Source organism: Chaetodon auriga, chromosome 9 (assembly GCF_051107435.1).
Source record: "Chaetodon auriga isolate fChaAug3 chromosome 9, fChaAug3.hap1, whole genome shotgun sequence".
Classification (NCBI taxonomy): Eukaryota; Metazoa; Chordata; class Actinopteri; order Chaetodontiformes; family Chaetodontidae; genus Chaetodon; species Chaetodon auriga.
In genome coordinates this window covers 9,242,102-9,386,280 of record NC_135082.1, presented here as the reverse complement: position 1 = coordinate 9,386,280, position 144,179 = coordinate 9,242,102, and the positions used below count along the sequence as shown (strand labels likewise).

The 144,179-nt window shown below is 42.8% G+C and overlaps 5 protein-coding genes across 26 annotated transcripts; 2 read left to right on the top strand and 3 right to left on the bottom strand.

Moving 5' to 3' along the window:
* Positions 1-27,590: 27,590 nt before the first annotated feature.
* Positions 27,591-36,394, bottom strand: LOC143325645 (progesterone receptor-like). 2 transcript variants are annotated; one of them, XM_076738873.1, is made up of 9 exons: positions 35,541-36,394; positions 34,354-34,490; positions 34,013-34,129; positions 33,462-33,605; positions 33,131-33,340; positions 32,532-32,676; positions 31,408-31,538; positions 31,102-31,253; positions 27,591-28,798 (listed from the first exon to the last, which is right to left on the bottom strand). In XM_076738873.1, exons 1-9 carry the CDS (start codon positions 36,392-36,394, stop codon positions 28,634-28,636), a joined length of 2,055 nt encoding a protein of 684 aa, XP_076594988.1. In that variant the 3' UTR covers positions 27,591-28,633. The 2 variants fall into 2 exon arrangements, with proteins under 2 accessions (XP_076594988.1, XP_076594989.1); XM_076738874.1 differs by having other exon boundaries at positions 27,706-28,798; positions 33,131-33,337.
* Positions 36,395-38,238: 1,844 nt separating this feature from the next.
* On the bottom strand, positions 38,239-46,384 carry LOC143326282 (moesin a-like). Of its 3 annotated transcripts, XM_076739845.1 has the most exons (15): positions 46,286-46,384; positions 45,830-45,877; positions 45,551-45,634; positions 45,382-45,477; positions 45,088-45,210; positions 44,646-44,797; positions 44,460-44,543; positions 44,240-44,386; positions 42,920-43,016; positions 42,023-42,186; positions 41,752-41,882; positions 41,358-41,518; positions 40,839-40,931; positions 40,029-40,262; positions 38,239-38,833 (listed from the first exon to the last, which is right to left on the bottom strand). In XM_076739845.1, the coding sequence occupies exons 1-15, from the start codon at positions 46,367-46,369 to the stop codon at positions 38,669-38,671; spliced, it is 1,863 nt and encodes a 620-aa protein (XP_076595960.1). In that variant the 5' UTR covers positions 46,370-46,384; the 3' UTR covers positions 38,239-38,668. The 3 variants fall into 3 exon arrangements, with proteins under 3 accessions (XP_076595960.1, XP_076595961.1, XP_076595959.1); XM_076739846.1 differs by lacking the exons at positions 44,646-44,797; positions 45,088-45,210; positions 45,382-45,477; positions 45,830-45,877; positions 46,286-46,384 and having other exon boundaries at positions 45,551-45,609; XM_076739844.1 differs by lacking the exons at positions 44,460-44,543; positions 44,646-44,797; positions 45,088-45,210; ... (2 more) ...; positions 45,830-45,877; positions 46,286-46,384 and having other exon boundaries at positions 44,236-44,340.
* Positions 46,385-47,184: 800 nt separating this feature from the next.
* On the top strand, positions 47,185-54,356 carry zc4h2 (zinc finger, C4H2 domain containing). The gene is made up of 5 exons (XM_076739398.1): positions 47,185-47,491; positions 48,193-48,364; positions 48,534-48,706; positions 53,084-53,246; positions 53,613-54,356. The coding sequence occupies exons 1-5, from the start codon at positions 47,439-47,441 to the stop codon at positions 53,724-53,726; spliced, it is 675 nt and encodes a 224-aa protein (XP_076595513.1). The 5' UTR covers positions 47,185-47,438; the 3' UTR covers positions 53,727-54,356.
* A 3,160-nt stretch (positions 54,357-57,516) lies between these two features.
* LOC143326123 (ankyrin repeat and SOCS box protein 12-like) lies at positions 57,517-59,477 on the top strand. Its single transcript, XM_076739614.1, has 3 exons — positions 57,517-57,801; positions 58,707-59,235; positions 59,332-59,477. The coding sequence occupies exons 1-3, from the start codon at positions 57,517-57,519 to the stop codon at positions 59,475-59,477; spliced, it is 960 nt and encodes a 319-aa protein (XP_076595729.1).
* A 931-nt stretch (positions 59,478-60,408) lies between these two features.
* Positions 60,409-103,231, bottom strand: arhgef9a (Cdc42 guanine nucleotide exchange factor (GEF) 9a). Of its 19 annotated transcripts, none has more exons than XM_076739619.1 (15): positions 103,081-103,231; positions 100,109-101,795; positions 98,644-98,982; positions 97,692-97,818; positions 97,478-97,584; positions 77,652-77,831; positions 76,935-77,024; positions 75,635-75,835; positions 74,061-74,240; positions 72,532-72,764; positions 71,307-71,436; positions 69,668-69,799; positions 67,616-67,859; positions 67,235-67,303; positions 60,409-65,139 (listed from the first exon to the last, which is right to left on the bottom strand). In XM_076739619.1, the coding sequence occupies exons 2-15, from the start codon at positions 101,714-101,716 to the stop codon at positions 64,964-64,966; spliced, it is 3,816 nt and encodes a 1,271-aa protein (XP_076595734.1). In that variant the 5' UTR covers positions 101,717-101,795; positions 103,081-103,231; the 3' UTR covers positions 60,409-64,963. The 19 variants fall into 19 exon arrangements, with proteins under 19 accessions (XP_076595734.1, XP_076595733.1, XP_076595737.1 ...); XM_076739618.1 differs by having other exon boundaries at positions 100,109-101,805; positions 103,085-103,231; XM_076739622.1 differs by having other exon boundaries at positions 67,212-67,303; positions 100,109-101,805; positions 103,085-103,230.
* Between the last annotated feature and the right edge of the window lie 40,948 nt (positions 103,232-144,179).

Here is a 144,179-nt window from a genome sequence, read left to right as displayed (position 1 = left end):
ACTGTTGAATTTTTAATATGAGACTTGTTTTATATATGTACGTACATGTACACATTTCTACATTAATAGAAGGCTTTGGAAACGTACAGTGATCATCAAGGTTTCTCCCTTTAATATATTTCTGTCCATGTACATGTCAGTTTTTCAGCGCGTGCACACTCAGACTCCACTTCATTTGCATATTTAAACAGCAGTCCATTTTAGAGCTGCAGCTGAAACACCCTTGTGAGTTTTCACTTGATGTGAACATGTGTAATTCCACACATTATTTTTTTTTTTTTTGGTAACATGGTGGCTCACATGTCTTTATAAATGAAACAAGCCACCTGGGAGAGCAGCAGCTGCCAGCAGTTTGAGGTGGCTCGGGAACAATTGAACTTCCACTCATTTTCCTCCATGACTATGAATACTAATTGTGAAAAGGATTTCCAAGGAAGCTTTTTTTTGAACAGTTGTAATGTGGAAAAGAAGGAAATGACTGGAGATTATTACAGAGTCATGTTTGAGGCGTTGAGATCTACGAGCAGAGCGCTTCTGTGAAATGATGTTGAACCTTCGTCTTAGGCCGAAAAAGAAATGCCATAATATAAATTCATAGCATGTGGTCACCATAGTAATTACTTTCAGACTGATGTAAACTAAGCGAGCACAGTGTCTTTTAAGGTGAGGAAGTTGAGATTAATGTTTGCCTTTTTTTTTAGCTGAGTAATTTGTTTTACATTGCGGTGGTGGTTGTTAGCCTCAAATGATCACCAATCAGTTTTGCATTAGCATAGTTTACTTACTCATTTTGCTGCTACATCACTGCCTGCAACGCGAGTCATGTTCTGTCCTGACCAGGCCACGGGGTCAGTACAGCTCGTAAAGGAGCCATGGATGGAAAATAAAGTTGTCAGTGGGAGATGTAAAGTGATAGCTAACCAGATGAGGGAAAGAACTCAGTAACACTGGTGCGATTCCTTTAACAGTGTAAGTTGGCACCGCATCCTGGTTTCCCCTCACGTTATTTCACACACTCGGCTCCCACACAAAATCTGCTGCATGTGCAGACACTACCCTTGATCTGTTGAAGCAAGCAAGTTCAGAAATCTGCAACTTCTCAACTGTGACCACGCATCCGGGGGGAGAGTTCGTCAATATGGCTCTTAAGCGATTTGGTGTTCCGTCTCCTAATGTTTTTCTATATGGATCGTGCAGGAGACTCGTAACTCACACCAGAATCAATATGACATGCTATGGGACATGTTCGTTCTCATGTAATGTGCATATACATATTTAATGAGTTAATGCATCACTCGCCAGTCATAAATAATGCAGGCCCACTAATGCCTTTCATCAAATGCTGCTCATCAAATATCAAGCAGATTTTTGGTCAATCTTTGAGCTACAGGGGAAACCTGAGACGACACAAAGAAACGGAAACCGAGCGAAGAAAAACCATGAAAAGAGAGCTCATTAGTCAAACAGTAACATGTGGATTGTTCATGAAAAGGCTAATTAAAGTGATTCAATCAATCGAGGGAAGTGTATCTAACCAACACTCCTCTTTAATCCCTCAGCAGGCAGGAAATGGAAATTCCACCAAAGCTTCTTCTCTTCGGTTATGGTATGCTTCGTTTTTATGTTTCATTACACACATGCACGCACGCATGCATGCGCACACTCTTCAGCCACATATTGATGGCACTGTTATGACCAGAACATGGCTGATCAGGCCCGGGCCATGGCAGGGATCCAGGTCTGACCGAGACTCATCAATCATACGGAGAGCGCAGGAACCTCAGAGACTTACACACATAAAAAAAAAAAGCGCACACACACTCATGGGAGAAATAGCTGGGGCGGCTGGCTGCTGGGTCACAGGTGTGGAGACCAAGAAAGAAAGTGGGAATTATTCTTTCTTTTTCTCCTCCCCTTTAAAGAGAAACAGCTCGCTCTCGTCTCCCCCCCCCACCCCCCTATGCCTTTGAAAACATCCCATTTCCATCCACATTTCCTTCACCCAATTTAAAACCCACACTTCATTCGCCCCTTCAGCATCACCACCCCTCTCCTCCTCCATCTCCTACTCTCAATTAGGCCATGCCTCGAATCTCAGGCGTTATCTCTGCTGGCCATTTATATAACATGACTCCAAAACGCATTTGCACAATTTTCCAATTACAGTATTATGCCTTGAAGCTTTGGTTCCTTCTGTCTCTCTCATTTCCCCCCCTTTCACTCAAACTGCTCTTGATGTTTAACACTACAAAAGAGTCACCCCGGCAAATACTGGCACACATTTGTACTTTAGAGTAATGGTCTTTCTCTTCTTTATGTACTGTTTGTGTTTATGAAACTTTATTTTCAAGCTGTTTTTCAGCTACATCAAGGATTTGTGCCCTGGTCTTGGCTGACTGACAGGTAAGGTAAGGACAAGGAACGCAGGCGGTATGTCTGACAAACCCCATGACGTTAATCTAATTCTTCAGTTTTATGTCGATTGCATTCACATAAAAATGAAACTGTGCGCACAAATCTGAAAACTTGAAGCTTATGTAACAGCAAGTCTGCAGGCTGCTACGTCCACCGTTTGACTCAAATAGAAATTCTAAGTCACATTTTTGCAAAAGTCTAAGCACAAATCGCATCATTCAGAATACTTTGTCCGCCTGGAAAACACTGGCCTTCAAAACGTCACGCCCTAATTACTAATTGGTCTCACTTACATCTCACCTGTTGAAACTCAATTGGCAAAACACTCCAATTACATGCCAGAGCATTAAAGAGGCCTCAGGTGACCTCTACCATGTTGGGAGGGAAAATGGAGCAGGGTAGAGAACGGAGAGGAAGACGAAGAGTGAGAGCAATGGTAGCTCATTTCATGGCTTGTGTGTACTTGTGTGAGTCAGATTTGAGAAGAGAGGACATGGGTTTGAGTGCAGTGCAGAGATTTTTGACAAAATGGTGAACTAACTTTTCAGTTATGAGAGCCATAGTTTCAGGAGACGTGTTGCACGCTGCTCAGGGAGTATTAAATGAAAGCCTGAGAACACTGACTGAGATTCAGATAATGAAACTATGACTATGAAACTATTGGATGGAAACTTAAGAGTATTGAATGAGAATCTGAGAATACTGAAAGGCAACCTGTGGATATTGAACAAATGCTGGAAATCACTGGCTGAGATTTCAATGGAAATTTGAGAAACTGTTATTATTGAACAAAATGAAAATGTGACAATAACGAACACATAACTAAGAATATAGAAAAAAAATTACCCTGAGGAAAAAAAAATGACAGGAAATATTCAACACAATCCTGCTGAGGAGCAAAATCACAGGAATATCAAGTTGTATGAAAGTTTTCGAGAATATTGAAGGAGAACCTGAAAATACTGGACGGAATACTGAACATGAAAAACTCGAGAAAATTGACTGAGCAAACACCTGAGAATATGATAGAAAAGTGAGACTTAAGATTATTGAACTATAACCAGAAAATAGTGAGAATATTCATGGAAAACTTGAGAATGAACACATGAAGCACTAAGAAAACTTGGATATTGAAGAGAATATTGAGTATTGCACAAAAACTTGAGAATATGGAACAAAAACTGAATGAAAGCCCGACAAAAATGGACAAATATCTAAGCATATACTGTATATTATATATAGAATAATTGTTTGTATTACGTAATAAAGTTTCATCCTAAACTGTGTGTCAATGACTCAACTGACATTCAGTAATCTTAAATCTTGATGAAATTAACGGATTAGTGGCCACGTCATATATTATCCAAAGTGCAGTCATGCTGAAACACAGTGGTAGTAACATACTGTAAGTAGTACACAGTCATATGATCAGTCTTATCTCCAAAGCCACAGTACAAGCGTTCTCAGTACACTGGATTTTCACAGGGGTCTCAATCTTATGGCTGCGGCCATTAGCCAGACTTTAATGCTGTTTGGTATCCGTAAGTGAACACTGTCCGTTATGATTACAAAGAGCTGCACTTCCGGCCTCTCCAGGGTGGGCTGAGAGCTGACTGGCCTATTGTATCAGTTCCTAGAAACCCAAGCTAATACGAGCGTTGCTGGCCACCCATCTGCAAACGAACTGACCTAAATACTGGGCAACATCTGTGGGGGCAGAGATGGTGGATGCTGACGGATAGAGAGTGTGTGTGTGCGCATGCCTGGGAGTCTGTATGCGAGTCTGTTTGACAATGACAGTGTCAGAATAATAACATCTCTCATTCAGCGCGTCAGTGAAGGACCTCTCAATGTCACTCGCATTGGAGGAGAGCAAAACAGAGCTTTTATGTGAGCTTTTCAGCTTATCAGAAAAATTCACAGCAAACACCCAGCTGAGAAATTAAAACTGAGGAGAGCAGTCAGGAAACATCATGAGCGGGCGCAGACATGCCTTTGTGTTCCCTGCGATGCTGTGGCTGCACAGCGGTTGACAGGATGCATTAGAGAATCCCCCAGTGAAGGGTGACTGACCTAAACATGTGACCTAAGTGCTGGCCTAGTTTTAAGGGTGCCACATGAGATCAAAACGATTTCACTCAGCTGTACTTTATTTCTGGCTCCGGACCAGTATGCTTGGTGTTTTGGGGATGAACTACAGTATACATCCCCCTTTTTTTTTTTGCAGCAGTAAGACTAGTTTTGGGGGAGCATTGTTACTGGGGCAACTCGTTTTCCCACACGCAAGCTGACATCAGTGAGACATCAGTGGAAACGCAGGGGGTAAGTGAATATTCATGAAGGGCAGGGACCCATTTCAGCCCAATGAACACTCCCTCCCTCCCTCTCTCTCTCTCTCTCTCTCTCTCTCTCTCTCTCTCTCTCTCTCTCTCTCTCTCACACACACACACACACACACACACACACACACACACACACAGTCCAGTCACAAATTCATGCACACACAAGAAGTGCAAGGACTTGTTCCATACCAGCAGGCACATACTCATCTCACGCCTCACTGCACTCATTCATATCAAAAGCGCATGCTCATTACATACAACAGCAGAACACACACACACACACACACACACACACACACACACATACACATTAGGTCCCATACCACTCATCGAACTTGATTTCTCTCATAAAGGGATAATAAACATTTGAACAATATCTCTTAGCACAGGCTGCTTATGGATCCATTAGCTCAATAAGTGCATTTCTTGTTTCATTAGAAAATAACAGCTTAAAAATGCCTTAAGGCTAAATCTGCCATATGCAAAAAAAAAAAAAAGCAATGAGAAGAGACAGCTCTGCTTTAAGCAGATGGTTGCTCGCTGCAACTAACAGCTGGATTCATGTTTCCTGTTCATGCAGACATTGTTTGACATCGTGATTATTAAACAGGCCCATTGCTGCGCTGTTCCTCCTGTGCGTTAGTCTGGTATTGGTATGCAGGGGCGGCCGCGAGAGGAGGAGGAGGAGTGGACGGTGCGATGAGAGGATAGTCTTGGATGTGATGAGAGGCTGAGGGCAGTCAGTCAGTCTGGACGTTTGGCACAGAGACAGCAGATTCCATTTCCATGCCAATCTGCCTTGTCTCTTTCTGAATCAGACTTGACCTTCACAGGCTGATGACTCCAGAGGCCTGGGACCAGGAGACGCTTTCTGCCTTAAACCAGATACACACACACTGAGGTATGTAACAGCACGAAGCATGCACAATGGGAAAAACATTCCCCTCGGTACACTCGCAACTATATTTGCACACACGCACATGCAGCCATAAGTACACATGCAGACACACACGCACAAAAGCTTAAACCGTCGGAAAAAAAGTCTCTCCCTTGATTTACTGTAAAGGAGTGATACAAAGGATTGAAATGAGACCAGATCGTCTTTAGAGAGCCAACCCTCAGAGCAGATGGCTCTGTTTTTCATCTTCCCTCTCATGAGATCTCATTTTCTGTGCTCTGTTCAGCAATTTCACTGTTTTTCACCATTTGAGTTTGTTTCCATAAAACACCAACAGAATCCAGTTCAACAAAACAAATACCAAACAAAACAAATGACTCTCCAGAGGTTCTTTTGTCTTCCTCTTAAACCTCCCCCTCTCCTGCATCTACAACTACAACCACCCGAGGTCCAGGTACCCAGCACCCGTCCTGCCTGCCCCCCCGTGTTTAAAGCCAGACTAAAATAGACCTTTACAAGTCGTCTAATGAAAGTGACTCCGGGCCCTCTGGTTAATTGACCACCTTTAATGAGTGTCAAACTGCGGCGGTCATTAGACTGGGGGTTGCTACGGGTCACCGCTGGGCTGAGACGGAAAGAAAGAAAGTGAGAGAAAAAGAGGGAAAAGGAGAGAAAACAGGCAGGCAGTAAAATAGCACAAATTCTTTTCCTTGTCCTGAGCTCCCTCGATGCTTTGCTGTGTTTGTGTTTGTGTGCGAACAGTGTGATGAACAGCATGCATGCGTTTGTTAATGTGCACAGCCTAAGGGCAGCACCTGTCCTGCTAACAATCCCTGACAAAACGTGGAAAGCGATGGCCATATGGGTGGAAATTCTTTCATATCTGCTATTCTACATGCAAATCCGCCATCCTTCATCTCCACAACAGCCTCATTCAGTTTTCTGACTTTGCAGCAGCTGGCCTCCTCTTGACGAATCTAATAAACAGGAAGGAAAATAGAAAAATGTCCCTCGGCTTTTGCATGTGCCTGCTGCGCTGTCTGTCATTTTCTATATCTCTCCGATGATTTAGGAACGTGGGTCAGTAAATGACCACTATCATCTAGCCTGTCATACGGAGTATTTCTGCATTCACGTGCTGCGGATGATCATGACATCTGCTTACAGGCGTGCATTTACTGTTGATGACCTCATTTCAAAAGCATATCGCAAACAAACACAATGTCCTTGTCCTTTATTTTGTGTGCTGTGCAAAGGCTCCTCAAGGGTACACCCAGACACACTCAAACAAGTGCACACACACACGTGCACCTAAAGCCTCTGTGTTATTGGATTGAAATGGAGCCCACCACACATTTCCTTGGAGTATTGATTTAATCAACTGCGTATCATGTTGAGACCCGTATCATCTGATGCAACACACACCACCAGCAGCGAAAAGAAGCGATCCATCACCATTTAGCCGGACAGGCTCTTGTAGTCTAAACACGGAACCATTACGCATGGTTTAACATGGACACTTTGACCTCTGGGAGGTGACAAGGTCAATGACATCATTAGACAGGAGTCAGTCTGTGTGCCGGAGCGAGACTAATTGCTATCAGACCTCAATCACAACTAATAACTTCTTAGATTTGTTTCGATACTCATATTATCCACTTCTAATATCCTGCAGATTTGTTGTCGTTTCCACACCAACACGGGGAGAAGCTGGTCTGCGCCTCTTTTCATTTTGTTGCTACGGTAGCTCAGTAGATCCCTTTATCCTAAGGCTCTGTTAGTCTATTCAAAGGTAGCTAAGCTTACAAAATAGCTAGAGGGTGATTTCCCACACACAGATAAAGCCCAGACTTGAAAATCACTTTCAAAGCAGGCTCCCCTCTTAAGATGCTTTGAAGCCCAGGAGAAGAGCTTGAAAAAGCGCCGCATGAGAACCAAAAGTCTCCCGAGTCTGACAGAAATATTCAAACTTTGTTATCCCTCTTCTGACCTGTCGTCTGGCCTGATGCTGTGGTTCACCTCTGTGGTCCAGGTCTTGTCGCACCAACCTGGGCTCGCCCTGGAGGCGCCACACGCACCCTCACCCCATCATGGCTTTGTCAGCGACCTCACTGGACCATGAACGCAGACAGACCGCTCCGGAATGTCGGCAGGGCCGGCATCCACCTCGACGCTCAAATGGACAAGAGCACAGATGAGCGCATGCAAACCCACACACACACACACACACACACACACACACACACACACGGGAGCAGAAGTAACCTGATCCAATGACACAGGAGCTGCCTCAGTGTGCGGCTAACTGCCTTATCTCCCTCTGGCCGCGCTCCTCTTTCCTCTCAACATTCTTTCAGGTATTTGGCCGAGACCTTTTCTCTTTGTCTGCCCTTTTCAAAGACCTGCTTTATGCTGGGAGCCCTCCAGCCGTCGTGCTGCAATCTCCTCACTGCCTCTCGCTCGCTCGCTCTCTCTCTCTTTCTTTCTCTCTATCTTTCTCTCTGGGCCCACATCTCTCCTGAACTCCCCCCCCCCCCATTGGCCTGTCTCTCACACATCCCTCTCTCCTCCACTCTAATTTCCACTATCCACCATCCCAGCTCAGAATTGAGGATGCCATGCCACCTGTGCTGCATCTCAGGGGTGTGTGTGAGAGAGAGAGAAAGAGAAAGAGAAAGAGGGAGGGGGGCATGCAGTTCCCGGTCTATGACGTTCAGACAGAAGTGGACTAAGACTAGGCTAATGGGACCTGTGATCTGGACTTTGTAATGGAGCGAGAACGGCCTCCTTTGAAGAGACAAGTGGAGTGTTTCTGGGTACATATGGGGGAGGATGGCAATCAGTGTGCATCTGTGAAGGACCATCCAGCATCTTCAAAAACCACCAAACTAATCTGTCATGGGATAACAGACTAATGATCACACTTCAGAAAGCAATTGCACCCTGCTACCTACACAGATGCTCTTTACTGAGGTGATCTATGATTTTTTTTTTTTTCTTTTCTTTTTTTGTGTGCGTGCACTCCTATATGAATACAATCAACACAATACCTGTGCAGCTTTTGGAGAGCTTTTGGACTAATCAGCTCTGACAAGTGGAACAAAACAATTTAATACAGGGCTGATTTCACATCTGAGCGGCTCGTCATTTACATAAGCTTTTCACAGTCTGCTCACTGAGCTGCGACAGGCATGTGGTGCGCCCAGAGAGACCGGAAGGCTGCTCCAAATATTCTACCCCCCCCCCCCCCCCCCCCCCGCCCCCCCCCATCTGACCTCACCAAGGAGAAGGCTACACATGTGCCAGTACATGCAAAGACTCATTAGGATACACATGTGTGCAGATCTTAGCCCACAGTCACCCTGTTTCCATCACACACACACACACACACACACACACACTCACACACACATGCATGCACACACACACACACTTTAAGTGTCCTGTGGTTAGCAGAGAGAGGAGGCAGTGGCGCGTCTCTGTGCTGACTTAATGTCTTTTAGCAGTTTGGCTCCAGGACCAGGGGTTGGTCAGAGCTGAGCTAAAGCCAAAACTGGGCCTGATCATCTGTGACGGCAAGAAAAACCCGAGGCAAAGTGTGTGTGTGATGTGTGTGTGTGTGTCCTCCCCTATCTTTCTCTCCCCTCTCCCCTCATTTTCTCTATTTCAGTCTCCCCGTATCTGCATGTGTGTGCATGAAGTGTGTGCACATGCGTGTGAGACACTTTGCTGGTGGAAGCTACAGGGGACAGAAACAGCGGCGGACTGAATTACCCTGGACAAAGCCATTGACAGGGGCATTAAAGTGACAATAGAATATTTACAGCACACAGAGCTGATTCACTCTGCTGCCTAATATGCAGCACATCAATATCCTGGAGAACGCTCATAGCACACTGCAGTGCATTGCACTGGAAATTAGCCTAACGTACAGTCTCGTAGACACACATTCGTGCGTGTGCACACGCAGGAGGAACTGCTAACTGGTGCTGACTTGAAGGCAAACCTGGAGGGATTGGGAGCAGAGCAGAGTGGGGAAATAACTGCTGCTCTGCTTGAGTAAGTTCCTCTCAGCACTGAGGAGAATAGATTGCTGTGTCCCCTTGCAGAGTTCTACCTCTCAGGTGGCCTATAGGACACCAAGTCACCTTGTCATTTAATATCAGACACACTGGAACAGCTGTACCTTTTGACTGTTTATGCTGGTGGGGATTGGTGGCATAATTATGTGTGTGTGTGTGTGTGTGTGTGTGTGTGTGTGTGTGTGTGTGTGTGTGTGTTTGTGTGCTCATGCATATTTGGGAATGATTTCAAGTTCAGAGCCCAAAGGCCTCGGGTTATCCCGTTCCTTCACAGTGTCGCAGAGAAATCTGCATCAGATCACACAAACATGTCATTCAGTTTGCCAACTTTACTCTCAACCCCTAACCACTGGTCCGTCTCCCGTATTCACAGCCACTTAGATCATACTCACATGCACGACAGACCTCGCTCCTCCTGTCTCAGTTTCACAGTCCAGAGTTGCCAAAATAGCCAACATATGTCTGGATAATGAATGTGCTGCATAGAGGTCAAACAGTTACACAGCGCGCAGCTCTGGGCTCATTTTGTTAAGTACGGACCATTGCATACTTAGCTTGATTATGAAACTCTCTCCACTGTTGCTCTATGCTGGTTTTTAAATATTTTATATCATTCATAATTCACCAGCTCTGGAAAATTAAGAGCACTTACAATGGTTGTAATCTGAGAGAAGAAAGGAGTCGGCGGAGTGCTGCATGTTGACAGTGATGTATTTACGCTGCACTGATTAGAAAAGTACAAATCGTTGTGTTACATGCATTAAAAGAGAAATAGAGACTGATATATTGCACGCTGGCATAGAACACAGCGCACTGAAGTGTTGAAATACATTCAGCTGCAATCCGGGAGTGTGGCCTCTATTAAATGAGCCAATTTCTGCAGTGTTGGGCATTAAACACACCGTATAAGAAGATCTAAGGGAAGGATCTGCAGTCTTCCTGCAGTCATACATTACTTTTATGTCTTGAACCTTAACTCCCCTTCTACAAACAAGCAAAATATTGCATGATCTACAGAAATGCTGCTATGAAACAAAACAATTTGCAAATGGGGCACACAAAAAAGACTTGGTAAAGTTTCTTGAAACTACTTGCAATATTATGTACACGTAGAAAGACCCCCAATTTATGTTTGGTATGGCACTACTGCATCAGGGGTCATGTCTCAGGGATGGTATATATATGTATGCTTCAAACTGTCCTTTATATTGCATCCTGACACTGTATATTCCCACTGGTCACACATAAATGTCTTTTGACAAATTTAATTTATCAAACAATGATACGTTTTCCTGCATGAGACAGCTTGAAGAGTATAATTTATGTCGGCACGTATTGAAGAAAAAACTGAGATTAACTGGACTAAATTCGGCAAAGCCATCTAGTCTTCTCTTACGGTAACAGATGTTTGGGATATGAGTGTGACAACCATGCAATAAACTTTCCAGACTTGTCTCCTGTCAGCTCGAGCTGAAATAAGATGGAATGTCTTAGTAAGACAAATTAAGACCAGTTGTGTTGTGTTAATAATTGACTGTAAATGATGCTTGACAAGATTATTCATTTTGGGCAAGGAAGAAAATCAAAGGTTTAATCGTCCTAAAGTACCGTAACTCTTTTTGCAGTGTGAAAGTTGATCCATTAGATTCATACCATCCTGAGGTAAGTTTGTTTCTGCATGCTACTGAAGCAAACCGAGGAATAATACCAGTCACATTGTGAGGTGTTTAACTTTCTCCTCAAAGTCGGAGCAGAAGCAGAACCAGAGCAGCAGTCCGGAGGTGTGGATATTGACCAACAACAGACGACAGATGAAAGAGTCCAGCCTGTCTGCTGTCCTTCATTTGGACTTGTCCGGGATGCAGCTGGATGTACTTACCTTTAATAGTGCTGATAATTGGCCCTGCCATTCTACATTCTCCCGACGTAAACACACCGCCGCTCACACACACACATAAAACCACACACATGCACCACAGAGTTTATTACTTGGAAGGGAATCATTATCAGGGATAATTTGAAAGCAATTTTGAGGCTCACCTATTACCTCTGTTTTGGTTCCTCCTGGTCATTAGCAGAGCTGTCAGGAAGATTGAATATTACACATTTAGAGGGGGGTCCCTGACTCCAGGTGTCAGGAGAGGTTAGGTAGAGCAAACGCAATGACAGACCATCACATACAGCCATGGCCTGTCCCCTGAACTGCACCTACATTTGTGTTTCTTGTGTTGAAAAATGAGTTTGGTTAGTAATTTTGCTAGTTTGTGTATTTATTACCTCAGATGGGGGTCGGGGGGATCATTCCGGCAGAGATAATGCTAGGCTCTGATTGGCTAAGCGAGTTGTGCCAGAGGTGCAGGAGGAAGTTAAGCACGTCTCAGCAGGTTTTTTTTAATATATATTTTTGTTACTGTGAAAGATTAATCACTGTTTCAGGAGATGCGTTGGAGAAGCTGTGGAATATCAATAAAGGGCCCAATTATGAATTTGAGGTGCGGCCATTGTCTGCGCGAGCCTTCCTCTTCCCCGGATTAATTATGAGGCTGCCTTTCACCTGCTGATTTCATTAAACCTTTTCATGTCTCAACTTCCATCTATTCTTTGGGCATTAATATGCAGATCAAAAAAGAGACAGATTTTCTCTGGCAAACAGCGAGGTCATGCTTCAAATTTGCATATTGCTAATCTACATAAAATTGCTCCAAAGACACAGTCTTGTTAGCTCTGGGTGCAGTTACACATCGACTCAACCATGACAAGGTTGAGTGGGCTTGTTATTCCAAATGTAACACTATTAACTTTACAGTAGTACATTCCATGGTATACGCTTGCATATATTTCATGTAAATGGCGCTGCGTTCATGGTCTGTGATTTACGGCTGCAGTCCATTTTAAACTCACTCACTCAACTGTTTCAGCTTAAAGTATTAAAGAGTGAAATTGAAAGACAGAGAGAGGTGTCTTTGCCAATGTCTGAAGGCTTATTGAGAGACAGTAGTGAAACAGGCGAGCCTAGACCTATGCATAATCTGCCTGAGTGTTGTTGATATTTACAAGCTGAATGCAAATGTCATCGTCTCAATAGATCATCTTTTTTCCCTCGTGTCTGGTGCTTGGGTCTGTTTTGTATTCTCTCAGCACTTTAAGGTAAAGCCAGAGAAAATTAAATCATGAAATCATTACTGGGAAAGGTCAGAACATAAATATTTCATAATCTGATATTTTCTATGTAAGAGTGAGTTTGTGCATGGCGACGCTAAAGCCGAGAGAATACAGTAATGTCAGGCTGCTGTGTCTTATTCTTAGCTAAGCAAGTTCACGCCGTGATGGCTGGAAAATTTTTGCTGAACGTCCAAACTCAGACCAGAGCTTGGACAATGCCGGACGAAAAATGGAACTGCTGCACTTCTTTGTAGTCTTTGCCCCAGCTGTCTTGCATAAGTTAATCCCTTTTACCACTTCAGGAAGATCAATAAGGTTCTATACCTGCTGGTCCAACTAATAAAACGGTCGGGTAACCCAAGTCTCCGCGGCGTGTCCTGGGGTGCTGAGGCCCACAAGTCTGTGTGCTCTGGCTCCCCACACCCTTCCCTTTCTTAATGATCAGGATTAGAAAGGCTGGGGCCTCTACTGTAGGAGGAAGCAGCTGCTTCCATGCTCATTATAACCTCACAACTCCATAGAGTGGTAACAGCTGGAACACACGTTTGAGAGGGAGAGAGCTGGGACACTACGGAGATCTCATGTGGCAATAAGCATTCCACATTGAGCAGTGAGCTGCGGCGCTGCGGCATCGCATGACAAGCAGATGACAAGGAGAACAGAAGTGAGCTGACTGATACATTAACTGAGCCATTTGTTTAGGTGTTTTGTAATTTGATGTTATCAGCTGAGTTCTGCTCGACTTTTCCATTACTTTCATGTCGTCTCATAATCGCCGTGTGTAGATGAAGAGATGGATCTGTGGCGACATAACAACAGAGTGTCACTTAATAGAGCACTTTAATCAAGGGCTGTGGTGGAGTTAAATGATGACTGTTATCTCCACCAGACTCTATCTGCTGCTGATGATAATAACAAGATGAGGTGGGCTAATGAAAGGGATGGTGGAGTACACTGATAAGACTGCCTAGCCACAGTCCAGGCTCAAATATTACTTTAATGACTTGATCATCCTTTGCATTTATAATGGGACTGAGGTTGTCTGCGGCGGGTTGATAAAACAGTTACAGTGTGCTACAGTGACAGTCCATTTGCTAAACATAAAATCTCCCGGCTGTATCTGCACCGAAACACAGACATACTGCAAATACAACCGCAGCGACAGAGGCAGACATCAGCCCGACACGGAGACACTTAACAATAACGTTTAAAAATTGAATGGCTGAAGCTAGCCCACTCGACACCTCCTAAATACCTGTAGAAATTGAGTTTGCTCCCGTTTAAGTTCTCTGAGAGGATTCATTTTCTTTCTTCCCGCCAGCGGCATCACAAAACCCCCCTGCTGTGAGAATGTGAAATATCCCTGCTGGCTGGCAAGGCCAAGGCTAGGGCTGAGACGAGACGGACTCTGCGAATTACCCAATGCCTTGGCTTCTATAATTCTCCACTAATTGTCTGGAAGGCTCCGCATTCAGGTGTGGAATAATACTAACCGTGTGGCGTATTGAAATTCCACTGCTTTGCTCCCTGGGGTCACATTCACAATATCCAGCTCCACAGAAGCTGAGAATCTAGAGTTTAGCCTTCTGCATGAGGTAATGAAGAGCCGTACTCATTCAGAAGAGTTCCTCCTCCGCCGTTATGAGGCAGTGGCACCTTTGGGCCTATTATCGCAGCACTGCCATGACAGGTACAGACGCTTCACACCCAGACACCCTGAACTTTCATTACAGAGCCCCTCTGAGGAGGTGCCGGAATCATAACAAGGGCTTTTATGTTCCTACATCCATCCTATCATGCCCGGGATAGAGCTCCAATAATAGGACGAGACAGACAGAGAGGATAGGAAGAAAGAGGAGCGGCAAAGAAGAAGTAGTAAGACAAATAAAACTCAGGCACAATAAGAGATGATAATGGAGAATGAGCAAGAGAATAAGAAAGGTACAAAAAGAAGAGAGCATTTTGCATGATAAAGTAGCGCATAACAAAAGATCCACAGCAGGCCTAAAGCAACTCCATGGCAAGCCTCCTTTCCATTGTCACCCAACTACTGAATGCATAGACACCATGTGGGTATGCATACATCCTATACCACAAACTCCCCCGTGATGACTAATGAAGTTGACACGGGGCTTTCAACTACACATAACTTGAAGCCTGAATTATTTGTTGGGTAGATGTAAGCAGACAAACTGTGTTTCAGCGATCAAGCCCAGAAAAAAAGAAAAAAAAAAGCCGTCCCCCTCTGTGGGAATCTTCTGACTAGGCGTGCCTTTGATTTCAGAAACACTGTCTCTGTTTCCTACATCAGCCCCTCGCAGTTTACAGCAACTCCTTAGGGTGGACGCTCCATGCAGCTGTGGGCATGTGACAGAGAGAGAGATGGGGAGACAGAGAAGATAGAGGGAAGAAGAGGCTAAACTAAAGCTCATTATGCTTCTTGCTTACAGGCATTGTGTGGATATTCTATTAGCCATATCTAAAGTGTAATTGTACCGTTGGGGGGGGACAGTGTTGTCGGGGTGCCAAGCTTTCTCTCAGCGACTAGCGAAGTGTGGTAATCTCACACACCATCTCATTACAGTTTAAACCCCCAGCAGCTGCTCGCATTAGACTTTTATTACACGCTGCCGCTCACAGCTGTGCTGGCATAGCCCTGGACAGGATGGTGAGAGACGGGAACAAAGACAGACAGACACAGGGATTCCAGCACAACATTTGGCTCCCATCAAAAAAGTGGAAATATCGAAGCAGAGGGTTGTAATGACCCTAACAGCCTCTCAGTGTGATAACTCCACGGCCCCCCTCTACCCCAGACCCTAAACTGAGGCCAAGGACAGTCGCACAGATGGACCAAGTCAAAACCAGTCAGATCGGGATTCAATCAAAACTGCCAGACCAGTGGTCATGCAAAAGCTTCACGCCGGGACAGCTTTCATAAGCATTTGTCTCGTTCTGAAAGCGGTATGGGGCGGTGGTGCTCTGTTATCTCAACAGTCACATCTGTTTTAAGCCACCGTAAGTGTGTGTGTGTGTGTGTGTGTGTGTGTGTGTGTGTATGTGTGTGAATATGAGTGTGTGTGGTGCATGAGAGTGTCTTATGCGTGTATACAGATACTAAGTACAAAAACTTGAACAACCGCACAACGAATACATTTTATCTTATGTCTTACAAACAGGCCCATAGAGAGGATGTTAGAAATACTGAGGTCAACAGTAAAAGTACTGCAACTCAGCCAAAGAGGACGTTGACCCCCCCAAAATAATGTGGACGTTGTTTTATTTTTATGCTTTGTATTCATTCGAGTTCACTGTTCAATTATGTAATCTGTAAATTTGTTTCCCCAACACGAAGCTCTAGATTTTCAAAGCCTTTGACACACTGCCGCGAGCGAAGTGTGGAAATAATGACTACTTTTTAAAAAGACATTAAAATATTGAAATTTAGATATAGCGAGTCTAAAAATACTGGAGTTGGTATTGTACAATATCTATCAAGAGTTAGTTTTTGATTCTTAAATTGGAAAAAGGAAAGAGGAAACTTCCACCAGGATGTTAAAACTCCAAAATTCACAGAAAAATATATCAAACTCACCCCCTCAGTATCCTTAATGATAGCTCCAGCCCTTCATTTCCTACAGAAATGAAAATATTACAGAACAAATTAACCTAAATTACTGTGTATTTCTTAAGATATATTTCACTTTTAATTATTAAAAAAAACCTCTTGATATTTGTAGCGTATTTGATGAGAGGTGGCAACAGGTTCCACTCTGAAGAAGCTCTGTATCAAATAGGGTCTTTCTGACCAGGATGGGAAGTGATAATTGACCCCTCTTGGCATTCTTAGAAAGATGCTAATGTTTCTGGCTCGTGTATAAAGGCTGATCCAAAAACAATTCTGGTTTACAAAAAAATGATCTCCAGGATTAAAAGCAGGACACCAGGACGACATTTCGTCTTGATAATGGGCCAGTGCACCTGTAGCATGGAATGCTGAATATCCTGGAGGGTGTTCATATCATTTTGTGCCCCCGGTGTGGGGGCATGCAGGAGGAAGAAAATAATATGAAAACAAAACAATATGTAATTCAACTAAACCATAATTTAAAGCATAAAAACATATATTTGCAATTGAACATAACAATGCTGATATTTTTCTGCAGGGTGATTACAGTAAACTGCTATATTGTACAGGTGTTCACATTGTTGCATCCATTGCCTGTGTTCATCTTTGCATGCACATTCTCTCTGTGTGGCTGCACGTCAGTCTGTGCAGGCTCAGTGTGTGTGCACACACTCTTCTGTGTGTCTCACCTTGACTTCAGTGTGAATGTGGCGTACTTGCAGAGGACACTGGGACACAGAGCCCAGCTGGGGAGGGAGATGAAGCACAGCTGGGGATAATTAAACCCAGCACTGTCTCCATGAAGGGGCCGGGCAGCCAGGCCGGCCTGGTGTCCCCCAGACAGAGCAGCTTGGATTGGGACTCACTGCACCACAGTCTCCCTTCATTGTGTTCTCGGATCAGAGGAAAAGGCACAAATCTGACAGCGACTCAGCAGTGGAAACGTGTCTGGATGAAAACCCAAAGACACGGCTCGACTTTATTGTTATTTCCCTAAATGAACAATACTTTGTGATGCTACTCATCCCTTCTCATCTGTGCATTGCAGTGCTAGACAATACCAGATAATTGGCCAGAGCACTGATAACATGGAGGTTAACTGTAACAGACCTGGCCAGCTTTATCAGCCCTAAATTTGCCTTGGCTCTGTATGAAGCGTGGACGCTGGCCATATCACAGCCAGGGCTTGCCCACGTCAAGCTGAGGCTGGGGTTTGTCTAATTTGAGGAATGCTTTTTCCTGTTTCTCCTCCACAAGCCTGATTAATTTACAATGGCACCGCTCTCTGTCTTTGTATCATTGGGAATGAAAAGGTTTACTTTGGATGTTGTGTTAGAAAAGTGAAACCCTCTCCAGATCTCCTAAATATCTTTTTAAAAACCTATAAAGCATGCCAACTCAAACAGCTTTAGATTGAATGAATTGACCTGTCCCACATTTGAAAAGCCCGTACTTGGTGCGATGATAAAACAGCACTTTCCAAGAACCATCAAACTCCTCGCTGTTGCCAAAGCTGTCGAGGTGAATGACCTAGCGCGCAAAAATTGCAGTGTGATTAATCAGGAGAGGCTTGGGAGGGACGCACTGCCGGCTGTGCCTGTGCTATCACCACTGTTTTCACTTCCCACTGTTTGTTAGAATAAGTTAGACTGCTGAACGGAACCATTTGATTACAAAGGCATTGAGTTGGCTCATTAATGATGCTGTTAATGGCATCCTCCATCATTATGGAATCACTATGTTGTTGCACAAGCAGTCAATACAGCAGCCATTTCAAGGCCTTTATTAAGTTACACTTTACTGGTCTGTAAAATTTGACTGCAGACATTTTATTTGCCACTTCTTGATAGCTGTGCTTGAAATATGGGCAGCGCGCAGCATGTAGGAGCATCTATCTCACTCTCCAACGTGAGCTTATCTTACACTCGTTATGTTGTAAATAACGCTCACCTCCCATCTCTCTTCACCCGCTATTTGCCTACTTCATTGCAACCTTCACCTGTGTGCAACTTTGTCGCCTTCGCCATAAAAGCAGTCGAAGGCGGCCACTGGGAGATCATTAGCTGCGGGGAGGTTAGTTATTTTTCTGATCAGAGGCTCGATAGTTAGTGTGCGAGCGTGAAATATGTCTTCATTACAAAAATCATTATAATGTATTCCTCAGTAGTGGAGAGCACGATTGCACCAGTTGTAAGTGAGCAGCTACAGGATTTTTGATTAAATCCCAAGGTGCAGAGTTAGATGAAATGAGCTTCATTGGCAGTGGTATTACCATTTATTGCCTGAGCTTTCACACAAAATGGTATTTTAACAAAGCAAAGCTCCTTTTTCCATCGCAGACGATTTCAATGACAAGCATGGATCTCACAGGAGGCTGTCAGTGGCTCTGCTGGAAAACAACACACACACACACACACACACACACACACACACACACACACACACACACACACACACACAAAGACACGTGTAGACATCATGATCAGACATGAGTTGCAAAATAGACTCTGGGTGCATTATCAAGCAGATTAGGAGCAAAACTCCTAATCAGCTCACAAACAAGTCATCTGTTTGTTTGCTCGGCCCTCGTATTTGCTCCCGTCTCCGCAGCCAACAGAGAATGGGAACGACACTCATTTCATATCAGGTAACTATTAGAGATTAGCAAACATGCTCCCCCGCTTCAGTTGCCATTGCAGCACTGATAACGGCACTCCCTGCCTCAGTTCTACACAAACAAGGCGCAAACCAAACATTTTAATTTCAGTGCCTCTTGGTGTCTGTGAAAGGATCATTAAACCGGGGCCTAATAAATGCAGCTAACCATGATGGATGGCTGAACAACTTCATAGTCCTCTTCCTGCCTCGATGGAGATAAGTTGTTTCTGCGATGCTTCATGCATTGTGACGTCTCCTCCGGGTTCTTGGAGGGAGGGAACTCTCTCCACCCCTCGAATCCATCAGGCTTTAGAAGGGGGCTCCATACAGCTTGTTAGAGTAACATGTATGACCATGTAGGAGCCCTAATGAGCGGGGAACTAGCTGGGGGAACCGTGTCTGGACGACAGAGAACATAAATCTCCTGTCCTGCTCTGCGCCCTGGGGACTGCACGAGCACCACAATTGTGTGTGTCTGCGTGAATCTACACAATCTGTGTGTATGCGTGCGTGCAGACACACACTTATAATGCAGATGACTATAGCAGTATCCTCCTGGGAGTCTCATCTACCATAGTTGAAAGAAGCAGGTTGTTTGAATTATGATCTAACAATAGTGTTCCACTCCCACTCTATAAATGAATCCAATACTGGCATATCTATCATTACCACAGGACTTGCTCTCAGCTTGCTTCTTTTTATTTGGAACGAGTTTTGGAAATCAATCTGGGCATACTCTGCTTTGCACAAACCACCCTGCAGGTTATAATAATTTCTCTTGTGTTTTCAGATTCCCTGTACATAAACTGCAGTGCTATGGCATTGATCAGATTTAGTGCGTCTCACTCGCTTCCTTCTTACTTCCTGAGAGAAGTCTGCTATGTTTAGCTCCTGCACCTCGGTGATATAGAGTAACGTGTACACTGGCAGGCTTTTTACTGAGACATGCCTTCCTTCACCTTGCAGGGCAACTGGCTGCAGTGTGATGTGTGTAACGAAGGTATGAAACTCCATTAAAGTATTGATTTGTGGGTGAAGTTTACCTCTTTTACTGCAGGATACAAGCTCGTGTGCGGCTTTAAATAAAACTGCGTGTTCATGTCTGGGTGTCTGCATTAGAGAGGCTGATAGATAGAGAGGGAGACAGAGAGAGAGACAGAGACAGAAAGGTATGGACAGTCTGCATGCATGTGTGCCACAGGAATTTGTACCAGTGTGTGTGCGTGAGAGAGGGAGACAGTGTATGTGTGAGTTATATAGCCCAGGGGAGCTGCTATGGTCATATTTTAATAACTCACAGTATGTTGGATTATGTACTGTGGGCTTGTAATATCACACCGTCAGGGCAAAGCCCTAACAGATTCTCTGTTAGCTGGTCCTTCACAGGAAAAAAACACATATCAGGGGACTCGCCAAAACATTGTTTTCAGTTCTGCAGCACTTGTGAAAATGTGAGCTCCCACATGATTCCAGTTCAAAGGTATGCCTTCGCCGTTTTGTCTGCCTCAGCACGCAGCGCTCTCTCTCCCAGCTACAATGAACAGAGCTCCAGGTTTAATAGGCCTTAAGTAGCGCACCCCCTTTGCTGCCTTTGAAGAGCAAACACTCTCTCGCTCGCTCTCACACACACACACACATATACTGTATATATATACACACATTGCTGTGTGAGCAATAAAAACTGTGGAACAGTGGCTAGTTCTCTCTCTGACACATCAAAAGGAGAGCTAAGGGGAGTAATGTGTGGAATGATGTGTGTGTGGACCAAGGCCGGGATGCCATTCATGGTTGTAGTGTTGTGGTTTTAACTGCCGGAGGAGGATTTAAGGCTGCGGCTGGCAAGTTCCATACAGTAGTTTCAACACATGGCCTGCTGCAATCTCAAGTGCTGTTTGTGTATTAAATAAAAAAAAAATTGTAAAAAGATTTCCTTCAGTGTTATTTCTTTTTAAACCTGAACAAAGTGCAGAAAATATAGCTATATGACAGTCAGGCGCTTGGGAGAGTAGCAGCAGTATCACTTCTCCTCGTGAATGTCATGTAGCTCACTCTATAAAGCAATAAAGACCATAAACGAGTTTGAGAAACATCCTGTTGTTGAGAGACAGAAAGTGAAACTGAACTGGGTGCACGCACAGCATGGGTGTATCTGTGTGGGTGTGTGCTTGCATGTAAGCACATATGCATGCTCACGTGTCTGACCGTGAGCTATCATATAACTCAGGCACTGAAGGAGAAGGGGGGGGGGTTTCAATTAGCCTGCCGCCGAAAGCATAGCCTCATCGTACGAGGCATGTTTACGCTTTAGTCATGCCGTAATTACATATGCCATCTTTTGTTTTCTATTTCCCATAAAGTGGGGAACATAATGAGGGAAAAAGCAAATTAGAAAAAGAAAAAAGATACTACATGCTGCTCTTTTTGTCTTCAAGCTCACTTAGGCCTCAGAGAACATCTATGGGGTTTGAAATGGGCGGCGAGGAGGGGAAGAGAGGACTGTAAACAGGGACTGTGCTTCTCCAGATGGGAAACTTTTGTTAAGCCATAATGAGAATGCATAATGACGCAAACAATCTTGATGGAGCTAGACATAGCAGCGCCTTCATTCAGGAATATGAAACAGAAAAAAAACCCATTACATCCCATTCTTTCTTCTTTTCTTGTTGTATTCTCTATTACATCCATATCGAGCTATAAGTGGAAGGAAAAATGTCTTCATTAAATGTTTAAGGGAACATGTCCCCCCCCCAACCATGTCCAACGGGGAGACACGCTGAAAAGGCGAGTACAAATGATAGAAAAACAAAGAATAGGAGTGACTGCTCCTAATGGGCCTGTTTTCAGCAGCTGCATTAACAAGCCTGTTTGATTTCCTTCTCCTAAGTGAAGTTGTCAGCCCATGTGTCCAGAGTGCTATGTTTAGGATGTCTAAAAGAGTTGTGTTTTCTGGCACCGGCTGATAATAAATGCTAAAGGGGTGACCTTACGTCTCTTTCCCCCGTGTTGCTCTACGGTCATTCTCAAAACAGACCGAGAAATCCTCTTGAGCCGAGGTCAAGAATCCATCACCGGGGTTTTTACAACAACACGCATTTCCATACTGGCTCTATGAGAAACAGGCCTGAAGGGAACCAGCGCTACCTCTGGTTGTGGCGAAACTCTAGTTAAAACAACACATTACTTTCAATTGAATCTCTCATACGTCGAATAAGGTTAAAATACTTGTAGCACTCTGAGCGTGCTCCTTTACATACGGTATGCAAATGTGAGAATACTAAATTGTCTGCTTTAATTTCCATAATGTGAATCATTATTTTGCCTTAGATTTACTGGGTTGATTTCCAGCTATGCTCAGAAAGCAAAATCCATATTTGGCACTGTAAAAAGGAACAAAGATTAGGGTACTGTAAGGAATGCCAGATTATGTGCGCGCACACACACACACACACACTGTAGTAGACACACATATATGAACAAAAACACACACACTTTTCATAGACCAGTGTATTGTGAAAGAGTCCTATGATTGTGAATTACTTTACCGTGACTGTTTTGATGAAAATGTATTGCCTTGTCCTTGGAAATGTGGAACAGCAGTCGATATGGTTCTACAGACTCGGTAATACTCTCCACCGTGGAGGCAACAGACTAAAGACGCTCTTTGACTGATGAAACAATAGAGGAGAGTTGGGGGGGGGGGCATTCTTTTGCAGAGTCTGCATTATTGGATTTGGATTGCAACATGGTGGTATCAAGTTAGGCTGAGAGGGGCCTGTGAATATCATGTTGGAATCACAATAGACAAGGGCTGATTGTTATTGCACCGCACTTCCATTAATAATTCAATCTTTTGACCCGTGACATGATTTCCCGTAAAACAATCTGATCCTCTGAGGGCTGATAGAGATATTTCAAATCTATGAGTGTGTGTGGCGTGCGCATGTGCACGTGTCTGGTTTGACCTTCCACGTATGACACAGAACTGATGCCTGAGGCTACAAGTATAATATTTAGAGGAGGGGAGAGACAAGATATCCAAAAGTGTGTGTAGCGGCTGAAGTGTGCCGCCGCATTTCCCAAACTAAAGATGGTGCTTGCCCCAAGGGTGCTCCAATAAGCACGCCACAGATATGGAAGGCCTCACACAAACTGTGCACTTAAGTCTGAGTAGTACTCTGAAAGTACAAGCAGAAAATCAGAGCAATGTATGGAGAGTGCATTAAATCTAAAAACATGGTGTGTGTGAGAGAGTGGAAACAAAGCTCAGTAACATCATAATACATGGTTTTGGGGATCACTACTGACAGAGGAAACGTTGCTGCTCCAACTTAGGCCTGAGACACACACACGTGCAGACTGGAGATGGATGCATGGAGGCGCATGGACACACAGTCGCACGCACGCACACACACAGGAACCACACGCTCACATGCACGCGTAAGGAGAATGCCGAGGTGCCATCTATCAGGCTGCAGACGGGAGCCTTGGAAGGAGGAAATCTGTCCTGTGATGGCTGTAAATGAGGACTGTGGCGGCGCTGTCACATTGCGTTTGGCTGGGACACAGGAGCTACGAGGGGCTGCGAGGGGCGGAGGGCATGGCCACTGTGTACAGATATAATGAACTTGGGAGAAGGCTGGAGCATGGGCAGACACTGACACTGATTCTGTCACAGCTAGTGGTGCTCCACTGCTGCTGCTCCAAAAAAAAAAAAAAGAAGAAAGAAAGAAAGGAAGGAGAGAGAGAGGTGGGGAGAGGAGAGGAAGTAAATTGAGTGCAGAGAAGAAAAGAGTGGGGAAGAGTGGGGAAGAGGCAAAGGCAATGATCAAGACAGAAAAACAGAAGAAGGGAGAGAGAGAGAGAGAGAGAGAGAGAGAGAGAGAGAGAGAGAGAGAGAGAGAGAAGGGCTTGGAATGCACAAGCAGCCCCGCAGAAAAACACTGCACTAATCGCTGTTGGATTGGCAAGGCAATACCAGTGTTATACCAGAAGAATATTTACTCTAATTAGAGGCAGCTAATGTGTCTCCAGGTATAAAGGCTGTCAGCACTTTCCTGAGAATAATTAGGAGCACAGAGCATGCATTGTCCAGGAGAGCGCTGCAGAGCACCCTTTGTACATCATTAACAGTTCACTGACAACAAAAGCAGAGTTAATAGAATGTAATGTGGTCGTCTCACCCATCCGTTTGTTCAAATGGTCATTAGGGTAATGCAGAATAATTCCTTCCTTCTGTGCTCCAGCCTAAAACTCCATGACTCCTCCCACCTCCCATGTGCCCCTCTGTGATTTTTTTTTTTTTCTTTTTTCAAGCGTCCTGCCTCCATTTCCCTCTCTTTCCCCTTGACGGAGAATTTTCTCTCCAGCCTCTGTCCTCCACATCAAGATGATAAACATGATTTCACGGCGCGTTACAATCATCAGTCTTCGTAAAACACACGAAATCCTCTATAAAAGAATTAATTCTGCTTTGGAGAGACAGCCAAATGTATAGATTTACAATTCCACACTCGAGTTCCCCACCATGTTTTAATGCATCATAAACACTTGGTGTTTTTTGGTCTCCGTTCCAATAAAAACAGAGAGCGCGGGGGTGTAATATCTGGAGCTGGGGGAAATTAAAGCTGAAGTTCCTCTCCTCCTCAGTGCACTCCCAGCACTCTCTCTCTCTCTCTCTCTCTCTCTCTCACACACACACACACACACACACACACACGGTTAATCAGCAGCCCAGAGAGAAATCTAAGACCACATCTACACCCAGTGGAAGGAACCTGATACAACCACATCTCCCCCCACCCCCCCCTCAACATTCCCCTCTTTCTCTTAATCATCAACACACACATGCTCCTGCTGATAAATTAGACACAAGGTTCACTATGATTAACTAAAGTTAATGAAGACTGAAAGTGATCTCAAACAAGGTAACCATAGACGGGAAGTCTTTGGGAAAACATGAAGAGTGTATTAGAAAAGCAGCGGACATTCTTTTTTTTCCATTCCTGCCTCTGCTGCTATTTCCAAAAGTCCTTTCAGTGTGCGGTGACAAACATAACCCTTCTGACTGGTGGAAAAATAAATCATACTTTCAAGTGAAGACAAATGCCTTATCCGCTGGGAGTAGCCTCAGGCTATAGTCATAATGGCCTCCCTCCCTCTGTTTCTTTCTGCCTCCCTCTCTCTCTTTCTTTCTGTTTGTCTCAAGGCAGGGAGTTTCCCTGAACTAGTTTGAAATGTCCACCCAAACCAGCCTTACGCAGCACAAAACTAGCTCAAGGCAGATCAGGAGCAAGGTGGATAGTCCTGTTTTAAGCCTTATGTTATGACTAATTCCTGGATGGCGAGAAGCACTGTAAGTCCCGGAGGCAAAACTGCTGCTCAGCTGCAATTTCGAGCAAACGAGAGCAAACTCATCAGTCACATCTTTGACTACCCAAACACAATTACACTCCACGCATGGCACAGGGTCGTTACTCATGTCTGATCTCGCGTCCCGGCCATAAAGCCGTGGATTTCCTAGCGCTGCAGTGACTGTGTGCGTTTGGCCCGGCTCAGGCTTGGCCCGGCGTGGGGCAGGCCAGCTGCAGAAGTCTGTCTCCTCTCCTCTCTCGCCTCCTCTGCTCTCAGTGCTATCAGGTTGCCACTCCTCCTCCTTCAGCCCATTACACAGGCCTCTTTATGCTGCGCTAAAAGCTGCTCATGTTCAAACACTCCTGGGAAAAGCTCCTTAAAACACGTCAGGTTGAGAGGCCCTGTCTGGTAAAATATTAATAGGAAGTTAATTGGTTGTTAATGGACTGGTGCTTGGGTAGGAATCGCCCTCCATTAGATAGGCCACCGAAACAACCCATTCATGGGTGTCATCTTACCACCTCCACAATCTAATTGTTTTCCGGTCACTGTAGCAGTGAGTTGTGGTAACCTGGTGTTAAAGACATTATTGCTGGGGTTTAACGTGAGGTCCTTCAAGAAGTATCGTACCCCGTGCCAAACACATTTCCTCGTCAGCTTGGTATTACGGGTGTTGGGTTACTTTGGTGACAAGTTTTAACTATCTGCACTTCTTCCTTTAGTGGTGTTTTCATCATCCTCTCACAGTCAAAGTGAAGCGTCACGTTGAATGTCTCTTGGCCTGTTGATCTTTCCTCCATCTCCACATAAGGAAGCAGTTTGAACTTTTGTTGTTTGTGGCCAGTGTGTTTGTGCTTTCTGTGGTTGTTGTTACCCAACAGGAAAAATCCCTCTTCTGCTAGAGTAGGCATGTAATATTGATGCAGAGCAGACTCGCAGAAACACTGAAATCAAATGGAATCTAAACTAAGTTCAAATGTCGACATCAACACATACATTTTTGATCATTGCAAACCTACAAGATGCCACTCCTTTTAAGGGGAAGCCACAGGGGCATGTGTAGCAGCGGGGAATATATTTAGAAATAAGTGATATTTCAGCATGTCTTTCATTCGTTCAGCTCCAATTCATTTATGAGAGGGCCAAATACTTGTTGAAAGAGGTTGTTCAGTAAATGGGACTTAAAATGGCAGAGGAGCTTACCCAGACAGACTGCTTTTTACAGTTTGGGCTTTTAAATGATGCAGCATATAAAAATAAACTAGCCTTCACAGATAGTCATATTCTCCTCAGCTGTATGTCCATTTGTAAATATTGTTAAAAAAAAATGTTAAAACACATTCTGATACAGTTTGCAGTATCATACACCAATGAGAGGAGAAGATTTTACTTGTAAATTATGTATTAAGTTTTCACAATATAATCCTGATCTACATTTCTGATTAAAGAGCACTCTTTTATTTACTTGTCCCCTTTGCTGCGATGAACTCTCGTGACTCTGGCTTTTTAATGGTAACTGTGCTCAAACACTAAGTGAATCCGTGTCCAATTACATTATGAAGCAAATGTCAATGGATCCAGCAGATGTTGCCCTTCAACACTACTGCTGAGTCTCAGTTTCCTGATGTAGATTCAACAGCCACCACTAGATGGTATTAAAATACAGACAGCCATTTCTGATGTGGGCTCAGCAGACATGGCTGTTTCATACGGGAGACAGAGATGAGAAATATCTGCCAGGCCTCCTGTTTGACTCTGTGATATGTTCTGGTGTCCTGCTGTGATCTATTACCTGGCTGGGTGGAGACTGAGATAATCCTGAGGGTGGGTAATGTGTAGTAGAAGTTAGAATGTTTGTGAAACCTGTCTGTCCACTCGGCTGCACTGCAGGCTGAAATGAATATGAGACAGAAAAAAAAACAAAAAAAACCCCCAGGAAGATTACTGTAGTAACATTAGCATGCAAAAGAGAGCACCCTTTAATGAGATCTGTGCAATAATACGACAGCACGCACGTCTTTCACTCTGCCCTCATTATGACACAGATACACACTCATGCTTCACTTTTATTAGAGGTTAAGCTGTCAGAGTTGCAACAAATGAGCAGATTCTTGGCTGGACTTTTAATGTTTAGCAAAAATACCAAAAGCTACAATGAACACACGATGACGTACAACAAAGCACTTTAAGAAACACTTTAAGAAACAGTAGAAAAGGTACAACTGTATGAAATGTCTGCTGTGGAAAAATTGTACTTGAATAATGTTTGACAATCAAAAACAAGCAAACTTTAAAAAAAAAGACAAAAATAACAAGCCACCCATAGTGTGACTCAACTAATGAGTCACTCCGGTAGTTTGTGTGTTTTGTGCAATTATTCTTTTCTTCATTGCTTTTGGTGTGCCCCTTTGACATCACAGTTTTCATAAATATTCATTTGAAATTTGCAGTCACTCGCATTTTAAAATTGTGTTAATTTTCCTGACACCTAAAACTATTAGTCGACCATTATTTCTATGGATGAGAGCAGCTTAAAAAAAAAAAAAAGTTTCTCTATGCCTTCAGGCGAGACACCTTTGCTTCTTAGCATGCATGCCATGGCCGTTTATTAACTGTCAATCAACAACTCTGTTCATCTCAGGTGCACACAGTAACATTCATTGTGGGAGAAGCTGGTCCAAATGTCATACTACTGCACACAGACAAGCTACGGTGACGTGAGCTCTGCAAACGTGTTTTTCTCATTACTATCTTACCTCTCAAAACACTGTCATGTCAGGCGGTTGGCCATTCATGAGCTCATGTGGAGGAATACATGCTAAAAGGTGTTTTAATCAGCTCCAGAAAGAGTGGATGTGCATGATACAGGTAACAGGCAGTACGGAGAGCCGAGCAGATGTAATTACAAATGAACAATATGCTGTATGCCCCTCATTGCCTCACAGTGCTCCACTCTCACCCTGTAGGTACAAAATGGAGCTTGCACTTCTTTCACCTCATAAAATCATAAACCAGGTCTTGCCATTTCAAGCTTTACTGGAACTGCCTGGAAGGACTGAGCTCAACCGACATATAGGACAATCACAGAAACTCCTCTCTAGGCTGTATTGTGGAAAAGGATGGGCTTGACCATGCCTGAAAGGATCTTGGGCACATGAACGCTCACAATCTCAGAGATCATCTCTGGGAAGTTGACACGCGTCTGCAGGGACTGAGCCTGGATGAACAGATCGTAGGTGAATTGGTGTAACTTCCTCACAATCTGAGAATGAGAGGAAGAAGAGAGAGAGAGGCAGAGATCACGCACAGGGTTTTTCACAACAGAGATGACACACTTTCATGTGTACAGCACTTTAAAAGAACAATGCCTGCAGATAAAAGAGGAAATAACAAATGGCACTGAAGCCTGTCTTTGAGCTCTAAGAGGTGATTTAAAAATATGACAGGGGCTGTGGCGCTCTAAGCTCCACGGGCACAGCAAAGCCGAAAGGGGTCTGAACTGCAAAGTCTTGATCAACCCTGGTTTTCTGCCTAAAGGGCCCCACCTGACAATCCCTGGCTGCCCTCTAGCTCATATGGCATTAGAAGATCTGAGATGTGAGTGGGACAGAGACAAAGCTGAGCCGTTAAGGGTAAATGCACAGGGGAAGGCAGGAGGCTGAAACTGCTGCAGCAGGAAACTTTGCAGCTCTGCAGGTCATGCCCCAGTCACTGATGTCAGGAGTTTTACTTTGATGTCAATTTCTTCTTACCAATTAACATTAACTTCTAGCAGTATTTACAGTTCTATTAGTGATAAATAGGAAAGCAGCTGATTTACACCATCTAGTGGTTGAACCTTCAGTCATATCTCTATTAGCCTGATTTCAAAGCCATGTAAGCCTAGTTTTTAGGCCATACAATATTAAATATTTGACTATGACTCTCACTATTACCAGAATTATTGTAAAAATGATTGAGTGTACCGGCCAACATCATAAAACCTTGAAAAATGCCCTTTAAAGACAAGCCAGTCTGCCAATGCTATATGCTGCAAAAAAGGTGTAATAGCAAGCTTTCCTTCAGCTTTCACTGACTTTAATTATATTGACTACATCTGAAAAAGGAAGATGTGCAAAATAAAGTCAAGAATGATACAGAGCATGATGGTCGAAAACATTCAGTGCGTACCTTTAATTTGGCAATACCACTCAGACCATAGGCACCATAAAGCTTACTGTGAGCATTTGGGTTTAAAACCCAGTTTATCTTATTAGAAATTTTGAGGGCAGTTTTTTAAAATATTTTCAAATTAGGAAAAAAAATACACACATGAACGTACATACCTGCTCTCATAGATGTGCAAAAACAAATTGGATATATTGTACATACGCACCCCCATGCCTTGTTAAATGTTTTTTTTTTTTTTTTTTTTTTTTAAGAGCTGCTGTTTTCTGTGTGAAAGCATTTGTGGTTTTATATTTAATATTTTACCACACCAACACTTAACTGTAAGTCACACTGTCCTCTACTAGATATGAAATTATCAAAAGGAACTAATTCAGCAGGTAGCTGTGACACAGTAGGAGCCTTTATGACTCAGGTTCACCTTTTAGCTTTTCAAACAGGTTTGTCTGTTAAGTATTAATCACCTCGACAGTCAACCGCCCAGAGCTGACTGGTGTACTCATAAAAAACAAACGTGTAAATCATTCACAATCTCATTTAAAGACTAAATTTGGTCAATTTAAAAAAAAAAAAATATTGTTATAATTTGTTCTGGATTTCATCTGTACAAATAAAATCTGGTTAGAAACCCCTACATACCTGTGGAAATGAGACACGCAAAAAAAAAAACAACTGTAGAAACTATTATTTTCTGTGTCTGTAGATGGTACATGCCAGCATGTTCACATCTGCAGATCTGAACTGCTGCTGCTGCTGCTGCTGCTGCTGCTGCTGCTGCTGCTGCTGCTGCTGCTGCCGTAGTTTCGGTAAGAAACGGTTGGACAGGAAGTGCAGTCTGCAGCTTCTGGATGTTAACCGCTGGGACTAGACTGGAATCCTTTTTATCATGGACAATGGGCGTCAATTGCTGAGTAATTTCTGATGTAACAATGCTACTAGCAGAGGGTAACTCTGTCATTTTCCCTCCTGATATGCAACCAGTATAGCGAAGCTAAAACCGGAGTCATATGAGCCTTTGGTATGTGTTTAGTTGATGTAAGCCAGGTTGTCACTTGAATGGGATGGAATGACTTTTGTCAGGATGATATGACAGACAGTAAAAGTCTGTCTGTAAGTGAACTGAAACAGACTGTTGCTTACATATTAAATGTAATAACTGATAGCCTCAATTGAAGTAACCCAGCCATGAAATGATGCATAAAATCTTAATGTAGCCTAGTTAGTTAACACTGTATTACTGTAAGAAAATACAGTACGCGTCCTTGGAAGGTGAACTTTGGTCTATTTTTTCATGCTCACATAGTTCTGTGACACTAACTGAAATGACACTTATACAGTAATACTTAATAGAGTCAGCATGGCATGTTTTCATATGTGCAGCAGAGTTGTGCCTTTTACCGACTGGAGGTAGTCCAGCAGCTGTGTGAGCTGAAACAGCCTCTGCGTACGGGTGGTCTCCCCGCGGTGGCTGGCCAAGCGGTCCAGCTCCTTGATGTAGGAGGTCCGCAGTTCATCAAAACAACGCTGGCTCTTCAGGCCCTCCACTGGCACTGTGACCACAAAGCCAGAACACAACAATAACTCTCACACACTTTATCCATCCCATCAGTTCTCTAAAGTATGGCTGCGCTCTATTGTAGTCATATTTCACTGGCTGAATTGACAGTCAACTCATTATTTCAGACATGATCCCAGCAGACTCACTGATGCTGAAGAGGACCAGGGCCTTCATGCAGAGGAACTCTTCCTGGGTGACCTTCAGCATGCAGAACCTTTGGGAGAGCAGCTTCATCCTCACGCAGTGTTCATACATACTGGACACTTGCATCCGCTCGCTGTGAGGGAAAATAAATGGCATTAGGGCAGGGAGAAGGATCACGAGGTGTGACAAAAAGAGAGGTGAGAAGCCGAGAGAGGGTCAGGCAGGCAGGAATACAGAAAGGTGGAAGACAATTAATGGTGGCAGAAGCGAGAGCAAAGTAAAAAGCAGCGGAGGTGAGAAAAAATGAGTGAGATGGATAATGGAAAAAGAGAACGGCAGAGAGGCAGAGAAAAATGAGGGTCAGCATCGAGGGCAGGCTTATCCATTACCATGCAGGTCAGAAGCAGCCCAAAAGAGTGACAGAGGTCTGATGCAGACAGAATGAGTGTTTTGCTAATGTTGCACAAAACACCAGCGAGAGTGAAAGCTGCTGTGAGGGCCTGGGGCTGGCTTCAGCATGCTGAGCAACACCCTCCGTCAGAGCTGAAGACAAATTACTGAGAAGACAAAGTGGAATTGTTATTTATGTTTATCATGTACAGTTATTTGCTTCACGGGCTAAGGGCTAAAGCACAAAGGAAAGACAAAAGACAGGAGCTGAAGTGTCAGACACATTAAGACAGAGGCTGGAGAAAGTTGCAATGCGAATGCAAACTTGTCAAAGAGAGAAACGAAAGAGCTCAATGCTGCAGCAGCTCTAACGATGGTTTCGTAAAGATGAAACGGAATAAATCATCTGAGGTGATCCCTCTGCGGCCACGTGTATCAGATGCAAAGGAAATGGTGAGAACAGAACAGGCTTATTTACTGTCTCGCCTAAAAAAGACAATGTTCATCGGGTGATTTTTAAATCCTCCTCTGAAGCTCATATTCCACTGTGGCTTTCCTTCCAACCATGATGACAATTGAAATCCCTATTCCAGCAAACCCAATATCATTATTACAGCTGCTCAGGCCCAGTCAAACATCCTTTGTTTGAGAGGATGCACCAGGTTTGACAAATTTCTTTGAACTGTGTTTAATTCAAACGCTTCACCACACGAGCATGGTGCACAAAGTGACTTACTCATTGAAGACCAGGTCTGGGGCAAAGTAGAGCATGGAGCTGTTGGTAAGCGTGTAGGACCTCCAGCCCAAAGCGAACACCATCACCCCCATCCACGACAACTGAATCACTGACATCTGATCATCCACATGCAGGTCACGGAAACCTGTTGATGACATTTATTTCATCAGATTTCATCTTGAGCAAAAATGATGAAACAATACCTCACAAGTCAAACAAAAGTAGAGATGTGATCACAGTACGGATACACCGCTGACCGCTTCCAGCCTGCAATTCTTGGCTTAAATGTGAGCACACCCCCCTCTAGTGGTTAATATTTGAACAGGCTGGTTTGCATTGCATAAGGTTGGCAGGCTTACTTGCTTCTAGTGAGCAAGAGTTTGAGGCCTAACAGACATTATATAATTTTCCTGTTAGCTTAATATCTCCTCCAGATTATTGCAGACTTGGAGTTACACAAGTGAGGCCTCTTTATGCCTGATTGGCCTCTCACGCTGCAGTGCTTGTCTAGTTACACTAAACCTGAAACAACCATGCACACAGCCTACATGTAGCACAGACTTGTCTGCAGGGAGTTACCTTGGCCCAGACTGCTTTACCTGGTATTGCCTTGGCCCAGCGCACCACAGTTACCAGCTGTCGTTCCCCTAGCTCATTGAGGCTGGTGAGCAAGGACGCAGGGCTGTCTGGCTGGGCATGGTCGTGTCCGGCATTGACCACAGCCGGCTCAATGGTCTGCAAGATACTAAGCAGGGACAGGCAGGGGCGCAGGGTCGGGGGGATGCTGAGAGCCAGGGCCTGGGACACTGCTAAAGATACACAGACAGAACGATGCGCAGACCAGGACAATACTGTAAAAAGAAAACAATATCTTTTATGGAAAACTATGCTCAGTACTGATTTAGCATGAAACTTGACAACAGTCCTCACATTGAGCCCTGACAGCTGCACTTCCGGGCTCCAACATGACATCTTTCAACCCGGACCTTTCTGTTCGTACTCTGGGCCCCCAGGGAGCTGGAGGTTGCTCCTCCTCTCCATTCCTCGTCAGTCCGGCCCCCTTCAGCCTGCGACCTAGAATAAACCAGAGACGAGAAGAAGACAAGAGGGTGAAAATGAGATAAAAAGCTTCCTTTTCAAGTTGTTTTGTCTCATTATTACACAACAGATAGCGGGACAAATCAAGACTAAAAACTGGGATAGAATTCTAGACATGGGGCTAGACTTCAATGAGCACATGGAGCTGTTTCCTATTCTAAGTATGTGGAGCAAGGTTCTTGATCACTGGCTATGAGGCAAACAAACTCTCTCTGCCGTTGCTGAAATTCATTTGTTACACTGTATTTAATATGTTTGATTACTAAGTTCTGGACCAGTGCATGTGAAGTATCTCACAACCCTGAACCCATTTTCCAAAAATACACACCACACATAGTTTCCCCTCTGCGTGCCTCACTCTGGTCTTATCTTTGGTTCCTCACCTTTCAGGCTCATTCCTGACATGAAGCATCTCTTTAAACGACACGAGGCGCAGTTTTTCCGCCTCAGCTTGTCAATGGTGCAGTCGTTCCGGCTGGCACACAGGTGGTTCTGCTTACCTGGCGGCACACAAAAAGTCCCGAGGGATGAGGGAGCGAGCTCAATAATGCCTCGGCTTCCTCTCATAGCAACGATATGTGGGCGTTTGCTGATAACAAATAACTCGCCCTCATAATGTCAGGTCATTGTGCCCTGCACCAACGAGTGCGTGGGTGTAAGAAATTAAATCAGAGGACGAGCAATTGTGTGTGTGCATTTGTGCATAAGTGCGTGTCACTCCCACCTGCAGCGGCCCTCTTGAAGAACACTTTGCAGCTGCCACAGGTGACTGCTCCATAGTGACAACCTGAGGCATCATCACCGCACACCTGACACACTCTCCTGTCCGAGAGGTATACACCAGGAAACAGATCCTCATGCCTGTACACACACACAAAGGCACAAATATACACCAAAGTACTGGTTTTAAAGGTTTCCCAAATGGGCACTTGAAACAGATATTACATTAACAAAAAAACAAACAAACAAACAAACAAACAAACAAAAATACAGTAGACAGTTACAATATACCTTTAAGGATAAGGGCAGACATTGAAATAGACATATTAACACCACATTTAGGTTACTAGGTCTGTTCTGGGGGAGTTTTAGGCTGCCTGCTGTGGCATTTAGGGCACTAATTCCCTAAATCCAATCAAATTATAATAGGAGATTTCCCTGTGAAGCGTTATTATATGTCAACAAGTGAAGTCAACTAAACGACTGGCAGACCTGTGATTAAAGAGCTGCAGAGTTCGTCTTTGAAGACTTACTTCGGAACCACAGAGTGGAAACAGCATTTCTCTTATTCTAAACCCAGAATCAGCAGCAGGTGCAGTATCTCCTGTTTATAGTAGCACTGATACATTCACTGCTTTTGAGTAGTTAGTCGCAGCACAAATAAGGACAGTTGTGGAAAGTTAGGGTGAACTTTGATTCAGTCCATAGCTGCACGCTGAAACACAAACTGACCAAGGCCGAGAAGAGCGGGTGAGCCAGCTGCAGCGTGGATGATTTAATGCTGACACATCTGCCTCTGCAGCTCAAACTGGTATGATTCTACCAGCATCAACACACGGAAACGCAAACAGCAACACAGAATGAGCATGTTTTATTTCATCTGATTTATGTGAGAGATCTAGAAGGACAATGCAGCTTTGAAGTAATGTAATGGAGTTAATTGTGCATTAAATCCATAACATTCTTCTAAAATAAAAGCACGAAAGCCAACTCTGCAAGATTCATTAAGACTAACTGTAAATCTGGGCAGATCAAAGCATGTGTCATTTTGCTTCTGATTACGAATAAATGTGACGATCTCTTGACCGGATTTGCCCCTTGACCTGATGCCAAAAAAAAAACAAAAAAAAAACAAACAAAAAAAAAAAAAAACTTAAGCCGGAAACCATCGATGTTAAACTTGCTGTTTACCTGAAACTGCGTTCTGTGCAATTCACCCAAACTGAAGGTTCGGTCTTGACAGTGGAAAAGGTGGCATGCCCTTCAGGAACTGCACTTTGGTAACTCTCCACTTGACCATAACCTTGTGCCATCGCTGCTCGCTTGTCACCTCTCCGACTCTGCTCGCCCGTGCTGTACCAGACGCAGCGGCACTCCTGCCCGGATCCACGCGAGGCTTGTCCACAGTTGCAATATTTACAAAACAAAGTACGACCGCCCGTCTCCAGCTCGGACTCTCCGCTGTATGCGCGCCACACACCGGGGGTATCTCTGTATCGGTTTGGACTGGCGGAGTACGCAGAGTATGAAGCATAGAGCTCGTCCACTTGAGGGGGCGCGGGCAGCTCTGCTACCGGGTTCATAAACAAGTTCAAGTCCTTAGCGACATGTCTGGATATCACCGGGCCGCGCGTCACGGTTTGCGCGCTGTCCATTTCGCCCGATCTGAGCATATCCATGCAGCTCACCTGCTGTATGCCGTTGCACACCTCTCCAAACTCGTCCTCTCTGAGGTTAGTTTCATTCAGCAGAAGCCCGGAGCCTTCTGAGTTCATATTACGAGCCGCTCCAAACCCCGGCACTCCCCGGGAACTGTCCTCCACGGCGAGCTCGAAGTCTGCGAAGGCGCTGCTGGAGGAGCTCTGGTTCATGCCACTGAGCGGAGAAGACACCGTATCCAAACCCAAGGACACGGACACTGCTTTACTGAGCTCTGCAGTCGTCGGGCACGCACAGGTGTCTGCAGTATCCAACCGATCCCGCTCGTTCATTATTAAAGAGTTTGACGTTTCTTCAAAAACACACAAGCTCGAGTGAAAGGCCATGCTCAGCTCGCGCCCTGAACAGTTTGAAGCGGTGCGCCTGTTGCCCGGAGAACAAATAAAACACTTTCCAAGCGAGAAAACGCCTTCCCTGTGAGACTCCGATCATATGTCTCCGCGGATGAGAAACTGAGAGCAGTCGTCGACGTGGGTTGCTGTAACGAAGGGACGTCCCGTCGGTGTGTTCCGCGGGAGTGAAGGGCCGGCGAACTTTTAAAAAGTAACCATTTCTCCACCGGAGCGTCAGCCTGTTCAGCTGAAGGCTGTTTGCCTTCACTTCATCACTGTTAGAAATGAGGCAGGAGGACTTCGCACTCTGGCATGTTGACCGACTCACATACTGAACAACTCTAAATGTAATTTATTATCTCAATTGGAATCCCAGCACTGTTCCTCCCGTTATTTAGCAGCAAGAACTAACTGCGGGTCTCGCGAGAATAGCCAGGATTGAATCGTAAATGCGGCGAATATCGCCAGAAGACTATATGATACACTGCTGCCATGCAACTCCCTCCCTAACACCCTCAACACCCGGTCAGAATATGATCCTTCGTCTCATTTCATTCAAGTAACTCAAACTTGTTTACACCCGGTGTCTTAATTCCTCTAAGAAGGCTCATGCTTTGAAGATGAAGAAATATAAATCGTGCTGCACAGTCACTGATCTTTAAAAGACAACAGAGGACACTCACAAACAAAACGGGAAAAGGATCTTCTGTAGGGATGGTCAGCAGAAGGGGAAATGGTCACTTTGTATTTTCATCTGTTTATTTTTAGATATGGTGGACAGCTAGAGAAACATCAAAAGTAGACTTTGCAGGAGCAGAGGCAGTGACATGGATGCAAAGATGGGATTATATACAGCAAATCAGTGGCAACTTAATTTATTTTTAATTCATTTATATAGGATGCACAAACATCTATTTAGAGGTGTTAATTAGCTTTTGTTTTTGATTGCAGCACATCCGCTTTTATGCCAAGCAGCAGTTTGCCTCATTCGGCAAATTGAAGGTGACGCTCACTCCAAGTGATGTACACACAACATATTGACAGTGTTCCTGTGTACTTTATTTCTGTGACAAAGAATAGAGGATTTAACATTTAGAGGGAATAATAACAAGTGTCTTAAATGTCAGTGCATTCATTAATCGATATTTTTCATTGGTTGGCATATAGAGATTGCAAATGTGTGTAATAAGATGGACAGTTTTCACAAACGAGAGCATAGATGATGTACACTGCTGTTCAAAAGATTTGAATTGCTTCCACACGAGCTTGAATGGGTACAGTCAGATGGCTGAGAGGACTATTCGAAACTTTTAAATACTGCTTTTAGGTGGTAGAAAGTTTTCTTTATAAAAAAGATAAAGGGTTTGGAAAAAGGTTAATGTTTGTACATGGAAAACAAAATGTTGCACAATGCTTCAACCAGACTGACAACTGAAAGGGCAGAGAGACAAAGACACGTCTGAGCAACAGCTGAATAAGAATATTGCAAATCAGCAGCCATTGGTAAAAGAAACAGGAAGCTTAAAATCAAAATCTGTGCAGATTTAAATAGGGACGGGTTCCTGTTGCCTATAACAAGCTGGAATTAACGGGCGTGTTGTCCAGGTTTAGCACTAATGGAACTGGATCAGAGCTGAACGTACCATGAACTGATCACAGAGTGAATCACAGAGAGCCCAAAGAAAAACAGGTTCCCAAAATATTTAGAGCCCAGTTGCCCTGCTGTGTTCCAGTAATGATTGAGGGTCACTTGCGCTTTTCTGGACTGGAAAACAAATTTAAAATCAGAGGGTGTTTGTGGGAGAAAGCCTGTCATGCAACACTGTGGAGACATCAACTGAATGAAAGTTTTAATCATTTAATTCTTCATCTTTTGGTGCCACAGCTATTTCAAATGTAAATAATACATTTGGTGTCTGAATTTTACTGTTTTCATCAATTAAAATAGTCATTATTGAAGGAAAGAAGACAAACATCAATGCAATCAATGCACACTTATGAACAGCAGCGTGTGTCTCATGTCAATGTGTTTTTTGGTTCCTATCAAATCAGATTTGTTTCCTGATGAAATGTCATTTAAATCATGGACACAAAAGGCACAAAGCACAGTAATAATATAATTTATCATCATATTTTTCCTGTTGTGTCAGGTTCATTTTCTACCTATGCAAAAATCTGCACCTACACTCCACGATTTTATCATCTATCCTGATCTTTCATCATCATCATCATCTCCCTGTCTCAGAGTGGGGCCTACAGCAGCCCCTCTCACATGGACTCAAATTCGTCAATGCGTTGTTTGGTGTTGCCCTGACGAATCTGACGTAGGGTCTTGTATTTGTCACGGCCCGCCCTCACATTCTCAGCGTGGATCAGGTCATTGGGGGTCTTTTTGCTCTCGTCTACAGCTCCAGCCAGCTCGGTGCTCAGGAACTGAAAGAGAACACAAACACACAGTGAATGAAATCCTCTTCCCTGAGATTCTTTAGGAGACTATTCAGAAGCCTTGCCCCTCTCACCTCACCCCTGCACTGCCCTCAATCCCCATCTGAAGACACTCTATTGTCCATAGTTATTAAGTCCATTTTTGTGTTGAGTCCTCGGTGCAACATCACATCTTTTTTTTAGTTGTGGAGACCAATTTTATTTCTGTTGTAATAGGGCTGGATGAGATTTGTGACTTGAATAAAGCCAAAGGAATAATGATGTACCTGCAACATATTTTTAATTTTTAATGTAATTAAATAGAGTGCACTTAGCTGTTGGAAAAACAGCATTTTTGATGGCATTTAAGCTGCCATCTTTACAGCAGAGTCAAAACCTCTATATGACTGTGCCAACAGACAGCACAATTGAATGTAACACATTAGTTCTTGTGGTTAACAAATGTTACTTTAAAAATTACTATAAAAATGCAACGATCGAAATGAGACAGTGAGTTTGCAGCCTTGCTGTTGTTAGATGAAAAGTCAGGGGATGACCAGTCAGTAGGAGTCATCTTCTGGGAACCACGAATGTCCGAATCAAATTTCATAGACATGGTTAAAAATGTATGTAAAGTGAAATACTTGCTCATTTTAGAGGTATAATGTGTAACATGTCTTCATTAAAAGATCTAAAGGTCCCAAATGTTCTTCTTCTATTGGCTATAACTTCAGGGGTAATGCCAGATGATATTGTGAAGAGTGAGGAAGGAAGTTGACCAACTAGCTAGTGACCCACTCTATTACTTCACACTTCTTCACAATGTCATCAAATTCCATCTTTTCCTTAGTGGCAGAAATTAGCTTACATACTGAGTGTTAAATACAGTCTTGTTTTTCTGGAACTACCATCTAATGGCCATTAATCACTGCAGATTGATGCAATGACACATTGGCCAAAGCATTCAGCTGGGCTCATTCCTAATTTAGCATTTATTTATTGCCTTACAGTATTTACTAGACCTAGAACCACTGAATTAGAGCACTGAAGGTATTTTCAGATTCACTTATCTGCACTCTCAAAAGCTCTGGGACAGTCCCAGGACTGCTTATCTGTAGCAGAGCATGACCCCTGACCTGAACGTGAGTAAGAGAACTGCAAATCCAGCAAAATAGGACATGTCATTAGATCTGCGTAACCTTACCTTGAGGTTTTTCTGCAGTCTCTGGTTCTTCTGGGCCTCCGTTACTCGTTCCTCCTCACTGCGGTCTCGGACCATGCCTGGAGAGGTCAGCTCAGCACTTGCCTCTGCACTGCTCTCATCCGTCTCGTCGTGCTCATGCATATGAGGGTGGACTGAATGCTGGATGTGGACACCCATGAGTTTAGTTTTTAGCTCCTCTTTGGTTCGCTCCAAATCGGCTTCTACCACAACCGCCTGTCAAAACACACAACCTGCAGTGAAGGTTGGATATGACAATAGCCTTGGTGGTCTTTGGTGACATCTGGCACTTTTAACTCTACTGAAGGGGCATTTGACCTAAAACAGGCAGAAAATTGATTTTTCTTCCTCCCTGCAATGTTTCAGTTCAGCACTCATTAAGGCAAAATTTCCTAAATAAATTGCCTTCTATGAATAAAATGATTTCTCATCATTGGGTGCATTAGTCTGCCGTGGTCATTAGAAAACAGAAATAAGGGTAAACACAGCTTTATTACCAAATAATGTGGAGACTACATGCAAGTTTAGAGTAGCAATCCTTATTTTGATGCAATGCTTTGCATACACTTTCGGTAAATCTAGCAAACTACGGCTTCACACTGCTGAGGTTTGCTGCATGTTGCAAAGCAATAACATCCAAGAAATTCATACAAAAGTCGAGTGATACACCTATCTGTGGTTGACATAACGTCTCTATTCTACCTGGGTTTAAAGAAGTGTCAAACATTGCTCTTTGCTCATGTTTGATTCATCTTTTATCTCTCTCCTGCTCTCTCTTTCATTAATTCTCACCCTTTTCTGCCATCTCTTTGCCTCCTCGTCCTTTTTCTTCTTGGCGTCTTCCAGCTGGGATATCTTTGAGGTAAGCTCTGCCAGCTCAGTGGCCTATACTCACACGCACACAAATGGAAAGAGAGTTAACAGCGCTCCCGATCGAAGGTCATTGCGCTCTGTCTGCAGCTGCACGTGTGCCAGGCTGAATGTGTGTGTGTGTGTGCGTCTGTGCTGTGATATGTTCACATGCAGCATCGCGGCTCATGTTAATTGATTTAAAACATACTCTCAAGCTGAATTTGTAAATCACTTAATACCTTCAATACCTTACCAGCCTTGTTTCTAGCTTAAAGGTACTTAATCAGTATGTGTAAATATATCATAATGAGTCCTTGATCACAGTAATAAACTGCTGAATGATGACTTTACACCAACAAATCTTTAAATTTTCAGGTTGGGAGAAAACCCATCTTACAATTAAAACTATTTCATTTATCTGCAGTTAATTAAACCCAGCGTGTAGGTGTGTGTGAGTACCAGACATTCCTGGTTCTTGAGCTGGGTTTCAGATTGGTGCAGCAGGGCTGCTTTAGCTTCCACTGCAGATCTGCGGTCCTTTTCCAGACGCTCAGCCTCCTCCTGAGCAATTGTTCTCTCCTTTTCCAACTCAAGAGCCCGGCGAGTCTGCTCCTCCAGCTCTGAAACACATACACACATGTGTGCAAAGATGACCAACACACACACACAATCCCAAACAATTTCCCAGACTGGGATCAATAAAGAAGCATTCTAAAGTCTAAAGTCTAATATATGCTTTGTGGCCATCTTAAAAGCAGGAATACTTCAATACTCTAAGCCACTCTTTTAGTGTTCTTAAACAGAAAAAACAAAACTTCGTTGAGAAACATTTGTATTCAGAAAGTTGTCAGACCATCTTGGGCTCTCTTTGTCTGCTCTTCAATCTGTCTCAATCTCTCCATCAGCTCCATGGTCTCACGAGCAATCTTCTCTGTTTCCTTCTCAGCATTTTCTCGCTTTTTTTTCTCACTCTCGAGTAGAGCCCTGACAGGAGAATTGTGCATAAATACACATCTGAAAAAAAAACTACATCTCCTGACAGTTCTTTCTTAAACCAGAGAGGACACACTGTAAACTGTGACAAAAAAAAAAAAAGAAGCTGTCATTATTTCCTCCTTCCTTACTTTTCCATCTGCCTCTTGTTCTTCTCCTCTCTGGCCTGAGCCTTCATCTGCTGCACCTCAATGGTGTCAGGTTTACGTCTGCGCATGTACAGGTCATGATTCCCCATACACAAGGCCAGGATACGTTTGTTGATGCGAAGGCGAGGTACATAGAAAACAAAGTCCTTTAACACAAAAATATGCAATCAGTGGTTGTCCTCAGGTTGATTTATAAAACACAGCATCTCAGATTTGCTTCACAGTTAAGCTTGGGTTTCAGAAATCTAAAGGGATTTGGGAGAATTTCGTTATTTTTTCGAAAGATCTTGGATGCTCTTCTCAAATCTGTGCATGCTACCAGAAGCCAAATTGAAGTATGAGGCTAAATTCATGTTTGTGAATGAGATCAAGCAGCAGCTGCTCCCATTGCACTACTTGCTGTAATTTATGCATTTGCAAAATTGGTTTATTCACCAGGAACAAGGATGTGGGATTTTCTCACACCTCCTGTTTGGAGCCTCGGTGAATAAATACGAAATGATCATGTAAAGTATTTGCAGGATCTTGTATATAGTCATGAAAATGTTTTCATAAAAATTTCTTGCGCTGAGATGATAAGTACTAGCCTGTGCATTAAATCCTCAACTTGATAAGAAGCAGCTATTTAATTGCAGCCACAAACATCCATGCAGTGAGTTAAGAGCACAGTTCAACATCGATCCAGCTGCATAAAAAGGCAGCCAGTTAGTCTGACTTTAGGTGTGCAGCAAAAACCAAATTTCTGCTCAGTTAAAATCCCTTTTAATTGGTCAGGCGGGGGTGAAGACATTTACTACACTTCATGTAACAATATGCTTCATAGAGATCCTGCAGATACATCATTATTAAGGACCACTAATAATGATGGTTTTTGCCTACTGGAGCTTTCTTGTCGATTGGTTTGATGACGAACTTCTTGTCATTGAAGGAAATATTTCTGATCTCGCTCCAGGGGAAGCCAATCTTTGGGGTCATCCTGTAAAACATTGGCATGGTTTAACATTGTGGTCAATGGCATAGTTACAGTAAGGTTATCACATTATTTACACGCAGTTAAAAGAAAGGAAAAGTTTAACAACAGTCTACAACCAAGTTTGCAGCTTCATGAGGTTACACTAAAGCTAGAGGTAAGCTAAAGCTAAATGATGATGTCAGCATGCTAACATACTCAAAATGACAAAGCATATATGCTGTCATGCAAGTTCACCATGTTCGACATCTTAGTTTAGTGTGTTAGCATGCTAAGATTTGCTTAACACTAACACAGAGTACAGCTGAGACTGATGAGAATTTCATTAGTTTCACGTGTATTTTCTAAACGAAAGTATCACATGTACAGGAATTTTACCCTCACAGTAGCACTAGATGAAAAATTAAAGTCACCCTCCACTAAAAACATGTTTTTCTAACTTTTCCTTGATTTGAATGTTTGAACTTCAAGGTGCAGTGGGCTGTTTTCACATTCATCTGCTGAAGGGGAACGTTTCTCCAAGCTTAACTTGAATCTGACGTTAAACCATGTCTGGAGGGGATCTTTAAGGGATCACCAAAGTCATTACAACTCATCCTGAGAGGAACATGATTGCCTGAACCAAATATCATGATGGCAGTACATCTAATTGCTGTCAACACATCTCACTCTGAACCAAAAATGGCAGCCTGATAGTGGTGCTTGAGGGAAAGTCAGAGGTTAGGTTTCATCTTCTGGGAATCCACCAAATTTTTAGTAGCTGTTAAGATATTTCAGTGGATGAGTGAAAACTTTGTCCTGCTGGTGGCATTAAAGGAAAAACCAAGAGGACGCCAAAGTCCTTATGATTCACCGTGTGGGGATCATGGACATCTCTACAACATGTGGTCACAGTCCAACCAACAACTTGAAAATTTGAGCTTAAAGATGTCGACATCACTGCGGTGCTTGATGAACAGTCTGGGGATCACCACAGTCAGACAGATTCATCCGCTGGAGAACATGAATGTGTGTACAGAATTTCATGGCAATGATTTTTATAGTTGTTGAAATATTTCAGTCTGGACCAAAGTTTTGACTGACTGCCCAACTGACCGACCAACACGACCATCCCTACAGCCATGGTGCTAGCAAGGGTAAACAATAACAAACATGAGCATACAGTGGTAAGCATGCATTGATTCGCAATAAGTTTATCCAAGTATACACATTCTTAAATGGAGACCTGCCTGTCCTTTTTGTCGTAGATGTTGAGCCCCAGTGCGTCCACTCCCAGCCACAGCTCTGATCCTTTCTTGTTCTTGATGTTAAAGTAGTTGACCCCGTACATCTCGAGATCCTGCGCTATCTTCAGGTACTCCACCATGGCGTCTTCTCTGTGGTGTCGAGAGATTTAATGAACTACAGAACACCTGTTTGCAAGAAATGCAATCAGGACTTGATAAGTACCTCAGCATTCCCTTGTGCTCTTGATGCCACACCTGGATTCTTTCCTCCCACTGACTCTTATTCAGCTTGTGCTGCTCCAAAACCCTGGTTTTATCAGTAAAGAAGATACAGCACTTAGAATTCAGATGACTGAAACTGGAATTAAGTTGAACTTTGGTTAACACTAATATCCATAGGACTCAGTACCTCTGTGGCAGCAGCTTGTCTCTTGTGAGGTATCCCGGTACGTGATAGTCTTTCCTGTAGTCCCCATGTTTGACCTGAACCGCATATGAGGCCAGGAGAACTGCAGTCTCAGGTGGGCAGTATATGTCATCATTTAGGATGCATTCTTTAACCTAAAACAGAGGAAAAAGTCTGAAAGATCTGCTTTAACACATGAATCCCCATGTTCTTTGTTGATGTCTGTGTAAAGGTACCATACATGATAATGTTACTGTGTTTTACACAGGGAGAAACCCAACATGTGCTGGTGTTTATTATGTGCAACTGGGATTTTTTTTTTTGTCTGCATGTAGTCCCCTATGGAAAACCTATGAGGGTTAACGGGATCCTTGTGAGTCACCCCACAGAACGTTAAGACAGGTTCAGCATTTTGTTTTGATGGAGATGTGTTCTCATCTCTAACCTGCAGAAAGAAGAGGCGCTGTGTTGCCTCCTGGATCAGTTCATCGGCGACATCCTCGGGATAAAACTTGGCCCTAAACTTAATCAACAAAGGGTTGTCCTTCTTCACATCTTGAGCTGTCACCTGGGATGGAATCCCCACAGCAGAGAGATGCAGAAATAAGAAGAAACAAGAGTAATACAGTAGCATTACCAAAACCATAACCATGATGAAATCTTCATTGTAATGCATCAGTCAGGGGAGTCAAGTGATGCCATCAAGGGATATAAAGTTCTGCATAAACATTCTCCTCACCCTCTTGTTCAGTTTGAGCCAGGTGGAGAAGCCTTTGCTGTCCTGGTACTGGAGGCCAAAGAACCAGGTTTCCCTCAGCCCGATTGTCTTCACGATCTAAACAGCAATAAATAACACCATCACATGCTTATCTGTAAAAACATCTGTTTGATTGTAATGCACAGTGTACCTGGTCAAAAAGCTGTTTGCCAGTTGTGCTGGGCAGGATGGCAAACTCCAGCTCAGCATCCATGGTTGTAACTCGCACATTTATCTGCCAGAGAAAACAGTGACATTGAAATACAGGAGGAAACGCTCCCTGCTGGGCATTCATCTGTGGCACTGGAGAGGCATCAAGGAACATGCAGAGCAACAACTGGGTGAAAAAGAACTGTAATCATTTTGTTTGCTCTTTGAAACAATTGGTTGGTTCTTTGACAGCAAAATGACCAAAAAGAGTGTTCCTTACATTCTTCTGTTCAACCAGGAGCATCCAATCACAAGAGGTTGGTGGGGACTACAATCAAAAAATGAAGCCCACAGTATATTTTAGACTTAACTGAACATGGGGTTCATTCCATGATGCATAAGCATTAACGACTGGGTCAAAATAATAACACCCATTTAGTGTTAATCTTGCATTTAGGAAAACAAGAAGAGAAAGTTTAACTTGCTACTGTTTTATATAGATAATGTGACAACTCACAATGAATCCAGGAAGACACACGCAACAAATTAGAAACATGGCAAGTGGACAAAATATGATCAGATATTTTGCCCTACAAGTTCGGCTATGGATTAATGCCATCTTGTAGCCTTTATCGTACAAAGCAGGTTCACAAATTCCAATCAAACTAAACTAAACTAACTAAACATGAAACACAGTGAAGATGAGGACAGTAAAAAAGGAAAGGTGGCTACTTACAGTTGACATTTGTGTTTTTGGAACCTGGAGCTGAAACACTTCTTCAGAGAGGTACTTGTAGTAGCCTTTTCTCCGCGGAGTCATATGAAACTGCTTGCAATACCTACAAGGATTATGCTTAATGAGAATGGCCCATTGTATTGTTCCCAAGTACTTCTCTCTTGGTTAATCCAATGGCAACCTGGGGCTCACACGCTCTTAGAGAGGCAGCCTTCATCTTCTTTAAAGAGCGTTCCTCTGAGATGAGTTAGGTTTCACTGTGTATCTCTTATCTGGGACCCCAGACAGGGTCCTTGTCTCCCAAAACTATTCATAGAGAGACATAAATCAATGGTAAATAAGCAGCGTCTGATGTACCAGTAGCAGTGAAAGCACCAGCTCATTCAGCTAATCTAATAATCCTTACAGTTCATTTTTTAAGCATATGTTGTTATGGCATTGGCTATAGTGGTTTGATGACTGGTGCGGTGGTGTGTTTGGTTTGCAGGCCTGCTGCTAACTGCTCATACTGTGTTTGTGGTGGCTAACAGGGCCATAGCCAGCCAAACAGATCAGAAACAGAACAGAAAACTGTTGAATCTCTATATTTATTAATGCATGCAAATTCATATAATGGCTCTAGAATTAGTCATTTTAAACCATAAAATCTAAATTATCTTCATGTCTTCAATTTGCCCCTCGAAAATACGGTGGATAATTATGTTTATAAAAATGACTTATTTTTTCCATGTGGTGCTGCTGCTTTCACTTAAGTATTCTGAGCTGAAAACTTCTTTCACTGGAGAGAAACTGTCCCTTGCTATGATGATAACCTTTTTTTCTGTTTTTCGGGTGTTCTTTATCTCTTTATTCCACTCTACAGTGAGTCTGTACTTTATCTAATGTTACATTTGATGTGCAGTCCAGTTGTTTCCACTGCGTCGTAAAGGCAGTTTTATGGGGAACTGAATGTTTCCGTTTAATAACAGGCTGTGTGTGGCCGGAGGGCTCGCGGGAGTATGAACCAGCCTTCACGCGTAGCCATCGGTTCAGCGTGCGGGCGCGTGCTCGCGTGCGCGTTCACATCCGCTATTGTGTTTTTATCAACACCGTGACCACCGTGGCCCGACGGGTAACCGAGCTGGCCAGCTGAACGACAAGGGACTGCTAAATCATGGCGGACGAACAAGAAATCATGTGCAAATTAGAAAATATCTTGGAAATACGGTAAGAGCCGGACGAGGACGAGAGTTAATGGCCGTGAGATGTTTGACACGTACTGAGAAACGTTACCTTAGCTAACGTTAGCCGACCAGGCATAAGCCCACTGGCTTCGCTTTTGTTACTGAGCTAGCTAAAATAGCCGGTCTGCTGCGAACTGTGCTTTTAACAGGTTTTCGCCTTTCTTGTTGTAGCTAGGGGTTGGCAAGGAGTCACCACAGCGTAAACAAGACAGAGGTACAAATAAGCTGTACTTAGGGTGCATGTTGTGGATCATACATGCCCCGACATTCCAGATGTGTATCAACAAAAAGCCAGATGTGCATCGCTAATTATAAGCTAGCTACGTGGCTAGCAAGCGTATCGGTCTGTCATTAATTCACTAAACACCGCCGGCAGAAGGCTGTGTGTTTGTTCTGATGTTTTCTTTGCAGTCACGCTCAGTCACTGTGTAACGTTAAAAGACTGTAACTGTTAACTCATGCACCTAATACAGTACATTAATCCACTGCTGTAGTAATTGGCCATTCTGTTTAAAATCAATGCAGAACGTCTATTAAGTAATTCATAATTGAATCATTTGAAAGCACTGCATGACAGCTGGGAAGAAATGTGTGGTGTTGTTGCTGTGAGGGAGATCTCTATCTGTGCATCTGTGAGGAAATAACCTGACAGTCGGTGTCTTTTGTCTGTCCCACCGGCTGCAGGAACAAGACTGTCCAGATGCAGAAGATCAAGTCTCGTCTTAAGATCGAGTTTGAGGCCCTGGAGTCTGAGGAGAAGCATCTGAAGGAGTACAAACAGGAGATGGATCTGCTTCTACAAGAGAAAATGGCACATGTGGAGGAGCTGCGGCTCATCCATGCTGATATCAATGTGGTGAGTGAGTACTACAAGCTCCCCCCCACACAGGAAGTGTGACTGAAATCTCAGTTCAGCTTTTAGATAAGTGCAGTTCAGTGACAGAAGTGACTAGAACCAACCACAGATAGCTTAAACTGAGCATACCACATGTGTATTTTTGAAATATTCAATCCTGTTCCCACAGATGGAGAGCACCATCAAGCAGTCGGAGAATGATCTGAACAAGCTGCTAGAAACAACTCGTCGCCTGCATGACGAGTACAAACCTCTGAAGGAGCACGTTGATGCCCTCAGGATGACTTTAGGTCTACACAGACTGCCTAACCTTAACGAAGAAGAGGAGAAACTCTCCCTGGAGTCAGTATACACACACACACACACACACACACACACACACACATAAACACACACACACACACACACACACACACAAATGCATGCTAGGCACACTGAAATTCTTTTCAACAGATGGTCCTAGATACGGTTTACAGTGTGATTACAACATCGCTTTATATCATCTTTAGGGCTTTTTACATTAATTTTTGACACATGCTCTAGTGTCAGAAAACATCAGTTAATATTTCTAAATACATATGAAAGATATTTTTTTTCTAACTTTTTTGTATGATAGACTTAAGCATATGATGAACAGTTTTCATTTGAACTTTATTGCCATTACGCTTTTGTCATATAAACAGTCAAAATCACAGAATTCACATGTGCAAAGTACAGTAAATGTGAAAAACTGTTATGGCAGCATGGAAAAATACAGCAGCTAGCAGACTGTAAATATTCACTGTCAAGGTACACTTAAGTAATGTTTGCAGCAACACATGACATTTCAGTGTACATCAGCATAGTGTTGCAGGGGTAGAGTAGGTTAGTGGATTGCTAAATTTTGTTTTGTCATAGGCCACAAGTACATATTAATGTAGCTAATAAATAAATAAAAAACAGTGGTCCAGTAATGGAACCTTGTAGCACACCACATGTAATCAGTGGCTTTGAGAAAACACACCCATCCACAGAAAGTTGGGATTTCCACCCAGTCAAAGAGAACCACTCCAGCACAGTCCTTTAAAGACTGACTGATTGCTTCATGCTTTGGTTTACTATAACACCTGCTAAACTATAACTAAGAGGCAGTAGCAGCATTGTGCAACAGGCGAGACGAGAGCGCCTGTTACAGAGTTACTGATTACTGTAAATTGATTATTAATACGATATCATCATTCAAGACTTTGAGCAGTGGAAGTTAGTCATGAAATGGGCGTCTATGAAATCAGGCAGTTCACCTTTTTTTTTTTTTTGCAAGGGTTGCACACAAGCAACCCTTAAATGTAAAATGTTCAGATGTAACCAGAGGACTGAGAGTAATGTGGTTGCTACATAATTTAAAAAGCCAAGGAGGAATTCAGGTGATGTGAAAACATATTTGAGATAAATCAGTACACAGAGGGAGATCAGTCTAATGTAACTCACTGTAATTTGATAAGGACAGGGACCATTTGTAAGGAAAGTAGGCCATTAGATCAGATGTCCTTAGTTTTATCTGAGAAGGTTAGGACTGTTTGGCTGTCAGTACCTGAGGAGACAAGGAGTCTGCAGGGAGATAGATTCAGATAGATTTTGGATTATGCTTTTAAGTAGACATACGTTCATAAGAATTGTTTGCTTTTGCTTGCAAGGAATTAAATAACTTTCAAACAATCACGCTTTAAGCGATCAATGGTTTATTTAGATACAGAATATTTATTTATGTGTATTACTCATAGAAAAGGATCTATTCAGTCTGTGGAGCGGAGATGTCCCATGTTCCCCTTTGTCAAAGTCCGTGTTAGCAAATAGAGGAGAGTATTTCTAAACGGTGTCATCGTGAACAGTGCATTTCTAGTGTTCTGTGAATTCTTCAAATGTAAAATTAATTTATGACAGACTATGAATAAAAAGAGAGCTCAGTGTGAAGTGAGTCAAGAGTAAAATCTCAAGTAACATTTACAACTCATTTGCAAAAGTTAAAAATTCTGAATGATGATTATCAATGAATTTGCACTGTTTTTTCATCAAACAGATGTGCAGGACAGCCTCCATATGTGGCGTAAACACGTCGGACAAGTGGGTCTGACGGAGGCATAAGTTCTTTGGTTCCATCCATTCCTGTGTCGCGGAAATCGTTGAGCCATAAATTAGTTAAATATGAGGGAGCTCAGTAGATTTCTGTATTTAGGTTAAAGTGCAGTTTGGCCAGAGTAAAGCAACATTGTGCAGTAGCACATGAGTGCTTGCAAACATGGTTATTTACAGCAACGTTAATACTTTTACTGACAGTTCGGTCGGCTAGTGAAGGATAGTACAGATTATGTCAGTGAGGTATTTCGTTGGCTGTAACTGTTGAAATGACATATGATGAGACAGGTGGCCGTCGGTCACAAGGACATGGTCTACTGCCTCGTAGAGAACTTTTGGATCAGAGTTTTAGGTCAGATGTCTCAAATGGCGACTGGCAGTTCCCTGCTGTTTGGTCACAGTGATGTCATATGTTTTTTTGTCACGATAAGAAGGGCAGGCAACATGGTGGAGCCTTTATCCTGAGACACTGAGACCCCGTTTACACTTAGGGAAAACGCATATGTTTTCTTGCAGTTTGGCCTTTCATTTATACACAAACAGAGTTTTTTTCATGGAAAACGATCATTTTTAAAAACTCCGGCCAAAGTCGAGATTTCTGAAAACGCTGGTTATGTGTTGGCGTGTAATCAGGGTTAAACAGTGTTTTAGGTTCATGCGACTGAAAATACTTAACGTTATGTGAGCGATCTATGTTTACACTCGCGCCCATAGGTTTGACATAGTTATGATGGCGCTCGACGGCGTATTTATCCGGGTTCATGTAAATGACAACATTTTTGAAAACGATGTTGTGTGCACAATGTTATTTTTAAAAACGGAGGGGCCAAAATATCCGTTTTCCAAATACCCTGCTACGTGTAAACGTAGCCTGAGGTGGATCAAAGCTGAAGCGTGGCATTTTAATAATGAAAGACTCAGACGGTAACCGATAGGTGTTCTCTTGATGAACAGGTCTGTTAGCCTATTCAGAAATTCAGGTGCAAATACATTTCCCCTCTATTGTCCAGATGATTTGGCTTCAGAAAGTGTCATAGAAGTCAGTAAGCAATTCAGTTTCACTCTTCGGACTGTCCTTGTTATCCCAAACATTGCAGGCGCAGGTACGCTCCCATCTGCACAAACTGCTGTCTGACATCTGTCAACAGTGGATGACATTAAGATTGGACTGTTTACTAGAGCAAATCAGAGATGATGGGGCTAGAATACGGATGTGAGGTCGATCTCGGCGTTGCACCAAGAGACTCTCGGGTCGTGTTTGCTTTTCGATTTTATCATCTGCAGACATTTTGCTGGGAAGGAAACTTGCTCTTTCAAGCTCTAAATACAGACCAGCGTGCCACTGGCCTGTGGCCCTTGGGATCGAGGTTTATTTATGGTCAGGGGTATTTAATAGGGCCAAAGATCATGTTCATGTTTTCAAGTGTACGTCAGGACCGCCGTAGAAAGCGACTTCTTATCTGTAATGATTCTGTGACGTTCCCACTCACTTTTGGAAAAAGTTTCTAACTTGAGAGAACAAAGAGGATTTCAAAACAAGTTGGAATTTTTCACTTTGGTGGGTTTGGATATTTCATGCGGTGTAAACTGAAATTGTCTTGGTGAATAAAGTTGTGAGAAAGTGTGCTGGGCTTCTGCTGCTCTGCACGCTGACAGCACTGTGGGCAGGCTGGCTTCTCTGTTCGGCCAGATGGCAGTCATCTCTTTTGCTTCTTGGTAGCTTGCTCCTTGAGATACCTAGAGAGTTGTGGCTTATCACTGTTGGTCCTCAGTGGTTATTCTGAGAAGTCAGCACTCATCACAGGGAAAGATCGATATGATTATGTCTGGGGAGATGTTCAAACTATCACTTGGACATCTAGCTGCCAGCCAAATAATTTGAGGGTAATTTTAACTAACAGTAATAGTCCCCACTGTTACTGTTTTACAAGGTGTGATGAAGCGGTCTGGTAGAAAATTAAATCACACCTCACAGGCCAGTGGGGTGTGGGCACATTTTAAGGTATTAATATATCAGCATAAAAATGAGCATTCTTCACCTCTGTTATAGCAAACAGAAAAAAGAACAGAAATATTAAGTCCATGAAAACAGGAGTGACACAGAATCTATATCATATTTGTACAAACTTGTATTAAGTGTGAAATATTGAAAAATGTGTGTTTGAGGCTTTGGCGGATCATAGTTACAAGAAATACAACCCATTAAAGTTCTGCGAATGCTCTATCACAAACCTATTTTGAGAGAAACCAGAGACGGTAAAGAAATGGGATATCACTTTTTTTTACTTTTGAAAATGGGCCAGTCAGGCGTAAAGTCCAAGGCCAAATTTCTTTCCCAGCCCTCCCCTGCCCACACACACGGAGATACTCACATGCAGACAAACACTCTCACAATGACTGTACTTTTGCTCACAGTTGTACATAAAAAGAGGATGCGTGAGATCGAATATGATGTTGTCCAATTTAAGCCTCCTTTGTGTTTGCCTTTGCCACTCCACGTCTCTTGATACACAGCGTGGATGGGATAATCTCAACCGTGATAAGACTCATCGGCTCTAAATAAGAATCACAGCGAGCCAAGGTTCTGTCTTTCTTTGCTTTCAACAGTTACTTTGAGAAGCAAAAAGCGGAGTGGCAGAAGGAGCCGCATGAGCCCGCTATCCCAGAATCCCTCGCTGCCGCTGCAGCAGCAGCACAGCAGCTTCAAGTGTCCAGGAAGCAGGATGCACGCCAGACGGCCACCTTCAGACAACAACCCCCACCTATGAAGGTAACGCTGCTACCCACCTGAAATAGCAGTCGGCCGTGTAAGTTAAAAACACATACATACAGTATATATTTTTCAAGCTTGAATAGCCAGCAGTCGGACTTAATTATAGAGCAGCCATGACAGTTAACTGTGTTGCACATAGTTGTTTCTTTCCGTTACTGTCCTTTGTGTAATTGGCTCAGATTAGGACCATATATGCAGACAACAATAAGGAAAAGTCAGACACCACCATAGAGCTGAAGAAATACAAGCTGAAGCTCAGTCAGGCACACCCAGGCTCAACCTGACGGAGTTGCTTATCTCTTCAGCACAGCAAGGAGGACATGATAGGAAGCTTTTGCTCTAAATTTCTCCCCCTCTCTCCAGGCTTGCTTGTCCTGCCACCAGCAGATTCACCGTAATGCTCCGATCTGCCCACTGTGCAAGGCCAAGAGCCGCTCCCGCAACCCGAAGAAGCCCAAGAGGAAGCCAGATGAGTAGATCCTGCTCCACCTTCAGCTTCAGTAAAGGGACCCGGTCCAGTGCGCTGATCTAACCTCGGCCGCGTACTTCAAAATACGTGGCTGAAATAACAGATTGGTGCTTCAGGACAATTTCCTCAAACAGTCCTCACTTTAACAAATCGTCTTAGTACCTTTTTCATAAACTGTCAGCAGCTGACGGAGGATCTGGTGTTATTCTGTTTGTTTTTATCAGTGTTTTGGATGTGTTTATATGTAATCGTATGACTTCTATAGTAGCTTTACTAGCCCCTAACCGTGTAACTGCAATAATGCAAACAGGAACTTGTTAAAATGTTCAAATAATTTTGCCCATGTTGCCATTGTTTATTGCCTTAGATATTGTACTGTACTTTATATATAGTTTTTTTTTGTTTTTTTTTATTGCAATGCATGCTTCCATGACTGTCTGCTGTGTGTATTTTTGTGCCAATATAAAAATCAAATAGGTTTAATTGCAAAGCTAAATGAAACACCATGTTGTTTTAATGTTTACAGTGTGCGAGTGACCACGAGCTGGAGGGGAAAAAAAGGCCAGACTCATTCGCTCTGAATCGTGTTGTGTTTAACTTTAATACAGTGATAAAATAAATGGCTGTTTTGTACTAACCTTGCGAGCACGTCCCTTTTTGCCCCCCCCTCAAAACAAAGGCTAGACGTTTGTCTCTATTATTTCCCGGTGTGAACACAAACACAGCTGCAGCTGAGCGGGCCGACCCGAGACACAACCATCAGCGTATGGATCAGTGTTTATTGGACAAACAGGCGAGTTTATCAAAACAAACAGGCAGGAATACGTTTGACTCCACCATAGCACCGTCCCTTTCAGTGTGTTAATGCTGTGCCTGTCATGTCTGCAGCGCTCTGTCTGAAGAGGACAGGGAGGTCTCTGCTAAATTAGTTCCTGTCGCGTTTTTGTCAGGGTAACCCCTCATTTCATCTGTTGCCAGGGCAACTCCACGTTCCTGAGTCGTTGCTAAGGCAACCCCAGGTTGCTGTGACCCGCAAACATCCGCCAAGTAGTTCCTCCCAAATCCAGTAAGGGGCGTCCACGGGCTGTGGAAGAGTTTACACAGACTCACCCTAACCCTCCTCTGATAGAAATAGTGTTAATCCATAAATTAATGTGATCAGTCCAACTGACACATAGTAGCAGTTGGAGTCATGAGGTTTGCGCACGCTCGTCTGTCCTTAAAAGTCACTGACTCCGTGGCTCCGGAGTGTGTTTAGTCTGCGCTTCAGGGTTTGGAAGCGCAGTTGTGTCTTCTTCCTCCTGATAAAACTGTCCAAGGCCAGAGAAGCCTGTTCCTGCTCACACGCGCTGCACACAGCAGGATCGTGGAGCTGCACCTCTGCGGCCTGCCGTGAGAGATTAACACATGATAGTTAGAAAGTAGACAAGTAAGAGGGTTTTTCCCCCCCTAAAGTACTGATAATCCTGTGGAAAAACTGAACCCCTAACCCGTCTCATCTCCTCCTTCAGAGTTTTGAGCCTCAGCATTGAAATGAGTCGAGGGGGGACGGGCTGGACTTCGGGGCCTTGGCATGTGAGCGTGGGGGAGGTTTGCTCTCTGAGATCTCTACGCTCGTCCCCTGCCACAGCTTGTCTTTCACACTCTGTCCTCAGGCTCCCTCTGTGTCTCTGTCTCCTCCTGTCCTCCTCCTTGGCCTCTTGTTGCTGCTGTTTGCTCCGGACAAGAGAAATCTTTCTTCTGCAGTGGTTTCTGAGGGCTTCCTCCTCCTCCTCCTCCATTCTGCACGAAACACATTTTTAGCTGTATGTGCTCAGTGTTTCACGCTGAATGGTATGCGGTCCAGATTTCTTGGGGAAACCAACCCTTTACTGCATTTAGGAGTGAAATATAAAATGATTTTGCTAACAACAAATAGATGTTGCTCCTCCTTTGGCAAACTGTGTTTGTGAGCTTTCTTCTTTCACTGCTCAGCACAGCTGCACTTCCTGCCATCGGCGCGTCACTACTGCCATCTGGTGGTCGACAGGGGCACAGGAGGGGAAGCACATGGACTGCACATGAATACTACACTGTATGTAGTGACAGTCCTGTATATATATCTTATATTTATATTGAAAATGCAAAGATTCAATATTTCTTTTTATTTCATATGAAGCAGAAGGATGTACAGTGAAATGTAAAGTGATATGAAAACAGAGTACATAAACTTAAATTTATGTTAAATTTAAGTTCATGTTAATGGTCTTTGGTAGGTGGTTGGCTTTTGTTTTGCATTTCAATGATATGATCCAGAATTAAATAGGAGTTCTCATCAATTATTTTTTATTTGATATATTAGAAAAGGGAAAAGCTGCTGTTTACATTTTTGACATCCAGTACATAACGACTGCAGTTTAACCGTAAAGGGCATTTACAACACAACACATCATTTGCTTTTATGTGTTGCTTTAATGATCTTATTCTGTCAGTGCTCTCGGGTCAGGATTCAGGAACTTTAAGAGCAAATCTTAGTAATCCACATGTAACTGTTCCACGTCTGTGCGCTAAAATAAATAAATAAAGTTTCCTCCTGTATTTGTGCAATGTCAGGAATCTGGACTCTTGTGCCATCTGCTGAAAGAATGTGGTGTGTCACAGCCTCCGGCCTAAACAGGGGGCAGTATGAAGACATGGGAGGGTTTGGCAGAGGAACAGCTGACTGGCTGCTCCTCTGAAGCTTCTGACAGTCGAGCAGCTGACACTAAAATGGCTGCCTAGGAGTGAATCAGGGAAACAGGGTGATATCAGGGCGCGTGCTGTAAACCAAATGCCTTTGTCAAAGATTATTTGGCTCGGTCATCACACTGGGAAACGCAGCAGAGCACCTGTGGGCTGTTGTGTCTTTCACTTCCTGTTTGACAAGCTGGAATGAAAAGTGGAGAATTCTACAGTACTTTACCATGTGACCTGGAGACGCAGACATCTCACTTCAATTTTTGTTTTTCCTGAAACAGGGAAAGACCGTCACACTCACCAATCACCAGCTGAGTGTCACACTTGTATCACCTTTCTAATTATAAACCTGAGCCCGGGCTCTCCAAGAATGGAAGTTTAGCCAGGCCCATCTGTGCCCTAAAATTAGCCCCCCCACCCCCCAGAAAGGAGCTCTGAACCCCCCCCCAACACACACACACACACACACACACACACACACACACACACACACACAAACCATACTGCACTTTTCACAACTCACACCTCCTGAGGAAGCATCACACGCTCCTTGGAGGACCTTTCTTTCCTTCTGTCTTTCACGCGACTTCTGAAAGTTCTGAAAGTGTTTAACGTCTCTTCTAATGTCTTTGGGAATATCATTAGCAAGCGTCTAGATGAGGTAAGTGTCTTGTTGTAGTGAGTTCCAGTTTGCTGCTGTTGTTCACACACCATGTAACTTTGATTCTCCTGAGCTGATCCTGTAGACATTTAGAGGAAAAGCATTAAACTTTTATGTCTAGAGTATAAAATGCGTTCGTGGCGTTATATCTGCTCTGTCTGTTCAGGCTGTGTTACTGTGATTTATCTTATGTATAGTAATTGTGTCATGTAAACAAACTTGAAGTAGCACCGTATGGTCAGTCTGTATCTTTCACTGTCATGTAGATGTTTGTTATGTTGAAATACAAATCATCCCCAATAGAAATAACCCAATATGACAAGAATATGTCAGCTGTGTATGTGCTGTCTTGCCATCTTTCTCTGCCTTGTGTGCCATTGCAGATGGAAGAGCTTTGACTTGCATCAGCCTGCACTTGCATTATGGTTCTGGGGCAAGCTGTCAGCATGAGTTTGATGGACATTTCGAAGATCTTCTCCCTGCTGCAGCCTAAGGAGGAGGATGAGGACAATGAGCAGTGTCAGGCCTTGAACAACGCCGTGAGCAGCGACAACGTGACTCTGCTCGCCGAGCTTCTGTCTCAGGAGAGTTACAGGAGGTCTATTAATGCTCGGAGCGGCTGGGGGGTCCCAGTAACCCCCTTGCGCACTGCTGCTGCTCTGGGACACCTGAGGTGCTTGGAGATGTTGCTGGAGCATGGCGCTGAGGTGAGATAAGAGGAGAGCGTCTTTCAGATGCGGATGGCGAGATGGCTCTTTGAGAGGAGGCGTGGAGAGGGTGGGTGGGGAGATACCAGGAAGTGTCCTTTTTAATAACTAAAATTATATACTGAGCTCAGCCATCACATATTTCATTTAAAAACAGGTCCCTACATTCTTCCTGCAGATCTTTTTTATATATTAAAAATGATGGAGTAAGAAATTAGATGTTCACTACTTTACGCTTAAGGCATTAAAGCAGCACTTACCAGTATTTTATATGAACAATTGATCAAATGACTTAAGTGTAATACGAAACAGGTCACTGGTAGAACAAGCTCACACAACATTATTACCCAACTCTTCAGTTCACCTCATTTCTCAGCATCAGAAACAGCAGGCAGCTGTTTTCAGTTCACACTGAAAGACAAAGCTGCCAAACTACAGATGGACAATATTAGAGAGTAACAAAGTGGAGCAGTTAGCTGCTAAAACAGCAAATATGTTTCTCTCAGGAGTTGGTGGAGACCAAAACAGAGTAGAAATGGTAAATGGCCTGTATTTAAATAACGCTTTTGTAGTCTGACGACCACTCAAGGCGCTTACAACACTAGTCTGCGTTCACCCTTTCACACACACATTCATACGATGGCTAGTCCACCAGCTCACTGCAAGCTTTTTAACCTTTCACACACACACTGATGGCACAGTCATCCAGTAGAGGAGAGTGAATGTTGGGCTTAAAATCAATAAAAACTAAATGAATGTTCAGTGTCTTCTGTTCATGTTGTGTTCACAGCCAAACAAATCTATTAATGCAGCTTTAATGATATGAAGAGAACTCAAAAATTCACTTCACAGACTGTGCTTCCATCTGTTACAACACGTTGGTGTGCTGCTGTGTTTGAGCGCAGATTGACAGCCTGGACGTGAAGGCCCAGACGCCCCTGTTCACAGCTGTCAGTGGGAAACATCTGGACTGCGTGGTGGCCCTGCTGAAGGCTGGAGCCGATCCTAACGGCAGCCAGTACAACAACTGCTCCCCGGTGCTGACTGCCGCCCGGGAGGGCGACGTAGACGTGCTCCGGGAGCTGCTGAGGTTCGGAGCCGAGGTGGACGTCAGACCCAAAGTCCCAGAGTGGGCCTCAAATGCCACGGCCTGCAGAGGGCCCCTTTATATCTCAGCTGTTTATGGACACCTGGACTGCTTTAAACTGCTCCTCCTCCACGGGGCCAACCCCAACTACAACTGCACAGATGAGAGGATGCTGGCCAGGATCAAGCAGCCAAAGACGGTTCTGGAGGTGTGTCTCCGCTATGGTTGCGGGGTGGAGTACATCCAGCTTCTCATAGACTTTGGGGCAGACGTTTATTTGCCTACGCTGATCATTGACAAGACTACAAAGCAGAATGAAGCTCTTGTTCTGCTGCTCAAAGAGAGAGGTGAGACGTCAGTTATGGTTGTGTTAAGCACTGCGCTGTGTGAATGTCTCAAAATGCTCATACTGATCCACCTTCTTTTGTCTGTTTGTGCTCCAGTTTTTCCCAAAACACTGATGTCGCAGACTCGGCTTGCAATTCGAAGATATGTCCCTCCTGCCAATAAGGAGTCAGCCATTGACAGTTTGGACATTCCTCTAATCCTGAGGAACTACCTGAAGCACAACACCTCTGAACTCATGTGAAGCCCTCGTTAGTATCTGAGTAAAGAGCCAGTTTCATTGTTTTCTTGTTTACTTTTTTACCTCATTGCTGTACACTTTTGATCACTGATTCAAGCTTTGTCATGTTTTCCTGCGAGTATAAAAGGATAAAAGATGATCCCAGCGCACTAAATTCTTGTCTTTCTTACATCCATGAAGATTGAAGTTCGTGACTGCCTGTAGATTAAGTTTAAATAGATATTTCAGCTCTATTACAAAGCTCATTGAAGAGTCAAGCATAGTGAGATGGTCGTCCTGATGGGCTCCATGTTGGAAAATCTGTCCCATGCTTGGCAAGTGTAACACCACAGTTGACCACTAGAGATCACAGTAACACTGTTTATAGTCCTTGTCCAAATTCGAGGCCTCTCATTGGCAAACTAGAACATGTTATTGCCTCTTTGCACCTTTAGCTCTGTGTTTTTCCACAGGTGGCGTTAGACATCCAAATATAGTCTCACTTGAGTTATCTAGACATCAGAACACAACTGGAAAAAACACAAACACACACACAGAGATGGTGTCTGTATCACACCAGGGCGTCTTAGATCTTGCCTGAAAAACAGCCTTGCATCTTCAAAACATGAGGAAGTGGAGGCTACACTTGAGCACGGCCGACTGGGAGAATATATTTGCATAAGTCTCATTACTTATTGATTGCAGCTTAGTTATTTGCAGGCTGCAAGTTGTGGCTGGAAGTTTGCTGAAATCTTTCTTTTGTGACTTAAGAACACCATCCTGATACTGTTTCTGTCTCGTGTTTGTATGCCTGAACGTCCTTCTTCTGCAATACATCCAGGAGTTAATGAGTCAGCAGCTGGCAATGGGACATACAAACAGGAAGTGATGTCACACGACAGGAAACCCCAGCACACAATGCTCTCACTCAGGCACTGATGCCTCGACACGCAGGTTCTGTAGAGGTTTTATTTTCAACAAAAGTACAGTTATATCAGATATGGATTTATTTTTACAGCAAAGTACAACATATTCCCAGTGCTTCTGATTACATCAAAACATATAATGTACATACAGTTGACATCTCCACTCTCCCATTCACAGTTTCTGGATTGAATAGGCATTATTTTTCAGGTTTTCATTTCTACAACAAATAATCAAACTCAAAAGGCCAGCAAGAAAGAAAATGGCAAATGTTTGCATATGGTGACAAAGGATATGGATACTGTGAGTAAAATCTTCTGTGATCCAAAAATCCAGACCTCAAACTAGATGGTAATATACAATGAAGAGATGCCAAAAGTGGGATGTCGGTCTTCTGCTAACCTTGCTGTCATTGTCACCACATTAACATATGGCTCATTGAAGACTCTGTTGTACCCTGACTACTCTGAAACTACACAGGGCTGCATAACCAGCGGCGAGGAGTTCCTACTGAAGATGCTGCTATGCTAAATGTAAGTGAACCTGCTCAGCGGCTCATGTTCACCCTGGACTAAAGAGGAATTACACAAACGTGAGCAACCTCTGATGCATCCAATTGACAGTCTGTGAACTTGCTTTTGTGACCGGAAAGAGAGGGAGAAAAAAATAATTTCAACTGCACAGAAGGCTGTCCTCTCAGCTCTCAGGACGAGGTCAGGATGATAACTCTAGAACAAATAAAAGCCCAATATACACATCCTTTTGACAACGTGGCCAGAATGGTGCTGCTTAATACTGCAATCAATAAATACAAGTGAGGATTTCATTTGTACTGTCAAGTTATTGTACTTCAAAGAATCATTTCTCAAGTAGAAACAAGAGCATGATATGGAGTACTCTGTGTGTGTGTGTGTGTGTGTGTGTGTGTGTGTGCGTCTTCAGGATTATGTTTATTTTTAGCTCATCCCGAGAGGTTTCGCATTTATTCAGCTCTTCTGCTTGACTACAAATCTATACACAAACACCAGTGATCAGTGCTAACTCCTATTTGGTTCTCTGTTGTCATAGAAAAATTATACCCGTTTTGCCTCAGCGGTTAATGGCGTTCCAAAAAAAATAAAATAAAAAATAAAATAATAATAATAACCAGCAGTTTGGACCATGACAGCGTAGAAAGAAAAGGAAAGCAAGTTTTAAAGTAATGTTACAGTTTATAGTACCCATTATATCTGGGCAAAGAGCATCAGTGCCTTTCGTTTGACCTGTCAACAGTTCAGTCTTTGACTCAGCGTGAGGAAGGATGTGTCCCTCTACTTGACAATAAATAAAAACAGAAGCTACGACCTGTAATGTATAGTGAGCAGGAGACAGGTGGACAGAGAAAAGAGCTCCCTTCAGTGAGATGGTATGGGTTCACAAATGAATGGTTCCGCGTGGTGGAAAAAAATCCCATTGGAGGTTAAATGAAACTAAACAATCTGTTAAGAGTTGTCTTAAGTCTCATGCAAAATATTGGATGCCACAAGCATGCATTTACCTGGTACTGAGGTCTACCGCACGCTAGAACTGGAACAACATTCGTCTCCAACGCAAAATACCAATATCCAAATATATGATCTGTTCTTTTTACATTATTTACAGTGTGTAGCTGATAAAGGTAAAATAGATGATTCTTCTTTTGATTCATAACTCATTGTTAGTAATATACTTTGAAATGTGAAACTTATCTTGACTAAAGAAAATCTGTTTGCTACTATATATTGAAATCAAACCATTGTTCAGCATGTTAAGTATACAACAATAAAGGAATTTCATGTCATTTCTAAACGTCTGAAATCAGAATTAAGTCTTCTTGTGCAATAAAATTACCGCTATGCAAGTGTGATCTAATATAATAAGGTGTTTCAAAGTGTTTCAGACAGACAGCACAGTATCTACTCATATGGAAAAGGCCTGACCTCTACGTTTCTGTCTGAGTGGATCTCATGCACTGGGGATCGAGGAATTCCCAGTGTGTATGAGAAAGAAAGAGAGAGAGAGAGAGAGAGAGAGAGAGAGAGAGAGAGAGAGAGAGAGAGAGAGAGAGAGAGATGCAAGTCCCACACTGAAGGGAAAATACATGACTAATTCAAATCTGCCTGTGAAACTGAATAGATAATCACTAGTGGAATGCTGGAAGGCACTGTTAGATAGCATCTCTCTTCTCCGCAGCAGAACGGGCCAGCAAGTGTGCATGATTATGTGTCTGTCTGTGTGTGTGTGTGTGTGTGTGTGTGTGTGTGTGTGTGTTTGCCTGCATGCTTGTGTTTGTACGTTGGTTCTGATGGTGGCGTGGAGTGGGGGTATGGGGGTGAGGTTGAGTTGGGGTGGGGGGCGTAGCACGGGACCTGAGGTTATCATGGCCTGGGAACCACATCTTTTTGCTGTGCCAGACCAGGGAATTATCTTCCACAACAATCTCACTGGGAGCCATCTCTACAGACACCAGCAGCCGACTCACCCGTTTCTCAACTTTCTTTACTGAAACAAAACATAAATTACACAACATACAAAGCAATTCTAAGGTCTTTTTTTCCAGTAGGTTATAAGGCCTATAAGAAGGCAAACAAATGACATAGAACGATATATAACTCTTTCATATCACGTTGTAGTGAGTAGTGAAGATAGATAATGATATATCACATTGCACAAGTTGTCATACTGTATATGTACTGTCCATCAGGTGATATAATTCAACACAAAATGTATTTCTGTATCTGAGGTCAAAATATGATCACAAACCAAGGACAGATGTGTCACGTACATTCCAGCTGCGGAAAAGAATACGCCTTCGTGATGTGTGTAAATCAGTCGCTTCGCTCAGTGGATCTTCTCCTCTCTAACGCCTCCGCTGAAGGAGCACGGGAGCTCGCTTACAGCAGCTTTTCTGAGACTAAACAAATCAATCTGATCGGACCACAGTCCTCCGCCAATCACTTAACAGCGCCGAGCAAATTGTCGGAACATGGATCAGATCTGGGAAGCAACGTGACAGGGAGGGAGTGCCAAGATTTTGAAGCTGGAGTCTTTAGAGACGTGGGAATCTGTCAGAGGACACCTGCATGCTACAGATTTACTTCACCTTTTCTGCCTCCCTGCAGTGTTGGCTCACACGTCTGCAGTACTGACTCACAACCGGCTGATTTGGTTGTCCTGTTCATTTAGGATTCCTGCCATCTCCCGACCGTTTCCCCTTGTGCTGGCTAGCGTTCGTTCTAACGTCTCACACTCTGGTCTCACGTTTGCGACGAGAAGAAGTACTCCTCAGACTGAATATATGCTGTGCTTTTTAAAGTGTGAGCAATACAAAATAATTGAGTCAACTGAAGGAGTCTGTTTTTTTTTTTTTTTTTTTTTTTGAAACAGCTGACGTGAAAAAGAGATATCATTTTAGACCTTGGCCAATGCATCAACTTCACTTTTAGCTCTCAGTGGATTTCCGGGAGGTAGGCTGTGCTCTTTCCAAACACCCAGGAAGCTGCCAGCACAGTGCTACAGGGGTGGTCTCTGGGGGGGAGTGGGGAGGGGCTCTGACACAAGGCAGGTGGACCGTAGCCTGCCTATCTCCTGCTCCCAGCTGTTTCATCTCAGCGGCAAACCCTCCGTCAAATGCGACGCGCAGCCCCTCGGCGTGATCGGTTATGAATACCCTGTCAAAAGTCGTTGGTGAAAGGATGTAAATATTCTACTGATGCTCTGACTATTGATTTGTTCCCTGACCCATCATGTCACGGCCAATGGCAGGTTTCCAAAAGAATGAAGCTCTTCCTCTGAGAGCCACTGACTCACAGAGGCTGAGCAGGTGGGTAGAGAGATCGAGAGGACGAGAAGAGGGATGTTGAGAGAGTGAGGGAGACACTGTGAACGTCAGACTCGGTGAAGAGAGGGCTACTATATGCAAACAGCTAGAGAGAGTATGGAGCGCTCAGAATGAGGGGGAGATCCACACGTGGACATCAGCGGAGCAGAGATGGTCTGTGATCAGTGGCAGGATGGTTCTAACTCAGAGATGATGCTGACAGTGGAGCTTCACAGGTCCTTCAGACGACCGCAGCCAGCAGCTGTTATTCAATCTCACATTCAGAAGAATGCAACACGCAATCTCACATAGCAGCACAGCAAGATCTCAGCTTTTGGACACAATCATACTACGAGGAATGCCCTGGCTTGGCCTTGTGTTTCTTTCCGGATGATGTATTCAAAATGAAATAATGTGACAATCTCAGTAACTCCAGGACATTCAGATGGCGGGAATATGCAGAATCCGAGGGAAAGAGTTCATGACAGTCGACTCAGCTGGAGAAGCGTGATAACTAAGAACGTTGCTAACATATATGAATTAGAAAGTTTTATTTTTTCTCAAGTCTTCAGTCCTCTTGCTGCTTCCAATCACACTCTATATTAACATTGGTCCTTAACTGCAAAGTCTCTTGTGTATGTGGGTTTTTTTTTTTTTTTTTGTATTTTTCTTCATCATGGGACATGATCATCCAGTGTTTAGTGCTTCTAAGAAAAATAGCTGGTCCTTCAGAAGAGTCTGTGTATCTCTATTTCTTAAATGGAGCTAATCTACTAAAATTCTGCCAGAAAGGAGCCTGGCCTCTTTTGGATTGACTGAATTCAAAAACCTCTCCTTGTGCCATGTCCTCCGTTACCTCATACTGCCCCGCACTGAGGGGGTCCTGGGGGGGCGGGTATGAGGGGGGCGTGCACCTGTTTACACCTAAGAAGGCAGGTGCAAAAAGAGCAGGAAGGGGGTGTAAGAGGGAGGGGGACAAGGAGGCGGTGCAGGGCACAAAGCGAAAGAGAAAAAGAAGGGAGGTGGATAGCAAACAGGAAACATTGTCAGTAATCTATCTGAAACTGACACAACAACACAACATCAAGTCATGCTTCCAAAGAAAACAGGCACACAGACATACAAAATGAGCCTTCAGTGCTAACATTCCTGCATATTAAACCTGAGATATGATACAGTATGATCATATGATGACGGCTGAATTGGGAGAAATGTGGAATTCAGCTGCAGCAATGACACAAGGGAGACTAAAGATGCTATTCAATCAAACTCTGTAGCAGGCAAACAAGAGAACCCACAGATTACATCTGATGCGATGATGAAACCAGGCGTTTGGACGAAGGACACTGTTCTTCCATGTTTGTTGACCGCACGTTTGTTTGAATAGCACCCTTTGACACTTGAGAACAAAAATAGAGCCAACAGAAAGCTGTTAATATGCATTGAACTACAGTCTACAATGTCATTTAGCTACAGTCTACAAGCATCACAACTATGCTAGTGCAATTAAAAATTAGATACAATCAATATTTGGAGATGAAATATTCAAAAGTTGCCATGGCATCTTAGGAAAAGAAATGCAAGGATGAGAAACAGTGTCTTTTGTTACGGGTAGTTTTTGCCAAACACTGTTTTAGCAGTTAGAAGGGTTTGATCTATTTGTGTTAGTGGGACCTGTTTATCTTGGATAGTCAAGATAATGCTTGTAAACAGATTGGACTGTGACTGCATGCTCCAATGCCAACGTTAATCACAACGCCTCCCAATGCTGCTTAGCAGTTGCCATGGCATCTTATTGCGCTAGCTCTAAGGAGAACTCTAATGCATATACCTTTATCATTTTCAAACCATGTCCATACAACATGGCCCTCTTTCTCAAGATGAAATCTATAAATGAATCTGAAATTCAAGAGAGTACTTCACCTTGTGCCAGCCATGTACACATACAGCACTTAGAAACACACAACATTTACTTGTGACAGACATCTACAGGGATCCTAACGTCAGAGAGAACATTCCAGCAGTGTTTATTGGTTAATCAATATCTTAATGGATGATCATGCTTATCGTGATACTGGCAATAGCAAAAACATCTGTAATGATAAATGTACAAACATCTAGCCTCCCACTAAAATGACTAAATCTTAAAGGATGATGCCAGCAGGTTTGGACATGTGGGTCCGGTGTCTAGTGCTCTGTCAGGAGCTAGAGCATTCTTGAATAACGTGTTTGACATGTTCTCCTGTTACTGAGATAGCTGGTAGCCGTTGGGAGTGGACAGAATTTTGACATGGCTGGTTTTAAAACTTAAAAACAAGAACTTGCTGAATCGCAAAATAAGACTAACATGATTACCCTGATGTTTCTCCTGACTTCAAGGCGTCATGTTGTTCCATTGTGCCGGATTACACAATGTAAGACAAAGGCTCCTTGTTCTACAACTTAGATGCTGTAACAAAACAAAAGAAATCTGACTATAAACTCCACATGGACACATCAGAAGTACTCCGGGTACACTGTGATAATCTGGATGTAAATGGAAGTGATAAGCGCCAACAACCACCCTAACTCAGTAAAAGGAAAAATGCAAACAGCTGTCTGAAGTATTAGATGTTTTTTCAAGACGAGCGTGACACAGGACCCACATGTCATGAACACTGGTATCGCCCTTTAAACTCAATACTTCATGCAAACAGCCCTCTGTCTTTTCATTGATGCTTAACAGCTGCTTTACAACTCATATCAAGTCGTCCTCGAGTATGGGCTGGCAGACATTTAACTCAACGGAAAAATCTTGAACGTAATAAAGCGAGAAGACATGAATCCACTGGACATTTCTAAATACTTAGTACACAGATAGTCTAGGTCCTTTCATGAACAAAGTAGGCGTGTTTAAAAAAAGGTGTAGAAAGTAAAAAAAGAGAGCAGGTTAAGGGGAGAGTAAACAGCGATGAGAAGACAGAGCACAGCAGCAAGGAAAAGAAAAGGGAAATCACCTGATATCTTCTTGTTGCCTCACCTTTCTGTTTGGTCACCTTTCTCACTGTCATGGCCGCCTGTCGCTTCTGATACTCCGAGATCTCAAAACCTAAACAACAAACAACAATATGATTTACACATGTTCCACATGAGGAACACACAGCCCTTTAGCGCTGGCTTAGACACAGCTGTGAAGCTACAATAGTACAGAACCTGAGTGACCCAGCCAATCAGAGCTAAGGCCTGGTTGTCATGCTCACTTTACAACTAAACTTACTCACATCACACAGAGGAACTCGTGTTTTGTACTAAAAAAAAGTCACCTTGTAGTGTGCTGCCACAAATACAACATGTAAGCGAAGCTCCATCGCCCACTGTGAATGAAACCAATGCTTTCCAAACAGGGAGGTGCGTGACTAACCGATTTTCTCATCCTCCTGCACCATCTTCCTCTCCTCGTGGAAGGCCCTGAGCCAGCGGATCTTCTCCTCTGGCTTCTTTGCCAGGAAGATGTGGATCTCCTCGCTGTCTTTGTTGCACAATTTGAAGGCGTTCTTCACACTGACGTTGAAGTCGTCATCGCGCCCGTCTATGGCGTCCCGCACCTCGTAGCGATCCATGTCGATGCGGCCCTTATAGTACAGGATGTCTCGGCGTATCAGGTCCTGGGGAGGAGGAGGAGGGGAGGACGTCTGTTAATGTGTGTACGCGTGTGTGCTGAACCTTGGAGGTGTCAACAAGCACCCTTCCCTTGGTATCCTGAGAGTCTGTCTTATGCAACCCTTTCCATCTGCTGCCCAAACATACAAACACCTTCCACACGCTGTGCAGAATGCCAGGTTTCACAGCAAATGTGCCTGACGCTCGATATCACAAAATGCACAATGGCTACTACGCTTACAAGTTTACACCAGTACAATCTAATGCACAACCAGACAACACCTCTGAATAACTGCTGTCTTTGTGAAGATTATAAAGCCAGTTTCTGATGACAGTTTGTGTCAGACAGGTGTTTATTCAATTTCTGAGACTGGTGTTTGTGAATAATCAATGTGGAACCGCCAATCAATTATTGGACTAATTACTGCAGTGTGTCTGCACTGTGTCTCTTATATTCTGTCCACTTCATGCACCAACAGTAACTATGGCGTCAAATTCAGGCAGCGTGTCTGAAATCACTCCCTTGTTCACTCATTCACTGCTCCCTGCATAATGGACACTCAGCTGTTAAGTCAACAGAGACGAATTAATTCAGATTTCTATCATTCTGCATCATCACTGACAGCTGTAGAGTCACACAACAGTAATTTTCCCATCTATAAAAATTTGATTTGATACATACATTAATATTTGGTATAGATATTAAGATATGTTTGCTATCATATAAAACAAAACCATCTAAATAGTTTTCCGTCAATCAACTAATTGTTCCAGCTCTGGAGCAGTTCATAAACCACATGTAACCTTAACCTCCAGTAAGTAGCTTTAATAATTTGTGGGAAAAAGAGGGACAGATAAAAAAAAAATCTTCATCGTGACCATTGCCTGAGGACCAAATATCATCCAGTCACACGATAAGGTCAAGGAAGGTAAAAAGAAAAAATGAAGAACAGGCATCTTTTAATAGGCGTGCTGAGACAAATCTGCATTCGTGTGCTGATAAGGAAGAGATGAGAGGAAAAGATGGAAGGCTACATGCAACGTGTTACTAACACGCCCTGAGGCCTGCCATTACACATGTTGTACTGAGGATGCCGGAGAAGGATATGAGAACAAAGAACAGACTTTATAATTTAGTGTGTCTTGGAGCAGAATTTATTCAGTGGACCAGACCAGTTAATCTGTAGAAATACTGGAGTTCATTTCTGGTGTCAGAGATGTTCAACAGTGATACAAGGGGGGCAGAGAGGAGGTGAGGCAGAGGGAAGGATAGAAAAACAGACAGTATGTCTTTGTTTTTATCTTATTTTCTTTCTGTTTGTCTGCGTAATGGTGAAATTACTGTTCCTCTGTGTGTACACGTGTGTGATGACGCAGTTGTTCAGCTCATGTGTGTGTTTCTGCGCGTCTGTCTGCATTTGTGTCTGTGTCTCGGTGTGCATGCATTGTGGAGCCTAGCCGAGCGTGAACATCCGTCTGACAGGAGTGCACAGCCTCGGTGCATTACAGCCCAAACTAGCACAGCTCCATTTTGTGAAAGGTGCTGAGGATTTGAACGCATCTTCACTGGGGGCTGGTGCGTCTCATACGGTATTATGTAATCTATTTGCGGCTCTCTCGAGTAAGGTTGAAGAAGAAGTCACATTGTTTTCAAGCATCTCTGCCACCAGCCATGTGATACAAAACTTTCAAGAACACAGACTGAGGGTGTGTTTTAGCTTATCAGCTTGTTTTCAGTCGACAAAGTGTTCAAAAAGAGGAAGAAAGTGAACAAAGAGAGAGAGAGGGGGATAGAGACAGAGAGAGAACCTACCTTCTTACAGAGGACCAGCTGGTGATCAAAGAGGAAGAAGACTCGCTGCTGGCTACGTCCATACGGCTGATAGATCCATGACAACTCCCCAGTGTAGATGAGCTCCGAGCTCCTGTCCAAGATATCATCCCCCTAGACAAACACAAACACAGATACGCAATTTATAAATAGGCTGTTTGCAGTCATGTGACGTCAAATTCAGACGGAGGGCAGGATGTGAAAACTGCAACGGACGAGATGAAGGAAAGTTCTCACTGTGCTACTTTAGATTAAATTATGAGAGAAAGGTGCAAACAGAAAATCAGAACATGTGTCGGATGTGACCCTTATGTTATGAAGAGGAGCGATTTTTCTCAACTGAACTGAAAGTTTTGCTGCTACTGAGACAGTAGATATAACAAACTACAGGCTCATTCAGATGTCGTTCTACTCTAGAAAACTAATGAAAGCATACAAATGGCTGATTTAACAAGTGCTTGTCATGTTGCTTGTACCTATTACTTCAAATCTATCACCACAGATTAAAGACAAGAGCTAATGTTACACCATTTCCACCATTATCCCCCTCACTTGCTCTCGACCACAGATGGTTAACAAGATATTTTTTCTGGCTTTATTCAGTCAATTTCTTTCATTTTTCACCTTTATGAACAACAACTTTTGGTACTCAATAAAAGCTCCTCTTGGTTTCTTGGTTTTATCGATTTGAGCAACCGTAAACAACGCAAAACATTGGCATTTTGAGTGTGTGTTATAGTGCTCCCTATGCAGAAAATCACTTCTGGCCTTCCATCTGCAGTTCGCACCACAACAAAAGAGTGACATGACATCATCTGCAAACTGCCAAAAAGAAGCCTAACTCTATTAATTTTACACATCCAACAAAGATGTGGTTAGTAGTTCTCAGCCTGTGAAAACAGTCGTATAATGTCTCTTGTGGCTCTGAAGGAGCTTTTTCGGAGAGCCTGACACATGAATGCTGATGTGGCGTCATCAGGTGTATCTCTTCTTGATCTTGAAAAGCCAATTTTTTTTTTACACAAAGCCTGCTTTACAGACTGAGACATAGGGTTAATAAGACATGGCTACCAGGCAGGGGTAGTCAACGAAAAGGCAAACAAGTCAAGTGGATCCAGATTGACCCATGCAAGTGGCTAAAATTCAGGATGTGTCACCCTTTGCTGAATCAGTTTTGACTGCCATTGTTTGTACGTGTGTCTTATGTGTGTAACTTTATGACAGTGCACTACAAAACTTTTGCACTACTCTTTTAGACAATGCTGAAAATATGAGGCAGCCATCCAATGCAGGGTATCTAGCTCTGAAAGTCTGAAAGTGAAAGCTGAAAAGATGTTATTTTTGGTCTGTTAAAAAGACAAACATTTAAGGAATTCAAGGACTTAAGGAATCTTTAACACATACGCAAACACAACTTAATGTTTTCATTGAGCGAACAAGAGCTGTGTGTAAAACTGTCTACATTTAGTGACAGATATATAGTAAGAGTAAGGTGTAAGTGCTTCCATCCCTCTGCAAATTCTGTGACTCAACAGATGGACTAAATAGACCAGACCAGATTCTGCCAGTAAAACAACATCAGATGCTTGGTAATTACTCCACAGTCTAGACGTACACATACCTCCCAGTCCAGAACAGAGGCTTGCCACTGGGCGATCTTGTCGATGTTCTCCAGCCTCCTCTTCCTCTCGTTGATCTGCTGAGTGACGTTCCGCATTACTGCCAGTGCTGCTGCCACGTATCGATAGTCACTACAGACAGAGTGTACACATAATTACTCCTGGGGTGTTAAAAGGAAAAGTTATAGCTCTTGGAGATAGGCCACTCTTTAAAAAAGACATGTAATGTTGCTGTAGTGAATGATACAGAGTAGCCTATTAAAGGACTGGGGTTATAAACTCAAGGAACAGCAGTAAATCTGCTGGAACACAGTCAAAATAACACAGTGCTACTTAATTCTTACCAGCCACTTTCTCTATCCACAGTTAACTCTGACTGCGTCTATGCTAACTGAGCTGAATTTATCCCTCTGGCTTAGATGTGCTACGGATCCAATCCTCACTTTGGTAGATAATACGTGTGTGTGTGACAGTGCTGTGAGTGTGTGTGACAGAGAGCAGGCCTATATCTGGCAGATTCTCCACAGCTCCTAACAGTCAAACACTGTGATCTGGCAGGCAGAGCTGGCAGAGCTGGCACCTGTCCCTCTCTGGCTGAGAACGCATGGTTTGTGAATGACCTGGAGCTGGCTGAGACACGCTGAATCACTTACACCATGTTTCCGTGGGTTTGCACGCATGAGTTTGCACATCTGGATGCTCGCGTATGTGCCTGTGCATGAGAGATGATCTGCAAATGTTTAGATTGTGTACTGTGCTTTTGTGTTGTGCACACAGTGCGTGGACAATGTCAATCCTTGTATACGTGCCAGCAAAAGCCCAAATTCATATTTAATCTTCAAATCTATTTATATCCAGAGGTCTATGCAGTGATCCTATGGCCATGTGTTGAAATGAAAATTATTTGACATGGTTATCAACTGCAGTACTGCAGTACTGTAGCGTGCAGTTTTAATACAACTGAGATTCCTTGATGAAATGTTTTCCTCTAAAACATTCACAGAAAGCTGGTAAAGCTGTGCAAAACAACATTTGTTTCAGTTCATACATGGATAATCACCATTTCAGTAGAATAAACCCAACACCTGCAACATCGGCATTGCAACGCAACGCATCTGGAACACAACGACGCATCAGTAATGTCTTCTTTTTAGAAACAAATGAGCTACCATCCAGAAGCCACACAATCAGCAGATTAGATGTGACCTTGGCCAAAGCGTACAGTACCTGTGCTCCTGTGCGGTGTATTTGAGAAGCTCAGCCAGCTGGAGTGGATATTTGCAGATTTTCTGGACAGGGGTGAGCAAGAAGCCGTCTATGGCGATGTCAATCATTTGCTGAAGGAGGCGACAGGCCTCGAAGAAGTGCTGGTACCTGCCATCCCTCATCAGTTTGCTCAGCTCCATACAGGCATCCAAGTGGTTGTTACAGTATTCTGAATAGATCCAAAAACCATCTTGCTGTAGAATAAGGGAGCAGATAGATGCATGATGAGAGAGGAATATATGGAATGAATCCTCATGCTATGCAGAGGACTGTCAGTATGCACAGACAGGAGCATCGCACCCGCAGGTGTTATGGGTGTTCTGACACCCACCCTTTCCTCAACATGACCCCCCCCCCCATGTTAGTAATGTAACTTTGCCTTGTTATGTGATGTGGCAGCTGACATTAGTCATGAAATGCAAAATGAAAAACACTATCATTCATTCCAAATGCAAGCCAGGTGGCCAACTTAATGCAAGATAAAGGTAGCTGACATTATTTAGCTACAAGACAGATGTCCACCCATCTTTAAACTGTGGCCTCAGCTATTGTACCCATCTAACTATAAAGCAAGAGACATCTGTCTGTCTGTCTGTCTGTCTGTCTGTCTAGGTGTACATATCTATGAATGTACTGTATGTATGCATGTCCTGTGCGTGTCTCAAGAACTGTTCAAATGACCTACTTCACACTCGGCGGGTGTATTGTTGGGGACATGTAATGTTGAACTTTTGACACGTTCAACTTTATTAAACTTTAAACAAACAAGTGAACTGCCCTCTGTGCAGCGGTAAAGCTTCAGGGCTTTTAAGTGGCGGCTAATGCAAACCGAACACATCCTACTGCTGAAGCTTCACATTTGCAGCATTTAACTGTTGAAACATGAGCAGACTTTTATTATGAAGTAGTCACAGGAAATGCAATGTGTTTGTGAGTGAGACTGACACCGACCACTATCGTTTATCAAAAATATGTTGCTATAATCTCACTGTGTTGTTAATTATGTTTAAAAAAGGAACAAAAAACAGGTGGCACGTGTACGTTTGTCTGTGTTTTATGACAGACACTAAAAAGTCATTTCTTGACACTGCGGTGCACTGAATGCTGGTGTCTTTAGTATCTTGGGGTGAACGCTGTGGTGCTACAATGCCCAATATAGAAATTCATGTCAATTCTTAAAACCACTGCTCCACCTCAGTGCACAGAGGAGCAGCTCCAGGAGCAAAAAATGTTTTACTAGAGCTGTTTTCTCAAGATCATGACTTAATTATCACATTATCTTGAGATAAACTGTTTGCTGGTGACTTAATTATCTCCGCAACTTAACAGTTATCTCAAGATAACGAGACAATTAAGTTCTGATCTTGAGATAACAGGCCTTAAAATTATTAGCAATTATGGCTGCTCTCGGCTGGACAGCGTGTATTAAACTGCTTCTGTTTTTTTCTTATCAGAGTGCGTTAAAAAAGGAAAACACTATTTGAACTCACGTGTTCTAAAAAGCACGGTCCGATTTCAGAGAGGTGGGGTTCCTCTGTGTTGTACTGTTTCTCCAAGTCTCTAACAAAGCCCATCTGGAAGCGGTAGATGTCCTCGATGTTCCCAAAGATGACCTTCAGCTGGTCGTCGTTGAACATGTCCACACGCTTCCTGCACTGGCGCAGGTATCCCTGCAACAATATGGGTTACAACTCCTGTGAGGCTTTCAAAGACGTTTACAGTTTAAGTTCCATGTCCTGAATTGTGACATGGCTACACGGCTATGAGTCAGAAAATGCTACACAAAAGGTCACAGCTTGTTACATCTCATTATTATTTTGTGAATTCTTTGTAATAAACATGTTAAGTTATTCCTTAAATATAATTCATTGGCATCAAAATGAACTATGGCTCCTTAGAAGCTTCTGTAGAGTCAGAGACAATTTTGTGTAGGTCGAGCTGTGGCCCCAATTTGTCAGTTCAATTCTTGTGGTTAATTAAATGCCCTGAAGCTTTGGCACATTGGGAAAAGATTTGCTGTAAGAGGTAGGTTTTTGCTATTTCACACTCCACTACCCAGAATTCTCTCTGTTGAAATACAAATGCTAAGCCCTTTTGCTTTGTTTCAAGTCAGGTTCAGTGCAAATAATCAAAATTAAAGCAGCGTTTTAAAATGAGGTGTCTCGATTTGAGACAGCGTTCTCAAATAATCGATGGCTCAAGATTTTGGAATGGACTACTGTATTTAACAGCATGTTACATTGTTACTGCTAGCAGTAGAACAAACAGATGGGTATCAAACAGTGACTGATTACAACTGTGGTCTGTTTTCTATCATAAAACACAAATGTAGCTGGTTGGTCATGACTGGAAATCTTAATGGTAAGTCATCAGTTCTCATAACATAATACAACAATCAATCGATTATCTTTTTCTTCCATTGATACTTGTGTTCTTTTCTTAGTTCCAATTATCACATGGAACTGCTTCCTCTTGACTTCTTGATTTTAACATCAAGACAGGAACAGAAAAACAAAGACAGAACTGTTTGACATTAGATAATATGCTTATAGAGTAAATCCGGTATTTGGTCCAGATTTTAGATACACATGTAGGTTTCGGCACGTTGTTCTTGAGTGTTTATAAAAAGCTCGCTTTTCTAAAAATGTAACAACTGGCGAGACGTTTGTTTAATTTTATTAGGTGTGAATTCTAGCCTGTCACTTCGGCATGATTCATAATATAATGGCGAATTTAATCTGGACTAGATGATTCCAAGCGTGGCAGCTGCCACTACTGTGTTTCATATCCAACAAAAAGAGAATTATTTTTGGGCTGTTTTGAAAAAAAAATTAATAAACAGAAATACTGTATGTCTTGAATCAAAGTGTGAATGTGGGAGTGTTAAGAATCATAGACCCTTGTGTGGCATCAAAAGCGCTGTTTCTTCTCTCACACACGTTTCTGTTCATTCAGTTCTTTACCATTTACATTTCCCATTGTCTGTTTGGCATTAAAGCGCGCCCTGGAACCGCAGTGTGTACGTATATGTGTGCGCTGGTGGATGTGTGCACGTGCTTAGTACCTCACAGATGTCCTTGAGGTGTTTGATGTAGTGCCTCTCTGTGCTCATGATCTCATTGATGACGTTAGCTCTCATTTGGTCTCGGTTCTGGAGGGGCGAGCCCAGACACAGGCAGTCATTGGTCGGATCCAGGTGCCCGTTCTGCACCTCGCTGGTCCCCTCGGCTGGCTCTGCTCCGCCGTCCTCCTGGTTCACCCACAGCTGAGTGCAAACACATTCACGCACACCAAGAGCCACACACACATGCATTGAATAAGAAATGTCCTCGGTTAAGTGTTAAGTGTATGAAGCTGATGAAAAACATATTAGCAGACAGATACATTCAGGTACTCACATCACAAAATCTTTGGTACAACTCAGTCCTCATGAACATGAATGCACACGGCACACACACACCACAAACATGAACACGCAACTCACACACACAGAGCTTCATTTAGAGGGTCTCTGGTAGCTTGGACAGTGAGTAAGACTGTTGGTCCAGCATGTCAGAGAAGTGAGGGACACACCGCCAAACACTCCAGAGTTTTAAAAAAGCCTCTTTCTGAGACGGGTGCCCAGAGGATATTCAGTGCCTAACTTTGGCCCTGTGTGTGACTCAAATAAATCTCCCCCTTGCACATATACATGCACATACACTCGCACGCAACCTCACACATTCCTCATACATGCACTCACCAACACACACACACACACACACGCACACACGCACACACACACACACAGACAGATCCACATACATAGTGTATTCCACTCTCGCTCATAGAAAGGGCCAAGTGAGCGTGGTTTCAGATGTCCAGCAGCCAACACCTGATGACACACAGTTTGCCAAGAGAACATCAAAGAACCGACGGGTAGAATGCCAAACACAAGATGAGAAATGCAGCGCCACAGACAAGCAGAGTGACGGGTGGTAGAGCACTGACTGCGGACGAGAACTACTAGCGCAGCATTAAGACTGAGAAATAGTCAGAGTCAATAGTAAATAGAGTACTGAAAAAATCATCAATATTTAAAATGGAAATAACCGTGAATGTTAACAGGAATAATGATTCCAAAATCCATTTAATTCTATACAAATCCATTTGTAGAATTTCAGTACAGGCCATTAAGAACACATGTAATGTTATTTTACTTTTGACTCATCAGTTCTGCCTCTCTATCGACCCCGTTGAGGATGATGTGAGAACGTCATGGGAACGTTAATGTTTGGTAATGTCGAGGGTACGTTGTGTGGACAGACTGGAGCGAGCGGGTGGGCGGGCAGGCTGGATGGGTAGATGAAGCTGGGAAAACGCACCTTTGACGTGGTGTTTTGGAACCGTGGAGTTGCTATGGGGTTGATATAGAAAACCTGTTTTGTTTGGGGCTGAGGAGGGTGGGGTTCCACCTTGGAGAGAGAGAATGACAGAACAGAGAGATACTTTTTGGTTGACAGTCAGTCAGCCTGTCTGCCCTGCCCTCTCAGGAGTGAATATGGAAGGGTGGACAGGTGGGAATGGCCATGAGGAGTGTCTGGGGGTCGGGGGTACTCTGCTGTGGGTAGCCTCTACCTACAACAAGGACGCTAATTCTTACTTCAAAATAAAGTAAAAGAATTATGGAATAACCTACAGTAGCTGCATCAGACCTTTGAGTTGGGTTGGCTGAATTCAGGTGTGGGTGAGGTTATATAATCATGATGTAAAGTGAAGACGTTGTAAATTTAAGTGGATTTCAAGGGTAGCGGTTGAAGGTGATGCCAAACTAAAACTTTGTTGTCCCTGAACACCTGATGAAGGCACTTAGCTGGCTGTTCTCTGACCTGGGTGTTATGTATAACTAAAAAATGGCATTATTCAACTATATGTATCTGTGTATGGAGCAGGCAAATTAATGTGTGTGTCTTGTGCATGTGCACCTTCCTCTGGGTATTTATCAGCTTGTGCGCATATGTTCATGTGCCTCCATTTCTGTATATGTGTGGGTGTGTGTTGTGTCTATGGTCACTGGCAGGCCATGGCTGCAACTAACTCACCCGTACAAAGCTGGCAGGGAACCATCCTTCCTCCTCATCAATCTGGCCCCACCACCAGTCCTTGTTGGAGGCGTCCAGCACCTTGATGACGTCACCGGCCTTAAACGCCAACTCCCGGTCCGCCATGGTCACATGGTCCCATACCGCCTCAGCGTTGACGATTGAACCTCCACTTATCAACTGGAGAAATTGGAGGGAAAGACACAGGCTATATCTTGTGCTTTATTGTTACATGAAGCCACCGCTGTGGAAACACCACTGAGACAGCATGGACAGCACTGCAGACACTAACCAATAAATGTGGATCCATGTGACCAAAAACAGCACATAAATCAAATTTGAAAGTGATTGTAATTCAGTACTCAGCCTCATTTTGGCCTTGATTTGTGTGAATCCTTGTTGTTAAACCCCTCAGATTACTAATGGATGCAAATACACACCCTCAAAGCCAGGGCCCACTGGCAGCTTAGGGATCGCAAATAGAACAACACAATAGCCGACACAGAGCACAGCACAACACAACAAAATACGACAACACAAAAAAGGCAGAGCCATTAGAGGAGAAACAACACAGTGTTCAGAAGCACAGCACTCGTTTCCATACAGGGACAGTAATTGGCCCATTATGACATTAGAATAATTACATGTGTTAATGTTATATAAATGCTAAGGAGCAAACAAATGTGAAGGGATAATCTCCCTTCCTTCATGCTGTCACCAGGGCTTGTTATTTTATCTGCAGCACAGTCTTTGACAAAACATGGAAGAATGACTCATCAAATCTTTTCTATTGACTTTAGCATCATGAATAAATAATGTGGACATTATGCGACACTGAAAATAAATGTTTAAATTGTACAACTGTTTGCATGCACATGTGCAGAATATTATTTTATATGCATGCACTGGGCATGCCCTGTAAGGGCATGGAAGCGTGTCAGGTGATCAGTATTCTTTAGGGAATGTGAAGAGGCTAAAGGTTGTTCTCATTAAAGGACAAGAGACCGTGGACAACGTTCCCAGAAAGACCTGAGTCTGACATCATCCATCTACCAAGCGGCCTCACCATCCATCACACTGAGGACTTAGCTTTGTTGCCTTGAGACATGCACAAACACACACACATACACATACACATACACCCACACGTGCAGCCACTTCCTCAGCTTCATATTCATGAAACCCCTGTATGTATCTGTGGCACAGCTCCAACTGTTTGTTTCAATTGCTCCCTCCAAAGTAGTGTTCATCAGCACTCTCCAGTCCAGAGCTAACCATGCATCCAGTCCCTGGGGCTGTGGGCAGAGCAGCCAGCGCTAACCAAGCCTGACAGGAGCTACTTACGCTCTAGGTAAGGAGTTATCAAAGGCCTGGAGACAGGGATGTCACATGGATGGACGCTAAATTACTTCTTTGCTTATATTAAGGCTTTTGCATAGTAATATTGAGCTTCTGTTATTTTCTAAACGGAGCTAGTTCTATTTTTTCCTTTGAGATTACTTTGCTTCTTGCAAAACTGAATATCCGGATGGAAAAAACTTTTTAAAATGCACCTCATCACTCCAGCATGAAAATATTATTCCACCTATGTGCTGATGCAGTGTGTTTGAAAGAAATGTCCATGAGAAGCTGCAGACAGTGTGTGTGTTTGTTTCCATTCAACCAAAACCCCCCGTGAGGATCTAAGCTCTCAGACTCAGCAGCTACATTGCCCCCTTCAACCTGTAGAAAAGTCTTCTTCCCTGATTGTTTACTGAGGCAGCTACAGGGGATATAAGCCAATCAGGCCAGAGGAGTGAACACAGGGATGGACGTCCATGCCTGGAAGGGAACGAACGGCTGTCGTCATGGCGACAGATGAGGATGCTTCACTGGTATTGACAAGATGATGGGATGGGGCAAGGACACTTCAGGATGAACCAGAATATTTCTAAATTTAGGTGTGTGTGTGTGTGTGAGAGAGAGAGAGAGAAAGAGAGAGAGAGAGAGAGAGAGAGAGAGGGAGTGACCACTGAATGGCTGTCATAGCTCTCTGTCATTAAATATTAGAAGGACAAACCAATAGCATTAGAGAATCCAGTCACATGATCATTTCCAGGTCAATGTAATTGCAAAGGCACACAGTGTCTGGCTCTGCATGCAGGTTTTAGGATCAAAGATACCATTGAGTGGGTTGATTCAATCAGGTACAACATAGGGCTGGGAGCTAGGGTAACAATAGCTTTAGCCTATATCTCAAAGCTCTCGACTACAGGAAGAGATGAGGATTACCGCAAAAACATGTGTCACGCTGCCATGGTAACAGGACTGATGAATAGTGCTCAGAAAGATTTTAAAAAATCATTGTTGATTCAGGAAAAGGAATTTGATTTAAATCACTTATGACACAAATGGGTAGTTAAAACACACACACACACACACACACACACACACACACACACACACACAGTAATAGCTAGTGGAAGCCAAATCAGTTCTACTTGACCGTCACCATCTGACATCAGGACCTCTGCCTGAAACAGCACCCACAGAACAGATGAGCCTTGGCAGTGAGGTCAGTCTCGCTTCTAGCTACTTCACTGTAATGTCTGTTTGCCTTATTCTACCCACCTCCTCCAACCCCACCTCCAGAACCACTCCATTTTCAGCCCCATTCACTCCAAGCACAATCTCTCCAGTCCCCATCAATCTGCTGTAATATAGGCAATAGACAGAAAGAGCAAGGGAGAGAGAAAGATAGAGATCCATTCACAGCCAGTGTTCCTCCCTGCTCACTTTTCTCCTTACCTTCATCTCTCCATCTCCCTAATGAGATCAGCACTGCCCTCTCCAATACATTGCATCCTTCTTCCCTCTATGTCTGAATAAATTAAAAGCATTACATAATCAATCTTACCAATTCCTACCTTAGCACAACCTCACCTAGCTTGATCAAATGGCACACAGTGAACACGTAGACACACAAACATTGAGGAGTCTTGCCACAACACTTATCATTACATGTGTGTCTACCAGCTGTAATGACCTATGTCATCATTATGGTTACACTGCAGTTACAACATCAAAGATCAGAGGGCGAAAACAGCCGACTTTAAACCGCAGAACCTGTATTTGGGTCAATGCAAATGAATGCAGAGGAAATCTATCCCTATACGTGGACATATATGCCAATGCTCTCTGTTTCATGCTCAAGCACAGACATGAGGACTGACAAGCAAGTATGTAAGAATAGGAAGCCAATTCCCTCCCTTATATCATCTTTGCAGCACAACACATCAGCATTCACTGCACTGGCAGCTCCACTGCATTCCAACATCCTCCTCTATCTCTAGCCATAGCACATCTGCACCAAAGCACCTACAGCATCCCTGAACAAACACACACAGATGCACACACACACACACACACACACACACATACACACACGCATGCACGCACGTGCACACACACACACACACACGCACACACACACACACACACACACACATACACACACACACCATTAGCCAGCCTTACCATGTTTGTGGCATGTAACTGTTCAGAGAGTGTATGCATGGAGAAGTCCGGCTCATACAATCATGATAATTAAATCTCTTTTGGAAGCGGTTGAGGTGATGGTCCTCCGCAAGAGCTCAGCCTGCGTTGTCGAGTAACAAGGTGCTGTATTCCAGAAAGAGGCTTCTCTTTCCGACGCACTGAGTGAGTCTCGCGGTCCGTCCTCCCTGTGTCTGCCAACCCTGTTATGTAATACACTTATACCCTGAGTCTGGGAGCCAATCAAAGATGCTCTGCCTAAAACTGGTGAGAAATACACACACATCCTCACACACACTGCCGTCTCGCTCGCACACACCATCCGCACATTGACACTTCTGACTGCACAGCATTTAACAGAACTCTATTAGAAGGCACCTGGCCCGGAGGGATTGCAAATGTGTGAACACTCAGGATGTGTGCACGACTCAGATCCATAGAGGAACTACAGATACCACCCACCCAGGCCACCCTCACACACACATGCATCTTAACATGTTCACATGCTTACATGTGAACAAACATGTGTAAGTAGCACTGTGCTATCACTGCCAGCCAACTGAGCCATAATCACTGCAGTGCACAATGATGCTATGTGTACAGTCCTGTGGGGGTCCCTGTTAGGAAGGATGTTTTTGCATTATACCACAGTGATGAAAACACTGGCCCACATGCCACAGCATGTGATGGAGGTATCTCTGTTCATAATACATGGCCGCCAAAAAAAATTTTCTACACCTACAGTACAACATTTGCCACTTTACTAGACGCACAGAAAACACACAGCACTTAGCCATAAGCGTGAGAGAGCACATACAGTATCTTCAAAAAACTCTAGCCAGCCTGCCATCCCTATTAATAGGACTGTCATGGACGGCTCTGGGATAGGCTTTTAGCATATCTATTTCTGACATTCATTCAACATTCATGACACCTGCCTCCAATCCCTTATTAGATTATACCATTGCATGTAGAAAAAAAGGAAAGGGGCGTTTTTTATTTTCTATCTCCACCTGATATTCCTTTTCACTTGGAGAATAATTCATCTGGAAACAATATGCACATATTCTGTTTGTTTTTTTTATATTATTATATTTTTAATATATTTGTCACCGTTTAGTGACTGGGAGTAATAACGTGTGGGCTTCAGGATCAGGTGCCACACTGAAATATTGCAAACGGGAGAAAACTAAATATTGTGGGCTATGAAATGGGAGCTGAGTTTAGCTGCATCTAAAATGGGGGAAACCTGGAGTGACGAGGCCCTCCTTTATTAGGCCTAGCCCTGCCTGCTATTGGTTACTGTTCGGCAGAGATTACAATGATCCTCTAGAGGCTATGATCAGCAGCACAAACCTCTCACTTGCACGTCTATTTGCTACAAATATCACATTTGCTTCAGTGGAGAGATCACTGCTCAGCTATTAGCTGCCATATTGTGGATGTGGCTACAGTGGATCACAATACGAAAACAAGTCCTGACGCAGCAGTAGGCTGTTGTTAAATAAAGACCACTAGATTCATTTTTTCATCTGAAAATCGAATTAGTATAGACTAAAATGAATCCATGCGCATAATGCACAATATACAACATGAAGGAGAGAGGGGGATCGACGTGGGGAGGGGGGGACATGTTTATATGCGGGGGATATGAATTTCCAGTCACCACAGAAAAGGTAAGAGCATCACAGATCTGTATCCGCACAACTACGACCACCACCAGACAACACTAGCTATCACAAACGGTGAGAGGACACAAGACATAACGAAGGATTGGGGAGGGGGGTAACAGAAATACATTATGTTGTACCAACGTCATTCATTTCAACGCGTAGCCGGGATGGAGCGCCGGGTGTCCCCGCTCTCGACCAACGCGCACTGCCTTTCTCTCCTCTCCTGTGTGAAAGTGTGGTGCGCTGCGAACCGGGCCCCAAGCGCAGATCCATTAACGAGTACCGAGGATGAACATCAACAGCACGTTCACAAGCACCAGAACCGCGATCACCGAAAACACCGCGCAAGTCTGGACATCCAAGGCCATGGCGCAGCGCTGCGGGCCGATGCTGAGATGCGCTCTCAGGGACGGGCGGTATTCAGCTCTCCCGTCAAGACACGTAGCCTCAAAAGCGACCGAGAAATCCACCATTACAGTTAAGAAAGAAATGGAAAAAAGAGATGCCCCTACGCCTCTTCACACTACACGATGTAATTCATAAAGGCACGGGAAGAGATGCATCATCCTCACCATCATCATCGTCATCAGTCTGCACCGCGATTACTCCCCGCTAGTCAACACCTGCCGGTGTTTCGCCTCTTCCCCTAAACCGACCGACTCTCAGGCCAATAGATTCTCAAAGCAAACAAGAGAGAGGCTGTGCGCAGGCTGTTCGCAGCTGCCGAGCTGCCTTCCGGTGAGTGGGGACCGCAGAGAGATCGGCTGCGAGGCTGAGAGGCGGTCCTGTATTAATACTGATCAGCGCTCCGCTGCTAGACTACCGGCATCAGCCATCACCTACAGTCGGGGGAGGGGCACAGCCAGCCCCTCGCTGACTACATCGACCACAAAGGCCAGAATCATAACCTTATTCATCTCCCACCCCATCTAAAAATATCACCATGCCTTGGTGATTTATCATTTATCATTAACAGCCAGTGATGAGGGAGAATAAATGTCAGGATAATGGATGCACGTTGCTCAAAGTGATCACCATCTTATAATTTTATTGGCATATGTGTCAGCCTTTTCTGCCACTTTGGCTGTGGCCACGCGTCCATCAGATACAGTTTGCCCAGATGATCTGATAATCAACCACATTTACACTCTGCATTGCCCCTGGTGCACCACACAGACATCACTGACGGGAGCAGCAACCCCTTAAAGGTGCCATCCATGGCCATTCAAAAGTGTCTCTGCAGGAGCCAAAATGTTTAGTTCCTGTTTAATTTATTAATTAGTCTGTAGTCAAATTCACATTTTCATGATAGAAGTATGATGCAGCCAGGACATTTTCAGTGATGATCTGGTAGGACAGACAGGATGCGTGCCATACACTAATATATTCCTCATAAATGCTCTGTTTTAATATTGTTATTTTATATATTTTCGATGGTATTCCATCATTGTATTTTGTTTTGTTTCTTTTGGAAAGCCGTTTGTGCACTATTGCCAAGTGTTATGTCAATAAAATGCTGTTACTATTAATTCATAACCTGAAACCCATTTTTTTCCCCTCATGAATCATATTAAAGATCCCCTCCTGACATGTTTTTCAGATGTATAAAAATCACTATACCGTGACTCATAATGTGTTTCTGATATGTTTTTCGACATAAATACTTCTATTGTCCTAACAAAATCCTTATAAATTACTTCTACTTTTTTCTACCTTATTAAAAAATCCTGAATCTGTGATCATGCAAATATGTGTCGCTTCAAAAGTTGAACTGCTTCACAGGAAATTTCTCCTACTTCACTGAAAAGTCTATTCTCAGTGTTTATGCTCTGGAGGCTTCAAGTTTCCACATCACACTTGTGTAAGTTGAATATTGGACCAGGATTGGCTTACAAACTACATGTGATGTCTCAAATCATGCTCATAGGCCAACCTCTTTAAAACTGGATTTTCAGTGAGCCCAGAGAAATTTTCCACTTTCAGCAGATGAATGTGAAAACAGCCTTCGAGGCTAAAAGTCTGCACATACATAATTCTGCACAATGAAGCTCAAACATTCAACTGAAGAAACAATGCTAGTAAAGCAAAAAAAATTACCATTAGCCAGTATTTAGCTGGTGTTTGACTCACATAATGCTGCAGATGGGTTCTTATTCATTGTTTACACCCTGGCTCCCCGTTCATTATTATCTTACTCTCTCAACAAAGCCTAACACACGTGAAACCATTGCTCCGAGTCAGAGTTGAACCACAAACCTGAAACCTTAGCAGAAAAAGCACGCTAGCAAGTACTTCAACTTTAGCAGCTGAACCAAACATGCTAACCAACATTATTCAACCATTAACATTCCTCAACCATTTAAAACAAATTGGGAAGAAAGCGGCATTTATCTATAAAAGTACTAAAAACTACCACAGTTACCAACCAGCAGTGACTTAACTGGCCAACGTTTTTCCAGGTTTTCCAGGCCACATGGGTACCCTGAAAATGTCCAGGTTAAGTAGTATTAATTAACGCACAATAAATTCACAATGCAGGGATTAACAGGAATAAACAATACAAAAAGTTCTGGACGGCGGCTATGGGACCCACTGTAGGCTGCAAGGTGTTTCAAGCTTAATACCCGTCACCTGACAGCATCAAGTGGTTTATGCTGATGAAGCCCTAGAAATAAGGATAAGGTGGGAGTGTTTCATTAACCTACATTAACCTATACTAATCTGCCTGTTCTGTAATAACAGTGTTGAGCATAAAAAACTATGTTTTGCATACTTTGCATTAATTATTACACAGTAATTATGATACTATTTAATTTAAATATTCCTTCAATTTAGCATGACAATTCAACACATTTTTGGGACTTGTATAAAACAGATTAAAAAAAGAATGACTGCAATCAATACATTCGCGTATTAGAGTATTAGACCCTCTGTACTTGGAAATACCTTCACCTTTCAGACTCCCTGTTTGTAATGCAGGCTGTCCTTCAAACGTGTAATACACAGGCAGAGAAATGCATGACACATTGCAACTGGTTTGCGAGAGTTTTCCAACCTCATTTCCACCTTTGAGGTGCCCTTGAGCAACCCAGCTAATCTCAAACTGCACTAGTAGAGCTGCTCAGTGTCCCATAGATCAGTCTGTGGTTGCAGAGGCAACCTCCAGATGTGAACCTGTATAACTGTGTGAATGCGGAGCAGGATGCGTTGAGCCTCAGAAAACCTACTCTAAAGAAATAAAGGTACAAAAAACATGGCTGTAAGCTGAAACAAACACAGCTCAAAACTGAGAGGCGTTGTGTATCTGCAGTCCTCTAAACTAAACAAACACGACAGTAATTTGTGAACTCGGAAAAGATACTCAGAAGCACTGAGGTGTGCCCAACACTTATGGTGAATCTCATTTCCATGCCCTCAGGAAAAGTGATGTGCAGTAATCATGTGACGCCCTGGGCCCAGAAAGACATTATGACATAACAGCAGACAGCAGAGTAAGAATTTCCTGAGCGTCACCCCCTCCACCCACCCACAATTGTAACAACCAATATACTATTGGCGCAATACATTTTTAAAGGTCATGAATGAGCTGTATGAAGACGTTATTCCTTTGAATTAATCACACCAACTGAGATACGATGAAATAAACACACTGCAGTTACAGCTAGCTTGTTTAGCTTTTTACACTCAGGGCCAACATAAACGAGAGTAGTTGTGGGTTGATCTTTTGGCAAAAATATGACTGCTTGGAACACATTGCGTATATGGATGGATACCAGAGAAGTGGGTTTTGCTTCAGGAGTGTTCTGAGAAGTTTCTGTGGACGTTTCAACACATTTTCTTCTGCAATGAAAGTGTTGCTGGAATCCACTGAAACTGCTGTGAATTTGAGCAGACTACAGCTAACGTTACCCACGAAGGAGCAAACTACAAGCGCTTCATTTCCACCTTTTAAACCAACGGGAGGTGAGTGTTTGGTATTCAAAACATAATTTTTCAGTGCAGTATTCCTTTAAGGCCCAGTGTTGTGAGTGTTGTGAGTGACAGGATGGAACGGCTCCAGCTGATGCACGTGTTTGCCATTGGCATGCACGTCACTATTTTGGCCTCCGTGTTCACAGCAATACTTAAGGTGAACACTGTATTACACATGAGCGAATCCCAGCCTGCAGCGCTTCTCCTGGTGTCCGTGCCTCTCATTGCTGGCAGATTACAAAGGGAGCGCAACACGATCATGAATGAATTCATGCAGGCGAATCAGTTCAGTTCAGTCCCCACACTCCAAAATCAGTCACCGCCTAGTCAGCCATCCGACACACACGCAGACACAAAAACCCCTCTCCAAACACTGTCTTCACATTCAGCTGAGAGCTTTGGGATTGATCAAAAGATCTCAGAATAAGTTTAAAAGAATAACACCAAAGGAGTGCACTATATCAGTATTTTTAAAGCCATAAATAATTTCCAAGGCACTTTCTGCACATACATCCTGATAAAAGCTATGGCTCCTGAAAGCCAGGCTTTCAGTGAGTTGCAGAGAGCTGTACGAGGCATCACAGCTGAGATATGACAACCGTCCTCAAACAAGCTTTTTTTTTTTTTTTTTTTTTTTGCTCTGTGCTTGTGTGTGTGCATGTGTGTGTGAAACGCAGAGTGAGCAGATTACATAAGCCTGCCCTACCTCTGTGGGCTCCCTCTCCAATCTCCCTGACATTTAGACAACAAAGGTCACATCTGAAAGTCTAAATCTGCACAGACACCAATGCTAATATACTCATACATATACAAAAGAGAGGGAGAGTTTGTAAAATGGCTGCATATCTCCCACAGCGTAGAATCACATGTTAAACACAGCTGAACTTAAACTTACTGTACGTAAATACACAAGTACAGTTAATATGACTGGCATCACTTGTACTATTACAGTATAACTGGGGTTTAACGAATGCCAGGCCTATTCTGATAGCAATGTTGCTTCTGGGCTACTGGTAAATGGACTGCATGTATACAGCCTTATATAGTCTCACCCACCACTCACTCTCAACGAGTTGGACAATTTTTATGACAACAAAATTGAAAAGCTTCTGAAAAGTCTGAAAAATATTAAGAAGAATTTAAAAAGTAATGCAATCCAGCCATACAACATTAAAATCATGACCTCAAAATCTACTGTGTAGTTTTATAACAATTCAAAACAAAAGCAAACACAACCAGATTGTGACCAAACACAGTGTCTGAGACTGATGGAGCCCAGTTTGATGACAGGGACGACAGTACCGAGGTAATTCACAGCAGACCGACCAGGACTCAGGGAACAACGACAATACAGCTGGTGGGGACAAGAGAGGCGTGAAGCGTGAGAGAAGCAGGAGGAGGGCTGGTCATCAGTCGCAGAGATTTTCACATCTAATGAATTAAGGGTTCAGAGAAGAATAGGGCAAGCAGAGCAAAGGAGATCACTCCACCGTGTCATGGGTCTGTCTCAGATTGTCTATGCAATTGGCTATGTCCACTGTACCCTGAAGGGGAGGTGCCTCTGTAAATACCTTAGCCCACTCTACAGTCCTCAATGACCTCCTCACCTGATGTGCCCACCCCCCCCCCCAAAAAAAAAATCAAATTTTTTTTCATGTTAAAAACAAACTGACATATCAAAGTTCAGGTAAAGCTAATTTGAGGAGTGAGCAGCAGTGAGCAGCCTTCAAAGTTAGTCTTTCTATCATGAAATACCCCCGGACAGCGTTTCCTTGCTGAGCTGAGGCAGAGAGAAGGTAATACAACGCTGGCATTTGGTATTAAAATTTGGTATTTGATTTGCTAAATTCAGACTGCTTACGTCTCATCAACTTTAGCTTTACTTTGCAAATGTTACACTGAAATTGCTTTAAGAAGGGATGTCGTTGCAGTCAGTATGGAAGTGAAAACTATATTCTAATCAACTTGCAGAGAAACTTAATTTTGGCACTTTGTATTTGAAATTGCAGCACTTCTGTCACTTTCCTAAGCATGCAAACAGATTAGGGTCAGAAAAAGTGAGTTTTGTGGTTGTATTTATCACCAGGGTCTAATATAATGTCTGTACCCACTGCACCAAACTGATAGTCAATCTCATGATCTAACAGTTCACCCTCACTTGTGAAAATGACCCTGAACCCCTTCCAGAGAAGCAGCTGCTCACTCTGCACTTGATTGGGACATCATTCCTCATGAGAGAACTACTCCAGTGCACATCGGATAGCGCAGTCCAATTAAACCAGTGGGAGAAGATCATCTGCAAATAGCAGAGGTCATCAAACTGGACTCTCTCCAGACCTCAAGTGTGCTCCAATATCCTGTCAGTGAATATCACAAACAGATGTGAGTACAAAGCACATCCTCAACACCTTCCTTGAACAAAGTTGATGCAATGCTGCCAGTGCTGGTGTAATTATACTATTGCCGCAGAGCAATAATTCCAAATTCATGTCTCAGGGCAATATCTACTCATAATAGTTAGTAGTATCCTGGTAGGAGGTAGGCAGGAAGCTCTGCTACTTCAGGGAGTGGCCGTTTGCTCCAATATTGGCATCATCCATCACTGACCCACTGACAGCCATATGAGGAACAATGTTTGCACCTCTCACATTCAGATGAAAGAGTGTCAAAATATTCTAGACCCTCCCTGTTGTTAAGCATTAGATTAAGTCCAGCAACAGTCAGAAGTGCATGAATCAGACTAGAATCAAACTAGAAGTTTCATTCATGACATTCATCTCTTTCTGCTGATTTTCTTTGAAATAGTTCAGTCTCTCCCTGAATAACACTAGACATCTCAGTGTGAGCAAATGAATCTGTTCGTGGTCAGTCGGTATTTGGCTAATGGGAGGCGAAGCCCACCACGCCCATTTCCCCTTCAGTCTGCTCCAGTTCTTTTGTTCCCCTCCCATCCCCACGACAACCACACTGACTTCCTGCTTCCTCCCAGGCCTTCTAGCCACAAAGCGTCCTAAAAATAAATTGCTGGACTTTTCCTGGACACAGTTTTGTCACCATTGTTCAGACATCAGCTGTTTATTCGTTCAGCTCAACTTGGCTGTTGGTGTAAAGGCAGTGAGTCAGAACATAGTGAATTTTAAGAAATAGTAAGAGATAGATGAGATAGAAGGGCTACAGTATGTCATGTCAAGTATCCATATCAATATTCTCCATGAGCAATAATGTGAACTCAACTATTGCCTTATTTTACTTACTATATTGTTTACTTATGTATCATATCTTGATTTTTTAACTAATGCTTCTTACTATTGCAGTATCCTCTGCTGCTGTCGCTCTGTAAATTTCCCCATTATCTTACTTTATGTTATCTGAAGTAGGGTGGTGAAATTAGGGTTAAAAACATCAAGTGATATCACAGCATTGCTCGACCTAACAACCTCAGGAGAAAACTTGCAACTCATTGATGGCATGACCATGGGACCAGTAAAACTGAATTACTATTTAATGATAAACCAGTACTACATCTGTGTATTCTGGAGACTGTAAAACAAGATGAATCTGCCCTGCGACTGTGTTCTTTATGTCAGCCCCCAGTGAGTCTGCAGAACGTTGTGAAGCTGTAGCAGGGAAATAGAAGGCATGAAGTCTTTGTATAAACACTGCCAGAATTTAGGGTATATAAAGTCTCCTGTGGAATAAAAACAGGCGTTTGAAGACGAACTTGCAGAGGAGAAACATAAAATATGAAACTAATTGAATACACTTCTCACCTGTTTTCCCTACTTCTGTGACAGGAACTCATTACTATGCTACTTTGATAATTGTTTTATTTGCTTAGGGAAAGTAGGTTGACTGTGGCATTAATAGCTGTAAGCATACAACACTGAGAACTCCACCCAAACGCTCTCCCCCTGTACCTCTATTAAAAATACATATTATATTGGAACCACGGGGAAGAAGGGTCAGTGTTTGCTGTCAGTGCATATTTGACTTAACTTATCCCCATCAAGTGCTATGCTAAAAGTTAAATGAACAGTGGGACATTGTGGCATACATGCACGCTTGTGTGTACAAGGGGTCATGTGCAGGACTATTTTTTGGCTGGATAAACACTGTAACTTCTCCGAGTCTCAAGGTCAAGTCACTGCATCCACCCAAGAATTAGGAGTTATAAGAGGTATAATAGGAGATGTTAACCAAGAGCTTTATAGGTGCTAGTGAGCGGATGTTATCATTCAAATAGAGCCACGCTAGCTGCTTGCAGTGTTTGTGCTAAGTTAAGCTAGGCACCTGCTGGCTGTAGCTTCATCTTCATCTTACAGTGGTATATGTCTTCTCATCTAACTCTCAGCAAGAAAGCCAATAAGTGTATTTTCCCAAATGTCGATCTATTAAAAAATAAGAGAGATGAGGACAGTGTGTATTCTTTATATGCCATTACATTATTGTGTTGTATTACATTATATCTTATTTATACTTTAATTGCAATTTATTTCATGTGCATTACCTATTCACCAGTACTGATATGAGTTCATCAACATTTTCTATTTATTCTTGTCTGCCCAGTGTGCTTAACTTCATTTGCACACATGTTGACTCCATTACATATCCATCAAGACAGGGCCTAAATTGAGAGGAAAATGGATTAAATTATAAAAAATTCTTGACATTTTCAAACTGAAATCCCTGAAGCTCTCCACTCTTCAGTAAAGGTGTAGTAAGTCTGAAATTTCTGTAAAATTTCCCATGGAGGGGAAACAGTGCCTCTGCTAAAAAACACTGTAACAAGCTCCCCAAAGACAGGATTGTAGCTTCTCACAAACTGCAACAAAAAGGAAGCATTAAGGAACACTGTTGAAAATACAGACTGTTATTTATTTATGCTTCTGTTCACCATCGGCACCATTGTGTACTTAAATAAAGCCCAAAGATTGGTCATTTGAGAGCCCAGCTGTGGGGTGAGGGATAAAATCGAATGACCCATGCTAGGATTTGGTTGGTTGACTAAGCCTACATTGCTTTAGTGTGCTTTTACTGTGCTGTCTGTGCACTGAGTGTGTTCGCTAGTGTCATCATTCATCAGAGCACTGTCAGCCACCTGCAGCCCAAAACACTGGGTGGTAAGAGCCGTAGTGCCTGCCCATCCATTCCAAGTTTTCTGCCTGCCACATTTGCATACAATGCTTGTTGCATATTTGTCCTGTGTTTCTTTGGGAGCAGATTATTATGTGTTTACGTTATTGCAACATTGTTGGTGAGGCTCGTCACATCATCTGAGAGACTGTGGAAGGCTGTGGTGTGCAATAAACAGCTTACTCACCTACTCTAATCAACCGTCATGCCCACGACTAAGTGCCGTACATGTGTAACTCACTCACTATAAAGAGGAGATGAGCAGGGATCTGAGAAGCTACAGCTCCACCTATCCTCTGAGCTAAAATGATTTTACATTCTTACTGCTTCCACGCCACAACTGTTCAAAAGCAGAACATCGGATTGAAATGCAAAACTCTGCAGTGAAACGATACTTGGGTGCAGGGTTGTTCTGGAATTCTGTGTTTCTCAGCACCTCACTTCCTGTTGATAGGTCAATTCCTACGATCAAAGACTTCACAGACTGTCCAGTAAAACATTCACTAACAAGCTTGCCATCTAAAATACATGACTGCACACAGGCATGGGTGCACATACAGACTTACACACTCTCACATTTACACACACAACAGGTTACAGGAAGCAGGTGTTTTCACATGCCAGGAGGGAGGAAGGGGACGGAGAAAATGGGGGGGAAGGTGAGGGAGCGAAAACTTGATCTGAGGAGAGGAGAAAACAGAGATGGAAGTGACGGAGGGAGGGATGATGAGCTCTGAGGTCAAGAAGAGAGGGAGGTGGAAGGAGAGGGGGAATGAGGAACAAGTACATGGAGCGAGGGGGTTGCATAATACGTGTATGTGATGGAGGGTTTTCTCTGACACCGCATGTGGTGTAGCAGGGAGCCAGGGAGGTCAGAGGCAGAAAGTTAAGCTAAATAATGTACACAAGAAGTGGCAGCTGCCAGAAAAATCCAGCCCATCTTTCACAGAGGCCTGCAGGATACATTCTAACTAGCAGAACACTGTACAGGCACTTAGCTTCTGTCTCATTATTTTAGGACAGGAACAAAGTGACCACAGTTGGAGCTATGTATGCTATTCAAGGTACAAATACTCATCTCAAGTGTGTGTGTGTGTGTGTGTGTGTGTGTGTGTGTGTGTGTGTGTATATATATATATATATATAGAGAGAGAGAGAGAGAGAGATATCACAGCACTTGTCTAGTTTTATAGTTCTTATAGTTTATAGTCATAAAATACAGATCTTAAAAGTCATTACTAGTTATTGCCCACTTGAAGGATCATTGTCAATGTCTTAAATAGGAAAAGGTACTCAAACAATCTTTCAGTAAGTGTTGTAAAAGTGCTGGGAAGGAGAAATGTGTCTTAATAATAATTTCATCAGTGTGTTGCCTTTACTTGCTCCTCCAGCTGAATGGTGCTAATTGGCAATATTTTTGGATAATGTAAAGATGGGTGTTTCTTTCATTGTAGAAGCATCAGAAAATTATGAACACACACATTATTTGTGGGAAATTTCCACAGAAGGAAAACTGAGTTGGCACACAGTTTTAGAGACAGACAATTTATGCAAAACATACATGATCCCCAAGACAACAGCCGGCAGATATTAGCCTGTATGTTGACAAAGCAGCTAAATGCAAACCCCTAATCAGGTGTAAATAATGTATTGGCACTTTGGATGAGTGTAAATACAATGAACGTTAAAAGTGTAATATGCACATAAACATTTCGGTGAAAGACAAGTGTAACACATCTTAGCCTGTGGGCTGTCTGCTCTAAGATGGTGCTGTCAGATAATAAGGGATCATCATATTACCAAACACAATGTGACATTCTTCTGTGTTGACTTAAGACCAGAAAAAGTCTTTACCCTAATATAAACCTGTCAGACATGAAAATAGACACTGTGTTATATAAACACTAGAAGCTGATGACTGTGGTTAAAATCACCTAAGCAGCCTGGGAAAAATGTCACAAATGACACAAGTGATGCTGGATAACAAGAACTGCAGTGCTCTCGGCCTTAAATAGTCTCATAACAAAAATCACTGCATGTTGTGACATTACTGAAACCATCCATCAATATATTCCAACTGTCCTACTTTGGCAGCAGCACAACATAGTTGGGGTGATGATGGAAGGATACAAATACTGTCCCTGATGAGGTAGAACACAGAATATGCTGCAAGAGAGCACCAACACAAATCTGTACATGCACAGGCATGCATGATCTGACAAAATACAGATGCTGAGATACTGTAAAACAGGATACACCACTGTGTAAAAGAATTAACACACAGCACTGCTCCTCCAGTCCCCGGGAACATGCAGCCATCTGAAATAAAAGTGGAAAAGGCTTTTGTAGGGAGCAAAGGAAACCCTCTCAACAGTTACATAAGAGAAAAGGCCCTGAGCCTAGCTGTCTGTTTCTCTTAACACACACACACATACACACCACGTAAGAATGGAGTTGCACGCCTATGCATACAACAACAACAACAACACACACACACACCAGACACCTGACAGGTAGAAACCCATTCTTTGGAAGAAACAGCCTAGGGAGGCTCTGACACAACTACCTGCTCAGATTCAGTCAGCAGCACAACTATTTATCAGAGCCCAGTGCATCCTACAAAAGAGTATTAGCTGGTGGCTGCAGTAAGTCACAGCGGATACGCGCCTGTACCTTGGCAGGAGAATGATGTTGAATGAACACTGATAAAAGATTCTAGGTCGCCTGTGGCTCAGAGTGCAGACTGTACATACATGCAGTTATTTGAGGAAGACCTATTCCCGTGGTTTGTCTCACAGGGCTCTAAAATAAAGCCCAGGGTGAAGCACATTCACAGTGTGCTTGACAGAGATATCACTAGCCAGTGCTATTCATTCCTCACCAAATAATGAGGTCGTCAATGCAATGACTCATACACCCTGACAGATGAATTCTGAATATATCAGGAGCGCATGTGAAGTATGTGTATGTGTGTGTGTCATAGCGTTGTGAAGAGGGTGTATCATAGGGGCTGAGGCCTATGAGGCAGAGCCAAACAGAAACTATGTGTATGTGGTTAAATTAACATACGAGCACGGTTGTTCCCCACATGGGCGTAAAAGTGTGCACATAAGTAGTTGGTCAACTCAATTTGTCCTTTTTCGTCACTGCCCTTCCAAACTAGCCAATGCCTGCGTTCATAATAAATAGATAGCATTGCATAATATGATTATGACCAGACAGACCTAGGTTAGCCCAAACTTAATCATATAAGATTTCTGTTGAAACTCTTAATCTGCGTGAAGTCCTTAATAAGACAGTCCCGCCTTTCTGACAAGTTGTCAGCAGAGCTTCGGGCACAGCATTAGTAACACACAGGAAACTGTCCTCTCATCTGCATAGGAATTAACAAAGACTGCCATTGCTACATGTTTGTTAGAGGAGAGGAGAGGAGAGGAGAGCAGAGGAGAGGAGAGGAGAGGAGAGGAGAGGAGAACAGAGCAGAGGAGAGGAGAGCAGAGGAGAGGAGAGGAGAGCAGAGGAGAGGGCAGTGACTGGGGGAGAAATTCATTTAAATGAAAGGGAGAAGAGAGGCGTCAGCATTAGCAGTTAATCCACTGCAGTGAGAATGCTTTCACTCTGCCTGCGGCCTCTGGGCTCCAGTAGTCATCCTAACAGGAAGACTGTAAGACACACTGCACTGTATCACAAACATCAGGTCCAATCCTGACACGAGATCCATACCAAATAAACAATGCATGAATCACCAGAAATAAGACAGCAGTACACAGATTTAATGCTGAAGCATCATCCATCCATACTGCTGTGTTGCTATCTTATGATGTTACGTCACATTGTGCATATACAGTATGTATCTACATACACATATATATGTATAGACACATATATGCATATATATGTGTGTATGTATGTGTATATCATATGCTACCTCCATCCTCAAGATGCAGCCATGATTCCCAGCATTTGAGTCCGGTACATATAAAGTGCACACAAGACATTTGTGTTGTGAATCCGTGATCTGTACTCCGGGGATGGCCACAACGCAAAAGTGCACATACAAAGGGAGCATCTCTCTTCCCCCCTCTGTTTCTCTCCCACCCCTTTTTCTCTCTCTCACCCACACATTTTCTCTATTTAGCTCATACTTAAAAAGGCTGCCTAAAGATAGAAGCAAGAAGATGAACACGAGCCAGCGAGTTTCATGGCAACAACGTGCAGTGGCTCACAAACACTATTTAGACCAGCTAGAAAAAGTTATAATCAAAGCCTAAATGCAGTAGTATCACCTCCTCAAAGACACGGTTTACAAAATTTCTATGCAAAGACGTGCCAGGTCTGAAAGCCGGGGGCTCATAATTCAACAGTTGAGTCGACAGCGCATCTCATGAAAATGGACTATTTACTGTACTACAAACGTTGTGGTAATCCTCTCTGACTCCTTGTAAATACTTTGAATTGAAGTTTATCGTAGTAAAGCTCTGCCCACATGGCATTACAACACTGTGTACACTCATTCTCAAAATACATTCAACATGTAGTTCTTGTATATTTTATACTGAATCCTAATGAATACGTATTTGTAATTCTGAATTAAATGTGCTTTGAAACATATTTTCATTCAATGAAGCAGAGATTCAAATGAGTACGATCAAATAATAAGTTAAATAGTGTCTAGCTGTATGCATTGCAGTTCTGTAGGTACAGATGTTGGACACAGCCCCAGAAATGTTCACTACGCCGTCAGGATGTTTCAGAGAAACTCTGCATCTCCTTCCACTAGAATCCCCCCGAGGCCACTTGCACATCAAAGCACCGATTCTGAAATGCCTGGTTTCACTTCCTGAGTAGTATTACTCCGACGTACTCTGAAGCTAATTTTACACAACTGACAAAGACACGTTACACTTCTCTGAGATTCATGCACCACCAGGTATATGAAAACGGTTTAATGTCATTCCTTTGTCTGCCGTGAAATTCACTCCATTTGTCTGCATGTGCTCTCGTCAGATTAAAAACATATCTGATATGTTGGGTGCCCCGATTCAGGATGAGTAATGGCCTAAGAGTAGTGGATGACATTAATCCACATGGCCACCATCTTCACGGATCAGTTCCTTCATTATCTGATGAAACATTGACCGGTGCTCTGTCATCTCCATATTACCAGTATCAGTGAGAGGTTATTTATCAGTCACACTCCTTCTCCATTATACATCCTATTATCTCATCTACATCTGCTCACATATGCGACAGGTGAACAAACTCAGTGTGATGTAGAAGTGTGTGTGTGTGTGTGTGTGTGTGTGTGTGTGTGTGTGTGTGCAGAGCCACTTAAAATCTAATATATGGTCGTCACAGTGTTTTGTTATAAGTCTGGTATAAATCACAATATTATTTTTATTCATCTCTAAAGATCTTGAAAGCCTTGGAGAACGAAGAATGAGAATTAAGCCGTGACTAGAACAATCTGTATTTATGTCCGTGTCTGTTTATGAAGGTATGTGTTCAACTCACAACATTGACCTGCAGTGGTTCTGAACCAGGTCTTAACAGCCTCCTCCTCCTGCAGCTACCAGTGCCCCCAGACCGCAGACGCACCGATGATGACGACTGGCCCATGGCTGGGGGACAGACAAGCAGACAGACGGGCAAACAGACGATCAATTTAACAAACATACATCAATCAACAGTCTGCATATCAATGAAGAATAAAAATATGCAATGGTACCTGACTGAGGCAGGAGCAGCGCCAAGGCAGTGAGAGTGCTGGGGGGCAACGGCAGGGAGCGGCACCGCTGGAGAGATACCCTGAGTGGGGGCTCTAGCGGTGACACACCAGGGGGGCGAGACAAGGCCTAGAGGGTACTGAATAGTTAGGGCATCTCCTATATTCCATACAGAGTTGCTTCAATGCACACACTCACACACATAAGGTTGAATGCACACATTTCCCTGCCCTTCACGTTCAAAAAAAAATCTTCCTTACTGCCTCGTCCCCCTTTTTTTGCAGAGAATTAAAGTATTTCACATTCAGCAAGTCTATTCTGGTGCATTGGTCGCTGTGCATGCCCCGAAGCAAACCAGAGAGACTATACATCATGCCAACCGGGCGGTCTCTCAGGTTAAAATGAAGTGACTCTGAGTTAGGGCAACAAGAGGTAGAGCTTATGGGAGCGATGAGGCAGAAAATTGGCCACAGAGAAAGACTGAGAGTGAGGGAGAGAGAGAATGAGAAGCCACAAAGAAAGGAAGGGAAAGAAAGGGCAAGAGAGAGAAACAGAAAGAGAGGGGGAGGTGAGGGAAAAGCAGCATCCAGAAATACAGGCCTCTATAAATGGGGCAGAGCGTGCATGCATTGTTGCAGCTAACAGTGAGTGGTGTATAAACACTGGGTTAGTACTGGGCTGCCCTTCAAGGTCTGTAGTATATGTTTGATTCATTATGGCTTAGGCTATATTTATCAGTGAGTTGGTGGAGACTACTAGTGTGACTCTGCCCTCCTTTCATTTTTTCAACACCAGGATGTGATATATTTATATCTTCTGCAAACAAGTACATTTAAACTGAGCATAATTGTGTATCTGGATATTCACGGGACTGCTTATTTGTCATTTTTAGCCCAATGTTTACTTTAAGTGAAATTATGCCTGAATGGATGTGTTTGTCATTTGACTTCTTACTCTGTGGTGCAGCTCCGTGGACTGCGTCTCCCTAGTAACACTGGTCTCTATGACAGAGCAAGGCCTGGAACGGGTAACCATCCTTCTCTGCCCCGGAGAGGGTTGCACGGTGGGAGTGTGCCTGCGTCTTCGTCGGCATAGTGAGCCAACCTCACTATAATGGCTGTAGAGATCTCGGTCGGCGTTGGGCCTCCACAGGTCCAGGACAGCTGAGGCCGGGCGAGGACGAGGCCGCAGAGGCTTGTGAAGTACAGAGGTCTTCTCTGTGCTAGAGTGGGGCATGGCTGGGCACGGCTGTCTTACACCGCAGCCTGTCTGGCTGGCAATCTGCTCACACAGCTGTGATTGGCACAGATACTCAGCAGTTTGGCCCAGATAAAGGTGCAACAATGCATTTCTTGTGTTGGGAATCAGGAGGAATGTCTCTATGGATTCAGCAGAATACACCTCATAATTTGTTTTAAAAGATTCTACTATGAGCTCATTTTCCTAAATGAAACGCGTCAGTAGCTAGCCACAAGTGCCAAGACTGCCCCTTAATGGCAGTTACGTTTTAGAGAAGAAACAAACAATAGACACGTGTATTTAATATACAAACAGGTGGTGATTGGGGAGGAGGATTTTCCTAGAATCATCATTTCTCCTATATTATTGCAGGACTGCGTATTAACACCGTCCCCAAAACACAGATTCCCACAACCCTTGCCCTTGTATAAGAAGTCCCTATGAAAGTGTGCTGAGTATTGAGATGTCACATCTCATTCTGTCATTAGGAGTTGGGGCTAACATGTCCTGACTCGTTGGTGTGACTAGAAGGGAGATGACTAATGCCTCCACTGGAGTGAGAAGGGAAGGGTGTCGTCGTGAAGCGCAGACGTCACAGAGCTCGAGGGCTACCGCAGTCACACAAGGCCAGCTTTGTGGGAAATAGGGCTTCCTTGCATGCTACACTTTCCTTGCAAAGCAGGAAAGGACAAACTCCTCTAATATGTGTTGACCACCACGGTAATTACTGACTGTTTCCTCCTCTCTCCAACAGATGGGGCAAAAGGACAACTGTGGAGTGGGTGCCCAAGTCATGTCCTCACAGGCTGGTGTCTTGAATGTTTTTGTTTCTCCCTGACAGTTAATGTACCACACCTAGGGCTTACGCCACGGGGAAATGAGTAGCAGCTCTGGTACCATTTACATTCTAGTTTGCTGTTGATGACTTTAAGAAGCAAGAAAATGGCCATGGTTAAAACAGTTACATAAATGATATACTGAGCTGTAATTACATGATGCATGCCTTTGGCAATGTTAATGATGTGGAAAAAGCCTGCAATGGAATGAGGTTACGGCATAAATGCGAGACACATTATACAAGAAAATGCAAAAAAATAAAAATAAATCTTTAACAAATGCATTTATTAAAATCCAGTGGCTGGTAATTAACACAGCTCATTTTGTATTTAAAGTCACATACCTTAAATATTTCCTCTGTGGAATCTGACGGTGGTATGCTATTGGCTGTGCTCTCTTTATCACCCTGTTGTGATTGGACATTGACTTCCTGTATCTGGTGGGAGTCAGGTGGAGCATCCCTGGAATCCTGCTCATTTCCTGTCTGTCCCGTTACTTTTTCCCCTTGACAGAGACAGTTTAATGGATCCCTTTCAACCTCTGCTTCTGCTTTAGTCTCTGTGTTTGGGCCTGGCTGCGGAGTATGATTTTCAACTATGGCTGTGGACCTGTGATTAGCCTCTCTGTCTATGTGTTCGTCTGTGCCGTCAGAACCCTCAAGGCCATTGACAGCTCGAGATCCTGGGCATGCCCTAAAGGCTTTCAGGACCACTTTTGGGGATCGTCCACCTGTCACAGGTGCTGAAGCCTCGCTGTCAGAGTTTCTGGAGTGTGAGGATTTAGCGGTCACTGGTGATGATGGAATAGGTGGAGTTTTTGAAAGTCCATCACTGTGGAGTGTCAGGGACACACTGTGAATGTTATCCACTGTGCGCTGTGGGGCCCGAGGGGAGCTCACCTGAGTCCTCTCTCCCTCTGGAGGAGAAAAGGAGTGTGATGTTGTCCGCCATTTTCTGGCTGTCTCTGCTACACTGTTGAAAAACTTGAACAGACCACCAAAGTGCCCCTTGGTGTCAGTGTGTTTCGGGGGCGGTGGCTGGAAGTCTCTGACACTCTCGAAATCTACAGAACCGTAGTCTGAGTCCATAGTCTTGTCCAAAGAGTGCAGCTCAGAGTCAAAGCTCCTCTCTGAGTAGGCAGGATTGGCCTTCCCCAAAAGGGAAATCCTCCTCAGGTAACTCCACACATCTTTGTGCCTCCTTCCTCTACGCTGGTGGGTGCTCGGGCTACCTTTCATGCTTGGCTCTTCACAGCCTGCAGCGGTTTTGTTACAGTTGGTTGAATTGTTGTGGCTTCTTTTAGTATAGCAAACTCTTTCTGGTGGTTTACAACCGTTCTGAGTCACAGCCTCTCCTATTACAGTGGGCTGGTGGCCATCTATAGGAGCCGTGAGGTCAATGTCTTCGAACGAGCAGTCAAATTCTGCTGTGTAGCCAGCATACGAGTGCCTCTTGCCACGGTGTCTAAGTGTGCCCCTGCTGGACTGCTGAGGAGTGCCAATGTCGCGGCAGAAAGATTCCTCATCCACCAAAGAACTGCTGAACTTGGCAGTGGACAGTTTCCCTGTCTTCCCTCTAAACACAGAGGGGGATTTAAGCTTTTTGAAAGAGCGAACTTTGTCAGCAAACGAGAGTTTAGGGATGGAAGCCTCTCCGGGCAGAATCATGGAGTGGGGTCTGCGCTCCAGCTCTGAGACAGCTCTTTTTCGGTTCAAGATCTTCCAGATGCCTCCTGTGGCACGAGGCCTCCGGTTGACCTCCTGTCTGTCCTTGACAGGGGTCTGTGGTGAGGCAGCCTGGGTCTCCCCCTGCCCCTCTTCAGGCCCTGGCCCAGTCTCCTGAATATAAACACTGCTGGTCTCATTCTCCACATCCAGAGAAACATTAAACACTCGATTGACAAACCCATTAGGGTTGTTGCTTTCAGGGGCAGGGTTGTCTGTCTGTTCCATCCTCTCTCATTCTACAGTGTCAGCTATCAGCTCCGGTGGACATCATGTCTCAGGCTTCTCTCTCTCTCTCTCTCTCTCTCTCAAAATACCTGGAGGAACAAAACCACATTTTTATTCAGGAGTTTGACATTAAACTGACGGACGATCTTTTCACATCATGCTTATTCTGTCCTAACTTGCTCAGAACGTATGCCACAAATGCAAAACACATCATGTTAAATATTCTCAGCGGAGGATCAGCTGCATTTTATGCACACAAGAGGTCATTCAGCGTGCGAGAATGATAGCAGTACCACTTAAACACTAAAACACAGTGAACGCATTAGAGGTCTTATTTCGCGATGCTCAGACAAGGGCTTTTGTACCATGAGTCAACAGTCACAAACACCCTCCGCCCCCCATGTTTGATCCACATTATCCAAAGTAATTATTTGAGACACAGTCCCCCATCCACCATTTAATCCAGGAGGCTGTGTTGTCATGGAAACACACTACGGAGATGTCTGGTTATTTCAGGCCTGCTCCGGCTGTGACATCATCATAGCTCAGATAAACTCCTTCTGAGGAGGAAGATGCTGGGCAAGTGCTACACATGTTAATCATCCCCATTTCATAATCCCTTTAATGTATGGAAGCCTCTTGTGTAATTGGGGCCTCCAGCATCGCATCTTTGTTGTCACATGAGATCATCATCGTGTGTTTCTTTAAAGCTGGCCTTTTCACAGGATGCCACAATTTAATTTGTAAGCCTTCTTCTGATAAGCCTTTCAAGAACACGATCAATCCGAAAATGTAAAAATCTCTAAAATTACAAGCAGTGTCTAATCACACAAGTCCGAACATCCTCAATACAAAACGTGACGTCTTGTTAAATGTTACGAGACGAACGTCCGTAATATCCAGTTATTGAGATGCTGATGGAGTTAATGTCTTATAAAGGCCGGCAATGTAGCTATTAAAACAGAGCAAAAGAAAACAGTGTTTGCTGGTTTGGCCTCCATACACAGTTAGAAAACTTCAGGTAACTGAACAGGCAACTCGGCGTCTGTCTCAACTAAAACTGATGATTTATAGTCGCTGGCTAACAGTGGGAGCTTATGTTGGGCTGGGCGTCTTAAAGTTATGTCTCTTTTTAAATATGGCGTCAATAAAATTGACATTAACGGTGCACTGATTTCATGTTCGCGCTTTAGTTAAGCGCTGCTTTTAACGTCTCTTCAAACAGTTAAGTGAGCCGAATTTATCGTGGAAAGTGAAACTTGTGACCGACTCCTGAAACTTTCACGGCAAGTTATACCCGCGAAAAACAAACCGGAACGCCATCTCCTCGCAACACTGAAGTTTTTGCCGCTAAAGCTGCGAACTTACCCCAAGAAGAAGCGCCCCCGGTTAAAAGGGCATCGCCGCCGCTGTCCTAAAAACCCACAGAAAACACCGGCTGAACGTGTCCTGCCTACTTTCAGGCTTAACTTATATCCATGAGGAAGGCTGCAGTTATGTGGCGGACAGCGACTCCCTCGTGAATGTCGTGTGTTTGGCTCTTGCCGTCTTCACGCGCAGAGAAACTCCCTGAGTTTGGGACAGACCGGTGAACTCTTGCCCTGTCAGCTCCTGCAGACGCCGACTCTCTGATTTGTGATAAAGCTCTCACGCAGACAGAGCAGCACACACACACACACACACACACACACACACACACACACACACACACACACACACAGAAACACATAAACTCTATCATTATTTTTTTCAGAGTTGTATTAAATAAGTTTTATGTATAAGGTATATATTTTAGGATTATTAACCTTTGGATGTTTATTGAGCTTTTAATCCCGTTTTTATCCTTCAGTTCATTAAACTGTTCTCACTATAGCGTATGTTTTTGATGTGTTGTGATGAGTTTTTTTTTCTATGCTATCTGTTGGATGGGTTTCTAAGGAAGCACTTCTAATTTCTAAAAGGAACATCGCTGAAAACAAGTGATTGACTGAACTCTGGTCTCACTTGCTGATCCTCCTTTGGGATTTGCGTTGAATGTGAAAATCCTTCTATTGAACTGACACAATGGGGGAGAGGGAGCTCAGGGGGCGATGCTGGAGGAATTCACGAAAACTAAACAGCACCAGAGCTCCAGACCCGTAAAAGAGGAGATGGTGGAAGAAGGGGCCTAAATTTAAACATTTCCTCTTTGTCCTGTTTTGGGCCCATTGTCATCGCATGGCGTTCTCCCTTCTGCACAGGAAGGAGTGGATCTGACATCAACGCTCTCAGGCTGACAATGCCAGGAAGTCTGTCTGACTGTATGTAAATATCTCTATGTGTCCACGCTTCCCTTGCTTGCCCGAGGAGCCGCTCTTCTCTCCATGGCGCTCTCCCTGGAGCGGCTTGAAGCACTTGAGTGTGTAGCAGCAGTTGTAGTAGTAGTAGTAGTAGCAACATGGTGATTTACATGCTACACTTGCCCCGTAATTCATCCCCAAATGTCACTGTGAATTACAGCGGCCTCATCTTCAAATGACCTCCCTTCTGATGGAGCATCTTCAGCACATATGTAGACCTAATAGCCCTTTTTATTTATATCCATACAGTCACGGACATTTCTCTGTGTCTGATTCTTGTGTTTTGCCGTCATTTTTCCCGCATAGTTTTGCGTTGACATACTATTTGTTGCTCTCCTTCTTCCCTCACGTCTTCCCTCCCTCCCCTTACTCACTCGCTTCCTCACAACCCCAAGCAGTCTTCCTGTTGTCCCCCTCCTCCCAGGCACAGAAGACATCCTGGCTCAAACATGCCAAATGTTTCAGCTCAGATCTGGCTTGTACAGGCATAAAACTAACCTCGCATCTTTAGAGAATAAGTTCATCCAAACAGCGTTTTGTATGAATGACAGAGAGCGCAAGGGGGGAAAGAAAAAGAGGGTGATGAATGGAGGGAGACAGATTAGAGATTTATAGACTCTCCCCCAGCTGGGCCTGTGTCTGAAATGGTAAGTGTTGTTGACGTTTGGCGAGCTGTGTACATTACAGCGAGTTGACTTTGGTCCCCATTTACAGAGAGTGTTGAACACTCTGAACACAGCTCTTTGAAATGATGTCATTGGCTTCTCATTTTCAGAACAATCGACCTCTTCCTCCTCTTCCTATGACTCGGTCCCTGCTGGTGGGTTTGGTGGAGATTACTGGAGACAAACACTTGTTGAGTTTCGGCCCAGCTGTAATTATTTCGCCAGTCTTTGTCAAGGCTGCTGAGTGAAAACAGGCTGCCGTGAAAAAGCCGGCCAGACAGGGAGGGAGAGGAGGGGAGGGGGGGTCAGATATGTTGTGATATCAAATGAAAGGCTTACTGAAGCCTGGGAACTGGATTCAGGAGGTGTAACTGGTGTGAGAACAGCTGGGAGTTCAGTCACATTTTGTTTTAAGTGCAGGTGTTTGGGAACATTGAGGCTGAAGCACTGTGTTGCTATTACAGCATGCCCTTAGATGGGGAGTCAAGGCGGCTAAAGGGAGATGCCGATGAAGCTGTGAGCACATATACACTGCATCTCCTTATTTCCTGGCATGTTAAAGAGCACTGCATACTGCCACAAACACGGACTAACATCTCTGCCCACTTTTGGTATAATATATGCCCAGGTAGTAGCCGCCTCCAGTGGTGGAAGAGAGTTTGAATTACACTGGCATTCCTGACATTCCCTCCACACTGACCTGCATACTTCTCTGGCCTGGCTGCACATGGCATATCCCTTAAACACACACACACACACACACACACACACACACACACACACACACACACACACACACACACACATTTGAGCCCATCCTCGCAGGTCACACTTTGATCTTCACTGCAATCAGTTTGGAGATAATCAATCAGCTTGGGCTCTCACACACATATGCACCAGCTCACACATGGTCACCTGGAATGTGTGAAAAAGCTCTGAATGTTGTTGGTGATGGGGCGGTCTCTCACCAAATGACTCGTCCAGCAGCCATCTTAGAGGCAGTGTGTGTGTGTGTGTGTGTGTGTGTGTGTGAGAGAGAGAGAGAGAGAGAGAGAAAGAGAGAGGAAGAATGAGAGGGACAGGACGAGGGGAGTGTGTGTGTTTGTGTGTGTGCCGAGCTTTCAGCTGGGGACTTTTAGCCATTATCGGGATGAATCTGAAAACAGGAAGGGGGGTTCCATTAAACAAGACGAGCGGAAGACAACCACAGTTCTACTTCCTGTTTTAGAGTGAGGGAGGAAACAGCAGATTTTTTAGGAATTCAAATCAGAATCAACACTCCAGAAAGAACATCTTTAGAATGCATAAAATGCTCTCGTTCTAACAAAACTATTAGCATTTATGGGTTCATTTAGTCATTTTTCTTAGAATATTTGCTTTTTGTCAAACCTATTCTTCTGTGTTCAGCTTTTTTTTTTCTTTTAGTTTTTTCTTGATGCAAATGTTGCTGTCAAAAGTGTGATCAACCAGATTTTTATCCCACTTCTGCATCTTTGTGATTGCTTATCTTGCTCTGTATCTCGCCGTACAGGCCTCAGGCTGCGCTGGACTTGGCTGTGTTTGTGGGTCAGCAGCACTGAGAGCAAAGCAGCCTGGCACACAAAACACCGTTTCCGCTCATCTGGGTGCTTCCACTTCTTCGGAGAGCGAAGTTTCTGATTGGGGAAAACCCAGGGGATGAGGTGATAGAGGGTGGGATCGTAGTCAGCAGAGGAGGGATATTTCACCGAGAAGAACAGAAGGAGATAAAAGTTTGCAGATTATCCTCTTTCTTCTCAGCACAACGTCAGCATTGCTGAGCGGAGTAAATAGTTCAGATCTAAGGCTACACAGTACACAATTAGTGGTGTGATTGATAGTAAACTTGCATTCCTCTCACTGATTCGTAAGTTCTCTTAGAGATGTCTGTTTTATCTCCTTGATGAATGTTCACCTCTGACCCGTTGTGTCTGGTCAGTGTCCTCTGTGCTGGTTCAGGCTGTGAAAATAGTGGACTGGGCAGCTCAGTGTTTAATGGAGACGAGGCAATAGCCACATTATTAGGCCTATTATTTATAACTGGATATAATCCCCCCTCCATCTCTCTCTATCTCTGTGTCCTCACCAGAGTTCCTTCACCATGTCCTAGTTAGAGGCGGAGGGATACGCATGGCGAGTGTGCATCTCTCTTCCCATTCCTTTCTTGCACATCCTCTGTCAAGCAGGGAGCGGTGATTCTTCTAAGTTTACATATGTATATATATATATACATATGTAAACTTATATATATATATACACATACAAAATATTCTTCACAACTATCATAACCAAATTATTCCTTCACTCAAAATTCTGACTTTCTGAACAATCTTTTCCCCAAAATACTGACTATGCATTGAATGTTATTGCGATGGTCTTTTCAGGTTTGTACAAAGTAAGATGATATGTTACATATTTGATGTCAATAAAAGAGCCCACATATTATAGGACATTTAAACCATTAAAATGGTCAAACATGAGTTAACAGGATTTAGCATTTAGCAGCAGGTCATGTGTATAAATGCCTAAATGGTCATGCACCAGACTATAGATATGTGTTTGAGCATAGAGGCAGGTATATATATTATACTGTCGTAGCCATAATCAAAGTTTAGTCAAAATTCATAGATATGGTTCCTCTGGATCTAAATCCTTAAATGTGTGGAGACTGAAATTTGGATTCTGACTGTCTCACAATGACATTCAGAATTTATTACTTTACACTATCTTACCTTATTATTATTAGTATTACTATTATAGTTAGTACAGTTTTTATAAGCAATGTCTACTTAAACTTAATCTGTGTCTCACAACTCTCATGTCTTATGTAGCAGAGGCATCTTTGTTGTTATCATGCTCCACTGTGGAAATCAGTGTTTTGTTTCCCTGCATCATCATGCATCAGTTTTCTGCATAACACATAGTTTGTGCTACATGCTATTTATATTATGTTTGATTGAATTTCTTTCTTTCTTTCTTTTGTGGCTACATATTCATGTCCACCTTTACATACATAAGTGTGATATGTGCAGGCTGTTTCATGAGGGAATTAAACCAAACCAGCATTTGGGGTATGAATGCACTTGTGCTAATCTACCAACTCTCCCTCCTTTCAAACCGACAAGCGCACACACTACAGTCTTCTCTGCCAGGGTGATGTAATTGCTTGTAGAGGTTGTCAGACTTGTCAAATATCCAAAAGCAGAAATCCTCTCAAGCGAAGAGAGACATCTAGAGGAACCAGCTGAAACAGTTCTCTTAATTTATTCACCAACGGGGCCTGAATGGCTATTTTTTTTACAGATCAAATTTGATGCATGTCTTGAACTACAAAATACACAAAGGAATGTCTGCAGAGGACGCAGCCTGTCACTTAAACATGCTGTCATGCTACATGTTAATACTTTAAATTATGTATGAAACCTCCTGTGCATCAATCTGCAGTTAAGGGCCTCGGCCACATGATGGCACTCTGGCTCTTTCAAAGGACAACCACGCATCTTGCCAATGGGATAGTGGATTACAAGACAATCCTTTATTATTAAAAATCAGATATGGCGTACATTTGAGAATATTGTCTATTTCAGGAGTAATACCACACAGGCAAATGCAGGTTTCAGGGGAATCAAACTGATAGAGTGAAACCGGAGGAACTGATCTAAAATGATGAAATGAAATTGACCAAATTTGCTATGAGAATTTTAATTAACTACTACTGTTCCGAGGTTGAGTTCAGTCTCTTATTGAATTATGGATTGCTGTTACATAGGTTCAATAAGAAACTGCTACCAAACCTGATAAAGGACTGTGATTGCGCCCAGTATTAATGATGGAGGTATCCTAAGGCTTCAGGCTCCTTCCTCTCTAATGAAGGTGTAGTTACATGTGCAGTAATTCCATAGAAAGAGCAAGCCATATATGTGTTGCAAGGAATCCTCACTACTGGGACTCTGCCTTTAGCTGTGTGTCAATCAATGGACCATGGTCGTACTGCTGAAGCTGTGACCACAGATACATTTTTTGAGAAAATGCGCCTTGGGCTAAAAAGTAATTTGGTGTGAAAGTAAAGAATTAGACCTCGGAGATGTGGCTAGCATTAAAGTTAGATGTGATTAAAGCTACAGGCATCGATTGGATCTCTGTTACAAGGTACCGAGCCTTGGGATGTTCTGCAGAATAGCAGAATCACTCTATTCAATTTCATGATTTTCCAGTGTAACACTGTGAGATGATTTCATTTGCTCCACACATTTGCAAAGAGCCTCAGTCAAAGAAGAAGACGAAGAAAAAAAAAAAGCATGATCTCACACTTTTGTCGGCCAATTCCATAGAATCCGAGGATGCCTAATTGATACAAGTTAGGTAATGGCTTGGTTTAAATTAAAAGCTACAAGTCAAGTGGAACTTTCTCATTTATTATTCAGTGAAGCACATCGTCCTTGCTTAAAGGCCTTCAGAGGCAAGATAAGAGGCTTTTTAATCTCTATATGGGAGACATGCGTCTGTCTCAGCTCTCAGTTCCAATCAGTCAAGACGAGGTGAAGTCAGTAGAGACAACGTTCATGTATGTTTATGTATCAGATATGTGTTCATCCAGCTTACCTGGGTGCGCATTCATTTATCCATGTGTGCTTATTGAGAGTACAGAGTATGTGAGGGAAAAGAGGTATCCTGGTTATGAGGGTGAAAACTGTTGAATAGGTTAGAGCCCAGCACTCCAAGCCGAAGCCACTTTCGCTTTCATGTTAGCAGCTGTCCAAACCCAAAATGGCCAATTACCATCATTTCTCTGCTGGTGGTGGTAATGTTAGTCAGATACTCTCAGAGAGAGAGGGAGAGAGAGGGAGAGAGAGGGAGAGAGAGGGAGAGAGAGGGAGAGAGAGAGGGAGAGAGTAATGCTGAGGGAACCAAGAGGAGATGAGGTAGAGGCAGCTGAGATAAGCCAGAAAATAAAACCGTATTTCCACAGCATGGAAATCAGACAACATCCACCATGACAGAAGGTGAATCCATCATCTGCAAAGGAAATAGATTCAATTAGATGGGTCCTTCTGGTGTGTGAATATACACAGAGATTGATTTTATGGTAATAATGATTGTAATTGCAGTGTCTCTGAGTCCTTTCACGTTGATTATGCAGTGCAAATAAGCATACTGGCAATGTATACAATGTATATAAATAAACATAGCCCCACAAATACACTGTTGGTGGAAAAAGGAAGGAAAGAACAATGAAAAAAAGACAAAAGAAGGAAAAAGAAAAACAATCATGTGGCATCTCTACATATTCAAGTCTGTAAGCATGCATGCTTTATTATTATTGAGAGTGAGATGAAGAGTGAGTTTTCCCCAGAGACTCCTCCACTGATCTGTGTCTCAGTGTCTCAGTCTGATCTTTGCCAGGAGGTAAATGCTGTTAGAGCTTGAAAGACTGCGTGCACATTATTTCTTATGGGAAATATACGATACTCACTTAGCAACGGCGTGATGTTTTTATCACGCTTTCTCACAGTCTAAAAAGCTAATCAATGTGAGCCAATCGAAGTCACGTACCGCGAATGCTTAAAAAGTAAATATCAATGGATCATTTACAGGGCTTTCAAATTTTGCTAATCTCTCAAAGAACACGCTTCTTTACATCTCATGATTTCCAAGAGACAGCAAACACAAACAGCTTCAACCACGGCCAAGTGAAAGCAATGACATTTCTCGGTTAGGTTAGATGAAAGATTGCCCCGTGTTCTTTCATCAAGATTGATAATGCAGCACACAGTATTACATGTGGGTGACTTGCGGTGCTGCTACTGAAAAGGAATATAGAGTCTGTTTTCTGACCTTTCATTCGACTGGCTAGACCTTACCAACGGATTGACATCAATATCAGACTGTCTTGTCTGACAGAAAAAAAGAGAAGCACACAATTTTGTTGACAGAGTATGATCGGGGAGTCAGAGCGAACGGTGGCAGAGGGGTTTAAAAACACCTGTGCAGGAGTGCGATGATGCCGAGACGAGAGGGAAAAGGCACTGCAAACCTGAATGTTAATATCACAAAAAAGAAAAGAGAAAACTCCGATCTGCTGGTGATTTCAAAGAAGTTGAAAGAGGCTGATTGTCCTCCACGGTCCAGCCTCAGGATGGGGCCCTGTTAATTCTTATTTACGTCCTTGCATGATAAGTAATCAAGCACTCCTCACGCTGAGTTTATTTTCATTTGATTAATTCTGATGCGGCTTTGCCCAGCCTGCGATGACAACAATGAGGGTTGCATGTCTCACTGCCTCCATCTGTCCTAGCAGAACATGTCTGGGAACACAACATCACCAGAACACCAGAACGGTTAATCTGCCTTATTTACTTCTCCCAATATGGCTGCTTTGTCACACACATCGTTTGTCCTCCAGGATAAATATTTCCCCAGCGTTGGTGCACACTAAATGTTGATTTATCCTCAGCCTGGTAAACTGGCCAATCTGCATATGGCGTGTTTGTGTTTTGTCAGGATGCATCCACTGTGACAATATATACTATAATTATCATCTAAGTGTGACAGCAGAGCTGGAATCCATTCGCTGGTCTGCAGAGACCTGGGTGTGTGTGAACTGAGTTGTCATATTGTTGCCTCGTATTGAAGATGTCTCGTCTGACAAAGGGCTGATTTAATAGGAAAACAATTTAATGTTGTCTGGTTTCATTGTAATGAACAAGATCTCAAGTCATTTTGTTCTCCACAAAGGAGAGAAATAAGCAGGGAGTCACAGGGAGAGGGAATAAGAAAGAGATGAAGATCTGATTCGTCGGCTAGCTATTTATGTTGCTGAAAGAAAGAGAATTTGGAGCAGGCCATTTAACTTAATGCTCTCTCTTCTTTGCTAACGGTCTGAAGATAATTAGCATTACTAATCAAAACACTTGTGTCTCCTCTCCCCTGGTGTGTCATCTCCCCCCAGGGCCATTGTAAACTGTCTATTGCTATGAAGGCCACTCAATTGTTCCTTTTATGCTTGCACTGGATATACACGAGCACAGTCTAATGTATTTCCCGTCTGCACTGCTTATTGTGGCTGCCTTGATGTCTTCAGTTCGTTGTTTTCTGTATGAGTCACCGAACATCGCGTAAAAAACATTTTCAATCGCCTCCACATTATCCCGGTTTGGATTCAGATATATCAGCCAATCTTAATTGGATACATGCAAATTGGCCAGAACAAAGTCATGCATGCGTCATTGTAAGTGATTAGTTGTCACTGGCTTAATAATTCAGTTAATAGCTGAAGCAATTAGTCAGTTAACTAGTTGATGAATTGATTAACAGAAAATTAATCTATTATTTTGAAAATTTGGCATAATTAATATCCGAGTTAAAATACCAAAGATTTGTATGCTTGTTTGTATTTTGTGTCATTTTAAATAGGGGCTGTGACTAATAATTATTTTCGTGATCAATTAATCAGTTCATTTCTTTTTCAATTAACTGATGCATTCTTAAATCTTAAATGTCGGGAAATTGTGAAAAATGCCACATCACTATTTCCTAGAGGCGTCTCAGTGATGTCTTGTTTTGTCCCACCGACAATTTAGAATGTTATAAAACAGCAAAAGCAGCAAATCCTTATATTTGAGCAGCTAAAACCAGAGACTTTTTAGTAGATAAATGACTTAAAGGATAACAGATTTTCAGGATTTTCCTTCAATTGACTTGTTGACAAATAGACTAATTGTTTCATACATACTTTAAAGATATCGCTCAGGACTCCTGAGGCTCTGTGATTGAATTTGACATTTTATAGGTTAAAGAAAAGCACCAGACTTAGACTCTACTGTCATGTCAGTGGCTTTGTGAGGCTCCACATTGTGGTGCTTTGAATGAAAGTCTTCTGTCATGTTAACATGCTCACACTGACAATGCCAACATGCTGATGTTTCACAGGTATGGATCTTTGTATGTTCACCATATTCCCCACGTTAGTTTAGCATGACAGCATGCTGACCTTCATCAGTTTTAATATCTTTAGCAGATATCACAACACCAACCTAATGGTGTGGAGAAAAAGTCTGGACCCAAGTGCTGAACCAAATGACCGACTCATCTACAGAAAATTAAACCTGGACACTCACAGCACTGATTTTCCACACACATATTATATAACTCAAAACTATCTGACTTTCACTGCTTGAGTCAGACCGGGGTGTTCTTGTGTGAGTCAAACTCAGCGGCCACCAATCCATAAAACAGCACAGCTGGGCCCATAAAACAGCTGAGTTATAATCCCAAATATGACTAATTACAACGGATTTACCAAGTAACTAAGTGAAAGGACGCCAAGAGTATATTGCTGGTGTCTCTTCCCACATCCATTGCAGTGTTTTTCTAGTTAACACTTCACCCTGCACAACCAATAAAGTACTATTGGCAGATAGGAGGGGAAAGGTTGTGTGTGACTTCATCTCAATAAATTAGAGCCTGTCATGGATTATAGATTAATTAGTTTGTCCTTACCTGAGAGCAATGAGTGGAATTCAGCAGTGAAAAGACCAATTTTCCACATCTCTGATCCAGTAGTGTCAAATTACTTTTTAGAAATATGAGCCGAAAGGAAATTGTAGAATTCTACTTTTGTTTTCACACCGGGAGACTCTAATGGTGTTGGAGCAGGGCTTCTAATCTACCGGGCTGTGCACCACAAAGTTACAGCTGCATTTCTGTATTATGTGAATTAATAATGTGAATTCGAAAAATTTGTGTGTTCGGGTGAGGACTGGCACCTGCTTGGCTGAGCTGCCAGGGAGGGAGTTGTGCAAATTTCCCAAGGTTTCCTTCATTGCAAAGTCTTAGTTTGAAGTAGTTTTACTTCCACCACGATGCAAAGCATTGAACACACACGCTTTGCATTTAACACACGTTTGTCACAAATCAATATCTATCAAAACAAAGGGAAAGACATGTTACTACTGTGGGTGTTTCGTCAGTGAATATTCAATACAACCAAATCAAAGTCGAGAACATTCTGTCTATTTTGACTATTGACAAATTAAGGCTCCATCACACCACAAGGTAAAATGCTTCCAGCTAGAATAAACACTGTGACTGCTTGTGTGTTGCTTAGTCTGACACATGCACACACAATCATGCAATGTGCCTCAATGCAGCAGAGATCGAACAATGGATGCATAGCGTGCAGCTGGGAACAGCGGCATCCTGGGTGTTTCTGGTTTGTAGTATATATGCTCAGGAGTGTCATACATGGAGGCTAACCTGTTACAGTGTCTTTGGGATTAGCAAATTTAGCCATCAACTGTGTAGTTGAGACTACGATTTCTATAGGATTTCTACATATTAATCCCCAGAGAGCTTTTCTCAATAACTAAATATTCATGATTAAATAACAATCAAAATTAAAGTTAATTAAAAAAAAGAATATCTCTAATACAAACCTCACAAACCATATTTCCAGCAGCAGGCAGCTCTTTTCATCAAATGAGCTCTGATAGAACTACAATACTCTTTCTTCCCTGGATGCACACAGGAAAATTCACCCAGCAAGTGAAAGAAGATGAATTAAAGACCTACAGATACACGTGTATGCAGGCACTGTATGGCCGCATGCATGTCACCTTGTTTTGGCATTTCTAAGCTTCCTAGTGATCGAAAATTGATGAATGCAGTGACTGTCAAGGATGAATTTTTAATTCTTCTTATGTGAATGACATGTCTAGGAGTCACGCCAGTGCCAGTAGGAGTATCTAGCAATCATTTTAAACAGCAACAGCAGTTTCCTTTATGGTAATTTCACCTAAAATTGGAGACATGTCAATGCTGTGTTTATTCCAAGTGTAGGTATTGACGTGGTGCCAAAGAATTAATTTAGCTCACTTGAAAACATTATTATTCATAAGTCACCTTTTGCAGCAAAATCACTGATCATCCAAAAAGCTGTTCAGGGCTAAGCCTGGATCAAAACAGAACAAGACAGTGAGAGCGGCTGTGACAAACAATCCCTGGAGAGAAAGCAACCTTGATGGGTTTCAGACACTGTTGGTGTCTGACAGGGTTGTTTGGTCTCTCCCTAGTGCCCTTATTCATGAAACCTCTCTCAGAAAACCCACATCAAACTCACTTAGTGCTCTTTGCGCTGGATGATAGAAAATTATACCTAAATAAAATATGAAAAGTGAGCGTGGTTGAAAGTTTTTGTGAACTCTTTATTGTCAGATACGTGCACAGTATGTGACAACCGAAGAGGCAGTGTGTGTGTGTGTGTGTGTGTATTTGAACTGCAAAAAAAATGTGCTTGCTAATTTGAAATCTCATGCATATGCAGATTTTAAGGTAGGGCAGCCTCACTCTTGAAGATGCTTCAGAATGTTCCAGCTTTACTCATCTGTCACACACTTTGTACTGTGAAACAACTCTGCTGGGAGAGGGTTCATATGTTTTGCAAAAGACTTCTTTCAACATCAGCTTTTGGCAAGCGATCAACCCCTTTGCCAACTCAGCTGTGATATGCATGTTGGAACTAGTGCATAATAAGAAAATTGTCTTATGTGTGAAAAATATCATTATTCCTCATTTAGCAAGTCTTCTAAACTCATCAGTACACGTCCGACCATAGAAGATAGGGTGTGCCTGCAGCTGCTGTGATCATGTGCAATATGCACTCAGTGTGTGTGTGTATGCATAATTCAGTTGCACGTGTGTTTGCGTGCTTACATTTGTATGTGCTCGTGTGGGTGTGTGTCCCTATGAGACAGGATTAAGTGTAGATAAAGTTTTCAGAGTAGAACCGATCTCTCGGAGAGACAGGGGTCTCTGGGCTCCTAGTGCTGAGCCCTGCTTCTCCTCCTCGCCATTTCCCTCCCACTCCCCTCAGCTACACGCTTAAATAGTGTGGGGCCTTGGGATGAAGCCTGGATACACTGTGGTCTCAGGGCTGTGGTTCCCATTTAAAATCAGCCTGTATCCTCTTTTTCTAGAAGAAGTGAAAAAGTAAGAATTCTGCTAATGGATACATAAACGGATAGATTCTACTTGTGCTTCACTCCACTCCCGATCACAAGCTCTGTGGGTGTCAGGCTTTAGAAACAGCAAAGTAAAACTGAAGTTTTTGAAGCGCACAGCAGTCTCTATTGAGTATGTGAAGGATGAACAGAGACAGTGCATGTCCCTGTCATATTCGAGGCCAGAAAACAACACTGAATACCTGTGATGTTTATGTTTTTCATCACCCAGTGTCCGTGGGAGAGTGAAGAAACAGTTTTTTTTTTCCTTCTGTTGCGCACAGAGCAAAATTGCAGAGACAAGCAGACATTACCTTGCAAAGTCAAGACCCAACATTTGCGATGTGTATTGACGTATTGATTTTCCTTGGCAGCTATTGGCAGAAGGAGTAAGGAGGATGGGGCCATGTGTGCAGGTCCACGGGAGCTCGCTGAGATCCAGGCAGCATTATGCACACCAAGAGAATGAGGCTTAGCATATATTGAGTGTTTATGCTGCAGAATAGAAAGTGTGCAGCACCTTTGCTTAAACTCACTGACTGTTAAATTGGGCTTAACTAAAAATCCCTCTTACACAAACACAAAGTGATCCAGGCTCTTTTTTTGGCATGAAATCTTTTTCATGTGGCGGTTTTTGCAAAATAGTTTTTTTTATTTTTTTTTATTGACGGGTCTCTCTGCTTTACATGAAAATATATAGCTAAATGTGTATATGAAAGGGATGAAGAAAGAGAGGGAATAAGGCCAATAGATGAAGGATAATGTGTTGAAAGAGGTGATCTGGAGGAGAGTGAAGGATATCCATTGTTTGTCTTCTTAAGGGCAGGGCACACATGGGGGACAGAGCTGGAGTGTATGTGGATTAGAGCGAGGCTCTGTCCTGAATATATAACCAACCCAAGGTCTCCTCTCCTCTCTTCTCCTCTCCTCTTGTACAAGAGCCATTACAGGAACTGTGAGATTGTGAAATATTAACATCCTGAAAGTATTCTTACTGGACACCTCTTTGATGTTAACAGATAACAAGAATAACATGTGGCAAGAATGTATGCAGTTCACTCACGTCTCTTGGCTGATATGAAGTGGGTCAAAAAGTAGAAATCATGGTTTGGGATGCATTTTTCATGGGTTGGTTATGAGCAGGGATGGGAATACGTTGCGTATGTCAGGACGTATCTTGATACAAGATATAAAATAAAGGTATGAAATAAATGACAAAATCGTGCAACCGTAACTGAATCAAAAGGAATAGCACTACTTTTTTTTTATGTGAACAATACAATAAAGTACCTTTCCCCTCAGGGAATTGGAATAGTATTTCACAAAACTAGATTTCATATGAATGAAATATCAAACAGACTAAATGATCAAACTGCAAAAAAAAATATTAAAATGCACAAGCAATCATTCACGGAGCTACAGTACATTGCTCCCTCAGCTGATGAGGTTAGTTAGTATTGTTATGCTTAGTAAGTTTACACAGTCTCTTTGCAGCAACATATACCGTCCTTTAAACACCTGAAGTATTTCTGTGCCATGCATTTTAATCTGCTCAGTGCTCTTGTTTGCAGGCAATTAAGAGCTTAACACAGTAAATCATTGCTTTGGCTGTGTGGAGCACGCAGATGGCATGAGTAATAAAGAACATGAGCAATTATGTCAAATTGTTACAGTTCTTTTTCTTTTGTCCACTGTCCAGTGTCCAGCAACTAAAACTGATGCATTGGTCTTGCAGTATAACAAGGGGTAAATAGCATGTTCTCACCATACCCTCTCACTGACCTCTTGCTGATAAAAGTCAGAGCAAATGATTGTGTTCGATTTGGAGCTCGGAGTACGCTGCTTAGGAGTGATTTAAGCTCGATGACGAATGTTACTGCACACTAATAAAACGTGTTCCTGGGTTAGTGCACAGGGTTACAGACTTGTACCCTGGCTGCTAATCAAATGCACACAAATAAAGGTTTGAGGGAGGGCGGTTCTGATAAAAATCGGCATATTTTTTCTCCAGCATTGTCAAATACAAAATTTATTTTCAAATATATGTTTCAAGCAACAGTTTGACATTTTAGGAAACAGGCCTCCTCTTATTCATCGTTGGGTGAGAAGATTCATACCACTCCCTTTTTTTGTACAGCTACCTTAGCTTAGCATAAAGACTAGAAACAGGGGGGAACAGATACTTGACTCTGCCCAATTAAAACATCCACCAGCACCGCTAATGCTCTGTAATGAACAGGTTATATCTCGATCTTTGAGCAAGACAGGCTGGACTTTCTGCCTGTTTCCAGTCTTTGTGCTAAGCTAAGCTAAGCTGGCTGACTGCTGACTGTAGCTTCATATTTACCATAAAGACATCCCTATGTTCATCTTTTCATGCAAATAGGTGTATTTTCCAAAACGCTGCACTGGCTGGAATCACAGTTCAACAGTGTTTTCACACTCTGTATCCGCAGTGGGAAGAATAGCTGCCGTGTGACTGAGAGACTACCACAGTGGAGCACTGTGGCTTCATTTGAACCCTCCTCTCCACTTCTGTCCCTGTCACAGAAGACTTTATGTCAGCAGGGATGTGGCAGGTGAAGCATTCGCACATACCCGTTCCTCTCATCTCAGCGCCTTCCATATCCCTTTCGGAGAAATACACACACGTATTAGGATTCACACAGTGACATAAGCGCAGAGGCTCACACTGACACAAGCACGTGTAACACATTGCAGTTATGTTTCAGTTGGTGCTGGAAGGCTGACGGTAAGACACAGCTTACCCCCAACTGAGCAGGCATGACTTAGCTTGAGTTTTACAACCAGCACTATTGATTTACTCATTATCTTCTTCACAGGCGACCCCCCTGTAGGAGATCAAAGGCCATCACTCTATTCTCTCCTATTCTGTTCTGTTCTGTTCCATCCCGAATAGATAAAGCTCAAAGGGTCATTTCCCCAAATCACAACCGGATTCACCAGCAGTCATAAATACAGAGTATAGCCATTCAGTCAACTGACTAATTAAACAGTTAAGCCTCTTGGTCGTAAGCAATAAAAGGCAATTATATAGCAACTCTAATCTACGTATAAATACAATTATTCCTTAATAATTCATGCATGATTACAATTATTGTACACAGAAAAAGGGCCATGACATTCTGGCCTCTAATTATTGTGGCTCCAGGTCAAGTTTTCAGCCATACTTTTTCAAAGCTTTGAGCACCCACTGAGGCACCAGCACACATTTTCAGTGCAGACGTCAAATCTCAGCGTTTTGAGAACTGTCTGAATGATACCATGGGGAATGAGAACATGTTGGCAGACTGACCCTTAATCAATAAACTTAAACTTTAAACTGTTCTATTTTAAGTCCTGGAGCTTTTAATTCCATCACATGATCTTCATCATAATGTGATCAAAAGCCTTAGAACAGCTACTACATGGACCTCGCGCTGAGATTATTTTTTTTTTATTATGTGTTGGATTTCGATTTCTTCTGCTCTGTTTCATTCTATGCTGTTTTTTTTTTTTTTTTTTTTCAAAGTTCATTGTTCACCTTGGAAACAGTTTCTGAAGAAACAATATCACTTCAAAGGTGCACTGAGTCTCCGACCACGTCACATGATCCTCCTCCTGACATGATCCAAAACTCCAAAACAGCTACTACATGGACCTTGTCTTTGAGACTGTATTGTGTTCAATTCTATGCTCAACATTCTTGGAAACATAAAAAAAGAATCTCACTACAAGCTGCATTTGGTAGCATGTTTGATCTGATCTGAGTTTGTCCAGTTGTCATGGAATTGTGCATGGTACACTCATTTATGTCTTTTCTAAGCACTTTCGAATCTTGACTTCTGAAACAGCAGCTGAGAAAACAATCATATGGCCGTCATCATAATCACAGCAGCTACATGCACTGACAATGTGGCGAGATTGTTTTCTCAGCTATTCTACTCTAGTCTATAGTTTCTATTTCTTCAGAACAAAACCTCCATCTGTTTTGCCGTATTCCACTTTTTGGAAATGATGTGGATGCTGATGCATACATTGACAGACTCAGCTTGAGAATCAACGTAATGCTCCTTTGTTTATGCTGATGGTATTAACAGTCAGCACAAATCACATCAGGAAGGAACTGTGTCATTGTGCAATAATTGGAATTATGCAAATAGTCACAAGGCAGCACTTTGTAATAACCACACTTACTCATAAATTTCCTTTTTTTATTATTAGTTCACTCTGAGGCATGGACTGGCTCTTTATCATTTATGTGGTATTCATTATTTGCTGTCACCACCTTATGTTGCTTTTATTGTGTCAACTTGTAAACAGAGGGACATGAAAAAACAAGTGCATCCTATTGAACAATGAGCAGGGAAACAAAGTTAACAGTCAAAGAAGCTTTTCATGCATAAGTGTTGATTTCTCTGGGGAGGATCAGCAGGCACTTTTTCTCTCCCTCCCAATTCGATCCACTCCTGCGCTGCTGTAAAGTTAGGCTCTGTAGAGACGGAAGAGAAATCCATACGTGTCTCTGTCTGGCCATTGATATTCTCCTTACTCCCTTCTTTTTCTCCACACCTCCATCACCCCATCTCTCCCTCTCTCTTGTTCTTGCTTTCTCAGTAGGTCCTTGGTGGCCAATCCATCCTCACGCCCTCCACTGGCCAGGTCAGGACATCTAATATCCCATGGATTCACACTTTCTCTCCCTCCCCAGACGCCTGCACCCAAGTAACAGCCCCTCCAACCCACCCACTCCTCTGCTCCGTCTTTCTTCTACTCCAACCTCACATCAATCTTGCAATCCTCTCCTTTTCTCTTTTCACCTTCTTTACCCTCTCTCTCTGCTGTGAGATGTTTGGCGTGTAATTCTTTTTGTCTACAGCGCTGCTCCCGTTTCCCCTCTAAACGCATAAAGAATACTCACTTGCAGGCAGAGGATCACATTATACTTTTCCCGCCCACCTCCACTTGTGACCTCCAATTTGTCTGAGTAGGCTAATTAGAGGAGCTTTATTTTCCGTCATTTCTCTCTAATGTGTGAAGCTTTTGCTTTATGATAAAATGATATTAAAATAATAGCTTTTCAAATGTGTTTTTTTATATAAAGATACTAATAGATAGATAGATAGATAGATAGATAGATAGATAGATAGATGACATAGCAGCTGATGGTACAGTCCCTACAAACGGGAGCCTGGCTGAATGGTAAAGCTATTCTTATGTGTTAAATACAAGAGATACATGTACAGCACCAATATGCAGTTGCACTGTAGATAAATAGAGAGACAAGGGACAAGTAGGTTGGTCGCATTGGGAGTCCACAGTGCAAAAGCTAAATAGGAACAGGGATAGTACATCACCTTGGGGAGAATGTGTATAGGAGCTGCACATGTACAGTGCCATATTGGTCTAGCTGATAGATAGTCATAAACCTAATTTATCATGGGAAATGGAAACAGCATGTCTTTGAGTTTGGAGCGGAGAAGCCTGCGCTGGATTGCGTTGAAAGCACTAGAAAAATCAAAAAAACACCCTGACAGAAGTATCTGCATTTTCTAAGTGCGCATACACTTTTGAAGCATTAAAAGAATGGCATCCTCAACACTAATTTTGGCCGGGTAAGCAAATTGCAGCGGGTCCAGATATTCGCTTGCCAAAGCTCTCAGAATGCTCTGAAACAATCCTCTCCAAAGTTTTCATTACATGTGAAGTGATGGAAAGTTTGGAGAGGACTGTTTTTGTTTGAGAGGAGAGGGTGTCAGATGTAAACAAATAATATGACAGCATCTGGTGTTCGGCTCTTCTATCATTGCTTTTTACTGTAGCCATCCTTTCGGTCATGCTGTGCCTAACCTCATTCTGTCATAGCAACACCCCAGTGAGAGCAGTGGAAGGTGATAAAAATTAATGTGCAATTTAATGTATACATAAACTCACACCTGGACTGGCTGGTCGTGGCGCTACTGTAACTGGAAGGATACAAGCATGGGGACAGTCTAGACACATTGCTTTAATGCAGCTACTTTCTCCTGGCTTGACATGTAAAGGAAATTAGGCTGCCACACACAATCTTGGGCTATTTCCAGAGAAAAAATTAAGAAATTAGGGAAAAGAAGAACAATGTTAAGCACAATTACACAACTCAGACCTGCCTTGAACAGTACATTTCTTGTGTTCGTCGGCCTTTTAAAGTATAAAGATTCAAATTGGACTTGCAAAATTTCCCTTTTGCTTTTTCTCACATGTAATTAGCTATTGTGAAAGGTGATAACATTCAAATAACCTTTTGAGAGAAAGGGTCAAATTATTCCCTGTGAGTTGAATATTAAAATTCTGCACAGCGTTACTCAGGCTTTTTATTTTAAAAGCACCATGAAAACTTCACTCGCCCCCCTCCAAAAAAGGGGTGCATCTCTTAATTACTGACATAGAGCCAATTTGTGTCGAGCGTGTCTCTCAGCAGATAATGATAATCATTATAATTGCTTGAAGCGTTTGTTTCATGCAGCAAAAGCAATAATGTTCACTCAGATCTTCCATAATAAAGGCTCAGCACTTGGCTTCCTCCAAGCTGTTATACAGTGACTGGACGTGAATAATCATTAGTGAAATTGAAATGCAGGGGTAAATACATGGCTGTGTCTGTCCTCTCCTCTGTACTGCCTGTCTCTTTTTGTTGGTCCCTGGGTACAGCGCCAGAGACTGATCAAAGACTGACTCTGATTCACTGTGAATGATCAAGAAGAAGAGACAGGGAGCTCTGTGATTACTGAACATTGACGTTGTATCAATTTCAGTCATTCTACAATACGCGGCTGTCACACACAAGCTGTATTATGCACTCTGTCTGATCACCTGGGATCCAGTCGCCGTGGTGTTATTGATCATGAGGGATATTCTTGCATTTTTCATGAGGGAGAATAAATTTGGTGATCAAAAGTTCCACTGGCTCAAATCCACTGGTTGCTTAAAAGATCAGGGTTGGAGAAGTGAAAGGAGCGCGTTCTCGCCTTTGCATCAACTAAAGCTGCATTGGTTTTCAAGCAATAGTTTTAACAGAGAGCTACACTTTTTCACTAACTTGCCAAGAGTGAGATGAGATGATAAGCAGCATTCTCACTGTTCGCTCTGTAAATATAATGCTATATATAAGGCTGTATTCAGCAGCCAATTAACTTACTTTAGCGAGAGGCTGGAAACAGGGGAAACAGTTGCTACATGAAATTTATATTAAAACAAATAAGGAATAAAAACAAGTTATGTTGTTTTGTTCAATATATTGAAACAGCTGATTCCAGTCTTTACGCTAAAGTAAGCAAACCAACAGCTGGACAAAGTCGTCTATTTACAGATATGAGAGTGGTATCTAGCTTCTCATTTAACTCTCAGGCAGAAAGCAAAAAAAAAAAAAAAGAAAAAGTATTTCCCAAAAGGCTGACCGACTCTTAAAAAGCAAGGAACCAAAACACAAACTGTCTCCAATACAGCTGCTTGGTAGCTAACTGTAGAATAGCACTGAGATTGATTGAGACCAAACTTTACCTGGAATTATGTAAGTGTAGCAGCTGAGAGTGGTGCAGTCAGTGCAGGTTAATTTCCCCAGTCACATTATCTGCTCCACTCCCAGGTTACATCTGCATGTAGTCACGTCTCCCCTAAAATATTTTCTTAGAGAGGCAGTTTGCTCTGAGGGTCTATTTTCAGGCAGCACAGCCTGAATAATCATAGAAATATTATCAGAATATTATAGGAAATCTATAGGCAGCAGCGTGTCTCTGTGATCCTCTTGCTCTTCCATGACTACCTGTTGCTCCTTGTCACTTTGTGTAAAGGCTACAATATACAGTAGTATAGAATTGAGTATTTGTAGTGTGTAGTTCAGAGAATATTATAGAACCAAGTTCCATTTTTATGTGTTATGTTTCAGTCTTTATGCAAAGTCACACTTGGAGCCGTAAAGAGAGGCAAAATGAAACTGGAACTTTCATGTTCTGTTCAAAAAGTAAGAAAACCTCCTTTAAAATCCCTTTAACACTAACAACGCTAATTAGTACAAATCCAGCATCGGAGCAGGGTCTGACTGCGCAGTATGTTCTGTGGTTCACTTCATATGTCTAGGTAAGAGTGGTAGCTTTTTGAGGAACAATTTAAAATCATTGTTTTTACTATTTCTGTGTTTTAGCAGCCTTTAATGAACACCTTTTTCATAAACCATAGACCTCTGCGGGCTAAGCATCGCAGCTCGAGAAAAGAAGCGAGCGGGTGTAATAATAATAGCAGGACAGAGGGGAGCGAAAGCTGTGAAGATTTTTGACAGCAGAGATTTGGCAACAGCTGCAAAATAAATAAAAAATAAATAAAAAAAAGAAGACTTAAGAATAGAGCTTTGGTGAATTTGATGGATATGGATGAAACCAAGTTACCCTAATTTGGGTACCTTTGCTGCTGCGTTTTCAAATTGTCATGGCATTTGCCTCATTCAGTGTTCACAAAGTAGAGGTTGTTCAAACTTGTTAAAATCACAAAGGCTTCCATTTCTAGCAGGTGCTGCAGCAGATGCCAGTTTGTGTTGGACAGTAAACCTGCTTCATTTTGTCTGAAAGACGGATGACAGAAATGCTGAATGAGAGCGTGCATTGAGCTACAGAAGCTGGTGGAACACAGGCTATCCCTGGCTCTCTATGTTTCCCTGACAGATGCACAAGGTACGAGGCACAATTCATGTCGTTCTCTCCACATGTAGTATTCAGTCTACAGCAGAACAAAACTGTGTTTCTTCAGTGCAATGTTCACACAATAAGAATAGAGGTACATATACGAGAGTGTTACGAATTTCCTTATCGAATTCTTATCTAAATATCAAAGTATTTCTTCAAGCCAGAAATTGCTGTAACTGATTTGCTTAGTGGCAAACTGCAGAGGAGCAGGACGAGTTTGGAAAGAAATGAGAAGAAGTAAGAATATATTTTTAGTCATACAGACTGGTTAAAAAAAAAGCATTTGAATATTCTTATTTACGACCATCCAGATAAGTTCACAGCACGACCGCAAAAGAGATGTGAGGTATCTTATTGCAACGGGGAAAGTGGTTCTCCTGAGGTGACTGAGCCGTTTTGTTTTGGTTGTGGTCTAGCAGTTTACCGTGTTCTACAGGTGCAATGAATAAAACATTCAGACCTGTTAGAAGAGGCACCTTGGCTCAGGGGGTCAGCTGTCCAACTGCAGCTGGAGAATAGAGGAGCACCCCATCATGAGAAGCGTGCCGAATTGCTGCTGCTTGATAGAAAAAGCTGCAGGGGCAAGATAGAGGGAGATTGGGTGCAGATTTAAAGCCCCATGATGCATATCCACAGGTAGGCTGCTACAGGGTAATACCCTTTGAGGATTACATCAATATTGGAGCTAAACATGTAATCATACACTGAGGCCACGCTCCGGATCCGTCTGGATAACCTTCAGTCCCATCAGAACGAATTTCCTTCGGCGGAATGAAGCTTCTTGGAATTATTCATAGAGGAAGCTGATGAACATCACAAAACATTTGAATTTAATCTGGGTATGCATGACAGAGGACGAATTTCCAAAACAAAACAGTGATTGTGCTGCTCAACACTTTCCCCAGGATGGCGTACAGTTTCCCACAAACACGAAAATGCAGTGCGAAAACACCACTCTATTGTCTTCTTACATGCCATGACCAGCTTAATCACTGAACGTGTGAATCAACAGAGTCTATTTAGAGCCCTCGTTTCAGGCATAAAGTAAATCGAATGGATTCAAGATACAATCCTGTAACTTTCACTGTCACTTAATTGCAAGACTCCTCCTTTGATTAACTCTCCGTCTTTCTCCCCCTCTCTCTCTTTCTCTGTCCCTCTGGGAAATATTTAGCAGATGTTCTCTTAAGGATTAAGTCTGCCTACATAACGTGATAGGAAAATAAATGCAGTATGAGATCCTCTCAATTACTGTTATTCTCCCTGAAAAAAAAACTCGCTAACTAATTACAAGTTTTAGGGTGGCTGTTGTGAGCAACTGTTGCATGTTTGGTTAGTCGAGAGAGGCACGCAGTGAAGGATTTAACACAGAACGTGATTTTGGTTTTGGAAAAGTCAGGTTGTGTCTCCGTCTGGTTGGGGCAAGGGGTCAGACAGCTGATGCAGAATGTTTGCAGTAAGGATATTTTAATGCTATGGCCACACTTTAAATTCCCCTTGTGCTCTAAATGTATGAGCTCCTGACCCACAAGGTGATCCTGCCACCACGTGCCACCATTGTCCAAGATAATCGTATTTTAGTCAGAGTCCATTTTAAGACCACAACCAAGTGTTTCAAGAACAGGTAAATCCATCTGCAGGAGCTGTTTACCAATTCCCAACATCTAAATGAATAACTCACAGAGTGTGTTTACATGCACACTAGTAATCCCAGTTATGATCAGGTTTTTACAGTATCCATGTAAACATCATGCTGGTTTCTCAGACCTGGGTTAGACACCTGGGACACCTGTCTGCCAGTTGAAAGTTAAAGTCTGGTAAAGGCCAGGGAGCTGGAAGCCAAACTGGGTTCAATCTCAACTGCTGAGCAGTTCTTGAACAAATATTAAGTAAAAGTACCTTAATGTAAGAACACTTCATTTTAAGTGAAAGTCAAACTGTCTAATTTTACTTGAGTAGAAGTACAGAAGAATTAGCATTACCGAACAGCTTCTTATGGTGTCATACAGGACCATTATTACTGATGCATGGTGGCACTGTATTGCACCTGCAAAAAGTTGGAAGACTTGGTTGAGACAGATTTTAAAAAAAAAGAAAGAAAGAAAGAAAGAAAGAAAGAAAATAGTCAGAACTAAAGCAGGGTATGGGCTGTTAAAACCTGAATGTTGTGGCTGTATGGATGGATCTGGATCCTGCATTTCCCATATGCAACCACCATTTTTCCGTTATAAATTTGAAGTCACCAGCGCGGCTTCATCTGGGTTATTTTGTCTTGACAAAGCTCCTCCTGAGCCACAGAGGACCTTCTTCAACTGTTTTTGGAGGCTAGTACTCTCCATCACCAGTATACTGACCTTTATATTTCAGATGGATGGTGTCCTCTTTAATGTTGTAGTGGCTAGAGATAGAGCTAATTTTAAATGCTTAATATACTGTTGAGTGGTTTCATATGTAGCTATGCATCACATTTTTTAAGATGACCATTAGTTGTGTACGAAAATTCTGTATCTGCGCAATGACAGAAATATAAAGATGCAGAAAATGAACATATCGGTACTAAAGTTTAAGTGTCGCAAAACTGTACTTTAGTTGTCCGCATGCTGCCTTACTTTGCACCACTGCTGCTGATGAAGTAGCTGCAAGAGGCCACAGTCCCTCTGATGCTGTCAGAGTCATGAAGGGATATTAATTAGCAAGTTTCTCATGTTCCATGTAAACATCATGTCCTGAAAATGATCAAAACGATTAAAGAAGACCCAAAATCAGGATACTTGTGAGTATGTAAATGTAGAGGTGTGAGGACAGTTACATGTGTCACACAGGTGAAATAATGAAAGAGGCGTTCAGACCTTTTACTGAAGCGAAAGTAGTAGTTCCACAGTGCAGAAAAGTAAAAGTACTGATTATGTAGAAAAGCCCATTTCAGAATAATACATAGGCTTATTATACTGTATTATTGGATTATGATTATTGCAGCTAATTAATATTGCAGCTGGTGAATGTGGAGCCAATTTTAACTGATATATATATACACACACACACACACACACACACACACACACACACAAATGTATATGTATATACAATATACAATCTGCAAAGACAATCTGCATACAAATGGTTAGGAGGGGTCATAAAGACACTGCTTCATTTTGCATGTCACAAAGTTTAGATATCTCTGCCTTAAGCTGACTGTAGTCCCAGGAAGACAAACCAATGACAATGCAAGTCTGCAGGGAATTTAAACACATTATCTGTGTGATCTATCTCAATTTTAAGTAGGCAAAACAAAATCAACTCTGTCACATAAAGAATAAAATTGTATAAAGAATTTCAGTTTAATTAAGATATACTTTGGCTTAATATTAAAATCATTCTAATGGTTAGAATGTAAGTTCTCTGAGAGGAACTGAGCAGCTTTAGCCTCAGGCAACATACTGTACCATATTTTGCAACAACAGCAGAAATCACACCTCTAACTTTTTAATTACACCCTTGAGAAGTGCAGTTGACCTGTACAGTGATGTCTGCCTGTCTCAGAGTGGGCTCCCCAGGCCAACCTGGGGTCATCATGTCCACCCCAGACCCTTGAGATCTTCTCCTCAATGAGGCTTGGAGTGCTGATAGAGTCTGGAGGTGTGACCCATGAAGTGGTCCACCCTTCCCCTGCTCACAACAGAGTACCACTCTTCCTCTAATTTAGTCCTCTGAGCTTTGAGACTGAAGGAGACGCATTATACGCACACACACACACACACACACACACACACACACACACACACACACACAGAGTCATGTTTCCATCACTTTTGGGGACTTAGATTAATTTCCTGGAGACTTACTCAGACCATAAACATAACCACTACTCTCCTAACTGTCACCCTTACCCTAAGCACAACCCAAGTTTTCACCGTAAAACTTAATGATTTCCATAATGGGAACTCGCATTTTGTCCCCATCAGGAAGGTCAGTCCCCACAATGTGACTGTGTAAACAGATTTATGTCCCCACAACATGAGCAATACACACACACGCACATAGTTTTTTGTGCATTAAGTGAACCCTGTGCGGCCTATAGAGACGGATATATACATGTGTGAGATTCTGTCCAAATTTGATTTAAGATTTATTTTTGCTCTGTTTTTGTGTTCATTTGAATTCCAAAAATCGTCTCCTCCGTGTCTTCCTGTATCTGTTCACCCCTGTGTCTCGGATATGAATGTAATGCATTCGAGGTTAAGGTGTGAATGTACGTGGTGTGTCATAGAAGAAGAAAAACAGGCTGTTTTCCCCTCAATATCCTGTTTTTGTCAGTATTCATCTCTTGTAAATGATCTGGAGGGTGACTATATACATGGATTTACAATATGCAGCGTTGGGTGTTTGTGTGCGTGCGCATGCATTAGCATTACTTTTGTATCTGCGGATAAATCCAGGCTCTCACCTTTGTTTATGCGTGTCATTTCATGCATGCGACTGTGTGTTTATGTACCAGACTGAGCCTATTTGCATCCAAGTTTTACTGCCATTCAAATCATTTATTCACCTCCGGGCCTACAGCATGGCTTCTGGCCTGCAGCTTTGTACCAGCAGCTGGGTTGCACAGCCGTCCCCAGGCTTCCCCCGCAATCTCTTGCTCTTTATCATGCATGGCACAGTGCTGGACTACTGCAGGCGCAGAACACTTCATCACTGCAGCCTGCAGAGAGAAGCAGAGACAGACTGGAAGATGGGCTCAGGGTTCAAGAAGACTCCTATTAGGATGGGATATGCTATAGGATGGTTGGCTCAGCTCAGTGCTATTTGCCCCAGTTTTAAATATAAATATGGGGTAAAATAGGATGTCCATGTTTTAAGCTTATTGGCAAATTGCTCGGTGATAAGGTTACGGATCAACTTCATTTTAATTCACTCAAACCAGCAGGCATTTCCCTCCTTAAATTTCAGCCTGAGGGGATATCTGCGGCTAACAGCCTTGTGGAGTGGTCTCAGCGCAGAATTCTGTCAAAGGACATCTCCGCTGAGAAAAAATGAGAGTTGAGACAGAGGGGAGCGGAGGAGGGAGACTGTTTCCTGGTGTCAGCTCTAACTGGGCTGGGAGTATTCTAGCTTCTCTCCGGTACACTGATATCATCCCTGACTGCCTGCTGTGGAGAGAAACAGTTGCACCAAGGTGTCAGCTTTAAGTGGGTAGGGGAGTTTTGTCACCGATCAGCTATCAGCATCTCACAGTGACTCTTCACTGAGGTGTTCTCTGAGCCCACTTGATGTGGATCTCCGTTCCTGCCTCCCCCCTCTTCTATTTTTATTTCTCTCCCTTTAATCTTTGTCTACTTCTCTCCCTTTATTTCCTTCCTTTTCAATGTTTCCTCTTCTCTCCTCTCCTCTCCTCTCTCAGGAGAGTGAATAATCTCTTTCAGTATCATGGATAATGGCAGCCCTCTATAACAGAGCTGTCTCTCCAATTCATCAGGTCTGACCTTCAGAGTGCATCTTGATGAGCGCCGAAGGTAATGACACTGCTCCACTCCACGGCGCCCGTATAAGAAAAATACCCATAGTGGTGAAAGACTGTAATCAAATCAAGTTTGCATCTGATGTGATTGTTTGATCTGATATGATTGTTACCATGCTGATACAAAGTGGTGACTATTCCTTTATTAGGAGTTATGCTACAATGCCATGTACTCTCAGGCCTCTCATTTCATTTCAGTTACTCAGTGTAATTTTCACTGTATCTTAAGTTAGTCCTTGAGAGCGCTTTTCAAATTCAACAAAGCAGAGCAAAATTAATTTGTCCATGTTTTCAATATGTACATTAAAGGGTTACAGTGTCCTTGCAGGCACAGGGACTGGAGAGAAAAGTGGCGGCTGTGAGGCAGTGAAGGCTGATCTCTGTAGAGACTTCTCTATTGTCTGTACTGTATGTCTGTGCTTCTCCCTGCCAAGCCGGCAGAGAGACACAAGCATGAGCACAGAGTCGCTGCCTCATAAAGGACATTCTCTATCCGCTCCTGGTTCTGGGCTGCCGTTCAACCGTAGGCAGACTGCTTCCTGCATGTGTGGGCAGAACAACTCTATATCATCTGTTGGTTTGAATAGACAGCTCTTTGTAGAGCGGCTTAGTGTATGTTTGTCACAGACCCAGCCAACACATGTTTGACAGTGATCAAATATTTGTGGTGTGTGTGGAACCTCCTACTCAGAGCAGTGAAGGGCAGCTCCATCAAATCAATCCATATCAGTTTTAAGGGCTGAAAATGATGACAAATGGGTGAGGGGATTGATGAGCAATGGCCTGTTGTCTGGTGGATGCGTTCACTGTTTCCTCTGGGGGTGCACACACAGGTGCAGTAGCACATTCGCCTTTTAGCATTTCAAATTTCTTAAATCCTGATTAGCAGGAGCTCTGATTACAGAGGCAGGATTATACTTGTGCATAAGTAGTTAGACTTAATAGTGAACAGCATGATAGTCAGTCCCTGTGTTAGTGCACATGTCCGTCTCCTGCAGTGAGGAATCATTTCATCCCCTCGAACAATCTCTGATGGCACAGACAGGCGTCTTCTATCTCTGAGCTAATGAAACCATCCTGACACATCATTCTCCCAACACTAACTTTTATCTCCTGTCCTCCTGCAGACTGCAGTAAAATGACCATTATTCTTTCCATGAGGGTGTCTCTGTCTCTGTTTGTGTGTGTTTATGCCTATTGCCTATGTATGCGTGAACAGCCCTCTCTATTCATCAAGATGTCACCTGTAATGGCTGCTAAATTAACCATGTGTTTCAGGGAGCAAAGCTGGCTTGATAAATCTCTCTGTGGCAGGAGGTGTGTGTGGTCCACTCCCATCCACCTTTACTGCGACCTTTCTGAGGTGGAGGATCCGCCGCTAACTGGGGCTCCCAAACAGCATCGTACCACAGAAAAGATGTTTTAACGTATGGTCACTGAATGCCCTAGAGAGCTGAAGAGGAAGCAGAACTTCCTGGTCCTGTTCCAGAAGTAAGACGACAAAATTCAAAATCAGGCTGACTTTGCAAATGGCTAAAAATAAAGTCCTATAACGTGACTTCAGTCAACAGCACTTTGTGTAGTTTTAGTTTAGCTGAGATTATGAGAAGGACAGAGAAGAACAATTAAGAACATTAAATCACACACGGCTACAAAAAATGTCCAAGACTTATTTCCATTCTGGTCCTTGATGTAAAAACAGCACAGATGAAGGAGTCCGGGTGACCAGGCAACATCATTCTGCTGGTTCGTTTCATTTATCTCAACAGGGATGGTGAATAAAAATAAAAATGTAACATACTTTATTTAATGTCTGTTCTCAGGAACACTGTTACCCACGATCCAAAGACTGTTGCTGGTTAAACATCACCAGATGGACGGATTGAGGGCAGTTGAGTGGCCAGCTATGGACAGAGGGACGTACATACAGACATTACAGTGAAAAAAACTCAAAATCACTACATTTATATTAACAACGGATCACGCATCTATGCATAATATGAAAGGTGGCGCTTGCATGAGTATCAGCTGCAGTTCCCCTCAGCTCTATGGAGAATAATGCATGTGCATAGTTAACATTCATTTGCTGAAGGTGGAACGTGTCTCTGTCTCACCCTAAAGATATGTATTCATCGGCTGGATTTTGTGCGTCATAAGTTTTGAAGCTGGTCGAATATGATGTGGAAACATGAAGACTCCACTCTACTACATTGAGGACTGACTGTTCAGTCATTTAGAGACATCTGTTGTCCTGCAGTTAAACTTTCCAACTGAAAAATATTTGCATATTCATAGATTCCAGATTTTCCAATTAGGAGAAAAGGAGTAGATGTGATGGGAAAAGACAAATCAGACATGAAATATTATTCCAAGCAGAATATTTTTATATGTCATAAAACATGTCTGTAGGGAATCTTTAATGTTCTGTTCAATTTCTCTACACTCCAATGTCATTTCCAGCAGCAGCAGGCAGCTGTTTTCAGGGAAAAGGCTCAGATAAACCAGCTGTGCAAGACCTGTCCGACATCAAACAGCAGACAGACAAAGCGACTAGTTCAGCCACATAATAAATTTAGCATTTAGCTGCCAGACATTTCCCTCAGGAGTTAGTGGAGACCAAAGAGAAGCTAAAAGAAGAGGGAATATTGGACTTGGAGTTGTCAGTCGGCACAAATGCACATACATGAACATGCATGCACACACACGCACAAACACACACACATATACGTGGGACATTACATAGACTTACATTCATTTCCTGGAGACTTACCCTAACTATAACAACAACTTGCCGAACACCAACCTTAACCAGAGATTTACATACCTGCATTCAAGTATGAATGCAATGTGACTGTATATACATAGGCACACACACACACACAGACACACGTCATCATTATAAAATTCAGTGAGTCCAGGAGGAAAAAGTAAGCCGGCGTTGCAACTGTCAGGACTAATTGCGAACATTGGACAAGAACACATCCAAATAGCCATGATGTTCTAACTGGTCCAAAAGATTTGCATAGCACACATAAACATAGCCAAATACATTTTTTGCAGCAAGAAAATCAGTGTGATATTACTGTTTAATGATGATGTTAAACTGCCCCGTGCAGCTCATAATAAACCACATGCTTAACCTTGAGCTCGCTCATATTATGCTCAAGGGTTGAGGAGGCAACACCCCTTGACCATGATACTTGGCGTTATTTTAATAATTAATAATCATTCTGTTTTGCTAATTATTTCTCAAAACTTCCCGTAATACATAAAAATACAAACTATTTGTACAGCACCTTTCATAGAAGAAAAGCATCTTAAAGTGCTTTACAACAAAGAAATCACATGCGTCAACTGCTTCATATAAAAGACACAGAATGAGACAGGGATGGGAAATTAAAAGGAAATAAAATCCACTTGATTATAATAGTAAAACTAAGATAAAAAATAAACGCTGGTTTCCCGATCCCTATAGTAGTGTATGGAGTGTGTTCTGGTGCTTTGGGTTGTAAATGACAAAGGCTGCCTGCTCCATTTTCTTTTGGCTGTTGCTGGAAACCGGCAATAAACCAGCAGCAGACAATCACCAAGGCAAATAGTGAAAAAGGGAGTCGGCAATCAAGCAATCAATTCTCAGATAAATAATTACCAGATAATTATTTAAAACATTTGAATACATTTAATTTGTTCACAACTCTGCAGTTTGACCCCTTTCCAGCAGGGGGTCTACTTCCCACAGTCCCGGCTAGCTGTGTCCGCAGAAATGGAAATTCTGTTTGTTAACATGCTAACCATAGCAAGTTGTTAAGCTTACAATATGATTTTTTTGTGTTTACAGTTTTTAAAAAAATGTATAATGCTTGAAGACAATGTGGGTGGATATTTTGGTATCATGGGATATCATGGGCAGGGGAAAGACAACTATGATGATGTATTACAGTGTGCTGTACGTGTGCTGCCGCTGGTAAAACTCAGATTGTTATATAAACAAGTGCTGTGCTAAAAACCCTAAAACATGGCTTACCTGTCACTACTTACCTTCCACCTAATGTACCCTTTTCTTGGTGTATCACTTCAGGTTTAATTACATTGTTAAATAGTGGAAGCTGTGGCAGAAGTGAAGATCTGAAACCATTGCTCTCCTGACATCCTCCAGGTGTGTTGAATCAGCGGTTAATAACAAGCGTGAGCCATCTGAGCATACTGCAATACCCATTTGATGTCAGCGCTGACCCTTCAATCTCAATCGACAATTTCTTATTTTCTTATTTAACCTTTATTTAATCAGGAAGTCCCTTGAGATTGAAATCTCTTTTCAGAGGGAGACTTGACCAAGACAGCACACCAACTGCAGTTAAAACAGAAACAAAGCACAACAAACAGGGAATGCAACATCAAACACAGGAGGAAGAGACTAAATCTAGCTCAAATAAGGCAGGTGCATTTCTCAGTTACATGGACTTTAAACATGGCTTTAAATTTTTCCACAGGCCATTCCAAGTCCAGGGAGCAAAGTAGGAGAGGGCTTTTTTCTCAGCTCAGTGGAAACCCTTGGAAGCTGGTAAAGCCAGAGATATACTTGCTTTTCACTTCACATGCACACAGTGGCTGCTTCGTGTATCACATCCATGTGGAGTGTTGGTTGTGCATGTCCTCAGAAATTACTGCTACACCTATGCACATGAATGTTAGTGGCAGTGTAGGTGCAGTCTGGGACAGACACCTGTCGCTAGAGAGCGGAGGCTGACAAGCCGCTCTGCTGAACTAGCAGACATTTGAAATTACTGCTGGAGCTACTTATCATTAATTGCTTGCAGTGGCAGAATGAGTGGAACATACCTGCCATTGTCACCTCATGCTTGCTTATAGCTTCCACGACAGCGACGCAGTCCTTTCTACTATCACTATGCAGCCGGTTGTTTACATGAACACGCAGTTAAAAGGCAAGTATATCTCCAGCCTCAGGTAAACGGAAAACAGCTGGAGGTCTGCATTAGGAGATTACATATACTGTGTATTAGGGGAGTTTACCCAGTATGGCCTTATGCACAAAAATACAAATGAAGCTGTCTGTGCAGACTCAGTGACGCCCAGTTGGCCAAATCCTAAAGCATACTGCGATAAGTACAGGAACCAGACTTGTTATAAATCACAGAGCACTGTGATTTATATAGAATGCTAATCTACCAAAATAAAAGACAATAGATACTCATTTAATATCTTTAAGAGTAGATAGTCATTTATCTTCTAGGATATGGATAATAAACCACAGGAACATGTTCACTTCAGAAAGGCAGATTAAGAAACCCTTAATGAGAATGTCTTAAAGAAGCTGATAACAGCTTCTTTCCTGGAGGTGACATCAAGACATTGGGTCTTCAAGCTGTTTTTGCCTATTTACACGTGAAATATGAATGATAGGTCTGACATTTTGTGAGCACCTTTGCAGAGCACCCATTGATATGCACTGAATAAAATATAACAGAAGGAAAATCACAATTCAAACTCAGTAATGGCACTGAGGAGGAGAAAAGGATCAAGGTATTGTACCGTAATGATATTTTGGCACTGCTTCAGAAAAAAAAAATGGTGAGGATTTAAGTAAAAGGAACAATAAAACAACGGGGCCTGTAACAGAGAGGAAAAACACAACAAAAGGAGCAGTATCCTGGGGTGCAGATTGATTCCTATCAGCTGGTACATAGACAGTGACCTGCGGGGAGAGCTTATCTTGGCTCATGCTCTATCTCCCCTACATTTTGATCCCACTGCTGTAGGGTCTGGACTGGTTGGGAGGAACAGGGGAAGAGTAGTTGGTTGGATGGATAGATGAATGATGAAGGGGTAGTTTTGTGAGTAGATGGAGGGTCATGGATGAAAGAAGTGGGGTAAGGTTGAAGGAAAGGAAATATGGCAAGGGAGCCAGTGGGAGTGCGACTGAAGAAATGTCTGAAAGATAGGGTCCGGAGTGGGGAACATCAGGAACGAAGGACGGGGTGTGAGGCGGGAGAGCCTCCCTCTGCAGAGTTATCAGGGCATGATCAGCAGATGGGAGGGCAGGGAGAGAGGAAGGAGAGGGACAGCTGGAGAGATGGAGGAGATAAAGCAGAGATAGGAGAGAGGGGGGAGAGAGATGCAGAAGAGATGCGTGGAGACTGGCCAGAATGTAAAAAAGAGAATAAACGGGAGAGCAGGGATGTGGAGAAACAAAGGGTTTAGAAGAGAGGACACTGACAGAGGAGAGGATGATAAAGTGTTCAAGTAAACAGGCTAACACGTTCACTGCAGGGTGTCGGGACAGACAGTCACGTACTGTACACACACATGACCAGTCAAATGGATTGAGATGAGAGGATGGAGCAGGAGAAAAAAAATGGTGCTCATAAGCTTAACAACATGTTTTTGTCTAGAAGAGGGATATTTTGTGCAGTAGACACATTATAATGGTGTTTTTTTCCTGCTTCTGTCTGCACATTGACAGGATTTTTCCTGATTTCCCTTTATAGTAATTAGCACAAGTGAGTTTGGTGCCGATTCACTCAACCTGACCTTCCCTCCCAGCTCATTACTCCTTCACAAGTAGATCCAGTTCACCGTCAATTAACTAACTTTTAATGAAGAGAAGGGCTGTTGAGCAAGACCTACAACTGTTCTGGTGGTAATGTAACACACCACTACCTTTACTGCTTTTAATGGCAACCTGCAAGCATAGCACAGGAAGACAGTTTCGGGAAGTAGGTAATAACAGTTGCGAAGGGCAGTCCTGGCACAAGAAACATGTTCCTGGATCCCAGCTGTGACCTTTATCTAAGCATGTTCTTTTCCTGTCTTTGAGTTTCCTTCAGGTGCCACAGCACCGCTAAAGCAGGTGTGACTAAGTAAAGTTGGGCAGCATTATGCTCGCACTACACTTTTAATTGTCAGGCTAGAACCTTTTAATTGTCTGGCGAGTTTCATGCCCACACCGTACAGAGCGATTGCTGCTCAGACCATAAGCATGGAATCCCCGGGCAATTTTGTCCACCGACAATTCCAATAAAGTTTATTCAGACAAGACTGCCGTGTCCTCAACAATGTTCACAAAAAGAGAGAAAGGCAGCCCTCCTTTGTGCAATTCTGCTTTGAAGAGACAGCAACACGAAGACAAGTTTCAAGACAAAAAAAAAAAAAGAGAGGAATGGATTCGCAGATGGCTGAAAGATGCAGACAGTATGGTTAGGGTCAGTTTTATATCACAGCACAGTCTCAGTCAAGACTTCAGTTTGAGCTACAACATGTAAAATATTGCTCCAATAATATCAAAACAAGCTCACCACAGTTTCTAACAGATCTTTTGACAGCAGCCATGTGGGAAATCAGACTGTGGAACTGCTCAGGCTCCAAGACAGCCAACCCAAATTTTTTTTGACATGCCAGAAATCCAACAGGCAGATTACTGATCGTTCAGGCAGTTAATCAGGTGTCGTGATCAAGTTGCACGCACACCAGAGAAGATGGATTACATCCAATGGTAATGATGGCGTGATTAGGAAAAATAATGAATCATTGTTGAAGTATGGTTTGAGTTATTCAACTAAAACAGTAAAAAACGGGCAAACTTTAATCACAGGTCAGTGAAGAGATGCTCACACTGCATGAAAGTCTGACCTTCCACAACCACAGCCAATGGGACTGAACGTTGGCTCTGGATGTACAACATAAGACGCAGAATCATTCAATAGGGTTGTAATTCTTAGGGATACTCGGCTACGTATCAGCCCTGTGACAGCCTGGTAGCTTGACCAGGGTGCACAGTATTAGTGGCTGTCATAGCTTTAGAAGTAGTGTTCTCGTGGCAGCAGCAGTTGCACTGGTGAGTGTTGAAAAGCTGTTCTCAAAGGTGTTTCGATGTGTATCAGAACAACATTTTGTTCTTTTAATGCTTGGTTTCCATCTGCTGCGCCATCCAAATTGAATAGACTGAGTTTGTGCAAAGGCTTTTCATACAGATTTCCCACTGGACAGGAACGATTACTGTCGAGGAACACGAGTCCATAAAAAGTTGTTTCTTCAATCCTGGATTGCCTGCAATTGTTCATAAAAATGTCAGTGCCTTCAAGTTTGTTCCTTGACTGGATGTATAATCAAGATAGTGTTTTTGAGAAAGCATAGTCAGATTTTCTAGTAATTATGCTGTTAAGCTTGACATGTAACTGAGTAATTATAGCTGTTTTGACATGGAGGTTCAAAGTTCTTAGCTTACCTGGTTAATGGCAAGCACAGGTAAAAAGAAGTGTTATCCACCTCGATCTTTCATACTTGAGCTAAAATGCTTCTGCTGTCATCACTGGAGACAGTGGATGTACTGCCGGAGAACGTTTTGATTGGTTGGCAAGTTTTCTTGGCTGGTATTTTGTTCAAAATCCATTACCCATTTGGTGGAGGCAGACAAGTAGAACAAGGACAGGAGGAAGGCTTGAGTGAGTCAGACTCTCAAGGCTTTTGCCATAACTAGTTAAAAGAGGCTGTGTTATTTGTTGCAAGACACAGAATCTGAGAGAAAAGCTAACACATTTCATTTAATGGACACTTATCCCAAGAGCCGACATGAATTCAATTCATACATTTTTAACATGTCAGTCCCAGTGGGAGGCAAAGCCTTGCATCTCACTAAATTACACATAACCCAAAAGCTATGTGTGTGGAATTACAAGTTGACCATCAGGTTTGAGCAGAGCCTCTTATGGGGTTGTTGATTTGTTGTTGCTTTTCCAAAAACTGAAAATGCTGTTAGAACATTTTAGAAAACAAATACGCGGTGAAATCTCAACTTTTGGAGACGATACATTAAAGGCTTGTGAGTGATGTGGAGAAAATGTTTTTTTGTTCTTTTTTTTTAACATAGGTTGAGATTGTTTTTTTTTTTTTAGAGAACACTACCAGACAAATGGAGAGAAAAACATCAATGCGCACATGTGATGCAACCTACAAAGAACATCTGGTGGTGGTAAAAGATTAAATCTTCTCCGGCTTTTCTCAACCTCATTGCACAGAATGAAACCCAATTCGAGAGCACCCAATTTACCTAAGAGATTAAAGAATAATGTTTGTGTTTGAGGCAGTTCATTCTATTGGCAAAATAGCAAACAATGCATAAATGATCCCCATGCAGAGCAGATGGTAGCCAAGAGGCTGTTTCTAGGTTATAGCAGGATACATGTCAGTTTAGGTGAATTTTGAATTGGCTGCTACGCATCTGAGTCATTCCATTGCGAGGCTAAATTCTTTCTTACTGAGATCAGAGGAATGATCGTGTGCTCGGGCTCTGCTGTACACCTGCTATACAGGTGTACAGTTGTTTTCTGTGCTCATATGGAGGAGATATATAAAGTACATGCCCTGCTCTGCTTGAAGGGTTGGTGGAGGGCAAAAATCATCAGCATGCACAGAGAGTAAAATATGTGTGCTGAGATTTTGTTTTCTGCCTTCATTACACCCCTAACCTTGACCTTAGCTCTTCATATTTCTTTCAACCATTTCCAAACTTTTGAAGCTTTGACCTTTGGAAATATTCATAAATAAAATAAAATATTTGAGCGGCACAAAGAGTTCTGGGTATAGAAGTTTGGGGGCAGTGTGTTGCGAGGCAAGGTTGTTATGCACTACTTGTTAAACTTTCTGCCTCAGCTAAAGTGTGCGCCTCTGCGTGAGCACTGCTTGCCTTGAGTTTCTGTGCTGCCGTATTATCTCTGCATGTTGCATGGGAGAGGTCACAGCTGAAGGCTAAGCTCTGTTATTCCATGTGAAGAGGCTGCTTGTTGTGGACCCCAGCTTGCCGCTCTAATGAACTCTTTCACCTGATACAGCCTTCGCTATATCGTCAGGAGCTGATGGCTAAACTAGACCAGAGCAGCATGATATGGTATGAAACTGCATCAAGCAAGTAATCAGGCACAGAGGCAGCGGCAGAAGCAGCAGTGTTTTTCTATGATATATCTTTCGTTGCGTGTTATGACAAGCAGAACACAGATATGCTAAGATTTTTTTTTTTTTTTTTTTTTTTAAGGTAACCGTCCTCACCAGAGAAAAAGCAGAGCTGCTCGGTCAAACATCTGAAATGACCTGTTTTTATGTTTTCCTGACAAGCGGCCTCTTGCAATTTTGTGAATAATGATTGTCCTCTCCCAGTGGCAGAGGCAGAAGTAGCGTAGTGTTGGGTTAGAACTACAAAACCGCTTCAGGAGGAGGTCAGGGTGGCTTTTTGGGAGTTCAAACTGTGTAACTTCAACACTGGAGACCGTATTCACATCCTGATCTTTACTTAAAATCAACAATAGTCTCTTCTAATCATGAAGAAAATGTTTCCCTAACCTTCACAAAGTACTTTTACTTTGCCAGACTTGTATTGAGAGATAAGGACAGTGATTCTGTTTTATTTCTTATTTCTTTTTTGTTAAAGACCAAAGCAAACTGCGTGTTAGTCATCTGTCTGTACTGAAATCTTTAAAGGCAGGTCACAAACAGAAATACATTTTGATTTTATACATGTGTTTAAAAAAAAAAAAAAAAAAAAAAAGACTAAGTAATGAGGCTGTGTAGTTTTTAGTAAATGTCACCCAGCCTGGAGTGAATTGTGCGTTTGTTGCTCGGTGCTCTATGGAGGATTTATGGCAGCAGGACGGTGTTTGTGGGATTGATTCAAACTGAACTACATTTCTCATATTCAGTCACCATGTTCTTTGTGATGAAGGCACATGTCACTCGGTGCAACAACGTGGCTCATTTATGTAGCTCTGACTAAGCAACAGTACATGAGACTTTGGATACAAAGACAATACGCCGTACGATCTACCTGCTGTGTTTTGGTCTTTTGTGCTGACAGTGAGAACAACATTGAAGGGCGATTTTTGCATATTTCAGAAACTAAAAATCAAATACAGGTTAGAGCTAACCATTTGGCAAATTATGAAGTTGTTTTTTTTTTTTGTTTTTTTGTTTTTTTCGAAGTTTAAATGCATTTTTTTCTGCTGTTCCAGCCACCGATGCTTTTCCAATTATTTGACAAAAATCTTTTGGCAGACTCTTGATGCATCACAGTAAGCATAAGTTTTGCTTGCTTGTTTGTTTTTTGTCAAAGTTCATTTTTATTATTGGGTAATTCAGCACAAACTTTTTCAGTCTGTCTGCATTAAATAGATAGATAGTGAACTTCATTGATCCCCTGAGGGAAATTGCAGTGTTGCAGCAGCAATTTGCATGTCAGAAAAAACACATAGCTCACACTAAGCTGTCGGAGGTAGGTAAGCAAAAACACTGCTTTGAAATATATGAGCATGTGCATAAAAACTACTACACTACATAAAAAAATAGAAATCGATTTAGAATTAAGATCATTTCTCGCCGTGTTAGACGTGGTGTTTGGTAACAGATTACATACTATGTAATGGTTTTGTCTCTCATGCATCAAACTGTTGAATACTCATGATGAGTCAGTGGATGATCAGACTTCCATATAAAAACTGGTGAGTGATATGACTGATCATGGGGTTGGATGATAATGGTTGGATGTACTCCACTCATCTGTATAATGTTTTGTGTGTGTGTGTGTGTGTGTGTGTGTGTGTGTGGGTGGTGATGATGGTGGTGGTGGTGGTGGTGGGGGTGGGGGAGTCAGTGTTTTTTTATTGTATGTTTTGTGTATTTTATTCAAGTCTGCTTGATCTGCACTTCTGATTCTGCCTATCGATTTTTATGCTGTAACAAAGAAACGAGAAGCCTAAGGGTCCCTGAAAGAAAGATGTTCAAAGGTTTGCATTTGAAAATTGTCAGCAAATATATAAAATATAAATTGTACACAGGTTGTTTTGGAAGACACAGAAAACAAGCTGCTCTGTGGGTTTGAGGACTTGTTGAAACGCACTTGGATAATGAATACAGTGCTGTAGTCTGTCTTCTCAGCGGCGTTCTTCTCAGTCCTTTAGAAGCATCACCAGTATTTACCATGAAAATGAATTTTGAACTAAATAAGATTTCTCCATCAGCCTGCTACATCTGACAAATCAATGAAAGTCAATAGGTGTCAATAAGGGGCCAAAACTCAACTGAACCTCTCAACTACCCCGGCTGTCTCGCACATATCAATAGGTGTTTGTAGCTCTACATCAACTTTAATGAAGTCTGTCCCTTTCTCTGTTCACACCTTTTAATCTTGTATTGACGTTTCTTTCCGGCCTTGTGATAACAGCTTATAAGTCACCTTTATGGAGGCAGCAAATAAAGTGGTAACTACAGCTATTGAAAGGCCATCAGAGGCAACAGAGCTAGTAAAAAAAAAAAAAAAAGAAGAAACATGTAATAGGATTCTCTTTATGCTTGATGGAGGACAAGTACTTTACAGACAACTATTGAGAGAAAATTGAGGCAAGATTGAAATAGTTTTTGATGTGTTTCTTTCCCATCTTTGACGGGGGAGGTACGTCTTTTTTACCCGGCTCACTGTGAGCACATACAGTTTGGCTGTTTTTCGATGGTTGGCAAGCAGAAGCTGGGCTGGAACTGCAGGTGCAGCACAATACAGAACATCTGCATCTGCGTGTCGGTGGAAAAAAGCAGGCACCGAGACTGAAAAGCCAAAGCAAAATGGAACGGCATCTGTCCTCTGTGTTTAATGCAGGCCGACCCCTCCATTGTGATGTAGATAAGCGTCACCCCGGCAGCACCTCAGGTGATTAACCGCACACTGTTTGTGAAAGATTGTATAAACAAACAGGTGTCCTCCACTCCCTCTGCAGCTCATTATAACTCTGCTCATTTTGTTTTGGTTTATTTCATTGCATCTTTATCGACTGTATGGTGACTATTTTGAAGGAACAGCACGTCTACTTTGTGACTAACGCTGCAGCCTGAGTATGTGTGTATATGTGTGTGTATGCGTGTGTGTGTTTTTGCACCTGTGTGTGAGAGAGTACGAGTGTGCATATGTTCTGCACAGAGTCCCAGGCTTACTGGGGCTCTTTTCTAGTCTCTAATGGGGTGTGGAGAGAACAGTTCTACATCTCCTCGCTGTAAAATGTGTCTCAGGCAGACAGACTATGTTGGCTAACGGCAGGTGAGAGATTGAAATGGTTCATGAAAAGGACAAAAGCAGGATGCTCCGGTGTGCTAATGTCAGCTTTTAACATATCCCGAACAAAAGACGGCTGGCAAGAGAAATGATATGGAAGACGGGAACACAATGAGGTCTAATGTGTTTCATGGTGAACTCAGGCAGAACAGAGTATTGTTAAGTAACTGTGGTAGGGTGCCACTGGAGCTGTGGCAGATGCATTTGTGCGCGCGTGTTTGTGTGTTTTGTACGTGCACATGCTCGCCTTGGAGCTTTTGTGCGAGTTGTAGAGTGGGTGGCTTTGCAGCAGGCTGTGAAAAACCACTGCATCAGCATCTTCTCTCTAGCGACCAATTAGCTTAGACGTTCAAAAATTTTTCAAAATAACTTTTCTCCATTTGCATCTTTTTCATTTGCTTATCTCTCATTCAACCGGCAGCACTTTCTCTGCCTCCTAGGCTTTCTTCAGCTTCAGTGATGTCACACCTGCAAGATAATTGGATAAACTCAATTCAAAGCAAAAGCCCATGGATACCAAGACAGTGAGGCACCGTTTAAGTGCTGCAGAAATGGGGCATTGCTGAATACATCCTGGATAGGACTGTGAATGCAAACCCGATACTTACTCTGAATTGGAGAATTCAAAAAGCATCATCATAATTTAATGATCCAATTCATCGTGACATTAATGTGTGGCTGTTTAACCTTTAAAGCACTTGATGGCAGACATACACATCTTGTTTTCTTCCACTTATATTATGTAACCCACATTTTCCAGAACTGAGGTGTTTTATCAACATTGAAGTGCATCTATGTATTGAGTATTATATTGTGTGTATTGTGTATATTGTGCATGCATGTCTCTATGTAGAAGTGTGCACACGCACCTACACTGTGTATGTGCAGGAGCGGTTCTCCCATCACAAAGCCAACCGTCACTACTGCCATCTCTGTGGATCAATTCCCTCTGAATCTGGATGAATTATTAATGCCCACAGTCTGGTTTTTACTGATGGGGAAATCATTTGAGATGGATTTTTTTTTGAGCTCCCAATGAATTCATCAGCTGTTTAAGGTGTCAATATTATTTCCAGATATTGCTCCGGCAGAGAGAAGCGCTGATCAGGATAC

What these genes read in the sequence shown, in the direction of transcription:
- LOC143325645 (XM_076738873.1), bottom strand. Translation starts at nt 36,394, where the DNA reads ATGGCCTTTCACTCGAGCTTGTGTGTTTTTGAAGAAACGTCAAACTCT. An exon ending in GTCAGGAATGAGCCTGAAAG is followed by an intron (nt 33,606 to 34,012) that starts GTGAGGAACCAA and finishes GGTTTATTCTAG; the next exon opens with GTCGCAGGCTGAAGGGGGCC. An exon ending in CCTGGTCCTCTTCAGCATCA is followed by an intron (nt 31,254 to 31,407) that starts GTGAGTCTGCTG and finishes TTGTGGTCACAG; the next exon opens with TGCCAGTGGAGGGCCTGAAG.
- LOC143326282 (XM_076739845.1), bottom strand. Translation starts at nt 46,369, where the DNA reads ATGACTCCGCGGAGAAAAGGCTACTACAAGTACCTCTCTGAAGAAGTG. An exon ending in CAAAAACACAAATGTCAACT is followed by an intron (nt 45,878 to 46,285) that starts GTAAGTAGCCAC and finishes TTTTGATTGTAG; the next exon opens with TCCCCACCAACCTCTTGTGA. An exon ending in CAATCGACAAGAAAGCTCCA is followed by an intron (nt 42,187 to 42,919) that starts GTAGGCAAAAAC and finishes TTTGTGTTAAAG; the next exon opens with GACTTTGTTTTCTATGTACC.
- zc4h2 (XM_076739398.1), top strand. Translation starts at nt 47,439, where the DNA reads ATGGCGGACGAACAAGAAATCATGTGCAAATTAGAAAATATCTTGGAA. An exon ending in TCCATGCTGATATCAATGTG is followed by an intron (nt 48,365 to 48,533) that starts GTGAGTGAGTAC and finishes CTGTTCCCACAG; the next exon opens with ATGGAGAGCACCATCAAGCA. An exon ending in AACAACCCCCACCTATGAAG is followed by an intron (nt 53,247 to 53,612) that starts GTAACGCTGCTA and finishes CCCTCTCTCCAG; the next exon opens with GCTTGCTTGTCCTGCCACCA.
- LOC143326123 (XM_076739614.1), top strand. Translation starts at nt 57,517, where the DNA reads ATGGTTCTGGGGCAAGCTGTCAGCATGAGTTTGATGGACATTTCGAAG. An exon ending in TGCTGGAGCATGGCGCTGAG is followed by an intron (nt 57,802 to 58,706) that starts GTGAGATAAGAG and finishes GTTTGAGCGCAG; the next exon opens with ATTGACAGCCTGGACGTGAA. An exon ending in TCTGCTGCTCAAAGAGAGAG is followed by an intron (nt 59,236 to 59,331) that starts GTGAGACGTCAG and finishes TTTGTGCTCCAG; the next exon opens with TTTTTCCCAAAACACTGATG.
- arhgef9a (XM_076739619.1), bottom strand. Translation starts at nt 101,716, where the DNA reads ATGGAACAGACAGACAACCCTGCCCCTGAAAGCAACAACCCTAATGGG. An exon ending in CCACAGAGGAAATATTTAAG is followed by an intron (nt 98,983 to 100,108) that starts GTATGTGACTTT and finishes TGCCAATCACAG; the next exon opens with CTGTGTGAGCAGATTGCCAG. An exon ending in CCACGGAGCTGCACCACAGA is followed by an intron (nt 97,819 to 98,643) that starts GTAAGAAGTCAA and finishes AGTACCCTCTAG; the next exon opens with GCCTTGTCTCGCCCCCCTGG.